Source organism: Muscardinus avellanarius (genome assembly GCF_963383645.1).
Source record: "Muscardinus avellanarius genome assembly, chromosome: 14".
In the NCBI taxonomy this organism is placed as follows: Eukaryota; Metazoa; Chordata; class Mammalia; order Rodentia; family Gliridae; genus Muscardinus; species Muscardinus avellanarius.
Genome location: NC_137800.1, coordinates 71,383,167 through 71,522,335, shown reverse-complemented (window position 1 = coordinate 71,522,335; position 139,169 = coordinate 71,383,167). Strand labels below are relative to the sequence as shown.

The 139,169-nt window shown below is 40.2% G+C and overlaps 1 protein-coding gene across 1 annotated transcript; it reads left to right on the top strand.

Moving 5' to 3' along the window:
- Positions 1–57,491: 57,491 nt before the first annotated feature.
- RANBP9 (RAN binding protein 9) lies at positions 57,492–138,424 on the top strand (the record flags this gene model as incomplete). Its single annotated transcript, XM_080710548.1, has 14 exons — positions 57,492–58,032; positions 75,354–75,465; positions 98,009–98,061; positions 99,537–99,704; positions 104,364–104,386; positions 109,910–110,094; positions 113,362–113,474; positions 115,513–115,621; positions 117,301–117,491; positions 118,987–119,131; positions 122,523–122,644; positions 124,880–125,031; positions 133,809–133,920; positions 138,294–138,424. 14 exons carry the CDS (start codon positions 57,492–57,494, stop codon positions 138,422–138,424), a joined length of 2,157 nt encoding a protein of 718 aa, XP_080566674.1.
- Positions 138,425–139,169: the final 745 nt, after the last annotated feature.

The following is a 139,169-nucleotide window of genomic DNA, read 5'->3' as shown; positions in this document are numbered from 1 at the left end:
TGTAATCTTGGTACTTGGAAGGCTGAGACAGGAGAATCGCAGATTTAAAGCCAGCCTCATCAATTTAGATAGGCTGTCAGCAACTTAGCAAGACCCTGTTTCCAAATAAAAAAATAAAATAGGACTGGGGTTGTAGCTCAGAGGTAGAATGCCCCTGGGTTCAATCCTCAGTACCAACAAAATGAAAAATAAATAATAAATAAAAGAAATGCTTGCTGTCTGCTTCCCATAGCGATTTGTCTCAAAGGAAAGTTCCTCATCAGGATTTTTAACCAGCATAACCTGCTCTTATTTTTAAACTCCGGGTGGTCATCAGTGAGAAGCGGTGTCACCTCTGCCTTGCTTTGTTTCTCCAAACCTTATGGCATGGTTCCTCTGGTTGTTGCCAACCCAGGACCTCTGGGCTTCCTTGTCGCGGGATTCATGTTACAGGTTAAAATTAGCCACATGACTGAGAGGCACAGAGGAGCCAGGAACGTGATGGGAGTGGGGTGAACTCTGACCTGCTATGGCGGTTGCTGCAGCAGGAGCATGAGTCCCCCTCAAATGTTACATCCTCTGAGGGGGCACCGGCCTGGGGGTCCCCACCGTTACAAAGACACCGAGTTTATGCCAGGGCCTATGTTGGGCAAAGTCTGTTGCTGCCACCTTCTAGCTGCATTTGACAATGAGAATCTTCCAGATTTTTCCTCGTGTGGCTATAAACTGTCTCCAGAGTAGTATGGTGTGGGTGGATGCAGTTTATAGAAGTTCTTGAACCAATCAGCCTACGCCTTGAAGGAACATTGGCTTTACACTTTCCCCGTGTGGCTCTTGCAAAACAACATATTATGTCAATCTGTTTGTTGGGAAAGGCTGGGAGAAAGAAGATCATTTGATTTAAGGACATGAAGGAATATCCCAGTACAGGGCCTTCCCTGAATAGAACTTGTCTTATGTGGCCTTCCTCTGGACATTTCCTTCCTTCCATGGTCTCCCCTCTTCTGTTTGATGCCCACTGCCTTTCTGTATTCTCAGTGCCCTAACCCACTGAAATCATAAATCTGTCTATGCACAGGAAGAGAGAAAATCTCACTGCTTATGGCTTCATCCTGCAGGGGATTTGACAACAAAGCCTGGGTTTAAATCCCAGTACCTCTGCTTCCTAGTCATCTGATTAAGGTACATTTCCTCACTCTGATGGGAAACAGAAATTGTGGTACTCATCTATCTCGAGGTGTGCTTTTAAGCTGCAAACAACTAAACAGCCAACTCAAACAGGTTTAACCAAAAAGGGAAAGGTTTTTTGACCCACATAATCAGAAATCCGAAGATGGCACAGAATGACCAAACTCTGGTGTCAGGGACCCCAGTTCTTTCTTTGTCTATGCTTTCCATCCTCAATGTCAGCTACATCTTCAGACTGGCTCCCTTCACAGTTAGAGTGACTGCCCAGGACAGAAGGCTATTCTCTCAGCCACAAACTTATCACCCACAGGAGGGAAGGCTATGTGCTGATTGGCTTGGGCCTGTGTTCCTAAGCCTATCAAAAGCAAAGAGGAAGGCTATGTGCTGATTAGCTTGGGCCTGTGTTCCTAAGCCTATCAGAAGCAAAGAGGAAGGCTATGTGCTGATTGGCTTGGGCCTGTGTTCTTAAGCCAATCAAAAGCAAAGAGGAAGGCTATGTGCTGATTGGCTTGGGCCTGTGTTTCTAAGCCAATCAAAAGCAAAGAGGGACAGAATTGCCAGATTAGTCTAGAGAATAATGGTTCTCAAGTCTGGGCATTGGCTCAGAATCACCTGCAGGGCTTATTAAACAGATGGCTGGGCCTCAGCCCCAGAGCTCCTGATTCAGCGGGTCCAGAGAAGAGTCTAGAGAATCCACCTTTCTGACAAGATATGATATAACTGAGCACAGACTAATTATGGGTACTGTCAGTCTGGGATCAGTTCCCCAAAATGTCCGGTGAAGAAGGCCAAACTGGATGTCAGAGAGTTAACTATGAGAGTCAAAACTTTCCAGAGTAAATGTAGGGATTGCTTGAACAAATCTATTGCTATATAACAGTACACCCCAAAATTCATTGACTTCAAACAGCAAGTAAGTCTATTCTGATGGTTCTGTAAGTTGGCTGGGCCCGATGGAACATCACTTATGCAGTCAAAGTCAAATATTGGCTGGCACCAGAACCATCCAACACTATGTGGAGGTGGGTCTTCAAGATGGTTTCTATTCGCATGGCCAGTACGTGCTGTGGCATGGTCTCAGTAGCTAAGAGTTGGCCAGGCATCTTTTTCTCCACTCAGCTATGCCAAATAGCTAGCTTGGGCTTCCTCACAACATGGCAGTCTTGGGAGAATTGAGTTTTTTTTATATAGCAATTGGCTTTTTCCAAGAGGATTCCAAAAGACCAAGGCAGACTCATAAGTCTTCTTTTGATCCCGCTGTAGAAAAACCACATACCCCATTCTTTTGGTTACAGGTGAGTCACAGGGTCGGCCCAGTTTCGAGGAAAAGAAAACACACAGGGACTAAACATGCACAGGCAATTGACACCACAGGAATTAGAGGGGCTCATTCATGCAGAGTTTTGTGTGGGAGTGAAAGCAGTGCTTTTACCGCAAGTGCTCGGGAAACGCACATTACTATAATTGCTCTTTTCAGGGGAATTTGCTTATTACGCTTTAATCTGTTCTGAAATTTCGGGCTTTCTCCACCCGGGAAGGATTTTCAGGCACTGGCCAGCAGATGAGGCAGTGTTTTCTTGGACAGTGATCTTTTCAGTGTCCCCAGAACTATAGGCACAAGTAACTATTTCTTTAACTAGCAGATCTGCACGTTTATTTTATTTTATTTTTTTGTGGTATTGAAGGTGGAACCCAGGGGCTTTTCTACCCCCAGGCTATACTCCCAGACCTATTTTATACTTTATTAGGAAACAGGGTCTCACTAAGTTGCTGAGAGCCTCACTAAGTAGCTGAGGCTGGCTTCGAACCTGTGCGATCCTCCTGTCTCAGCCTCCCAAGCAGGAGGATTACAAGTGTGCGCAACCACGTCTGGCTTCTTTTTTTTACTTTGAAACAGGGTCTCACTAAGTTGCAGAGGGCCTCACTAAGTAGCTGAGGCTGGCTCCGAAGCTGTGCGATCCTCCTGTCTCAGCCTCCAAGCGTGGGGATGACAAGCGTGCGCCACCATGCCCGGCTCAGAAGATCTGCACTTTTAAGTAGACCTGCTGTCCAATAGAAACACTCCTTTATCTATAGGTTTTTACGTGGCTCCCATATTAGAAGTTAGCTTTATTTGAGAGATATTTTTTTTTCTCCTGTGGATAGGATAAGGTGATTTCATAAAATAATCATGACAGTACTTTTTTTTTCTTTTCTTTTTAGTGTCAGGGATTGAACTCAGGGGCATTATACCTCTGAGCTACACCTGCAGCCTATTTTTCCTTTTTTTTTTTTTTTTTGATACAGGGTCTCACGAGGTTGCTAAGGCCATCACTGAGTTGCTGAGGCTGTCCTTGAACCTGTGATCCTTCTGTCTCGGCCTCCCAAGTACTGAGATTACAGACGTTCACCACTGTTCCCAGCTGACAGTGCTTTTTAGCCTATACCAATAGATTAAAAATACTCAAATGTCCTCATTCACTCTTCAGCTATGGAAAAATCTCTAGAACAACTTATCAAATTACTCCGTATCGCTCTCACTCAGCCACCTGTATCTAAGAACAAATACACCTTCCAAATGCAAACAATACTCTGCATTACTTGATTGCAGAATGCTCTAGCAGATAGATTCAATGATTTTTAATTGACTTCTGTCAGAGAGAGAGAGAGAGAGAGAGAGAGAGATCCCTCTGTACTCAAAGGTGATTCCTTCTTTCTTTCTTTCCCTCTTCTTTCTTTCCTTCTTTCTTTATTGTATTAGAGTGAATTGGGGTTTTGTTCAACCTCATAACTGAAAAATTGGAGGGGCTTTCCACTTCTGCGGGGACAGAGCAGGTGTAAGTGGGGGGACTCTGCTGGCTCCTTGGGGAGGAATGAGCAGCGCCCAGGAGCTCCAGTGTTCATCTGTGCTAGCAACGTGTGGAGCGGCCCTGCCAAGCTCTGATGTGTTTAGACTTGAGCTCCCAGGAGAAGGTTGCAAGAAGGCGAGTTCTCGGGATCTGCCCTGCAGTCTGTGTAGGCTGGGGTGTTCTCACGGTGCTATTTCTGTATAAAAAGCTGTCTGGAACCATCTGAGAAGCCACTAACCACTGCGGTGTGCTGTGATATGCCTCCCATCCACTCTCTGTTGCATCATTTCTCCTCCATCTTATGCTTAGAAAAATGGCTGTGCGTGTACATGTATAGGTCCCTGTGTGCTCTGGAGCTAGGTTGCCATGGAGAGGTATTCCAAAGGCATCTCGTGAACCACTTGAGCTGAACATATAAAGATGCGTTTCAAAAATCAAAGCCCCTCTTCTATATGCAGAGTCTGGAAGGATTCCCACACAGAAACTGATAACAGTAGTTGCCTCTAGGGAAGAGAACTGGGGAGGGGTCAGTGACGTGAGGGAGACGGACTCTTCACTGTGTACTGTTAATTTTAATTTTTAAGCCATAAGCATGTAATATTTTTTTTTAAATCTGGGGAGTTTAAATACCAAGGCTTCTCTTGGGAAATATTCCTTGATTCAAATACCCCTCTTGACCGCCACATTCAACATCCCAGGAGGAAATTGGGAATCCCTGAACAATCATGGGCTGAATACCAAGAAAGGATCTGCCTGACTCCTTGGATGTGCACTGCATATCCTCAAGGGCAGGATTTTAACCCTTCCAATTAGAACGGAGAAAGCATGTGGAGAAGAGATACCTCGTCTGTCACATCCAAGTCCATCCCTAGCACAGTGTGGATTAAAGAGTAATCAATCATGACTTCAAATGCCTTCTTTTAGAAGAGAGACCAGAAACGTAGAGGAAGGGGATGGGGGAGGGAAAGGGGTTGTACAACCACATTGTGCTGTGTGCGTGTAGGAATATGTAACAATGAATCCCACTATTATGCATGATTATAATGGACAATAGAAAATTAAATAAGATAAACAAACATTCTTTCTGGCAATATTGCAGAAAAAATGTAACTGGTAGTGAATGCATCAGGCTCCTAATTGCAGAAAGCTAAATATATACCTCATATCTTTTTTTTGGGAGGGGGGAAGATTGGACTCAGAAGCACTCTACCTATGAATTTCCACCCCCTTCCAGACTTTTTTTTTTTTGAGGGGCTGGGAATTGAACCCAGGGACATTCTACCTCTGAGCTATACTCCCAGCCCTAGTTTATTCTTTTATTTTGAGACAGTCTCACTAAGTTGCTGAGACTGGCCACCAACTTGTAAATCTCCTGTACACCATCATGCCCGGCTTAATTTTTTTTTTTTTTGAAACAGGATCTTGCTACATTACTATGGGTCTCCCTAAATTGCTAAATGCTGAGTCTGGCTTCGAACCCTCCATGCTCAAGTCTCAGCCCCCCAAGAACTGAGATTACAGGCGTGCATCACCACGCCCAGCCACATCACACCTTCCACCTGGGCTGGCCTGCCAAGCCAACATGAAATGGCTCACCAGGCTGGACAAGGAAGTTTCCTACCTAGTCACGTAGAAGAGTAGTCAGCACTTTCATAATGTGTCTATACATGTTTTGATTCTCCAAGCGATGATGGCTCAGATTTCAGAAACTGGTGATCTCCTTTTCTGATTTCAGATTCTCTTTGCTGAGCTAATGATTCATTTGCAAACCAAGAGGACAAATTACAGATGAACATCCCCAGCAGCAGTTCCTTTTCCATCTTCTTTACTGTGTTGGGAACCACAAAAATTCATCGACACCACCTATTCAACATGGACAGACCAGATTGTACTGGCCAGAGTTCTCTTCTTCAGAAATCGTCATTGGTTCAGAAGGGAGGAAAACAGAATGAAGAAGAAAAACATTACCCACCACAAAAATAACTTGAGGCTTGTGCAATCTGCCAGCATTAGTTATTGTGTTGAACTTGCTTTCATCAACTCTGCTAAACATACCACGCCCTACCTCTGAAACAATTACTCCTCTCCTTCTGAAGAGCGAAGGAGAAGGAACTAGAAACGCTCATTTGGCAAAGTTTTGCATAAGTGTTTCCATTAAATCTGGCAAAGATGAGGAGGGGAAAGGGAAGTGTGCCTACCATGCTTATGTTTTGTTTTGTTTGTGGTACTGGAGATCGAACCCAGGGAAGTTCTACTTCCAAGCTACGCTCAGCCTCATTTAATTTTTTATTTGCAAATAGAGTCTCGCTAAGTTGCCGAGTCTGGCCTCGTACCTGTGATTCTCCTGTCTTAGCCTCCCCAGTCCTGGGATGACCGCCTGGCTTCCATTATGCTTTTGCTACCTGTTCATGAGAAGTTGCATTTTGGAGGTGAGACGATGCTTTCTTGATTATTAAATAATGCCTGGCTGACAACGTACTTTTGCTGTGCAGATTACTATGTTGTTCAAAATGTGTTTGGAACTATCATGAAACTTGATGTCACCCTGAATGGCAAACACTTTACAGCATATACTTTCTTTTGCACATGGAGCTACCGGAGCTACCTCGTCTCAGAGTTTCCTCCCAAGGATGTTGCACTTTTCTGTTTAACACAATGGGGCAGGTGTTTTCCTGGACCTCAGTACCAGAGAGGCAGTCACTGACTGTGAGCTATGTTCTAAAAACTTTTCTTTTGTCTTCATTTCTTGTTGCACAGCAGCTCCGCACGCCGACATCTTCACCTTGGCTCCACCAGGGAGCAGGCTATTGCACAGTGCCCGCCTGAGCTGCTGCTGGTGAGCCACGGAGCTGGACTCACACCCAGGCTGTCCTGGCTCCAACGCAAACTTCCTCCCCTGTAGCAATGCACGCGCTGATGGAAAAGACCACGATGTGGCTCACAGTCTGAATGTGGCTGCCAGGGAGGCTGGCCAGACCTTGGGTGGGACATTGAGGACGTGGGTTGGGGAGTGTCCCAGAAATCAACAAAACAAGGAGCCTAGGTGGTGAGATTCCTGTTTGCCTGAGAGCAGGCATGTAGGAACTGGGCTCTAGGTGCCAGATTGCAATCTCTAGGACAACTAAGGAGAACGCTACACAGCAGACCCTTATCACAGAGGATATCATGGAAGCCACAAAGGCATTGACTCAAAATCAGAGGAATCAGAAACTGGAGGTAGAACTCAGTGGCATATAGCCTACACCTGGCATGTTGACTTCCAGCAACAACAACAAAAAAATCAATGCAATTAAGGCAGTTATAGAAAAAGTCCTCAAGGTAAGACCTTTATTACACAGCTTAGAGCAGTGGCCAGAAATTAGTCTGGTCAGAGCAAAACCAGCGCCAGTTCGCCTAGCACTGAGGAGGCACCATTCCAGTTGTTATGCAAACAGCAGTGAACAAAATAGCTAAGTCATTACCCATGTGGAGCTAGCGTACACGGAGAAAAAAGAAACAAGGAAATATCTTATCTGATGAGGATAAATGCTATAGAGAAACTTCAGCTCATAACAGAGACAATAATGCAGTGACGGCGGTGGTGTTTGCTCTTTCACAAAGGTCAGCAGGCAAGGCCACAGGCTGAGGGATATTGAGCAGAGAATTGTGAACTCATGGGAGAAGAAACACACCGGCAGGCAGAAAGATCAGCCCCTTTGTGCCCATCTGTATTAGTCAGCTTCCCGTTGCTGTAACAAATACCTGAGAGAATCAGCTTATAGAGAGAAAATATTTACTCATCACAATGATGGTCTAGAGTCAGACCAATTGCAAATGTAAAAGTTCCGGAGCAAGGGAGGTTCTCAGTCAGGGGTGAATTCCCAGAAAGCAGGATCTGAGATGGGACATTTTTTACAAAGTGCTCTTGGAATCAAGCTGGGAAGGGAGGAAAAGGAAGCAAGCCTGGCAGAGGAGGACGAGCCATGATAGAACTCCCGGGAAGGTCTCAGGCAATGCCAGGGGGAGCTCTGATGGAAGAGTGACTGCAGAGCTGTCCTGAGCTGAGGACACAGGGACAGGCCCTGGGGCACCATGTCATTCAGGCATTGGGTGGTGCTGCTGCAACAGGGACAGGCTGGAGCATTGAGGGAAGCCATTCTCCTCAGCCAAGCACCCATGGGAACACTCCTCGGTTTATAAGGGGACCTGATAAATATGTGCGAGATGATTGAGGCAGAGCACACAAGCAGGCAGAGATGGAAGATGGGTTCACAGAGGGGTGCAGGAGCCCAAGCCTGTGGGCCCGGGTAGGTCAGTAAACACTTGGGTGGTGGTTGTTGTTGTTTGGACTGGGATTGAACCCAAAGGCATTCTATCTCCCAGCTATACCTCCTCGCTCTATTTTATTTATTTTACTTGGAAACAAGGTCTTGCTAAGTGGCTGAGGCTGATCTTGAACCTGCAATCCATTTGTCTTAGCCTCCCAAGTACTGGAAGTATAGACATGCACCAATACACTCAGCCAAGAAGTCACTAAAGGTTCCAAAAGAGGAATGCTAAGCTCTTACTTATGTTTCAACCTGACCACCCCGGCAGCCAAGAGGACTACACTCTGTACAGGCAAGGAGAAAATTAGGAAGACTCCTTAGGAAATAAAATAATCCAGGAAAAAAGAAATAATGATAGTCTAGAGCCAAAGTAAACTTTATAAGCTGATGGTCTCAGGTATTCATTCTAATAGCAGGAAGCTGACTAATACAGATGAGCTCAAAGGGGCCCAGCTGAAGGCTAGAGATTAGAGGGTTACAGCAACAGGAGGCCTGGTCTGGTACGTGGAGGGCGGGCGGGAGAGGGCAACGCAGATGATGAGCATCCAATGACTATCTTTCAGTAGATGCAAAGAGTTTGCTATAGACTAAACCTGGTAAAAATTTGATCTTATTTTCATTACAGTAGAGAAATTACTTAAAGAAAACTAGTGGAGATTTTTGTTTCATTTCTAGATGAAGTCTCACTATGTTGCCCAGGCTGGCCTTGAATTCCTGGGCTCAAACAATCCTCCCACCTCAGCCTCCCGAATAGCTGGGACTGCAGGCGCACGCCACCACACCTGGCACTAGTGGATATTTTTAATGTGAAAAATCTTCTCCAAATATAACTGTGCTATGAGAATTTCCATGTATCAGCTTTTCCAAAAACAGAGCACACCTATAATTACACTTTTGGTTCTCTACTCCATCTAATACAAGGCTAAATATAATGATATATTTTCTTCAAGGCACCACAAATTATTATTTATTATTATTATTATTATTAATTATTTTGTGGGTCTGGGGATGGAACCCAGGGCATTCGACCTCCGAGCTACACCCCCGACCTAATTTTTATTCTTTTATTTTGAAACCGGGTTTCACTGAGTTGCAGAGGGCCTCACTAAGTAGCTGAGGCTGTCCACGAACCGCAATCCTCCGGTCTTAGCCTCCCTGAAAGCTGGGATTACAAGCGTGCGCCACCACGCCCGGCCACAAACTTTTTTTTCTTTTTTAACTGAGTCCATCTATCACAATATGACTGTGAGACGACAGAACGGCATGTTGTTTTCAAAAGCTGACACATGAAGCAGGAAAGTTTGCTTTCCAGATGTCACTGAGTTGAAGCCCGGCTAAGCCTAGCAATGAAGCGAGGGAACAGGAATTTAGGGTCCGAAGGCTGATACCCCGTGGGACTCAAGGGAGATACGCATCAGGAACCGTAAGCAACAGTTCCAAGGCTTGGGAAGGGCTGTAAAAAATTAAAAGGCCAACACCTAAAGAGCGCTGGTAGCAGCATGGTGCAGGGGTCAGAGGACACGCCCTCAAAGAGCATGGGTCACAGCCTTGGCTCAGGCCAGGATGAAGGCATTCACCTTGTACTTCAGCGCTTGAAGAAGTGGCATCTTCAAGATGCGCCTTTGCCCATATTGCTCCCTCCCTTTGGACCACTCAGCTCTTCTCCCTACCCCTGGCTAACCCTCACTCATCCTTCAGGCAGCACCTGAAATATTGCTTGGAGGTAGAACGCCCCTGGGTTCTATCTCCAGTACCACAAAAAAAAAAAAAAAAAAGCAAACCTACCCAGGCCACATGTTTTTCACTCTCTTACCTTGTTTATTTTTTTTTCTCTTTGGCCTTCTCTGACATTTTTATATGCTTGCTTTGCTTATGAACTGATCTCCTCCCTCCCATGAGGGCAGAGAATCTGTTTAATTCACCATTGTCTCTCCAGAACTCAGAAGAATACCTGATGAATGGTAGATGCTTGATCAGATTTGTCGGATGAGTCCATCAATCGATGTCAGTCTATAAGGAGGGCCCCCCTTCCAGTTGCGCACTTGGCCCCTCACAGCCCAGCCCAAGACTCCCAGGCTTCTAGATAAGAAAATTAAAAGAAAAAAAAACCTCTTAACTTTACCACCTCCTCCTTTCACTTCCCTTTCAGTGACACAGATGTAGTTTCCTGGCTTCCCTTTTGTTTTTGTTTTTGTTTTTGTTTTTGTTTTTGTTTTTGTTTTTGTTTTGGTGCACTTGCTTTTGTGTTTCTTCTCCCACCGTGTCACAGCTTTGACGTCCTGGCCCCTCTTGGATTAGAGCAACCCCCTAACACACATCCTGTCCACACACCGCAGTCTCTGGCTGCTCTCCTCTGACTTGGGCCTCTCCTCTCCTCTCCTCTCCTCTCCTCTCCTCTCCTCTCCTCTCCTCTCCTCTCCTCTCCTCTGGGTCTCTCATTAAACAGAGCATTTCACAGCACCATATACAATTCCTGGAAAGATGCTCACCTGCTTGTTATTACTCATCCTGGGGAAAATGTCTTAAGAAAACTCTCCACACTAAATATAAGCATCCCTTGGTATTCATGGGAGATTTATTCCAGCCCCTCCCCTCCCTGGGATACTAGAATCTGAGGATGTTCAAGTCCCATATATAAGATGGTATAGTATTTGCATATAGCTTCTACACACCCTCCTGTACACTTAAATCATCTCTAGATGATTTATAAGACCTAAAACAATGTAAATGTTATAGCTGTTATACTATATCATTTAGAGACTATGGGCCCCAAAAAACTGTATGTGTTCAGTTCAGGTGCCATTTTCTTTAATAGTTTCAGTCCACAGTTGGTCAAGTCTACAGATTTTATATCCCACGAACACAGAGGGTCAACTGCAGTGATTACCAAAGGTTCTCCCGCAGGTATATATCCAAATAACCATTTCTCATCAATCAGCACTTTGATAGGGATCGCCCCTAAAATTTCGCAAGGCTTCATGGAGACCTTCCTGTTTAGGATTTTAGCTGCTGTGTTTCCATAAGTTTCTGACCAAAGCACCAGCAGAAAATGAAGGTATAGGAGACTTCACTTACTAGCTCAGAGAGAGAGAGAGAGAGAGAGAGAGAGAGAGAGAGAGAGAGAGAGAGAGAGAGAGAGAGAAAAGAAGAAAGAGGAGGAGGAGGAGGAAGAAGAGGAGGAGGAGGAAGAGGAGGAGGAGGAGGAGGAGGAGGAGGAGGAGGAGGAGGAGGAGGAGGGAAGCATAGGGCGTCACCCTCTGAGGCCACTCTGTCAATACTGTTTGTTTTTCTTTGCTATAATCGAGACAAGACCCGGCATGTACCTTCCTAAGAATGTCCTACTCCAGGACAAAGCCAGGCACCAGCTCTTCCGGGCAGACTGAACTTCTCCTAGGTTTTTTTTTTTCTCCCAGACAGCCAAGCCTGAGAGGCTTCAGACCCTACCAGCCACAAAACTTCCTGGACATTTTTTTTTTTAAGTATTGGGGATTAAACCAGAGGTACTCTACCTCCGAGCTATACCCCAGCCCTGTCTTTTAATCTTTATTTTTAAAACAGGGTCTCACTGAGTTGCAAAGGGCCTCACTAAGTAACTGAAGCTGTCCTTGAACTGCAATCCTCCTGTCTCAGCCTTCCAAATGCTGGGATTATAAGCGTTGGCCATGATGTCCAGCTACTTCCTGAATTTGTGTGTGTGTGTGTGTGTGTGTGTGTGTGTGTGTGTGTGTGTGTGTGTTACTAGGGGTGGAACCCAGGGGCTTATCTATCTCCGGGCTATACTCCCAGACCTATTTTATACTTTATTTAGGAACAGAATCTCACTAAGGTGCTGAGAGCCTCACTAAGTAGCTGAGGCTGGCTTCCAACCTGTGCGATCCTCCTATCTCAGCCTCCCAAGCGTGGGGATTACAAGCGTGCGCCACCACGCCCGACTTTTCCTGGACTTTTGCTTTGCAATCTTTCTGGATTTGCTCCTATCTGGAGCTGGTGAGCTACAGGTGGCCTTCGCTCTCACCAAGACTACAAGACCACAAAACAAGATATCAGCTGCCACCATATCATCTTGAGTTTCCTCCTTAAGAGCAATGTCACTCAAACAGTAGGATTATATATATGGATATAGGCATATCTATACATACATATAAATATAGACCTATAAATATGTATGCATATACATGTGGATATATGCAGATGAACACACACACACACACATACACACACACACACACACACACACACACACACATATATATGCACAGAGATTTGTAATATGCAATTGGTTCACTGGGCTCCCACATTTCTGTAGATTGAGAAGTCCTAAGACCTGCAGCTGTCCAGTCCAAATCCTAGTTTGAATGTGTGACAACCAGAAGTGTTGATGTTTCTAAATTCCAAGTGATACTGGATTCCAAATTCAGAAGACCGGTGTCCAAGCTCAGAACAGTGTAGGTGGACAAGAGCAGATTCTCTTTTTCTCAGCCTTTTTGTTCTATCCAGGCCTTCAGGGCATTGGAAGATGCCCAACCATGGAGAGAGCACTCTGCGTTACTCAGCCTACCACGTGAAATGTTAATCTCATCTCAAAACACCATCATCAATGATTGATGATGATGATATTTGTACTTTAAGAAGTAGTGATGGGAGTCAGGTGTGGTAGCATATGCCTGTAATCCCAGTACTTGGGAGGCTGATACAGGAGGATCACAGGTTCAAGGCCAGCCTCATCAACTTAGTGAGACTCTCCACAACCTAGTGAGACCCTGTTTTAAAACAAAAAATAAAGTTCTTTCCCTAAAAAAAAATAAATAAATAAGCTGGGCATGGTGGCGCATGCTTGTAATCCCCGCGCTTTGGAGGCTGAGACAGGAGGATCGTGCAGGTTCGAAGCCAACCTCAGAGTGATGTATAGCCAGATATCTCTTAACCAAGTATCTATTCAATTTCACGTGGAGAATTGAAATATTCAGCATTCGGGAGGGTGAGACAGGAGGATCTGGATTTGAGGACCACCTCAGCTACTACTTAGTGAGGCCCTTTGCAACTCAGTGAGACACTGTTTCAAAATAAAAAAGATTAAAAAAAATAGGGCTGAAAAACCACTAAGCCAAGCATGGGAAGGAGGGGTGGGGAGGGAGTGGGGTGGGAATTGGGTAGGGGCTAAATGGGCGATGTATACATGTATATCCACACAAGTTTTTTTTTTTTAACCCATTATGATGTATGAATATAATGCACCAATAAAAAATTTTAAAAATAGGGCTGGAGGTGTAGCTCAGAGGTAGAATGTCCCTGTGTTCCATTACCAGTACTGCAAAAAAAAAATTGAAAAAAGAAAGAGCAATGCCACTTGAAAATACAAAACTAACAAAGGTGCCCCTGCAGTCATTGAAGAAGAAGCCCCGCCTTGACCCGTGGTTCTGCCTTTACACTGTAGATGTCAGAGGATGGTTTCCTGAAGTCCTTTGATATTGTACCATTTAGTCATTCAGCCAAACCTGGCCATTGCTCCAGATGAGGCTAGTCTGAGAACACAGTCTGTCTGTCTGCCTATTATCTGTCTGTATGTCATCTATTTCTATTTTTTTTTTTTTTTTTTTTGGTGTTGGAGACCAAACACAGGACCTCTGCAACCTCTCTCTTCATTCTTGTATTTCCAGCTTATAATGATGCTTAAAATGAAGATACCCAATAAACATTTGTTGAAAGAATGAATAAATGAACGGGTGAAAATTTATGCAACTTTTTTATAGTAGTGTGGATTGAACCCTGGGACATTCTACCTCCAAGTCACACCCCCATCCCTATTTTTTTTATTCTTTATTTTGAAATAGGGTCTTGCTAAGTCATGGAGGTCCTCACTAAGTAGTCGAGGCTGGCCGTGAACCTGCAATCCTTCTGTCTCAGCCTCCCAAATGCTGGGATTACAAGTGTGTGTCACCACACCCATCTAGGGCTGCCGTTTTCAAGCTGAATGACATCAAGAGATGTACATATCCTCTCCAAGCCTCAGGTAGCCCCGTAGGTAAAAGGAAAATGAGAATACTACTTCCTTCATGTTGCTTTTAGAGATTAAATGAGTGTACAGCACAGCAAATGAACACACTGGCACCTGGCATGTGGTAAAAGCTCAATACAATAGTATTATTCATTTTCAACCCTATCTTTCTGGGGTTTTATTTGTTTGGTTTAGTCTGGGTACTAGGAATCAAACCCAGGGACATTCTACCTCTGGGCCAGAACCCCAACCCTATTGTATTTTGAAACAGGGGCTCACTAAGTTGCTGACATTGGCCTCAAACATAGCTTCCTCTTAAGGACTGAACTTCTTGGACACAAATTCTAGATCCACATTGAAGAAAGTACTATCTTTCATACGTCTGAGGTTCTGTGGGTCAGTATTATATAATTATTCTTTATTTGTTTCTGTAGGTATATGCTTCTTGATGTAAAATGGGAGTTAGCTAGTATGACTTATAATATTTTCTTTTTTAATTTTAATTTTTTGTGTGCCTCGGATCAAACCAAGAGTCTTTCTCATGCTACGTATATACTCTACTATTGAGCCAAATCTTCACCTCTATAAAGTTCTTTCTTCTTGGAAATTTTCTAACTCCTTGCCTGTAAACTATTGCTATCAAATCAAGAAAGAGATGATAATTTCACATCTTGATGTTAATGACCGGCAGGGCACAGTGGCACATGACTCTAATCCCAGTACTCAGAGACTGAGATGGAATTGCAGGTTCAGGGCCACAACCTGCTAACTCAGATTCTGTTTCAAAATAAAAAATAAAATAGGATTGGGAGTGTAGCTTAGAGGTAGAATAGCACACCCTGGTTTCAGTCCCCAGTACCGCACACACATACACACACACAAAAGATGTTCATTGTTAATGATTGATGATGATGATACTTTAAGAAGTAGTGATGGAATGCTGGGCGTGGTGGCGCACGCTTGTAATCCCCACGCTTGGGAGGCCGAGACAGGAGAATCGTGCAGGTTCGAAGCCGACCTCAGCTACTTAGTGAGGCTCTCAGCAACTTAGTGAGACCCTGTTTCCAAATAAAATATAAAATAGGTCTGGGAGTGTAGCCCGGAGGTAGAAGGCCCCTGTGTTCCATCTCCAGTACCACAAAATAAATAAATAAATAAATAAATAAATAAATAAATAAGAAATAAAAAAGTGCTGGGGGTGTAGCTCAGAGGTAGAATGCCCCTGAGTTAAATCCCCAGTCCCCTGCCCCCTGCCACAAAAAAGGAAGCTGAGCATGGTAGCCCACGCTTTTAATCCCAGTACTTGGGAGGCTAAGACAGTATTGCAGGTTCATGGCCAGCCTCAGCTACTTAGTGAAGCCCTTTGCAACTTAGTGTGACCCTATTTCAAAATAAAGAATAAAATAGGGCTGGAGGTATAGCTCAGAGGTAGAATGCTCCTGGGTTCCATCTCCAGTACCACACACACACACACACACACACACACACACACACACACAAAAGGAGGAAGAAGGGGAGGGGAAGGGAGGGGGAAAAGGAAGAGGGGGAAGAGGAGGAAGAAACTAATACTAGTGCTGGAGGCGTAGCTCAGTGGTAGAAGCATGTGCTTAATATGCACAAGGCCCTAGCATAGCCCAGCACCAAAACAGACGGACAAAAGCATTGCTAATGTCAGAACTTCAGGATGAAAAAATATAAATTAGGGTAGATATTTTCCTAGGGATTTACTGTTTAAAAATGGGCTTGGCTTGGTGGCACATACTATAACCCCAGTACTTAGGAGGCCAAGACAGGACGATCATAGGTTCAAAGCCAACCTAAGCAACTTAGAGAGGCTCTCAGCAACTTAGTGCAATCATGTTTTCAAATTAAAAATGATAATAAAATAGGGCTGGGGGTATCGAAGGCTCCTGTGTGCAAGAGAGAGAGAGAGAGAGAGAGTTAGTTTTTGGACCAGTATTTTGGGATTCCTTGGGGACTTGTTAGAAATATAGACTCTTGGGTCCCACCCAGATTTACTGATTTGGAATTTGTGTGTTTGTTTGTTTGTTTGTTTGTCTGTGGTACTGAAGATGAAACCCAGGGGCATTCTGCCTCCGAGCTACACCCCCCAGCACTATTTTTTATTCTTTATTTCGAAACAGGGTCTCACTGAGTTGCAGAGGGCCTCACTAAGTAGCTGAGGCTGTCCGCGAACCGCGATCCTCCTGTCTCTGCCTCCTAAATGCTGAGATTACAAGCGTGCGCCACCACGCCCAGCTGGAATTTGTGTTTTGACGAAGTCCTCAGTCAATTCTTGTGCACAGCAGAGTCTGAGAAGTGCTGGTGTAGGGGATCATGAGATGTTGGAATCGTCCACTCCATCTGTATGGAAAACATGCTATTAGAAATCAGAGAAGGTGCCGGGTGTGGTGGCGCACGCTTGTAATCCCCGTGCTTGGGAGGCAGAGACAGGAGGATCCCGAAGGTTCGAAGCCAGCCGTGTGCTCTGGCTTAGGAGACCCTGTTTCCAAATAAAAATATAAAAATAGGTCTGGGAGTGTAGCCCGGAGGTAGAAGGGCTTCCAGGAACCCCAGTACCACCAAAAAAAAAAAAAAAAAGAAAGAAAAAAAGAAATCAGAGAAGGTGCCAGGCGTGGTGGCGCACACTTGTAATCCCAGCATTCGGGAAGCTGAGACAGGAGGATCGCGGTTCGCAGCCAGCCTCAGATACTTAGGCCCTTCACAACTCAGTGAGACCCTGTTTCAAAATAAAGAATAATAAAAGAAAAAGGGCTGGAGGTGTAGCTCAGTGGTAGAAGCATGTGCTAAATATGCACAAGGCCCTGGGAGAGGCCCCAGCACCAAAACTGGGGTAGCTCAGACACAGAATGCCTTTGGGTTATATCCCCAGTACTGGAAAAAAAAATAATAAATCAGCAAAGATGGATGGATGTGGGCACAACTCCTGCAGGCACAGCACCTGTTCTGCTCCCCACCCGATCTGAACTCCAACTCCCTAACATCACCAAGCCCTCCCCCCACCCCCACACACTCCTTGCTAACGCTGCCACACAAAAACACACCTCCACACACCACCAGTGGTGAATGTCGCAGGCCTATTTATCTATTTTTACATCTGTACGGTTCATTTGCAATAAAGATGGCTTAGAATAAGTCAACTGTGCACCAGCTCTGGTTTCATAATAAAGGGAAAAAACTCAGTGGCTCTGTTATTTTAATAACCCCCACCTTAGTTCATAATGACCATCTTCTCTGAGTTGGCTAACCCTGTATCAATTGGTTGAGTGTGTGTGTGTGTGTGTGTGTGTGTGTGTGTGTGTGTGTGTACCCAGGTTTTCACGCATGAACTCTACACTGATCCATATTGCTAGCCGGTTAATCTCGTGCGAAGGCAATACATTCTCATAACTTTTTCACGTGTATGTATTGGGAGGTTGAGGGCTACTAGGGTTGAACCTCGGCTCTTTCTACCTCTGAGCTACACCCCCAGTGTTTTTAAATTTTGGGGGGAACAGAATCTCGCTAGGGTGCTGAGACTGGTCTCAAGCCTGAAATCCTCCTGTCTCAGTAATCTCAGGTACTGTGATTACTGGCATGCGTCACCAACCCTGGATATAACTTCATTCCACACACACACATGTATAGTGTATAAATTGGTCAATCTTCCTCACCCTTTTGTCCCTAGAAAAAATGAAAAAGAAAAATTGTTAAAATTTGGTAACATTCTACAGCAACAAAAAGAGAAGCTATCTTTGTTTAAATTTGTATTTAAAGTAAGCCAGGGTATAGTCAGTTGTTACTGAGAAAGATAAACGCAAATCTTCTCAGGAAAATACACTTTAAATCCGGGCCTCAACAAATTACTAAAGCTTGGTTTCCAAGGACTATGAGCTCTCGATAAAAAAATATCTCAGGACACACATGCTATCGTGCACCAGAGCTAGCAAACCCTGAATGGTGCTCTTTTAATGAAAAAGTATTGATCTATAGATTCAAGGTGATTTTATCAAAATCAGCACACTTCTTTGAAGAAATTGACAAGCTCACTCTAAAATCTATATGTAATTGAAAAAGATATAGAAGAGAAGAACAAAGTTGAAAGGCTTTTACTAACCGATTTCAATACTAATTATAAAGCTTAGACCAGGTGACATTGATGGAAGCACAAATGGATTAATGGAATACAGCAGAGAGTTCAGAAAGCGCACATTTATGGTCAACTGCCTTTTGACAAAAGTGCCCAGGCAATTCAGTGAGCAAAGGATATCCTTTCAACACAGTGTGCTGGAAAAACTGCAAACCTTTATGAAAAACACGCGAGCCTTGACTTTTACTTCATAGCACATCAAAAGTAACCTGAGCCAGGTACAGCGGCGCACACCTGTCATCCCAGCCGCTCAGGAGCTGAGGCAAGAGGATCACTAGTTCCAGGCCAGCCTTGGCCACTTAGCAAGACACTACCTCAAAATAAAAAAAATAAATAAAAATGGCTGGGGATATAACTCCATGAGAGAACACTTGCCTAGAATGTTGGGCCCTGAGTTCAAGCCCTGATACTACTACTACTAATAATAATAATAATTAACTTGAAATAATAAATGACATCTAAACGCTGTAACTTTAACATTGCTAGAACAAAAGACAGGTGAAAAAATCCTCATAATCTTGAGTTACCTAAGATTCTTTATATGGGACGCAAACTCATAAAATAAAATATTAATAAACTGAACTCTGCTAAAAAAAATTTTTAAGGTACTGAGAATTGAACCCATGGCCTTCAACCTTTGAGCCACACTCCCAGTCCTTTTCATTATTATCAGTAGTAGTAGTAGTAGTAGTAGTAGTAGTGTTTTGAAACGGGGTCTCACTAAGTTGCTGAGTGTCTCGATAGATTGCTGAGGTCAGCTTCAATTCTGCAATCCTTCTGCCTCGGCCTCCCAAGTACTGGGATTATGGGCATGTGTTACCATGTCAAGCTTCCAACAAACTGTACTCTTAAAATGGGGCATCTCATTGTTTGTAAGTTGTACCTAAATTATGTTGATTTTGCACAAATGAAAGACGTATTGAAAATAGAAGGCTGAAAAAGAATAAAATATAATGTCTGGAAGTGAAATATAGAATTATTTATAACAAGCCAGGCATGGTGGTTTATGCTTGTAATCCCAGTATTTGGGAGGCTGAAACAAGAGGATCGCAGGTTCCTGGCCAGTCTCAGCAACTTAGTGAGATCCTGTTTCAAAATAATAAGATGTAAAATAGGGCTGAGGGTGTAGCTTGGAGATAGAATGCCCCCGGATTCAACCCCAGCACCAAAAAAATTATTATTATTATTATTATTTTATTTTATTTTATTTTATTTTGGTGGTACTGGGGTTCCTGGAAGCCCTTCTACCTCCGGGCTACGCTCCCAGACCTATTTTATATTTTTGAAACAGGGTCTCTTAAACCAGTGTGGCTGGCTACGAACCTGTGCGATCCTCCTGTCTCCGCCTCCCAAGCGCAGGGATTACAGGCGTGCGCCACCACGCCCGGCTTTTTATTATTATTATTTACAACATTTTTGGAAGAGCTACTAGACGTTAGCAAGACGTTGAATGCACTTAGTGTCAAAGAAGACCAAGAAGGGAGCCTCAGAGTGGAAAAAAGTAAGCGTTAAAAGCCAGAGTTGTCCGCGCATGGTGGCGCACGCTTGTAATCCCCGCGCTTGGGGAGGCGGAGACAGGAGGATCGCGCAGGTTCGAAGCCAGCTGCGCTGGCTTAAGAGACCCTGTTTCCAAAAATAAAAAAAAAATAGGTCTGGGAGTGTAGCCCAGAGGTAGAAGGGCTTCCAGGAGCCCCGGTACCACCAAAAAAAAAAAAAAAAAAAAAAAAAAAAAAAAAAAAAGCCAGAGTTGTAGCTCCCTCCCACCGCGCTGCAGGGTGGCTAGGTCATGTCATGTCACTTTCCTCTTCTGAGTGTCTTGCTGCCTCCCCATAACCGCAGGGACTGTGTTGGCTTGCACCCCAGGTCCTTAGAGAGTGAAAAATTAAAACTGGAAAGACCCACATAGGTCAGACAGTGTATTTTACAGAAATGGACAGCCTGCACGGTATTCACAGACGTGATGCTAATGCTTTAACTCGTGCCGATCATGTCCAACTAACTTCTACTAAAAACTCCCTCCCTCACCTTCGCTCCCTTTCTCTGTTTTTCCTCCTTGTGACTTAAAAGTCTGTGTAACCATATTCCTCAAAACTTCTCTGTCAAAGGTCACAGTGACCCACTTCCTAGTTCTCAATTCTAAAGCACTCCTGTCTCCACGTTACCTGGTCCGTGGCCACAGGCAACTGTGTTAACCCCATTGAATTCATAGAACCTGTGACTGTTTAGACACCTGTCTATCTGTGTCCCCTCCACCCACTAGACCCTCATCCGAGCCTCCTCTTTTTCTGTTTATCCCTTTCAAGGGTCAGTAAGCACTTTCTGTAAGGAACAGAGAGTAAATATGTTAGGCTTTGTGAGTCCTGGGAACCCTCTGTAGAAATCCTTTTTTGCCTGTTTGTTGATATTGCCTGTTTCAGCTTCTCAAGTACTGGGATTACAAACGTGTGCCATCCTGCCCAGCTTGGCTTTTCTATTTAGAGTAGGCTCACTCCCATATTTGAGCTGAAGCTTTTGCCTGCAGGAGTCTGGGCCTCCTGGATATTATTATAGCTTATCAATTTCTGGAGCTGAAAAAGGCATCAGGCTCAGCCTGGCCTTGGAACTGTGCTCACAGCACCCCATTGGAGCACCAGAGGACACCAACTGAGAACAGGCTGCCCGAGGGTCTCTACCTTCAGCTAGTTGAGATATGACAGATATCATCTCACATTTACTGAACACGGCACTCACCAGCGCAATTTAGTAATAAGTAAGATGCTCCCTTGTCCCAGAAGTGCTTACAGAGAAGTGGACAGACCTGTCAACAGGTACTCTCGGTTTTTCTCCTATGGCAATGTAATATTCAAAACATTTAAACAGAGCCGAGAGTGGTGGCACACACTTGTAATCCCAGCATTCAGGAAGCTAAGACAGGAGAATCACGGTTCACGGACAGCCTCAGCTACTTAGTGAGGCCCTTTGCAATTCAGTGAGCCCTGTTTCAAAATAAAGAATTAAAAAATAGGGCTGGGGGTGTAGCTTGGAAGTAGAATGCCCCTGGATTTCATTCCCAGTACCTTAAAAAAAATAAATAGAGGTAGTGACTATGGACTACCATAGTACAGAACTCTAGTTTAAAAAAAAAATAGGTTCAAGGGGCCTGCGGATGTATCCCAGTGGTAAAGTAGGTGCTTAGGATGTGTGCAGACCTGGGTTCCATTACCTAGCACACACACAAAAAAAAAAAGGAAAAGAAAAAAAATGGATCCAAGGAATTATGATCAGAGATTCCATAACAACCAAAAAATTTACTTTCTAAAAGTGAGACAAATAAAAATAGCATGGTGAGTGGAAAGCAGAGACTTGGACTGGAGTCAGTTCCTTGGATTCTGGCGTGGGTTGGACCAGAGGGAGCCACGTGACCCACAGGGCTCTACAGCGCTGGGCATGCTTCTTTTCTCATGGGCCTTCTGGAACTTGAGGTCAGGGGCTCTTTGGTAGGAAGAGGCCAGGGGAGGACAGAGGAAAGGAAGATTGTTGTGTTGTTCATTTTTGATGTTTAAAATATACTGTGCCGGGCGTGGTGGCGCAGGCTTGTAATCCCAGCGTTTGGGAGGCTGAGACAGGAGGATTGCAGTTTGCAGCCAGCCTCAGCTACTTAGTGAGGTCCTTTGCAACTCAGTGAAACTGTTTCAAAATAAAGAATAAAAAAATAGGGCCTGGGGTGTAGCTCGGAGGTAAAATGCACCTGGGTTCCATCCCCAGTACTGAAAAAAATATATATATATATATATATATCTATATCTCCAATCCTGGATTTTGGATTATGTCCATATATTGTTTACAAGATGAGTGGAGGTCTGCCCCAAGCCCTCAAGCCAGCCTCACCCCTCTGTTCCCAGGGTTTGTTCCCCATTGATACCTCTTCTCCCGTCTCCTTGAGGCTTTACATGTTACACTGGCCTCCATTCATCATTTATACGCCCACGAACTATAACTCTAAAAATTATATGTCAAAGTCCTAACAGCTCCCAGGACTTTAGAATGTGACCTGATTTAGCCAGGCGTGGTGGCGCATACTTGTAATCCCCGCGCTTGGAAGACATAGACAGGAGGATCGGGCAGATTCAAAGCTTGCTGTGCTGGCTTAAGACACCCTGTTTCCAAATAAAAAATATAAAATAGGTCTGAGAGTGTAGCCCAGAGAAAGAAGGGTTCCATCCCCAGTAACACCAAAAAATTTTAAAAATTAAAAAAAAAAAGAATGTAACCTGATTTAAAATAGGGTCAGCTGGGTGTGGTGGCACATGCTTGTAATCTCAATACTTGGGAGGGTAAGACAGTAGGATCACAAGTCGGCAGCCAGCGTCAGCTACTTAATGAGGCTGTCCACAATTTTGTGAGACCCTGTTTGAAAATAAAGAATAAAAAATAGGATTGGGAGTGTAGCTTAGAGGTAGAATACCCCTGGGTTCAATCCCCAGTACCTAAAAGAATAATAGTTAAATAAATAAATAGGGTCATTGTAGATACAATGAGTTAAATTCGGCCAAGGTTATCCTGGAGGAGGATGGGCCTCTACTCTGCTATGACCAGAGTCCCTATGAAAACGGGGAATTTTGTATACAGGGAGAGAAGGCCAGGTAAGGCTGGAGCTACTCTCCCCCTAACCAAGTAATGCTAAGGATTGCTGATAGATATTGAGAATCCAGATGAATTCCATAGAAAATCCATGAAAGAATCCAAACTCATGGAAGAATTGAGTAGAAGTTAGGGGAGAGGCAAGGAATAGATTTACACCCATACCCACAGAAGGAACCAACCCTGCCAACTGCTCCTGGATCTTGACCTTCCAGACCGTAATGTGGCCCTAACTGTGAGATAATAAATTTCTGTTGTTCAAGATATCCAGTTGAGCTAGACATAGAAGTGCACACTTGTAATCTCAGTACTCGAGATGCTGAGACAGGAGGGTCTCAGGCTCAAGACCAGCTTCAGAGACTTAGTGAGACTTTCAGCAACCTAGCAAAATCCTGCCTAGAAAAAAAGGGGAGGCTGGGGATGCGGCTTGGAAGCAGAATGTTCCTGGGTTCAATCCCCAGTAACACACACACACACACACACACACACACACACACACCCTAATTCGTGGAACCTTGCTAAGGCAGCCCTGGCAAACTAAATACCTATTGAAAAATTTGGATTAATAATGACCACTAAGACATGACAGACAGCCGTGTTAGAGACAGGGGTGAGGTGCTGAGAAGGGCCCCTGAAGGCATAGCCTTGGGGATTACATGTGGGCCCTCTTCCCCCTGCTCTCTCTCATGCCCTGTCCTCCATGGTGTCAGAGCAAAGCCGTGTTCTCTCCTCTGTCTGATTCTAGCCATCATGCCTTGAGCTCTGCTGACCTGGCCTGACATGGAATAAACCCTGAAATCTCCCATCCAGTGAGCAAAGAAATCTCTATGTTGTGTGGTCAGTTGTTTATGATTACAGCAATGAGCACCTTCAGAGCACCTTTCAGACATTGGATGGAGTCTGATTTTGGCCCCAGTAAGTCTCATTTATGGTTCCTAGGTGCTCACATGGTGGTAAACAAGCCCCTTCCAAGGCCACAGGAGTACCCTGCCATTCTCTCAGATGCCCACCTCCCATCTTATAGAAAATATTAAAATATGTCCACAGCCCCAACTGAACCTAATTTTTTGAAGCAAATAGTCTTAAAATAGTTTGTTGTTTTGGAAATTATCTGTCAGGAATTATTTTGGTTTACAATTGTTTGGATCAGCAACAATTGTGTGTACCTGGGAGTTGTGGGAAAGTGAAAATAAAATCCAGCTTACAAATTGTTTGCAGATGTGGTAATCTTCATAAATGCTAAGTGAACTTGCATGTGGTTGACATTATGCTCCACTGTGCAGATGCTTAGTAAACATTTATTTGATATTGTCTTCTTCTTTTTATATTTCAGGACTCAAATGTTTTTATGATTCCTGGGAAAGCTTGAGGGCATTAGGCCCTTCCCTGTGATGCTTAATGAATCAACCTCCAGCACCCTGACCTTGTCTGTGTTTTGGTGTTTGTGTTGCTTGGAATCAAACCCAGAGCTTTCTCATGTGGTAGGCAAGGGCTCCACTGCTAAGCTACACTCCAGCCCTTATCTGTGTTATAGGACTTACTGCTTTCTTTGTGTTTTGGCAAAAGCGGGGACATTCTTCAAGGATCCATTTCTACCTTGTCTGCCATGGAACCAGTGTCCAGTAGGTTTATTTTATGAACAAATGAGCAATTGTGTAGAATTCAGCCTTTAGAAATTACTAGGTATGAAGCCAGGCGTGGTGGCATATGCTTGTAATCCCAGCATCTGGGAGGCTGAGAGTGGAGGATTGCAGTTCACAGACAGCCTCAGCTGCTTAGCGAGGCTCTTCACAACTCAGTGAGACCCTGTTTCAAAAAAAAATAAAAAGACTAAAAAATAGGGCTAGGGGTGTGGCTTGAAGGTAGAATCCCCTGGGTTCCATTCTCAGTAACACACACACACACACACACACACACACACACACACACACACAAGAAATTACTAGGTGTAGCAACAATTGATGCTTATCCTTTAAAGATGCGAGGAAAAGCCAGTAGTGGTGGTACATACCTGTGATCCCAGTACTTGGGAGGCTGAGACAGGTAGATCACGGGTTCGAGGCCAGCCTTAACAACTTAGCAAGATCCTCAAAGATTGAAAAAGATCTTGTCTCAAAATTTAAAAAAATACATAAGGCTGGGTTTGGGTATCACTCAGAAGTAGGATGCCTCTGGATTCAATCCCCAATATCATGGGTGCAGGGTAGGGGGGGGTGCAATGAAAATCTAATCATGGAACAAAGAAAACTCCAGGACATGTTCCTCTTTTATATTTTAGAACATCATTTACATTATGACATTATAAGAGTGTGCTAGTCAGTTTTCTTCACTGTGACCAAAATAACTGTCAAGAACAACTTAGAAGAGGAGCAGTTCATTTTGGCTCATGGTTTCAGAAGTTTAGTCTATGATCAACAGGCTCCAAGGAAAGAAACATCATTGTGTAGAGCACAGTGGAGGAGAGCTGCTCAGCTCCTAGCAGCCAGGAAGCAGAGAGAGAGAGAGAGAGAGAGAGAGAGAGAGAGAGAGAGAGAGAGACACCAATGACACATAGATTCTTCCAGGCCACACTCTCAGCAATTTACTTTCTTCAATCATGCCCCTCCTGCCTACAGTTCTTACCACTTCCCAGTTAGTCCATTCAAATTATTAACTTGTCAGAAGAAGTCAATCTTTTCACCTCAGAGCACCGCTGCATTGCCTGACAATTGAGCTTTTGGGGGCCATTCCAGGTTCAAAGCATAATGAAAAGCAAGGTCACATTTTACATGAGAAGGTGAGACCCCTTGATGAGAGTTTGCTAGCACCAAAAACAATGGTGTGAGCGCCGCATGCTTTGTTTTCCTTTACCCTTGCGAGAGCTCTGTGATTTCATTACCATTCTTCCCATTACGCTTAGGAAATCGGGTTTGAAGGATTGAAGCTGAAGTGAAGGTGAAAGTCTTCCTGGTGGTAATGGTGGAGCTAGAATTGGGAATTTGTATGACCCTGAGCCCACACTCGTACCGCTGCCTCTCCAGTGAGTTTTATTCATTCACTATTCTGTCCTTGTATTATAAGTTGTTTTTCTGGCTTTTTAAATGGAAGACTATGAACATAATACTTGTTTACTGAATCAATTAATTTTGACTGAGGAAAGTACATCATGCTCTTCAAATTCATCTCTGTTGACATTCACTGCCATATTTATGTGAAAGCAATAACTCCGTGAATACTTCTCTGCTAAGAGTATTAAACACTTAAATGGTGCCTTTTCTGTGCCAGGCACAATTTCATTTGATATGTGTGGACTGACTCATTTAATTCTCTCAGGAATCCTCCAAACAGAGGAGTAGGCAATCGCCATGCAGGCTGGGAATGGTGCCCCTAACATTGTGCAATTCTTAACTTGAATCACCACATTCAGAGACTCTCCCTGTACCCTTTGATATACCTGTGAAGATTTGGGTTGGAAATGTCCTCCAAAAGTTCATGTTGTGTCCCCAATACTGCAAGCTTCAGGGGTGGTGTTGGGCTGGAGGAAGTGGGTCACTAGGGCATAGTCATGGAGACTATCTCTGTCCCTGGATGCCTCCTGTCTTGTTCTTTCTCTTTCTCTCTCTCTCTCTGCTTCTGGCCACCTGACTGAGAGCAGTATTTTTCTGCCACACACATTGCCACCATTTTTTCTGCACTGAAGATGGTCAACCATTGACTGATCCTCTGAGACTGTGAGCCCAAATAACTCTTTCTTCTTCTAAGTTGTTCTTGACAGGTAGATTGGTCACAGAAAAAAAAAAAAGCTAACTAAAACAATACCCACTTTACAGAGTGAAAAAACTGACTCGTGGAGATGTTAAGAGAAAATGTCTCAAGGTCTGATCAACATCCTGATAACTACGTGACATTATTCACGTATTCATGTGTATGAATTATAAAAGAAAATATATAAATATATAAAGAAATTTATCCTAGTGACATAGGACAGAGAAATAAAACACTGGCAGAAAGTAGACAAAAGGAAGAACAGGGAAAAAATATAACTTTAATCTAAAAGCCCTGAGCTAAAGGTCCCCATACCTTCATTCCCCAGGCCAGTGTCCTTTCCCAGACCTGTTGCTCCCAAACTTCTGGGAAACCTGTAAATCTTCATTCATAATCTTAAAATTGTTGGAAATCCACCCACTTATTAAAATTTCTTTGTTTATATTAATGATCTCACTAATGCATGTATTTTCATAATAGATTGAACAAAGGGAGATATAAAACCTATGATATAGGTATTTCCCATATAGGGTATTTTCCCAGAAACCTATAATATAGGGTACTTTCCCAATCTTATCTATGGGTGAATAATAGAGAACATGTCACCCTAAGAATCCTGAGACTGACCAGACCAATGTAGACCATCTTATGATCACCAGACTAATGTCATGCTCAAGTACCTTTCCATGTACGGCCCTCACTAGATTTTCTAAGAAAAGCCTGAGAACCCCAAAAGTGCCTCTCTTTCTCGAGATGGTCCACATTCTCCCTTGAATGTCTATTCCTTGTCCTAAATCAATCTACATGTCTCATGACATGAGTGTCTAAAAATTCTTTTCTACATCTTGGTCAAGAACCCCAGCATCCTGAGTTAAGGTTCCTCTCTCTCTCTAGGACCTCCCTGGATCCCCTCTGGTGACACTAGCACCTCAAAATACATCTAACTGATTAGTTGCATACTTCCACACCAACTATGGTAACTATAGTGACACACTGCAATATTTTGTTTTTGTTTTTGTTTTTGGTACTGAGCATTAAACCCAGGGGCATTCTACCTCTGACCTATATCCATAGTCCTTTTTACTTTTTATTTTGAAACAGGGTCTTGCTAAGTTGCCGGGGCTGGCCTTGAACCTGCAATCCTCCTGTCTTAGCCTTCCAAGTACTGAGATTTTAGGTGTGTACCACTGTGCCCAGTTTGTCATGTTCTTTTAATAAATGTTGCTGTCTCACTTATAATAAAAAATAATTCATACCCACGCATTGTGGCACACGCTTGTAATCTCAGTATTTGGGAGGCTGAGACAGGAGGATTGCGGTTTGCAGACAGCCTCAGCTACTTAGTGAGGCCTTTTGCAACTCAGTGAGACCCTGTTTCAAAATATAAAAAAAGACTAAAAAATAGGACCGGGGGTGTAGCTCAGAGGTAGAATGTCCCTGGGTTCCATCCCCAGTATAACAATAACAATAATAATAATAATAATAATAATAATAACAACAACAACAATAACAACAACAACAACAATGTATTACAATTCAAAATTTAGTTCAACTTATTAAGGTGTTGTTGTTGTTATTATTATTATTATTATTATTATTATTATTATTATTTGGGTGGTACTGGGGTTCCTGGAAGCCCTTCTACCTCCGGGCTACACTCCCAGACCTATTTTTACATTTTTATTTGGAAACAGGGTCTCCTAAAGCCAGCGCACGCGGCTGGCTTCGAACCTGTGTGATCCTCCTGTCTCTGCCTCCCAAGTGCAGGGATTACAAACGTGCACCACCACGCCCGGCTTAAAGTGTTATTATATCATAAAGGGCACTGGGAAAGTTCTAGGCAGAAGCTTTGAGAAAAAAACATCTTTAACTTCTGACACAATAATTGTGAAATCAACAGTAACATAGAATATAAATTCACACCTAGCATGCATGAAGCCTTTGGTTCAATCCCTATCAATGCTATATATCTATATCTATCTATCTATCTATCTATGTGTGTGTGTGTATATATATATATATATATATATATATATATATATATATATATACCTGGTTGATGATCAACTTAATACAGCTTAATACAGTTTTTTGGTATAGTTTCTAGAAATAACTGCTGTGTTAAGATTAAATCTAAGTCGGGCGTGGTGGCACACGCTTGTAATCCCCGCGCTTGGGAGGCGGAGACAGGAGGATCGCGCTGGTTCAGAGCCAGCCTCGCTGGCTTAAGAGACCCTGTTTCCAAATAAAAAGTATAAAATAGGTCTGCCCAGAGGTAGAAGGGCTTCCAGGAACCCCCCGTACTACCAAAAAAAAAAAAAAAAAAAAGAGTAAGTCTAAGCCGGGCGTGGTGGCTCACACTTGTAATCACAGCACTTGGACAGGAGGATCGCACAGGTTCGAAGCCAGCCTCAGCTACTCAGTGAGGCTCACAGCAACTCAATGAGATCTTGTTTCCAAATAAAATATAAAATAGGTTTGGGAGTATATCCCAGAGGTAGAGAGCCTCTGGGTTCTACCCCAGTACCACCAAAAAAAAAAAAAAAAAAAAGTAAGTCTCTAGCATTCCAAGTAAATTATATATTAGCACTTATTATTCCGTGTGTTGCATATAATCTCCTGGGGACCTTGGTGTCCATCAGATTCTTATTCTATAGGCGTGGGATGGGGCCAGTGAGTCTGCATAGCTAAGATGCTCAGGCTGAAGGTGTAGGACTTGGGCTTTGGGAACCAAGTGGTTGACACTAGATGGAAATTCTAGCTCTATCACCTGCTAGACCTGGGCCCTGGGATGAGTTTCTTCGCCACTTTGTGGCTTTGATTCCTCATGCAAAAAAACAATCATGATGCAAGATATACATCCAGAAAGAGTTATAAAGTTTAGATCAGTTAATAAATGTAAAGCAATTCAAGCATGGGAAAGAAAAAAAAACTTGGTCTTATATCACACATATGGTTGCAAACTGCTTTTTTAATTTAGCGATATATCCTGGGCATCTTTCCATGTTATAAGCATAAAAGCTACCCTATCTCCTCTGTCAGCTACAGAGTATGCACTGATTGGATGTATCTTGATTTGCTTCATTCAAGTACATTTTTCCTTTTCTTTTAAATTGTGGAAAATTATTAAAACTCACCCTTTTAACCATTTTTAGGTATACAGCTCAGCGGCATTCAATACCCTTACATGGCTATGCAAAACCATCACCACCCATCTCAGGACTCTTCACCCCAAAAGAAACCAGTACAAATGGCTCCCCATCATCCCAAGCCCCTGGTAACCTCCATTTTAATTTCCAACTGTATCAATTTGCCTCAACTCTACGGAATCATGAGGTATTGCCCTTTTGTGCCTCCAGTGGACTTTTGAAGAGCTCCTGGGTTCAATCCCCAGTACAAAGAAAAAGGAGAAGAAGGAGAAGGAGAAGATGAAGACGATGAAGAAGAAGAAATTAAGAAGTTATATGTCCAAAACAACAACAGGGGTATTTGCCAAAGAAAATAATTTATCACAGAACCTCTCTTGAGGAAAAGCTTCTCATTTACTCAGTTTCCCCAATAGAGAAACTTTCAGCCATTTGTGTGTTTGAAAGTAGATTTCTAGTGCCTTCTGTTGTCCAGCCTCCTTTTTAGTAGGGCTTATCCTCTTTGGGAGGGGAGTGTGCATTGATTTAGAACGGCAGTTAAGTGAACAACAGAGCAGGAGAACCTCAAGAAACAGCTCTTTATAGAGCCAGCCCTGCACTAAACACATAAATAAACCTGTCCCTCCGTGCTGTGGAGGAGCAAGAACTCCCAGAGGCGACTTCCGCGACCCCTGGCATGGAGAACAATGGTCAAATGCCAGGGTGTTTCTTAAGCTATTCCCCGGGGCAACCGAAAACAAATGTGTGTTGGTGTACACGTGTGTATCCCATGATTTATAGAAGCCAATTCAGATGTTCTACTTTAAATATATATATATAAATATGTATATATATGATATATAAGTATATATATATATATAGTTTTTTTAAGTATGATAGGGAAAACCTCTAAAAATGGCTATAGCTACCGTATCTAAAAACTCCTGTTCTCTCTCCTGCGAGATATCTTTTGTCTTTTGTTTTTGCCAAGAAGAAAGAGCACTGTGTACGTTTCGCATCACCCTCTTCACGTGCTCCAGTTCGGGATCATCTTCACCAGCTCACGTGTTGTTTTGGCAGCCCACATGCATTCCTTCCAGCTTCCACCCCTTAAAGGAGCCCTGTTCAGCCAAGTGGAACCGCGGCTGTCGCCCTGGCAGCAGCCCACGGATGTGCTGTGTGCTGTGATTGTGCGCTGCTCCACTTGGGTCTGTTTGGGGATGTTGGGTCAGGGTGATTAGGGAAAGCCTGGTAATGTTATTCAAATACAATGTGCAGCCCAGAGCCACTATCTTCTTAGTAGTGGTGAATGCCAACAACAGAGAAATAAGTAAATAAAGATAATATCTGCAAGGACTCAGGAAAGATAGACTGTCAGAAGGTCAAGATTTTCCACATTAGCTCCTTTTTAGTGACTTGGGTGGAACTGTTTAATTGTTCTGCCACCATGATTAATATCCAGCCTCTACATAGTTACTAGGGATTTTGCTATTAGACAAACGTCTGATTTGTTATTGTAAATAAGTCTGAAATTCAAATCACATGTAGCTCCACACACAGAATAGCTTTGAAAGACTAATGAGAAGCAACGCCCTTCAACATCAGGGCTGTGATACAAGAAGAGGTTGGGAGATCCGCAACACACTAGGAAATCAACCTTATTGTTCACTTGTTTCAGCAAAGGCTGTGGTTGCTTTTTTATTTTTTGGTACTGGGGATCGAACCCAGAGGCATTCTACCTCTGAGCTATACCCCCTGCCCATCTTTTATTTTGAAACAAGGTCTCACTAAGTTGCAGAGGGGCCTAAGTTGAAGGAGGCTAGCCAGGAACCTTCAATCCTCCTGTCTCAGACTCCTAAGTACTAAAACAATAAACATGCTCCACCATGCCCAGCTTTAAGACTGCTGTTTTTAAAACTCCAATTGTGCTGGGCACGGTGGCTCATGCCTGTAATCCCAGTACTTGGGAGCCTGAGATTGTAGGCTTATGGCCAGCCTCAGCAACCTAATGAGATTCTCTTCCAAAATATCAAATAAAAAGTAGAGCTGGGGCTTTAACTCAGAGGTAAAATTCCCCTGGATTCCATCCCCAGTGCCGCAAAAATAAAATAAAATAAAACTCTAATTACCTATCCGAACAGTACCTTAACCTTTGATCCTTCTCTTTCAATGGTTTTTAAGTGAAATCCTATCTATGTGTTAGTATGATGTATAGGGTGCAGAAAAACAGGGGTATAATAAATCCACCCTCTCAGTCTAAAACATGCTGCACAGGTATGCATTTCAGGGCCCATTGCTCTGGAGAGACCATGGCTACTATGTATGCAGAATTACAATTCCGTATATACTTGTTGAACATTTCAATGCTGTCCTTGTGCTCAGATCAAGAAAATGAGCTAACCAAAAGAATAAGACATGAAATAGCTAGTGGACAACTTTTGAAAGGGTTCCCAACTTCTGATTCTACCTCAGTATCATGCCATGTTAGATTGTGGCTGGTCTCTTATCATTCAACCAAAGTGTAAAAGACACCATGAAGCATATTTTTAAGGAATAGACTATCTAGTATAGTATAGTCCAAAGAATATGCATGTATGAAAAAGTTAGAGCTCAGGGCGAGGCCATATAGAATATAGATAATGAAGATGTGAATAGGGTTTGGAATTTTATTTTATTTATGTATTTAGTTAGTTGGTTATACAATGTGTGTGGTACTGGGGATGCAACCCAGGTGCCTTATACCTCAGACCTACACCCCCATCACTTTTTACTTCTTTTGTTTTGAAACAGGGTCTTGCTAGGTTGCTGAGGCTGGTCTCGAGCCTGTGATCCTATGTCTGTCTCCCAGGTGTTGGGATTACAGGGCTGCGCCACCACGCCTGGCTTGCCATTTTTAAAGGGCAATAACTGGCTGGGTCTTCTGTGGAAGAAAACTCTGTGAGCTGGCTCTTGAATGAAGTGCGGCTCTGAATTCATGCAAAGGAGAGGAAAAGGGTCATTTTGGGTGGTAAAAGAGATGAACTCGAGTAAGGTGTGGAGAGAGAATGGAAAAACAGCGCACGTGTGCTGTGCTTTATCCTTCCTCGCCAGGTTTTCTTTTTTCTGTTGCTTTACACATTAGAGTTCATCCTTCAACTGCAGCTAATAAGCTGCAAATTTGTAGAATAGCCACCCGCACTGTACACCATCTGTTCAGGGTATGTTTTGTGCTATCATCTTTGCGGGTGGGGAAGGGAATTGTATTTAATAAGAAAAAATGAAAACATGAAAGAGAAATGTGTCTCTTCCCTTACTGTCCTATCTATTTCTTTTTGGATGACTCAAGAAAAAAGGGAATGAAATAGTAAATGAGGAAGAGTGAAATAGGCATGGTGCAGGAGAGAGGGTGAGCTGCAAGTGTGTCTGAGCCACATGAGCTAGAGGGGCCTCCATGTGACGCGGGAGGGTCAGAGCCCATGTTGGGCAGCCACACCTGGGGGCGGCTCAATGCATCTGTCAAAATATGATATTTTACCAGGCACGGTGGTGCACATTTGTAATCCCAGCATTCGGGAGGCTAAAACAAGAGGATCGCGGTTGGAGGACAGCCTCAGCTACTTAGGAGGCCCTTTGCAACTCAGTGAAACCCTGTTTCAAAATAAAAATTAAAAACAGGGTTGGGGTGTAGCTCAGAAGTAGAATGCTCCTGGGTTTCATCCCCAGTACTGCAAAAAAAAAAAAAAGATATTTTAATTTTATAATTTACAGTAGTAGGAATGAAACCTGGGGTGCTCTGCCACTGAGCTATATCCCAATCCTCCTCCTCCTCCTCCTCCTCCTCCTCCTCCTCCTCCTCCTCCTCCTTCTTCTTCTTCTTCTTCTTCTTCTTCTTCTTCTTCTTCTTCTTCTTCTTCTTCTTCTTCTTCTTTCTTTTCCTCCTCCTTCTTCTTCTTCTTTTACAGTACTGGGGATGGTACCCAGGGGCATTCTACCTCCAAGTGACACCCCCAGCCCTATTTTTTAATTCTTTCTTTCTTTCTTTCTTTCTTTCTTTCTTTCTATTTATTTATTTTGCTGATCTGAGGATGGAACCCAGGGGCATTCAACCTCCGAGCTATACCCCCCTGCCTTATTTTTTATTCTTTATTTTGAAACAGGGTCTCACTAAATTGTAGAGGACCCCACTAAGAAGCTGAGGCTGTCTGTGAACCACAATCCTCAGGTCTCAGCCTCCCCAGTGCTGGGATTACAAGCATGTGCCACCATGCCCAGCTCTTTATTCTTTATTTTGAAATAGGGTCTCACTGAATTGTGAAGGACCTCACTAATTTGCTGAAGCTCTCTGTGAACCGCAATCCTCCTGTCTTAGCCTCCCAAATGCTGAGATTACAAGCATGCGCCACTATGCCTGGCTCCAAGCCCTTCTATTTTTACTTGCATTTTGAGACAAAGTCTTGCTAAGTTGCAGAGGCTGGTACTGATTTTGTGATCCTCATGCCTTCGCCTCTCGAGTCACTGGGATTACAGGTAAGTGTCACACTTGGCCCTGCCCATCTTGGTCTTTGTATAACAGCTAACGTTGGAGGGAACTAACCAGGGTTTCATGACAAATGTATTTAATTGCTCCTGACAGAACACTCCCCCAATGACCTAATCACCTTCCAATAGATTCTACCCCTTAAAGGTTCCAACACTGCCTCTTAACACTGTTACTTTGGGAACCAAGCTTCCAACACATGAATGTTTGAGGGATATATTTAGACCTTATTTAAGCCAAAGTAAAGGGCAGATTAATATGGGGCATCAGACTCTGAGCAGAGAGAAAAGGATCCATTACAGGAAAGGGATGGCTGTGAAGATGGATGATCAAATAATCAGTGTGTTAAGGTTTCTCACTGTTAGAAGAGGGAGTAACAGATCTTTCTCACTCTTGAGGTGGCCTGAATTTTTCCTTTGAAAGTGTACTTCTTACTTTCCTAAAGAAATTTTGGTCTATGTCTTTAAAAAAAAAAAAAAGAAAGAAAGGAAAAGGGAGTTACAAATTTAGAAAGGAAGGAAACTGGATATATTAGCATGAATCAAGTTTTCTGAGATAGATGAGAGATAAATGGATAGATAGAAATATAAACATAAATTTATGTATATTGTGGCAGACAGACTCAGCCTAGGGTGGCGCCCACTTATTCACTTTAAGAAGCCTGGGTCTCCTCTTGCATCTGCCGCTTGGCGAGATGACTATACCACAAAAGAACTCCTCATGAGATGATGGCCCACAGTTTCCACACCTCTGGGTTTTCATGCCCATGTGTAACTCCCTCCCCTTGAGTGTAGGCAGAGCGTACAACTAGCTCCTAACCGAGAGAACACAATGAAGGTAACAGGATGTCCCTTTCTGTGATTAGGATGCAGAAGATTATGACATCTATCTTACTTAGAGGTTCACCGCTTCCATAAAGCAAGCTGCTGTGTACTCAGCCTCCAGCCAATAGCGAGTAAGGACCTGGGGCCCTCACTTCCACCCTATGTCCTCAGTTCTACCCTGTGTGCTCAGAAGTGTGTCCTTCCCCCACTGAACCTTGAGGTAAGACCACAGCTCCAGCTGGTGCCTTGCAAGGCTTTGACACACAAGACTCCACTAAGTCATGCCAGGATCCTGCCTACAAAAGCCCCTATAAGCACTGCAAGATAATAAGTGTGCATTGCTTGAAGCTGCTAAATCTATGGCACTGTTATACAGCAATTTATGACTAACACACGCATGTGCATATGCTCCTCAGCTCTCCCCGGGAAGGCTAAGGAGCAATGGTAGCACCCCAACAGCAGTGAGCACACCTGGTGTCCAGGTTTGGGCTTCAAATGTCTGTTTCACCTGAAAAGATTCATGGCTCCTTGGAGAGATGGTCAGTTCCAGGATGACAATAGACTCAGTTCCATACTGAATATGAAACGTTTTGCTGTGTCAAAAAGTAAAGAAGCTCTCCAAGAATGACAAGGACATGTTTAAAGGACATGGGAACCAGAAAGAAAGGATTCCCGCTGGCCTAACTCAGACTATTTGAACGTCAAAGTGAACGATGATAGTAACAAATGATAAACCCATTGGATAAGAGGGAAACCGCAAGGCCATAGAGCTACAAGTAAACAAAAGAATAAATTAAAAGTCTGATGAAGAATGGGATGTTTAGATCATTTCAAAGTACCTCTCCACAAAATATTTGTTCATTGCAAAGAGGAAGAGAGTAATTTTGTGGTGGAGAAGCCTGGCAGATAACATCTTCATTAAATGATCAGCATTAACATGACCAGTAACGGGACACATTGGAAATCATGTGACAGCTGATAGGATGCACCAAGAACAGAGACATTTCTGTGATATTCCTGCCCAAGGTGCATAACTGAGGTGACTTAGAATAAATGGCAGACAAACCCAAAGTAAGGGAGAATCTAAAAAATAATCTTCAAAGTGGCAAGGTCATGAAAGTCAAAGGGAGGCTGAGGAACTCTTTCAGGGCTACAGATGCATGACCATTAACTGCAAGGCAGGCTTTAAAATTAGATACTTTGGCTGTAAAAAAAAATGTGGCTGGGGCAATTGGCAAAATTTGCACAAAGTGTGAAGATGGGAGACATGTATCCGTGTTTGTAGGGCATTATTAACTTATTCTCAAATGGCTCAGGTTTTTGTTTATGTTTTTGTTTTGGTACTGGAGATAGAACCCAAGGGCATTCTACCTTGAAGCTACACCCCCAGTCCTATTTTTTTTTTTTTTTTTTTTGGTGGTACTGGGGTTCCTGGAAACCCTTCTACCTCCGGGCTACACTCCCAGACCTATTTTATACTTTTTTTTAGAAACAGGTCTCTTAAGCCAGCACAGCTGGCTTCAAACCAGCACGATCCTCCTGTCTCCGCCTCCCAAGCGCGGGGATTACAAGCCTGCGCCACCACGCCCGGTCCCAGTCCTATTTTTTATTCTTTATTTTGAAACAGGGTCTCACTAAGTTGCAGAGGGCCTCACAAGTTGCTGAGGCTGGCCACAAACCTGTTATTCTCCTGTCTCAGCCTCCCAAGTATGAGGATTTCTTTCTTTTTCTTTCTTTCTTTCCTTCTTTCTTTCTTTCTTTCTTTCTTTCTTTCTTTCTTTCTTTCTTTCTTTCTTTCTTTCTGTGGTACTAGGGTGGAACCCAGGGGCTTTTTACCTCCAGACTGTACTCCCAGACCTAGTTTATATTTTATTTGGAAACAGGGTCTCACTAAGTTGCTGAGAGCCTCACTAAGTAGCTGAGGCTGGCTTCAAACCTGTGCGATCCTCCCAAGCGCGGGGATTACAAGCGTGCGCCACCACGCCCAGCAAGTACTAGGATTTCAAATGTATGCCACCATGCTCAGCGGACTCGGGTTTTAAAAGTTCTTCTAACTATATTTCCAACCTTTCTGTAACTTTGTGATTGTATCAACATTTAAAAAGAAGAAGATATAATATTCCAGTGATTCTCAAAGTGTGGTCCCTAGACCAGTAGCAACAACACCAAGGAACTTGCTGGAAATGTAAATTCTTTGCACCCCACCCATTTATTCAAAATTAACGTTTGAAAAGTTGTTTCTCAGCCAACTGTGACTGTAGCTATTGAACACAAATACAGCTGATCTTTTAAAATTTCTACCCCTAACCTGTTATAAAGCTGATAATAAGAAGAAAAAAAGAGAGAGAGAGAGGAAACAAAGGAAGGTAGAACAACTGATACTTACTGAGAGGGTGCTGAGTACTAGGCTTCATGCTAATTTTGTTTTCTTTATGGAAGAAAATCCACAGATTATTTTTTCAAGAAAGCACCTACAAATTTTAGAAAATTTGACTGAGCAGGATACAATGGTGTAAGCCAGTCTTCCCGGTACTTGGGAGGATGGAACAGAAGATCAGAGGTTCGAGGCCAGCCTTGGCAATACTTGAGAGATGAGACAAGAGGATCACAGGTTTGAGGCCAGCTTCAGCAATTCATCAACTTTGCAAGTTAGTGAGATCCTATTTCAAAATCAAAAATAAAATAGAGCTAGGGGTATATCTCAGAAGTAGAATTCCCCAGGGTTCAACCCTAGTACCATAAAGAAGGAGGAGGAGGAAGAGGAAGAGGAGGAGGAGAAGGAGGAGGAGGAGGAGGAGGAGGAGGAGGAGGAGGAGGAGAAGGAGGAGGAGGAGGAGGAAGAGGAGGAAAGAGAAAAAAAATTGAGTTGATCAGAATCTTCCATCTCAGTTCACAGAATCCTAACTTTGTAGATTTCCACTCCACTAACATCTGTTGATTGCCTATTATGTCCCACAGCAAGAAAAGCACTGAAAGTCATACTGTAGTAGATTTGCATAAACAGTATTTGGCAGCTATGACAAAAAACCTTCAAAGCCCATGTAATCTTTTTTATTTTTATTTTTTGGGGGAGGACTCTGGGTATTTAACCCTAACCCTCATGCACATTAGATAAGAGCTACACCTTCAGCCCCGTATTCTTTTTATTTTATTAATTTTTTTTGTGTGTGTGGTACTGGGGATGGAATCTGGGGGCTTTCTACCTCCAGGTTACACTCCCAGACCTATTTTTATATTTTATTTAAAAACAGGGTCTCACTAAGTTGCTGAGAGCCTCACTCAGCCAGTAGCTGAGCCTGGCTTCAAACCTGTGCGATCTTCCTGTCTCAGCCTCCTAAGCGCTGAGATTACAAGTGTACGCCACCATGCCTGGCTCAGCCCAGTATTCTTTTTTAAAATGAGAACTAAAGTTCTTATATTATCCACACACATCAGTTTTCCATTTAATGTGTACAATTTCATTCTTTGTAGTGTGTTCACAAAGTTGTACAACCATCACCATAATGCATTTTAGAACATTTCACCCCCGAAAAAAACAATCATGAGCCAGACTTGAGTGGCACATATCTGTAATCCCAGTTACTCGGGAGGCTGAGGCAGGAGGATTGCCAAGTTTGAGGCCAGCCTGGGCAACTTACTGACACTCACATTAAAAAAAAAAAAAAAAGGACTGAGCGTATACCTCCGTGGCAGAGCATTTGTGAAGCCCTGGGTTCAATCCCCAGTACTGAAAACATAAAAATAGAAAATAAAGATAGAGATGGAGAGGAAGAAAAGAGAAAACAATCTTGCCTACTAGAAAGCACTCCCCTTTCTCTCCTCCCCCAGCTCCTGGCACCACTAATCTACTTTCTGTCTCTACAGACTTGTCTCCTCTGGATGTTTCATATAAATGGAGTCACAAAATATATGCTCTCTTCTGACTAGCCTCCTTTACTTAGCATAGTATTTTCAAGGTCCATTCTTGTTGTCTTGTCAGGTGTATCAGACTGTTTTTTCCTTTGTATTCCCGTTTGATGTTTCCTTGTGTGGATATACACCATTACATTCATTGACAGACATTTGGATTGTTTTCACTTTGGGGCTATAATGGAAAATGTTGCTCTCACCATATGTGGGCCAGGTTTTGTGTGGACCTGGTCTTCGTTTCTCTTGGGTAGCTACCTACGAGCCGAATCGCTAGGCCATAATGGTAACTCTATGTTTAAGCTTTTAAGGACTTGCCGTACTGGTTTCTCACGAGCAGCGTTCAAGTGTATCAAGGTTCTAATTTTTTCACATCCTCTCCATAATTAAACTGTAAAATATTCGTTTTTAGAATGAAAATCATCGGGTGAGTTAGAAAGCCCTGGAATCAAGCATTATAAAGCCAGCTTGTAAGCATTCTTGGGAAGTACATAAGGGCAACTAAGCCGGGCGTGGTGGCGCACGCTTGTAACCCCAGCATCTGGGAGGCTGAGACAGGCGGATCGCGGTTCGTGGACAGCCTCGGCTGCTACATGGTGAGGCCCTCTGCAACTCAGTGAGACCCTATTTCAAAATAAAGAATAAAAAATAAGGCAGGGGGTGTAGCTTGGAGGTCGAATGCCCCTGGGTTTCACCCCCCAGACTCGCAAAAATAAATAAATAAATAAAATAAAATAAAGGGCAACTAGGTATAGTTGCGCCATAATAGGAAACGGGTTCTTCCAAGCTGTTTTTTGTGTTAATTCACTGGGGCCCCATGACTCAGATTTCCTTGACAAGCCCAGTGAGTATCTCTGGGCTGTTTCTTCAGGCATATGACTGGAGAAGCAGGTGCTGTATTTCACCCATGATACGCAGAGACAAGTAATGGCAGCTTTTGACTCATCGGTAAACTAAGTATAAGACAGATCCAGGACATCTGTAATGGACCTGAATTTCAGGCTGGGAGTTCAGACTCAGCCTTTAGGTCACCCACGGGTGACCTCTTGCCAGCCCTGGCCCACAGACGTGTTCTGTTTGTCCCAGGTAGTGTTGGAACATTTTGATTTGAACCCCTTTATGTTTTCCAGTCCGTTATTGTTGTATGCCTGGTTCACTCTTTTACATGGTCTGTCTGACTCCTGGAGGTATTTGGATTTGCGATTCCTGCTTGGGATGGTGCCTTAGTTATATGGTTAAAGCCTGAGCAATTATTAAGTAGACTATCGCTGCCACCATCAGAGCAAGCAGTCACATATCCACACCATATCATCAAGGAGAGGCATTTATTAAGCACGTAATTGTGCAACCCATTACTCAGAGAACAATAAACAGATGTGACCTGTACCATCTGGGACATTGCAGACTGAGATAAACCGCACTGACATAGGCAGGCACGCATGTGGTCAACAGGGTGGAAAAAGACACAAACACCATTAAGACAAACGCCGTGGGATCAGAACTGAGCTTGCAGCGCAGCCAGACTCGCGACTCGGGCTCCTGTTCATACATGTATTCTAAAAACTGGCTTCTTTATGAGAGACCTTCCTCCCGAATTAAATGTGAAAGTATGCGCCGCTTCTATATCTCCCTCATTTGAGTTGCAAGATTTGTGCAAGTGTATCAGGGTAATGCCAGTGTGTGTGTGTGTGTGTGTGTGTGTGTGTGTGTGTGTGTTCTCTCTCAAAAGTTGTTTTTTGTGGCACTGGGGGTTTAGCCAAGGGCATTCTACCTCTGAGCTATACCTACAGCTATGTTTAATTTTTTTCTTTTTGAAGCAGGGTCTCACTATGTTACGGAGGGACTCACCAAGTTGCTGAGGCTGTCCTCACACCTGCAACCCTCCTGTCTCAGCCTCCCAAGAACTGGGATTTCAGGAGTTCTCTTTGAGGCAAATGTCCTGAAGTGGTGTGGGATTAGGAAAGCAACTGGAGGTAGGGCCTGTGCATCCCTTGACACTCTTGGTGGCCTGAGCAGTTCCCACCACCCGCAGGTGCACCACCGGAGGGCTGCAGGCAGTGCTAGTTGCCAATGGCTCCTTCCCCAGAGATGCCTGGGATGTTGTGCCACCCGGGGAGGGACGTGGTCTGAAGCTAATGAGTAATTAAAGCAGGTTATGAGATCCACAGGCCTTGGACCTTTGCCTTAACGTGGGAGCACTGTGTGGAGCGTATGCACTCCCAAGTGCCCTGTGGCATTAGGTTGAAGGCAGACCTCCGCAATGTCTATCTTTGCCTGCTTCTCCTCTGCCCCCACAGGTTGCACTTAAAAGTCTCTTTCAAATGATCACTCCCACCAGAAACCTCATGTCAGATATCGTTCCGAGGAAATCTGATCTAGGACACAGAACTTAGCCTACAGCATGATCCTTATGGGATGAGATTTTTTAAAATATTTATTTATTTGTTTGTTTGTTTGTTTGTTTATTGTGGTACTAGCGATTGAACCCAGGAACGTTCTATTTCCAAGCTACACCTCCAGTGCGCCCCCCACCTTGTATTTTATTTTTAATTTTTATTTTTTTGTGGTGCTAGGGATGGAACCCAGGGGCATTCTACCTCCAAGCTACACCCCCAGCCCTATTTTTTATTCTTGTTTTGAAACAGGGTTTTACTAAGTTGCAGAGGGCCTCACTAAGTAGCTGAGGCTGGTTGTGAACCCGGATCCTTCTGTCTCAGCCTCCCAAGTACTGGGATTACAAGCATGTGCCACCATGCCCGGCTCTGTTTTATTTTAAACAGGGTCTCAATAGGCTGCTGAGAGTCTCACTAAGTTGCTGAGGCAGATCTTGAACCTGTGACCCTCCTGTCTCTGGCTCTCAAGCACTGGAATTATAGGCATGCACCATCATGCTCAACTGGGGTCTGAATTTTAAATGGCAATTAAAGCATAGTAGATAGGACATCAAGCATCTGGTAGTTAAAAAGTGATAGCCCCAAGGTGCAGCAGCCATAGTGAGTGACCTTCTAATAGTATCCTTAAAAGTAATTATAGAGCCAGGTGTAGTGGTGTACACTGTAATCTCAGTACTTGGGAGGCTGAGACAAGAGGATTGCAAGTTCAAGGACAGCCTCAGCAAATACTGAGACTCTCATTAACATAGCAAGATCCTTATTTCAAAATAAAAATAAAATAGGGCCAGGGTTGTAGCTCAGAGGTAGAATGCCTGGGTTCAATCCCCAGTAACACACACACACACACACACACACACACACACACACACACAATGACAAGGAGTGAGCCTAGATTTGCCTTATTGAGGTACACAATTTTCATGGCACACAGAGCTCTGTATCTTACAGGAAAGTATGTTTGAATATAAAGCATTACAATTTTGATGAAGGAAATGTGATTGTTATCATTTTGGATTCCACAATATACAGTGTACTGAATCTTAACTTTAACTATTTCCCCTAGAGCCGCGCTGGCTTAAGAGACCCTGTTTCCAAATAAAAATATAAAATTGGTCTGGGAGTGTAGCCCGGAGGAAGAAGGGCTTCCAGGAACCCCAGTACCACCACCAAAAAAATAAAAATAAAAAAATAAAAATAAAACAATGATGGGTTATTCTCTCATAGTTCTAGAGGCTAGAAGTCTGCAATGAAGGCATCCCGGGGTGACACTTCCTCCGACTTCATGGGAGAATCCATTCTCTGCCTCTTCCATTCTCTGCCTCTTCCTGGTCCTTCCAAAGTTGCAGCCTTGGCTGGTGGCTGCCTCCATCATCACATGACCTTCCCCTCTGCACATCTTCTTTCTTCTATCTGACTCAATTTTCCCTCTGCCTCTCTCTTATAAGGACACTTGTCATTGGATTTAGAGCCCACAGGATAAACTGGGGTCATCTCATTTCAAGATCTTTAACATAATCATACTTGCAAAGACGCTTTTTCTTTTTTGCAGAACTAGGGATTGAACTCAGGGGCGTCCTTTTTCTGAGCTATATCCCCAGCCTTATTTTTTATTCTTTATTTTGAAACAGGGTCTCACTGAGTTGCAGAGGGCCTCACTAAGCAGCTGAGGCTGGCCATGAACCGGGATCCTTCTGTCTCAGCCTCCTGAATGCTGGGATTACAAGTGTGTGCCACCACGCTCAGCTTGACTCTTTTTCTAAATAAAGTCACATTCAGTATGGAGATATGAAAACCATTTGATCCGGCTATACCATTCCTGGGTATCTTTCCAAAGGGGTTGAAATCAGGGAACTACATTAACATATGCATACCCATGTTCATAGCAGCACAGTTTTTTTTAACAATTTTTTTATTGAACATAAATAGTATACATTTACACTATATTTGGTGCCCTCTCCCCCCCCCCCCGCCCCCGTTTTCTCTTCCCCCTTCCCACCAATGGTTGTCCAGGTTAACCATGTCTTATTCATAATTTTACACATGTTCAGGTGTAGATCCTCATTAATCAAGATCGGCCTTTCTCCTCTCCTATCTTTCCATTAAAACTTAGCTAGTATTTCCCCTCTAATATCTGGAGTCCCACTGGTATCCTTTGTGTTTTCTAGTTTGGGCATATTAGAGGAAACATGTGTATCTTAGCAGCACAGTTTGTAATGGCCAAAATATGGAACCAACCTAGATCTCCATCAACAGATGAATGGATTGCAAAATTATGGGAAATACACACAGTGGAATTCTATTCGGCTATAAAGAAAAATAAAATAATAACATTTGCAAGAAGATGGAGGGAGCTGGAGAACATTATGTTAAGTGAGATTATTCAAGCATAGAAAGAGAAGGAACATATATTTTTTTCTAATATGTCCAAGCTAGGGAGTAGTGGTAATACCAGAGGGACTCCAGATGATGGAGGGGAAATCTCAGCAAAGCTTGAACGGAAGGATAGGAGAGGAAGAAAGCTGAGGTTGTTCAATGGAGGAACTACATACGAATATGTGTAATAGTATAAATATAACATGGTTAACCTGGACACTCTTTATTGGGAGGGGGGAAGGAAAATGGGGGGGGAGAGGGCACGAAGTACAATCTAAATGTACACCATTTTCAATATGTTCCATTTAGAAATAATAAATAAATAAATAAATAAAGTTACATTCACAGGTTCCAGGAACTTTTTGAGGGGATCATTTTTGGGTGTATCATAGTATGTACACAGTCACATGAAGACAGAGAGAGATGCGTATATCTGAACAATCTGATCAGGGCAATACTTGAACACTCATACACTGAACACCCACAATCTTGACTCTCCAGAAGCAATGTAGAAGTTCCTTGACACAATCTTGCCAGGCATGAATTGCACACGCGTGTGCTGAGTGAGGTGCACTGCGTGGAAATGTGCCTTGGCTGCGGAGTAGCCCAGCCAACCATTCAACATCTGTGCCTCACCGTGGCTTTCTGTTCTCCAGTCAGGTTAACTACTCTAATTCTACTTTGTGAATTTTATGGGGGTGGCATAAAGATTCAAATAGACCTGGGTCTTTTAAAGAATGGATAGCAAGTTTTCATAGGGACTATAGGAGGGTCTGTTGGGAATGTTAGGAGCCAGACCAATAATTCCACAGCAAATGCCTGTCTTTAATTGGTGTCTGCTTCTGAGTTAAATAATTTGTAGAATAAACCAATTGCAGCTGAAGCAGAAAAATACTAACGAAGTCCTGAAAACAGTCTTACTATTCATGCTGTAAGATACAGATGTTCTGACATCTTTGGAAGACTAGAATTTTGAAAAGTCTCACATATTGCTGAACATATTTTTTCTTGTGTATCTTTTAAGGCACTTAAGAAAAACAAACAAAAAAGTTTTAAAAATTAATTACCAGCCGGGCGTGGTGGCGCATGCTTGTAATCCCAGTACTCAGGAGGCTGAGACGTGAGAATCACAGGTTCGAAGTCAGCCTTAGCTACTTAGTGAGGCCCTCCGCAACTTAGTAAGACTCTGTTTCAAAATAAAGAATAAAAAATAGGGCTGGGAGTATAGCTCAGAGTAGAATGCCCCTGGGTTCCATCTCCAGTACTCAAAAAAAAAAAATTACCAAACATAAAATGATTTATAGCTATGATGAAAGAAATAATGATGTTTGAAATAAGTTACTTTAAGTTATTAAATTACTTTAAATTTATGTACTTAGATCACAAACTAGGCCTTGTACCTTTTTTGAGTACCATCACAATTTTGTGTGTGTGTGTGGTACTGGGGGTGGAGCCCAGGTGCTTGTCTACCTCCAGGCTATACTCCCAGAAGTATTTTATACTTTATTTGGAAACAGGATCTCACAAAGTTGCTGAGAGCCTCATTCAGTAGCTGAGGCTGGCTCCGAACCTGTGCGATCCTCTTGTCTCAGCCTCCCAAGCATGGGGATTACAAGTATGTGCCACCAGGCCCGGCACAATTATTTTTTTAAGTATCAATTATTGCCATGATATAATCTAGATAAAAAGAAACTTGAATAATTAGTTCATTTTACTTATAACAACTAGGTCAAAAATTTATTTTTCCTTGGATATTAGAAAAAATACCCAATGTACTTTTGTGTGTGTGTGTGTGTGTGTGTGTGTGTGTGTGTGTGTGTGTACATGTGTGTGGTACTAGGGATTGAACCCAGGGCTATTCTATCTCTGAACTACACCACATCCATGTCTTATTTTTTACTTTATTATTTTTATTTTTAAAGGGGAGCTGGGCGTGGTGGCGCACACTTGTAATCCCCGCGCTTGGGAGGCAGAGACAGAAGGATTGCACAGGTTTGAAGCCAGCCATGCTGGCTTAAGGGACCCTGTTTCCAAATAAAAATATAAAAATAGGTCTGGGAGTATAGCCCGGAGGTAGAAGGGCTTCCAGGAACCCCAGTACCACAAAAAAAGAAAAATATTATTTTTAAAGGGGTTCTATGTGTGTGTGTGTGTGTGTGTGTGTGTGTGTGTGTGTGTGTTTGGAACTAATGATTGAACCCATAGAGGCTCACCTGCAAAGCAGGCTCTGCCACTGAGCTACGTCCCAGCCTTTTATTTTTATTTTTAGTGGTGCTGGGGATTGAACCCATAGGTATTCTACCTCTAAGCTTCACCCCCAGCTCTATTTTTTAAATTTCTTATTTTGAAACAGGGTCTCACTAAGTCACAGAGGACTTCACTAAGTAGCTGACATTGGCTGCAAACCAGCGATCCTTCTGTCTCAGCCTCCTGAGTACTGCGATTATAAGTGTATGTCACCATGCTCAGCGTTATTTTATTTATTTGTTTGTTTGTTTATTGTGGTGCTGGAAATTGAACCCAGGGGCATTATACCTCTGAGCTAAACCCCCCAGCACAATTTTTAATTCTTTATTTTGAAACAGGGTCTCACTAAGTTACAAAAGGCCTCACTCAGTGCCTAAGGCTGGTCATGAACCCGGATACTCCTGTCTCAGCTTCCCAAGTACTGGGATTACAAGTGTGTGCCACCACACCTGGCTTTTCAGCATTTTTATTTTGAAAAGGGGTCTTACTAAGTTTTCATGCTGGCCTTGAACCCGCGATCCTCCTGCTGCAGCCTCTGCACCTGGCTCTATGACATTCTTTGTCTCTCTTAGGGGACTTTTAATACTCTACCTGAAAAACTGGTTGTGTAAACAGCCTTCCCACAAAATTATGAACTTTTTGAGGGCAAGAATGTTAGGTTCCTTTAAAAAAAAATGCTAATGCTGGGTGTTGTGGTGCACGCTTGGAATCCCAGTACTTGGGAGCCTGAGACAGGAGGGTCACACAGATTCGAAGCCAGCCTCAGCTACTTAGTGAGGCTCTTAGCAGTTTAGTGAGACTCTGTTTCCAAATAAAATATAAAATAGGTCTGGGAGTATAGCCTGGAGGTATAAAGCCCCTGGATTCCATCCATAGTACCACACACACAAAAAAAATCCCTGGGGACTGGGGTACAGCTTAGATATAAAGCATGTACTTAGCATTCATGAGGCCCTGGGTTAATCCCCAGTGCGCATGTGCAGGTGCACACACACACACACACACACACACACACACACACACTCTCTCTCTCTCTCTCTCTCTGCCTCTGTCTCTGTCTCTCTCTCTTTCTCTGCTTCCCAGCACTGTGCATTGCATTTAATAGGCACTCAATAGATGATGAATGAAATGGAGGCCACTTTTTGGGCTAACCCACAGTGGGCAGGCAAGTTAAAGCAAAACCCCCCTGATACTCGGTACTTTATGGAGCGATTGATTATTGGCTTAAAATACAACCACTTTCTCCTTTTTAATTTTTTTCCATGTTTCTATCTTTGTCTTTTATCTTCCTTTGTCCTGTGGCTTCCCTCTTAACTATGCCTTTGGCTAGCCCTACAATAGTGTATCCACTGAACCTACAGGTGTTTCTTAGGCCTGCAGATGGCAGTCCCTGGGGCTCAGAGCATTCCATGATTCCACCCAGAACAGGATGGAATGATGGGTCAGCCTTCCCATTCCAGGATTCCAAGAACATGATCATCAGCCCACTCGCACCAGAGGAGGAAATGAGTTACTGCTATTTGCTCCCTGATTTTATTTCATCTTTTTTTTTTTTTTTTCGGGTCTGAGGATGGAACCCAGAGGATTTCTACCTCTGAGCTACAACCCTTGCCCTATATTTTATTCTTTATTTTGAAACAGGGCCTCACTAGGTTGCAGAGGGCCTCACTAAGTTGCTGAGGTTGTTCACGAACCATGATCCTCCTGTCTCACCCTCCCGATGCTGGGATTACAAGAGTGTGCCATGGACTTCCGGGAAGATGGCGACCAAGAAAAGCAGGGCTTAAGAGCCCCGCTAACAACCAGTCTCTATTACCACAAAATCAGTGCCTTTCATAGCCAGAAAACACCATCACCAGAGAAACAAAACAAAAAAAAATGTAATTACAAGGGACAGAGAAAAAGAGGGCTGGAAAAATGGGACACCAGAAAGAAACCAGACTGCAGTGCTGCTGCCGGAGCTGTGGTGCGGAGCGGCAAGCACCATCTTTCCTTGCAGCATCAGGCCCCAAAGAGGAGGGGGACTCAGAACGGAGCTCAGAGCCACAGAGGAGATACACCGGCCGCAAGGCCGAGGACGCGGTAGCAGTGCCTTACTGCCGGTGGCAGCGGCGAGTTCACTGGATGGCTCCAGATCAACTAATTCAACAGCCCACCAGGCTCCAGAGAGGAGTGGCAGACAGCGAGCTGAGGTGAGCCGCTGCGGAACAGCCGGGCGGGAATTCGGCAGATTTTTCGGTGCAGGGAGCATCTAAAGCTCCAAGTAGCTGGGCTCAGCACACGCTGCAGGGACTCAGAGAGGAGCTCAAAACCAGAGAAGAAATATGCCAGCCTCACGGCCGAGGGCATGGCAGCGGCGCCATATTGCCACCGGTGGCAGCAGCAGCGAATTCACCGAGTCCACTACAGCTCCATCTGCGTACTCAACAACAGTGAGTCAAATTGCGGGCCCCAGAGGAGAAATCCCAGTACTGACTCCCAGGGACTTGACCCAGTGGGGGAGTGGCAGTGGCAGAGATATCACACCATAGGAGAACGCACAACCTGGCAACCCCCATGGTCTAAAGCAGCCTCAATTGACTCCCTGGGTCTGAGACTCTGAAATACAACCCAGTAAAGGAGTAGTGGGGACTGAGATACCACAGACTCGAGATCCAGAACACAGAACACCTTAAGTGAAGTCGTAGTGACCCAAGGGAAGAACCCAGAGAAGGCACAAACTTCCGAAATCATGGGAAAGAGGAATAACAATGGAGCAATAAATGCCCACAATCCCACAACATCAGAACCTGATAAAACAGAAATTCAGAGATTTCTAGAAGATCAAATCAGGAAAATAACTGTAGAAATAATAGAGGTGTTTTGAAAAGAATTCAGAGAGAGCCAAAAAGAGATAAAGGATGCAATTAATGAAGTAAAGGCCTCAATTCAAAGCACAAACAACCGATTAGACCACATGGAGAATAGAATCTCGCTTTTAGAAGATGATCAATCCAAAAATGAACGCATAGTTTCTAATCTAGAAAAAAATATCTGACAGCAGGAATCTGACATTGAAGAAATATGGGTCCATTTTAGGAGTGCTAACCTAAGAATAATTGGAATAGAGGGGGGATAAGAAGGTGAAACCAAAGGGATCAACAATCTCTTCATGGAAGTAATAGCAGAATATTTTCCAAACATAGAGCAAGAGGTCGATACACAGGTCCAGGAAACTTATAGAACTCCCTTTAGACAGGATTGGAGAAGAGGATCCCCATGCCACATAATTGTCAAAATGACCAATGTGGAAGCCAAGCAGAGAATCTTAAAGGCAACAAAAACAAAGGACCAAGTGACATTCAGAGGCAAACCAATGAGAATCACTCCAGACTTCCCAAACCAAGTCATGAGAGCCAGAAGGGCTTGGAGTAACATATTCCAAACTCTGAAAGAAAACAACTTCCAGCCAAAAATTTCCTACCCAGCAAAACTTTCTATCAAATTAGATGGAGAAATAAGAAGCTTCCATGACAAACAGAAACTGAAGGAATTTATGTCTTCAAAACCAGCGCTAGAGAAAATACTCAAAGAGATTAACTACAAAGAAGAAATAGGTAACACACACCAGAACCAGAGAAACAAGATTTTCCATCCAACAGACAACTAAGATTGGTTATCTGTGGAGATTCATTATTTATGTTAGTTTTTTACCTATCTCCTAAATTGTATTGTTTGCTTTTATTGTTGTTAATTTTTAGGATTTCTACTTGGAATATTAATATACCTCAGATATAGCATTTGGAAATATTTTATCCCATTCTATTAGTAACTTTTAACTCTGTTTACATTGTCTTTGGATATACAATTTTTTTTTTAGGGAGTTTGTATACTCTTCTGTTGCCTGTGCCATTGAAATCATATCCAAGAAATCACTGCCAATTTCAATGTTGTGAAGTTTTATGACCCAGATTTTCTTCTAAAAGTTTATAGTCTTAAGATTTATATTTAGGTCTTTTATCTATTTTGAGTTAATACTTGTATATGGGATTAGGTAAGGGTCCAATTTTATTCTTTTCCATGTAATTATTATTTTTCAACAATATTTAGCTAAAGATTATTATTTCCTCCACCAAATGTTTGTGGAAACCTTGTCAAAAATAACTTGACAATATATGGAAGAATTTAGCTCTAGGCTTTTATTTAACTCCAATGGTTTATATATCTGCCTTTAGAACAGTACTACACTGTTTCAGTTATTGTAGCTTTATATGGTTTGAAATCAGAAAATATATATCTTCTAGCTTTGTTCTTTTTTGAGATCGTTTTGGGTATCTAGAATCCATATTCCATATTAGGATAGATTTTTTCTGAAAAATAAATATATAAATATATGATCGTTTCACCTAAAAAAAAAAAAGAAAAAATATTCTCTGGTAAGAAAGAAAGCAAAAAGAAATATTGAAATGTTATCTTTAAGTTATCAAAAGCTTGGTATCAGACAAATGAAACTGTTATGTGAGAATATCATTTTTAATTTTGGATAAATGGCTATAATACTAGATGTCAACCACTAAGCCAAGCATGGAAGGGAGGGATGGGGAGAGAATGGGGTGGGGATCGGGTGGGGGCTGACTGGGCGATGTGTGCATGTATGTCTACAAAAGTTTGTATCCCACTATGATGTATGAATACAGTGCACCAATAAACAATTAAAAAAAAAAAGAGTGTGCCACGACGCCTGGTTTTTTATTTCATCTTAAATGTACTTTGTCAGTTAGCAGGGACCAAGAGAGAGGGAACTTAGGGATCAATGTGAAAGGAAGGATGTGAGTTTAACAAATGAGAGAAGAGCTAAGGAGACAGGAAAATCAGAAGATTGAAAATCCATGGACTTATCAACTATTACAGGTTATTTCAGTAATAATTACATTTTTTGTTCAAATTCTTGTGTGTGTGTGTGTGTGTGTGTGTGTGTGTGTGTGTGTGTATGGTATTGGGGGTGGAACCCAGAGGCTTTCTACCTTCGGGCTATACTCCCAGACCTATTTTATCTTTTATTTGGAAACAGGATCTCACTAAGTTGCTGAGAACCTCACTAAGTAGCTGAGGCTGGCTTCGAACCTGTGCGATCCTCCTGTCTCAGCCTCCCAAGCAGGAGGATTACAAGTGTGCGCAACCACGTCCGGCTTCTTTTTTTACTTTGAAACAGGGTCTCACTAAGTTGCAGAGGGCCTCACTAAGTAGCTGAGGCTGCCCATGAACCTGAAATTCTCCTGTCTCAGCCTCCTGAACACTGGAATTACAAGTGTGCGGCACTGCACCCGGCTTGTTCAAATTCTTCTAGCACAGATGAATAAAACACAGTATCCTCTAAATTTAACTTTGGGTTTTTCACATAGATTTTATTTCATGAACACTGCATCGTAACCACTTTTATTCAGTCGTGAATATGAAATAGTGTTCTTATGTTGTCCCGTGTGATCCTGAAGACCCCCTTTTGCCCTATGTGTTAGCTTTATGTAGCTGGGATGAAAATACCTGATACAAACAACACAAAGGAGGAAAGATTTATTTGAGAACACGGTTTCAGAGGGTCAGTCCATGGCCAGCACGCTCCAAGACAGAACCATTATGGCGGCTGAGCAGCAGAGGAAAGGTGCTCAAATCACGACAGCCAGGCAGAAAAGAGAATCAGGAAGTGGTCAGGTAAATGGATAGACCCCGAGGCACACCCCCAGTGACCTACCTCCTCTAGCCATGGCCAACTTGCCTACAGTTTTCATCATCTCCCAGTACGTCCATTCAAATTGTTAACCCATCTAATGGATTAATCTACGGATGAGGTCAGAGCTCTCACGATCCAGCCATTTCACCTTTGACCATCACTGCCTTGCCTAACTATGAGTTTTGGGGGACATTCCAGATTCAAACTGCGATGCCCTGAATACTGAACCCCAGAAATGCCATCTTTTGATTTGCTACAATAGTCAGCACCAACTTTGCCTCCTAGGACAGCATGACAGCTTGGATGCAGAGTCTCTCTCCCACCTCCCAGCCTCCCCCCTGCTGCAGAATTGCACGAAGTAACACAAACGCACAATTTCTTATTCGTGTGTGAAAAAAAAAAAGGCCTTGTATGGATTGCAGGTTGAAGGCCAGACTGAGCAACATAGGGAGAACCTGTTTCAAAATAAAAAAAATAAACAGGTTTGGAGTGTAGTTTGGAGGTAGAATGTCCTTGGGTTCAAGCCCCAGGACCCTCTACCTCTCCCCAAAATGGTCCTTTCCCCCCAAAGAAAAATGGCCTTATGTAACCCCTTCCCCCTGAAGTGAACAGGACCTAGTGACTTATTTCTAATAAACAAATTACAGTACAAATGAAGGGATGTCCCTTTTGTGGTTAGGTTGCAAAAGGACATGATTTTTGTCTCATCATTGTTGCTTCTTGACTTGCACACGTGGGTGAAGAAGTCAGGTGCTATGTTGGAGAGGCACTGAGGGCCACCACTGGCCATAAGGACCTCAAGCCCTTAGTCCAGTTTCTCGAGGGAACTGAATGGGCCAATAGCCACACGAGTGAGCTGTGGAGCAGATGCTTCCCTGGTTACGTGGAGGTGACTGACAGTTTGAATACCTGTAAGAGATCTTAGAGAACCCAGTGACGCTGTGCTAGATTCTTCCCCACAGTGTGTGATACCAAGAGTTATTGTTAAGCCACTAAGTTTCGGGGTGGCGAGTGTGCAGCAATAGATAATGAATATATAGTTATATAAATCCATTCTATAGATCTTGGCCCACATTACCAAGATATTTTAGTACCTAGAAGCATATGGTCATGACTTTTATTAAAGCAAGCTGACCAGCATCTGAATCTCTTCCCTGGTATTGAAAATGCTTTCCTGTAGGCATCGGTGGTCCTTTCCCCACAAGGGCAAAATGTCCTAAACTTTTTCATGTCATGGCTGTGCACGAAAATGATGAAGCTGTGTAAGGTACTCTGTGAATGCATGAAATGGCTAACTCTCAGAGGTATCCACTCAGGGACTTATGCCAACAGAAGGCCACTCTGAGCTCAAAGTATTATTATTATTGTTGTTGTTGATGATAATATTGGTGTTGTTGTTGTTGTTGCTGTTGCTGCTGTTGTTGTTGTTTTGCAGTACTGGGAATGGAACCCAGGGGCATTCTCCCTCAGCTACACCCTCAGGCCTATGTTTTACTCTTTAAAACAGTCTAGCTAAGCCGGGCCTGGTGGCGCACGCTTGTAATCCCTGCACTTGGGTGGTGGAGACAGGAGGATCGCGCAGGTTCGAAGCAGCCGTGCTGGCTTAAGAGACTCTGTTTCCTAATTTAAAAAAGTATAAAATAGGTCTGGGAGTGTAGCCCGGTGGTAGGAGGGCTTCCAGGAACCCCAGTACCACCAATAAATAAATTAAAAATAAACAAATAAATAAAATAAAACGGTCTAGCTGAGTTGCAAAGGGCCTAAGTAGCTAGGCTGTCCATGAACCACTATCCTCCTGTCTCAGCCTCCTGAATGCTGGGATTACAAGCATGCTTGGATTTGAAGGTATTATTAATTTAGTATCTCTCTAATCCTACCAATGGATAAACTGGGAATCTCTTCCTGTTGTAGTCTCTGGCGTGGACACAACAGTAGGCTTGTTTTTTTTTTTTTTTTTTTTTATTCTTTGAAACAGGGTCTCACTGAGTTGTGAAGGGCCTCACTAAGGAGTAGCTGAGGCTGTCCTCAAACTGGGATCCTTCTGTCTCAGCCTCCCAAATGCTGGGATTAGAAGCATGAGCCACCACGCCTGGCGGCTTGGTTACCTTTGAAATTTGAGTGAGCAGTGTGGAAATTAGAGGGGTGGTGTGGTGAAGCTGGTACTTGGCAGTGCTTTCTGTGACCAGGGCTGGGGCCCGAGCCAGTCTATTTATGTTGTCTGCCTTCCTTTGGCCTTTGTCTGTTTTCAGACCTGATTGTCCAATTCTGGTCAATTCTGAGAACCATTCAATATCCTTCCAGTAATTTCTTTGCTTATGACAGCCAGATTTGGCTCTTATAATTTGCTACTTGAGAAACTCCAGTGCATATAGATAAATACCAATATATAGTAGAGACGGAAAGTACAGGTTCAAGAATAGTGTGGATGGATTGCTGGCTAATGGATTTTTTTTTTTTTTGGGTGGTACTGGGGTTCCTGGAAGCCCTTCTACCTCCGGACTACACTCCCAGACCTATTTTATATTTTTGAAACAGGGTCTCTTACGCCAGCTTCGAACCTACGCGATCCTCCTGTCTCCGCCTCCCAAGCGCGGGGATTACAAGCGTGTGCCACCACGCCCGGCCGTTGGCTAATGGATTTTTAACACTTATATCTCTATATACAATTCTACTACTTTTGTAGTAAGATAGTAAGATTTTATTTTAAATCATGCACTATAATTGTCCATTATAGAAACAGTTCATGGTTTTCCTTTTCATGTCTTTTTGGTAATGATTTGGGTAGTGCTATAATTATTGTACAGCCTTTTTTCATTTAGTCATTTTCCCATGTCTTCAAAACCATATATATATATATATATATATTTGGGGGGGCAGGTCTGGGGATGGAACCCAGGGGCATTTGACCTCCAGGCTACACCCCTGCCCAATTTTTTATTCTTTATTTTGAAACAGGGTCTCACTGAGTTGCAGAGGGCCTAAGTAGCTGAGGCTGTCTGCAAACCACGATCCTCCGGTCTCAGCCTCCCAAATACTGGGATTACAAGCATGTGCCACCACACCCGGCTTAAAACCATATTTTTAAGAGGCCATAAAATATTTGTTTCAGCCTATGCCTGTGTAAGAAGTCTGGAGGAGGAAGTGGGTCTGAAATAGGGCCAGAGATTCACTGACTAAGTCAAAAGCAAGGGGTGCTTTTTTTTCCCCTAATTGGTTGGTCTTTGAAGAAGAAAGAGAAGGAGAAGGAGGAGGAGGAGAAGGAGAAGAAGAAGAAGAAAGAAGAAGGAGGAGAAGGAGAAGGAGAAGAAGAAGAAAGAATATCACACAAATATGTTCTTTTTTTTTTTTTTTTTTGGTGGTACTGGGGTTCCTGGAAGCCCTTCTACCTCCGGGCTACACGCCCAGACCTATTTTTACATTTTTTATTTGGAAACAGGGTCTCCTAAGCCAGCGCGATCCTCCTGTCTCTGCCTCCCAAGTGCGGGGATTACAAGTGTGTGCCACCACGCCCGGCCAAATATGTTCTATATGCTCCCAAATCCCTGAGTGACATATGGGATAATTTCTTCATATAGTCTCTTTATGTTAATTTACTTCCATATTTCACTTACCATTAATACTTCTTGTTTCACGTTTTTAGGCCTAAAGCATTTCATTGGTTTGTTTTTAGTTTTTGAATAGGTAAGTCGAAGCTCATGAATACCTTTGTGTGTCTTTATAAATATTTCCAAGTATGTGACTCTCCAAAATGATGTCATCAATGTTCTCCACCTCCTTTGTAGGAGAAAGTGCCCATTTCAAGTGCCCTACTCTACAATTGACATAATTAATTTCTTGAGGTCAATTGTTTGGAGAACAACCAGTCCCTCCTATTAAAAAAAAAAAGCTTCTAACAAAATGTCAGATAATTCCATTCCCTTAACAGTTTCTAGAATATGTAAGGTTTTAGAAGGCTTCTAAGTCTGTTAACAGAAAAAAGTACACTTTGATACACAAAATCGTGAAGACTATATCAGGAAAGTCTGATGAGGTTTAGAGCCCACTTGTTCTATCCGGGCTATCCTACATTTAAAAAAAGCTTGGCTTACATTGAACTCATTGTTATGGTAATATAAACGAAAGTTTTAGAACCATTTAAAAAACAATGACATATGAAATTTAAAGTGCAGTGGCCCGACAAAAGTCAACAAACAATAGTTTACAATTGTTTGATACTTTTATTAAAGGACTGAGTGTTTAGTTGCATGGGTAACTGAGAGAAAAATTAGGCTGAATGATTCTTTTAGCTCCGGCCTGTCATTGAAAGCCTTTGATTAAATCACCATTCACCTATATTCTCCAGAACAAAATAAATACTTCTCTACCCAGCAAAACAGTCCTTGGTTTATTTGCCCAATTACCATCCTAGCATCTTTGGAAGCAAAGAAAATATCAGAACCTCAATCTATCATCTAGCTCACACGTGTAAAGTCTGATTTTGCCAGCTAGGGCAAGGATAAGCTAACCAAAGGTGAGTACAAAATAGTAATGCTCGGCCAAGTCAGAGAGCAACACTTGAGAAATTGGGCCAAATTAGTTGACCAAGCACTCTATTGGGAATTGCAAAGTAGGAAGTACTATTTTTTTTTTTTTACTCTGCTGACCTCAGTAAATATCTCCTCGTTTAAAAAAAAATGGGTATATAACTCTGCTACCTAACAAAGAGGCCTGTTATGAGAACTAATGAGCCTGTAAAGTATCCTGACGTCCCCGACACCTCCACTTAAAACACTCGCTGTAGCCTCGTAGGCACGCAGCAGCTCCGGCTCCTGCTCTTTGAAGAGCTGCCAGTCTCTATTAGCATTGCTAACACGACTCCTCCCATTGTAAGTTCACTTCGAGCCCTCGTAAAATTAATTGACGAAATCGTCTTTTAAGTGGGAAGAGCCCCTTTTCCGAGACGGAGCCCCGTCCGGCTCGCTGGGGGCCGGGTGAGAGCGCCGCTGCCGGCTCGGCTCGACGCGCTCTGGGCTCCCGGCGGGGTCCCCGGGCGCACCCTGGGGCCGGGCTCGATTGCTCTGGCCTGGGCGAGCGGCGGCCGCGCTCCCAGGAGCCCGCGGCCGGGAGGTGCGGCGACGACAACAAAAAGAGTCGAGTGGGAGGAGCCTCGCGGCGACGGGGCGGCGACAGCAAGAGACGCCCGCGCCCTGCCGGCCAGGCGAGGCGAGCGGCGGCCGGGAGAGGCTCCTCGCGGCGCGCAGCCCGGCCCGCCCGCCCGCGCTCCGTCCCGCCCCTCGCCCGGCGCCGCCCGCCCCTCGCGCAGCGTCTCCCGCCGGGAAGCAGCCGCCGCCGCCGCCGCCGCCGCCGCCGCCGCCGCGCGCCCCCGTCCTCCCGGCCCGCCGCCGCCGCCGTCGCCGCGCCCGCCCCGGCCAACGTTCTCCGCCCGCCGCGCCCCCAACCGCCGCGCTCCGGCCCGCGCGGCCCGCGCTGCTTCCGGGGCGGGCGGACTGTGCGCCTGAGCCGGCGGCCGCAGGCAGCCACAGCGCCCCCGGGAAGCGGAGGAGGAAGGAGAGAGCGGTGGAGGCCGCCGCAGGCTGAGTCGCGGCCGGGATGTCCGGGCAGCCGCCGCCGCCGCCGCCGCAGCCGCAGCAGCAGCAACAACAACAGCAGCAACAGCAGCTGCCGCCGCCCGCGGCCCTGGCCCCCGGCCCCGGAGTCGTCCTGCCCGCGCCCCCGGCCGCCGGCGCCGGCTCCTCTCCGGCCGGCTCGCCCGGCGGTGGCGGTGGCGGCGGCGGCGGAGGCTTGGGGGCCGCGGCGGCCGCCCTGCTCCTCCACCCGCCGCCGCCGCCGCCGCCCCCGGCCACCGCCGCGCCGCCGCCGCCGCCGCCGCCCGCCGCCCCCGCCAGCGCGCCCCCCGGCCCCGCCGCGGGCGCCCCGGCCCCGGCCCTGGCGGCGGCCAGCAGCGCCGCGGCGCCCTTCCCGCACGGCGACTCGGCCCTCAACGAGCAGGAGAAGGAGCTGCAGCGGCGGCTGAAGCGCCTCTACCCGGCCGTGGACGAGCAGGAGACGCCGCTGCCGCGCTCCTGGAGCCCGAAGGACAAGTTCAGCTACATCGGCCTCTCGCAGAACAACCTGCGGGTGCACTACAAAGGTACTGGGCGCGCGTCCCGGGCGGCCGGGGCCCTGGGCAGGGGGAGCGCGGTGCCCTCGCCCGAAGGGAGCTGAGCCCCAGGCCCCGGGCCGGGCGCCTCCAGCGAGTCCAGCATGACGGGACACCACTCGCCTTCCGATTTCCCGGCGAGATAAATCCTGGGGCTTGGATGGAGGAATCTAGGGGCTGGAGTTGGGTTACATTGTTCTCCAGGTGGTGGGTCAGGCGTTCTCTTCTTACGTAGGGGAGAAGGGAGGCATGATTCGGAGGTACGATTTCTAATTAAGGGAGGCATAGGGAGGGGGAGGAGTGATCAGTGGAGGATTTGGTCCAAAATTAGGCCAGAGATTGTCTGGGGGGACAAAAGGACAGGGACCCCAAATTTGCACGTCAGTGTAGCTCACTTACAGCAACTGGGAGGGTAAAAGAGGGATTCTTGCAGGGAGCAGAAACATGCTCCTCCAGACTGGAAATGCCCTGTATTTCCGGGTTGGTGCTATGTGAACTCTTGTTAAAAACAACGATTTTTTTTTTTTAAAAAGCGCTCTTTGGTGTCTTAAAGAAAATTGGCTTTTTATTTTTCACCTGCAGTTAACAACCAACCACCTTAGGCTTGTGGCTTGCCCACCCCTCTTCCCTCCCTCACCTACCTCTCTCGGTTAAAACAAAACAGAGAGCAAATCAGGTGCATATAAAATTAAAATTGCAATATGGATTTTTTGGAATGCAGCCCAGATTGGTGGTATGCATCAAGTTTACTTGTGTGAAGGAAGAAGGGGGAAAGGATGGATCTGGTGTTATCAGTTTGTCTGGAAAGGGATCCAGTGTTTCAGGCCCCAAACCTAAGCAGGAGGTTTTACATTCTAAGCAGCCTTATTTTGATTGGCTACAAAGGGAGGATCTTTCTCAGATCTTGGTGGCATGTACATCTAGGATATAAACAGCCTTGTATCAAATTCTTTAAAGTGTATAGGACTGAAATTTGATAAATAAGTTACTATTTAATCGGAAAGGAGAATGGCAACAGAAATCTACCAGATGATTTGGCTGGAAAGAATCACGCACAAAAATAGGCCTTGTTGAACATTCCTTCTTTTTATCCTTGCCATAAATCCAAAGAAGTGCTTTCAATTTTGAATGTTAGGTTCCGTCATGTAAACAGTGACAAATGTCAAAATATTGGATCTTTTTCTCTTAAGTTAGGACATTTTGCTAATTCCCCTGTGAAGCATTACTTAATTTTGTTTTTAAGTTTGTGTTATGCAGTGTTTACTTCTGATCAGGCTATCAGAATGCTTTTATTAGTCTCGACAAAACTTTAAATTGTGGTTGATGAGAAAAAATCAGATTGTAAAATCAAAGGCAGTATATAAGAAAGATTAGTGAAGAAAGAATCTTAGTTTTCTAGGTCTTTGCATTCATTTGTGATTGGAGGTATAAGACAGGGCCTCCTGAGTAATGTGGGAATTGAGGTGGATGGTTGGTAAGGAAATTTCCAGCTCTGAATATTGGTGGTACCATGATTACAGTTTATTTAGCACTGTAACAGGCCTTGATTAGTTGTACTGACTTCTTTTACATTAAATTAATGATTTGGGTCAGAGAAAAGTACATGCTTTATGTGAAATTGGCTTGGAATATTTGATACCGCTGTCTCAATTGTTTTTCCTGTTGGCCTTCTTACTTTGTTGTGTAATACTAAGATTCACTTTCTGGAAACAACATCACTCTTTTATAAACATTGTCATCCTTGTTTTTTCTCCCCCTCCTTTGTCTCTCCCTTTCCTCCTGTCAGTCTCTTTCACTTCTTCCATTATGATGTGTGTGTGTGTGTGTGTGTGTGTGTGTGCGCGCGCGCGCGCATGTGTGTGCGCGCGCATGTGTTTTCTGAGAGGACCCCACCAAATGTTTTGGGCAACTCTGATCCTGTGGCAAAGGGAAAGTGTCATAGGTACTGGATAATAACACTTTGAAATCACAAAATGAGAGTGAAATTTATTTATTCTATCATTTTGCTACATTGATTTTTTTAACCTAAGCGCTGAGACACATCTTTAAATATTAAAACTACTATTCATGTAATATTTTGCATATTATAGAGTTTCAAGAGATGATAATTATTTTCCAGAATAATGATTATAATTATTTTTCTTACCTTTGAAATAGAAATATCTTTGTTTCTTTTGCTCTGAACATGTTCTGTGTTTTAAGATTTATTCTTCTAATTGGAATTGCTGCTTCTGAAAATGTATTGTTCCTTCAATTATTCGAAGGGATTCATGTTAATAATGCCATGCCAGGTATATAGGTAGAATATATTGGATTGCAGAGGAGTTAGCAAGGTGTGTATGGAACAGTATATGTTAAGATTTTTTATTTTTTGCTTTTTTTTTTTTTGCAGTACTGGGGATGGAACCTAGGGGCATCTTACCTCTGAGGTACACCCCCAGCCCTATTTTTTATTCTTTATTTTCAAACAGGGTCTCAGTGAGTTTCAAGGGCCTCACTAAGTAGTAGCTGAGGCTGTCTTTGAACTGCGGTCATCCTGTTTCAGCCTCCCAAATGCTGGGATTACAAGCGTGCGCCACCACATCCGGCTATGTTAAGATTTTTTAAAAGGCTTTCTGCTTAGGAGTTAACTACCACCTCTTGAAGCACAGGGATGGCCCTTCTTGTTTTAGAAGTTTTTGTCAGTATTGAATACAAAAGTGACAGGTTTAGGCTTAGTTTTAATAACTTTATTCTCTTTTAAAGCATTTAATGAATATGACAATTCAATTAACCTAAACGTTTCAATTACACATTTTTTTTTTTCTTTTGGTACTGGGAATTGAATGTAGGGGCTTAATCTCTCCTAGTTACACCCCACCCTTTTTATTTTGAAACACAGTCTTTTTGAGGTGCTGAAGGTCTAAGTTGCTGAGGCTGATTCTCTAACCTGAGATCCTCCTGTCTTACCTTCCCAAGTACTGAGATAATAGGCATACACTACCATGCTTGGCATAGATTGCATTTTTATATATTTCAAGTTGTCACCACTCTTTGGTTGCTTTATAGAGCCTGTTGATACATGTACACTAGGTCTGGACAATATTGTGGAATTGCATTGTATTTTTGTGGTCCTGGGAATTGAACCCAAGGGCATTCTACCTCTGAGGTATACCCTGAGTCCTTTTTTGTTTTTATTTTAAACAAGGTCTCACTAAGTTGATGAGAGTCTTATTACTTGCTGAGCTGTCCTCAAACCTGCAGTCCTCCTATCTCAGACTCCCAAGTTCTGGGATTCCAAGTGTGTGCCACCATGCCTGGTGTGGAGTTGTTGTTTTACACTTGAGAAAGTGGGAGCATCTGGAGGTTAGATTTTTCCTAGTCATAAGTACACCAGAATTGGAAATTTAATTTTTACTGACTCCAACTTTAGTATTCTTGACATGGTACCATATTATTGCCTCTTTCAGTTTGTATGAGACATAATCATTTCAAATAGATGATCACACAGAGAACTTCTTGAAGAATAACTGAGATAGAAAGCATTTCTGGGAGAAAACGGTAAATGGAACTAATGCCTCAGAAAAGCCCAGATGCCTTCATTTTACTGATTTAGGATGGCTTAGGAGAAATGCCAGTGATACTTGGGGAATGATAGGAAGTAATGAGATAGTGAATTGAACTTTTAATTGAAGCATTACTAACGCTATCTAGACAAGTACATTACTTTCGAAATGGGTTGAGTAGGTATGCTAAGTCCCTCCTGCTAAAGCCCTCGTCATTAATCTTTAACACTCCTCAAATAACAATTTTGTATTTTTGTACTTTTTTTTGTGGCACTGGGGATGGAACCCAGGGGGGATTCTGCCTTCAAGATACTTCCCCAGTCCTATTTTTTTAAATTCTTATTTTGAAACAGGGTCCCACTGAGTTGCAAAGGACCTCACATAGTAGTAGCAGAGGCTGTCCTTGAACCTCAGTCTTCCTCCTGTCTCAGCCTCCCAAATGCTGGGATTACAAGCGTGTGCCACCACACTTGGTGGATTTTTGTACTTTTTAAGGTTGGATGAGCAAATATTTAAACAATACTTGTTTGCCTATAAGTACAAACGTCTGTTATGAACTATAGGAGTAATATCAAATGTTCCTTAAAGAATTTAAAAACTAAACTGAGGCTTTCCCAGGGATCCCATATCCAGAATTTTAGGAAATTAGCCTTAAAAATGCCAGTTGGGTAGCTACTCAGGATGCTGAGGTAGGAGGACTGCAAGTTCAAGGCCAGTCTGAACAACTTAGAACCTGTCTCAAAAATAAAAAGTTAAAAAAAGGGCTAGAGATGTAGCTCAGAGTTTAAAGCACCCTTGAGTTTAACCCCCCCAAAAACCCATTGGTAACTGTAAGAATCAAATCAGTCTAATCATACTTAGAGAAAAGCAGACATAATGACAATTGATTGAACAGTTGCTGTAGGGCAGATAATTCTTCTGGGCAGTTTATATGTGTGTTTTCCTTACAGTTTATTCATTTATTCAACAGGGTTTTAGGGAATGTCACTTTGTCCTTGGCACTCAGAGGTGAATAATATACATACTGTCTTTGAATTCATAGACCTCAGTGAACCTGGATTATTAAGGGAAGTGTTAAACTACTGTGGAAAGCAGAAGGGGAATCTAACAGGAGGGGATGCAGATGGGTTAGGAACAGCTTCTTGGGGTCAGTCTTTTTTTGTGTGTGTGGTAATGGGATCGACCCCAAGGCATTCTACCTCTGAGCTATATATTCTTAGCCCTATTTTATTTCTTATTTTTTGAGACATGGTCACACTAAGTTGTAGAGGAACTCATTAAGTTTCTAAACCTGTGATCTTCAGGCTCCCAAGCACGGGGATTAAAGCGTGTGCCACCCCACCTGGCTCAGTGGTCAGTTTTAAAAGACTAGTAGGGCTTGGTACAGTGGTGTAGGCATATAATCCCAGGGACTGGATTCACAAGGCTGAGGCAGGGGAATTGCAAGCTAGAGGCCAGCCTTGGCAACTTTGGGAGACCCTGTCTCAAATAAAAAAGTCTGGAGATGTAGTTCAGTGGTAGAGTGCCCCTTGGTTCTATTTCCTAGTATTGCAAAAAAAAAAAAAAGGTATAGGGGAAGAGAGGGAGGGGGCTGGGCGAAGGAATAGCAGCAGTTTAGAGGGAGAATTTTTGCATATATTGGATCTACAAGTCGCTTTGGTTGTTGGAATTTAGTGTGTGACAAGGAATAGCTGGGAAAAGATTGTGAGGGGCCTAACCGGGCATGGTGGCGCACGCTTGTAATCCCAGTGCTTAGGAGGCTGAGACAAGAGGATCACACAGGTTCAAAGCCAGCCTTAGCTACTTAGTGAGGCTCTCAGCAACTTAGTGAGACTGTTTTCAAATAAAGTATAAAATAGGTCTGTGAGTGTAGCTCAGAGGTAGAAAAGTCCCCGGGATCCACCCCCAGAACCACCAAAAAAAAAAAAAAAAAAAAGATTGTGAGGGGCCTAGTAGAATATATAATTGAGCTTAGATCTTAGGTAGGAGATGGAAATTATCTTAAATAGGAAGTGACTGGCTCAGACTTTCATTTTTGTCAGATTGCACAACTGACTGAAAGATAGACTCAAGGAGTTTAAGAAAGGAAATAGCAAACTCATTTAGAAAACGGTTGCATTACGCCATGTTAGACACTAGGATTGTAACTTGGCCAGTTGTAGGAGCGGAGGAGAGCAGACATAGTCATGAGCTGGATTAAGGTAGTATAGAGAGGCTAGGAGAAATAGTGGAGAGAAAAATGGAAGGATGATGTTTGGGTTTGTAGCTCTCTTAGGTTCTGGAAGGGAACCATGAATCAAATAGCTATTTCAAAAAAGTATTATATTACATATCTTTGGAGATAAGAACAGGAATCTTAACTCTGAATTCTGGGATTTGTCTTCATGAAAACCAGAAAGAGCCAGGGAAACAAGCCTTACAGAAAGAATAGAATAGGTCTCTAGAAAGGGGTCTCAGCATTGATCTCAACAGCTGCAATTCATGACTTTTCACTCTACCTAAGCTGAAGTGACTCAGCTACAGTTGCATGTTTCTGCTTTTCTTCTCTTTTCCCTACTGACTTATACTTTCCTTCTTATTTTAAATTCCTAGGAGACTTATCAGATTGTCCTAGCTAATTGCCATCATTCTCAGTGGGGCAGAGCTTATTATAGGCTATGGTACGAATTAGTGGCCTTCACATTAGGTGCTAACCTGTGTTGAACCAGCAGGTGTATAGGAGAAAGTTATAAAATACAGATTATCCTCTTTGCACAAGAAGAATCTGGGCACTAAAACGTCAATAGGGACAGTGTGTGAGGCACAGTCTCTTAGGAAGGGATGTCAGTTCCTGTAATTCATCTGGAGTGGGGAAGAGAGGTCTAGGTCATATGACTGACTTAGAGGTCACCTGTAGATGGTAGTTGAAACTCAGGAGTATATTCCAGAGTCTGTGGAGTAACAAAAACAGTGGGCCAAATGTGGAACCCCGGGACAACAGCACCACTCAAAGGCTAGATAGAACGCAAAAAGAAATAGTGGATTGTAGTAGGGTGTGGTGTAGACACTTGTAAGCCCTGTCTGTACTTGGGAGGCTGAGAAAGGAGGATCGCAGGTTCAAGGCCAGCCTCAGCAACTTGTGAGGCCCTCTGCAATTTAGGAAGACCTTGTTTCAAAATAATAAAATAATACTGGGTGTGGTGGGGCACACTTGTAATCCCAGCGCTTGGGAGGCTGAGACAGAAGGATTTCACTGGTTCAAAGCCAGCCTCAGATACTTAGTGAGGCTCTTTGCAACTCTGTTTCCAAATAAAGTATAGGTCTGGGAGTATAGCCTGGAGGTAGAAAACCCCTGGGTTCTACCCCCAGTACCACACACACACAATAATAATAAATAATAATAATAATAATAATAATAATAATAAATAGTATTAATAATAATAAAAAATAGGGCTGGGGGTAGAATGCCCCTGGGTTCAATTTCCAGTACTCCCTCCACCCCCACCCCACAAAAGTAGTGGAATAGTACTTGAATGGCTAAGACTCTGTTTCAGAATAAAGAATAAAATAGAGCTGGGGGTATCGCTTAGAGGTAGAATGTCCTTGGGGTTCAATCTCTGGTACCGCTCCCTACACACACACACACACACACACACACACACACACACAGTGGAGAGGTACTTGAATGGCAAGGAGAGTGTGATGTTGTCATGGAAGCTGAGCAAGGGAGGATCAGAAACGAGGAGGTGACCTTTAGTGTCCAGAGCAGCAGATGGGTTTAGTGGGATAGGCTTAGGCAGTTTTCCACTGGATTTGATTTGGAAATCAGATCCTTGTGAGGTCGGGAGAGCAGTTTGAACTGAGTGATGTGGCGAACACTAGCTTTAGTGGCTTAAACAGGAGAGACCAAGAGAGGATGGTCAGCATAGATTGCTCTGGAGGACTGTGGTGAAGGAAGCGATGAGGCGGTACTTGGAGGGTGGAGGTTAGGGCTAGGCTCCTCTCCCCCTCATCCTTTAGTGGCTCATAGAGGAGCTGCGTTTTAGCTGGGGCTCTATGTCAGTATATAAGATGTAAACCCCGTGTAATCAAAGTTACCCTTAAAATCCCTTTGGAAAAAACTTAGAGACAGTTGATCATTTCTAAGTCAGTCTTGTTTTAACTTGCCTCTCTGGGAAAAACTGATATGACATAAGCTAAAGGAGAATATGATATTAGTCCAAGGCTTGGTGTTCTGGTAAAATGTATATACTTTTTTTTTTTGTGGTACTGGGGCTCCTGGAAGCCCTTCTACTCCGGGCTACACTCCCAGATCTATTTTTTTAGTTTAGAAACAGGGTTTCTTAAGCCAGCAAGGCTGGCTTTGAACCTGCGCGATCCTCCTATCTCTGCCTCCCAAGCGCAAGGATTACAAGCGTGCACCACCATGCCCGGCTATGTATATACATTTTAACATACTTTAACAAATAAAATAAATATTAGCAGTACTTGGCTTTTTTTTTTTGTTACCTAACATTTTTTTGGGGGGGGGGTCTGGGGATGGAACTCAGGCATTTGACCTCCAACCTACACCCCCTGCCCAATTTTTTATTCTTTAATTTGAAACGGTCTCACTGAGCTGTGAAGGGCCTCGCTAAGTAGCTGAGGCTGTCCACGAACCAAATCCTCTGGTCTGAGCCTCCTGAATGCTGGGATTACAAGCGTGCGCCACCACACCTGGCTCTTAACATTTAAAAGAAGTTCATTGTATTCCTCATCAACTCTAGTATATCTTTAACAGTGATTTATAACAGAGGCCTTGAATTTTGTGAAAGGAGTATGTACTTTTGGGACATTATACTCTTATAGATGAAAGAGAAATTAGGAAGAGGATGAAAATACAAGAACCAGGGTTTGGAGAGAGGAATGTGTTTTTAGAGCAGGGGATGGTTAGTTTTATGGAGGAGAGTACATTCTGGTCCCCTGATAATAGTGGGAGAGGTAAAGACTTGTGTGGACACAGGCCACATTGTATAGCAGAGTGGAGAGTTGAATATTACCAAACTTAATTCCTTCCATTTTCTTGATAAAATGGGCTCACTGAATTTGAGTGGAGGACTTGAAGCGAATGACGAAAATGTGGACTAGCCATCGAGAGAATTGGGGAAGAAGCTGCCTGAAGATTTCTGAAAATACTATGGATAACACCAGGGGAGCCAGGTGACACCATTTGTCCAGCAGAGGTCAACTGTCCAATGCAAGAGTAGGGCAGGTGGATCACGATGGTGGTGAAAGAGTTTTTTTTGGTTGGGATGCTAGAAGGATAGGCATTGGAGGGAGAGCAAGGGCATTTGGGAGCTTTTAAAGCAATTCCCACATAGCCTGTCCTGGGAGAGGAAAAAGGAGGACAGTCACAAAGATTGAGGGAATTGGGGCTCCTTTGATGTTAAAGAGTAGACGCAGTCTTCAGGAAGGGTTGAGAATTAGGAGGGTTATGTCCTAGAAGAAGATACAGGCATTTCTGCGGTTACTCCATAAGTGCATTGCTGGGAAAACCATGTTTTCCACACAATTGTGTGCTAAAAGTATTAGGATTTATGTGAAAAAATAGGACCAGGCAATCTCTTAAAGCGGATGGATGTTTGTAACTTAACTGGAGTACACACAAGTTACAGTCCTGATAAGCCATAAGCCTTTAAATTTCTACTGGCATTTGGGCATTTGTGCCTGTGTCACTGGTGATTCCCTCCAGCCATAGACCCTGGTCCTTGGGACTCCTTCCTTCAAATATAGTGCTTGATCGCTGTTTTAATTGAAATGAAAATTGAATTCAGGGATTAGCCTTTTAACTTTTTTTTAAATTAAAAAAATTCTTTTGGTAATACTGGGTATTGAAGTCAGGGGCATTCTACCTCTGAACTATGTCCCCAGCCTTATTTTATTTTTTTTAATTTGGAAAAAAGGTCTCACTAAGTTGTGGAGGGCCTCACAAGTTGCTGAGGCTGGCTGCAAACTCGCAATCCTCCTGTCTCAGCTTCCTAAGTACTAGGATTACAAGCATATGCCGCCACACTTAGCAGATACATACATACTTTTTTCTTACCATACTAGGGCTTGAACCCAGGGGCATTCTGCCTCTGACTACACCCTAACCCTATTTTATTTCCTTTATTTTTGAAGCAGGGTCTCACTAAGTTGTGGAGGGCCTCACTAAGTAACTGAGAATAGGTGCGAACCTGTATTCCTACTCTCTCAGCTTTTTGGGTTTCTTTTTGTGGTGCTGGGGATTGAACTCAGGGCCTTGAGTATGTGAGGTAAGCACTCTATCACTCAGCCACATCCCCATGCGTGTGACTGTAGTAGTAGTATTCATGATCACTAAAAAGGATGCAACCCAGATATAAGTTATTGGTAAATGGATAAACTGGGATACATTAATATAATGGGATCTTGTCAGTGATAAAAGGGAATGAGCTATCAAATTATGCAAAGATGTGTCTGGATCTTAAATGCACATTTCTAAGTATCCAGTCTAAAAAGGCTAGGTTAAAAAAATCAAAAGGCTCTGATTTCAATTGTATGGCATTCTGAGAAAGGCAAAACTATGGAGACAGTAAAAAGAAGAGTGGTTGTCAAGGGTCTGGGTTGGGGGAGGGCCAAGTAGACAAAACACAGGGGATATGTTTTGTGTGGTGAAAATAATCTGTGTGATAACTGTAATTGTGGATGTTTGAAAATATATCTGTATCAAACCCGTAGAACTTCCTAGCACAGAGCGAACCGTGACACACACACACACACACACACACACACACACACACACACACATATATATATATTATGAATTTTTTAAAAAAATCATATAAGAGAGGGTAAAAGCCCAGGGTAGAATGCAGAATGTAATAAAGTAATCTGACTGTATTACACATGTATGAGACTCCCTCAGGGAAGGGGGGAAGGTGCTAATTCAGTGTTTAGCCTCTTTGACCCTAAGTAATTTTGGAAATTAGTGGAGTCTAAAACTCAAAGGAAAACAGACCACACAAGGAATGAACTCTGCTTGATAAAGGCATATTCATGGCAGTCAGTGACACCCCAGGAATAGTGAGCACTCGTACCCAGGTCTTGAGTTCTACTACCACTTCTCACTAAAAGAAAGCAGGACTCCTGGAGAAATGGCATTTCGTAGGATTGGGTGAAGAAATATAAGAGATGAGCCTTTATAACACTTAGTTCCAAAAGCATTAAAAAAATAAAAAGTGTACAAGTCAGGAGAGTCAAGCGGAAAAGCTCTCAAGCTCTCAGTCAAAGCTGGGATGATTTGAGCAACAAAAATGACCCAAAGTCTTAAGTTCAATATAGATGAGATACATGAATGCCTACTGATATATATATATATATATATATATATATATATATATATATATGGAAATAACTTAGCACCTTTCAATCTGTACTGCTTGAATTATGCCTAGATGGCTTAGGGTCCTGACAAGTTAGCAGTTGCTAGAGCACTATAGGTGTGCACTTCATAAGAATTCCAGCTCTTTTTGCTGAAAGCCTTGATTTGCTTCGAAGTTTTTCTTTTTAATTCATTAATGTACTGGGAAAAGTTATGAATCAGATGGCTTCTTTATTATAAACCATTCCCATATTTACCAAGTTTAGGTGAGTTAATTTGTATTTGAGACATGTTGCAACAGATCTTATTATAGTTTAATATTTCTGAGGTGTAAACAGTTTCAGGTGATGTCAGAATCCAGAGTTTGGCTCCAGGAAAGAATGAGAGAAAGAATGAGCGTAGATGTCAGGGATGATAAAGAGATCTAGAAATTAAAAAGCAGAAAAAGTTGGGTGTGGTGGTGTGAGCCTGTAATCCCAGAATTTGAGAGGCTGAGACAGGAGGAGCACAGGTTGAGGCCAGCCACAGCAACTTAGTGAAACCCTCAGCAACTTAGGGAAACCCTGTTTAAAAAAAAAAAAAGAAAAGTCGGGAGGCATAATTGGAAATAGAATGTTCCTGTGTTCAAGCCCTAGTACCAATAAAAAAATAAATGAATAAGAAGTTAAGTAAATCGAGAATAACCACAAATAAGTGTCGAATAGGAGAGATACATATTGCTATGATAGCATGTAAGAATGAGGTTAGAAGTCAGAGAGGTTAGAAAAAGACTATTTGAGGGAAGGACAGCTTGAGCTAAGATCTAAAGGATGAAGAGAGCTGGATATGGTAGTACACACCTGTAAATTCCAGTACTTGGGAGACTGAAACAGGAGGATTGTCGGTTTGTGGACAGCCTCAGCAACTTGGCAAGGCCATCTGCAACTTAGTGAGACTCAATTTCAAAATAAAAAGCTAAAATAGGTCTGGGGATGTAGCTCAGAGTTAGAGCGCCCCTGAGTTAACCCCCCCCCCCCCACACACACACACTAAAAGTACCGGAGGACTGACTGGGTAAGGATGGGCGGATATTCCCGTTACAGGGATAGCATGTGCAGATTGGCTGGTCAGTTTGAAGAACTGAACTGGGCTGCAGAGGCTGGGGCAGAAAAGAGGTAGAAATTGCAAGGAGAAGGTGAGGTTAAACCAAGATTTCCAGGAAGTACATGTTTTAACTAGGCCAAAGAGTAGGCACTGGACATGGTGTTTTATGGGCATGATGTTGTATGCCGGTAATGCCAGTATTTGGGAGGCTGAGACAGGAAGATTGCAGGTTTGAGGCCAGCCTCAGCAACTTCGTAACAACTTAGACCTTGTTTCAAAATAAGAATCAGTAGGGCTAGAATTCTAACTCTGAGGTAGAATGCCCCTGAGTTTACTCCCCAGTTCCCAGAACAAAAAGAGGAGCTTTGGAAGGCGGTTCAGTTGTATTGAGGGATGGTGATGCAAACAAGGACAGCTGATTTATATTCCTAAAAAGGCGCTGGCTGGCTGCATGTTGGAGAAAGGATGGGAATGGGGCTGGGAGGGCTTCATTCAAACTTTTTCTATTTCAGCTAAATAGAATCAACAGATTGAATAAGAAGAGCTAACCATGTAAGCCTTAGAGTAATGCATTTATTTTTTTCTAGAGCCATGTAGAAAACACAACATTGAGAACTTTGTGGTTATAAAAGTTTAAGCTTTTGTAGTATTTGTGTGTGTGTGTGGGGGGGGGTACTGGGGATTGAATCTGGAAACACTCTACTGCTGAACCACATCCCCAGCCCTATTTTTTTTCTCTTTGAAACAAGGTCTTGCTAGACGAGTCTCACTACTTGCTGAGGCTGGCCTTGAACATGAGATTCTCCTATCTCAGTCTTCTAAGTACTAGGATTATAGGCCTGCACTACCATGCCCAGTGGTTTGGTTGTTTTTAACCAAAGAATTTAAAGCAATTAGCTTCTAACTGTTGAGCATTCTTAGAAGTAGGCCCTGCTCTTCCAATATTACTAGTTTTATCCAAGAAGTAATATGAACCTTTTTTTTCCTTTTTCTTTTTGATGGTACTGGTGTTCCTGGAAACCCTTCTACCTCCGGGCTACACTCCCAGGCTTATTTTTTTTTATATATATATACTTTTTTATTTGGAAACAGGGTCTCTCAAGCCAGCAAGGCTGGCTTTAAACCTGTGTGATCTTCCTGTCTCCGCCTCCCAAGCGTGGGGATTACAAGCATGCACCACCATGGCCCACTGAATCTTTTAATTTTACATCTAAACTTTTTCTTCTGTCATTTAAGTTCTATTTAAAAACTGAAACATCCTTTTAATTTTCACATTTAGAAAACTTTTTTTGGTATTGGGGCTTGCACTCCTGGCTGGGCATTCTACCTCTGAGCTGTATCCCCAGCCCTGTTTATCATCTTATTTTGAAATAGGGTCTCACTAAGTTACAAAGGGCCTCACTAAGTAGCTCAGGGTGTCTGTGAACCTTTGATCCTCCTGTTTTAGCCTCCCAAGTACTGAGATTACAAGCATTCATCACCATGCCTGGTTCTATAGAACTTTTCTATTTCCATTTGAGTAAAGCATAATAAAAATGAAGGATCCTGAGCCTGGTGTGGCTCTCAGCAACTTAGTGAGACCCTGTTTCCAAATAAAATATAAAAAAGGTCTGGGAGTATAGCCAGGAGCTAGAAAGCCTCTGAGTTCCACCCCCAGTACCACCAAAAAAAAAAAAAAGGATCCTTGAAGACTTGATTGTGTAGAACTTGATAGTTACTTTTGCATAATGAAAAAATGTATGGGAATTAAATTTCATGCATAGATTTAATGCACAATTGCACAATTCTATCAAATTGGAGCAAGCTATATAATTTCTAAAAATTTTTTCATTTTAAAAAATAAGATTAAATATACTTATTTCACAGATGGTGAATGAGAAAATTTCATACAAAATTTTCTAACACAGCGGAGCACAGTGGCAAATGCCTATAAACCTAGTACTTGAGAGGCTCAGACAGGAGGATCACAGATTGGAGGCTAGCCTGAACTGCATAGGGAGATTCTGTTTCAAAATAAAAAATGAAAAGTGTTGAGGGTATACTTCAGTGGTATAGAAAGCCCCTGTGTTCAATCCCCATACTGAAGTAAAAAGGGGTGGGCACAACACTTTGAGAGGTTGTTTGCTCTCTCAAGTAATTTGGTTTCTCTTTTGTCATAGAAGTAGCAAGGAGATAGGGATAAATGTGATAACCTGGTGTAACCAAATCCTTCATGTAGCTTCAGTATTTGCATTGAGTCAGGCTTCTTAAATTTAAATCTCAGTGTAAATCCTGGTTTGGAATTCTCACTCAGCAGTGTGACCTAGGGTGAGTGTCTTCCCTCATTGTGAAATGAGGAAACTAAGTGGTACCTGCTTCATGAATGTAGGACTCTTGGGGCAGTGCCTTTCACATAGTATTAAGTATATGTTAACTCTTATTTTATTAGGTGTGTCTTGAGAGTGTTTGGTCACTGCCCTAAAAACAGAAACCATCACCACCACACACAAAAAAGCAATCCAAACTATTAATATAGTTTGGTTGATTTAGGGCTCCAGTTAGTCTATTGATTCAAGGATTTCTTTAGATTTATTTTTGAACTGTCTAATTCTTAAATGTGCATTTAGCTGGCATAACTTTTTCCCAGGTTACCTAATTATTTGAACACGTTTTTACTAAAAAATTTGTTTTTATCAAACTTATTAAATGTCTTTTAATTAAAAAGTGAGTATGTGCAATATTAAGCTGTTCTTTTTTCCTACTTTTAAACCTACATGTGCTTAAACAGCTGCGCACCCAGGGATGGGGCTGGAGGTGCTTCTGTATTGCTCTTCCATTTTTGTCTTCCTAGCCAACTTTATTGATTCCCTTTAGTAACTCAGCTGAGAATTTATTTCTGCCCATAGCAAAAGTTCTTATAATAGAACAGAGTGGCTGAATTCATTCAGTTGCTTTTTAAAATTTTTTTTTTTTTTTTTTTTTTTTTTTTTTTGCGGTACTGGGGTTGGAACCCAGGGACATTCTTCCACTGAGCTATACCCCCAGCCCTATGTTTTAGTCTTGATTTTTTTTTTTTTTGAAACAGGGTCTCACTGAGTTATGAAGGGCCTCGCTAAGTAGCTGAGACTGTCCGGGAACCAACCGTGGTTATCCGGTCTCCACCTCCCGAATGCTAGGATTACAAGCGTGCCCCACCATGCTCTACTCATTCACTTGCTTTTGACCTATGTAAGCATGTACTAATTTGGATTGCAAGTGTAAACCTAACTGTTTAATGATATGTTATTCATTGGTAATTTGGTTAAGTGAATGGTAAGGAAAGATATCTCATTTGTGTGTGATGATTATATCTTATGATATAATTTTTTTTTCTGGTGCTGGGAGTTGAACCCAGGGGCATTCTACCTCCAAGCTTCACCTCTGGCCTTATTTTATTTTTTATTTTGAAACAGGATCTAACTAAGTTGTGGAGGACCTCATTAAGTTCCTGAGACTGGCCATGAACCTGCAATCCTTCTGTCCCAGCCTCCCAAGTACTGGAATTACAAGAGTGTGGCATAGTTTCACGTGTGATGTAGCACGTGTTTCTAATCCCAGTACTTGAGAGGCTGAGACAGGAAGATCTCAGGTTCATGGCCAGCCTCTGCAGTGTGAGGCCCTCCACAATGTAGCGAGACCCTGTTTCAAAATAAAAAAAATAAACAGGGCTAGTTGTGTAGCTCAGAGGTAGAATGCCCCTGGTCCAATATTCAGTAAAACACACACACACACACACACACACACACACACACACACACACACACTATTTATTTATTTATTTATTTATTTATTTATTTATTGCGGGTCTGGGGATAGAACCCAGGAGCATTTGACCTCTGGGCTACATCCCCTGCCCAATTTTTTGTGTTTTTTATTTTGAAACCGGGTCTCACTTGAGTTGCAGAAGGGCGTCACTAAATAGCTGAGGCTGTCCCAGAACCACGATACTCTGGTCTCAGCCTCCTCAATGCTAGGATTATAAGTGTGCCCCACCATGCCTGGCCACAGTATTTAATTTTTAAAAAATGATGGCATGTTTGAGAATTCTTCTGTCCAGGAAGATAATTTTATAGTATGATTGAGAGATTAATGGCAAGTTTGTATTGAATGAAGCATTATCTAACTAGAACATCTGAATAATATATTGTTTTTCCTGTAATACTTTTGAGAATTATGGAAATTTGTGTAAGAATCTTTGAATACTTTGTGACATGCTACCTCAACTGTTTTTATTCTGCTGTTTTATGCACATGATAGTTTTCAAGAGAATTTGTATCTTGGGCAACTTGGTAGGTGTGGTGATTGTGAGTAAAAGAAAGCTGGGATTAGAATTGAGGGATGGCTACTTTAAAACTTTAAAAGCCATTATCTAACAAATTTTATCAAGTGTGAACAGTGTCATGATATCATTTTCTTAAAAAAAACATACAGATTCGTGTGTGTGTGTGTGTGTGTGTGTGTGTGTGTGTGTGTGTGTCTGGGGATGGAATTTAGTGGCATTTGACCTCCGAGCTACTCACTCTGCCCTATTTTTTATTCTTTATTTTGAAACAGGTTCTCACTGAGTTGCAAAGGGTGTCACTAAGTAGCTGAGGCTGTCTGTGAACCATGATCCTCCTGTCTCAGCCTCCTGAATGCTGGGATTACAAGTGTGTGCTACCACGGCCGGCTCAAAATTATAGATTCTTACAGTAAGAAATCAGTTTTTTCTATTCAGTCTAGTTGTGTAAAATTTCACTAAAATTATGATAAAGATTCTTCTGGTTTAAAAGCAAGTCAGTTTGCAAATGAGTGTGTAAGAATTCGAGAAATTATAAGCAAATTTAGATTGGGTAAAATTAAGATCTTTTTCTGTGTTCTTCAAGCCTAGCCTTTTTTTCTCATAAAAATATAGTCAATTTTTAGGGAGGCAGGGAATTCTTAAGTTTGAGGCCAGCCTCAGCAACTTAGTGTGACCTATCTCAAAATAAAAAGTAAAATGGGCTGGGGATGGAGCTCAGTAGTGAAGTGACCCTGGTTTCCATCCCCAGTATTGTGTGTGTGGTCTGCCTTAAAATACTTCATTCCGTTTTCATGAAGGGCTACTAGGTTCAATGAATTCTGATAAAACTAGTAATGTGAAGAGTTCTGTGGCTAACTTGGGCTGTTTTGCACATTGGATTTATTGTGATAAGTGTTTCATTAAATCTAATTATTTGAACTGATGGGAATAGAAATTAAATACCGTTCCATAAGCCTTATTTGTTTGTTAATTGTATAAGATTTTCATTTGAATATCTCATTTTTTCCCCCTGTTTTACATGCAGGTCATGGTAAAACCCCAAAAGATGCAGCATCAGTTCGAGCCACGCATCCAATACCAGCAGCCTGTGGGATTTATTATTTTGAAGTAAAAATTGTCAGTAAGGGAAGAGATGGGTAAGTGTAAGTTTTGGTAGGAATAGTCATTTGTTATTCTTGGGTAGTTATTTTTGTTTAGATTTATAATGTTGATGTAATTGGAAAATTGAATCTTGAAAACTCTGTTATTTGGAAAAGTGAAATCTGAATATTCCAGCATAGCAGATTGAATTTGTTTCTTAAATACTAAGCTTGAGTTAGTGATTTTAGCTGAGTGTTTTTGAAAAGTTTATTATTACAAAGGAGAGTTCAGATGAAAGAGTAATGATGACTGATTTTCTAACTTTTCTTACAATGCCTATCTTGAGAAATATATTGAGAAGTAAGTCCTCTAAAAGCTAGCTAACCAAAGCCAGTAGGTGATTTGTAGGTATTTTACAGAGTTTGGGTCTTACTTTGTTTGTGTGCTCTTCATTAGAAAAGATTCCCAGGGACTAGGGTGTGACTTAGAAGTTTCCAAATGAAGGGTGGACATATAGCTCTCAGAGAGAGCATATATATAGGGCTCTGTATTCAATCCCCCAGCACTGGGGGGAAAAAGCTTCAAAATAGAGAACTTCCTGGTAGAGCCTCAAACCAACTTTTATTATCATTGCTTTCGAACTTGGGTTGATGTGTGGTGTGTGTATATGTACATCGGAATTGCTTATGGAATTATAAAAAATATTTGGGCCTTACCTTAAAATTTTCTTTTCCTTTTTTTTTTTGGTGGTACTGGGGGTAGAGCCCAGGGGCTTTTCTACCTCTGGCTATACTCCCAGACCCATTTTATACTTTATTTGGAAACAGGGTCTCACTAAGTTGCTGAGAGCCTCACTAAGTAGTTGAGGCTGGCTTTGAACCTGTGTGATCCGATCCTCCTGTCTCAGTCTCCCACGCACTGGGATTACAAGTGTGCGCCACCACGCCCAGCTTACCTTAAAATTTTCTAAGTCAGAATTTTCAGAAGTAGAGCTTTAAACAAAATAGGCATTTTGAGAATGCTCCATAGAAATTTTGGTGCATATCCCTGGTAAAAAATAGAATCACTGGATCTATCCTATACTGCTTTTTGTTGTTTTGTTGTTGTGATGCTGGGAACTGAACCCAGAGGCAGTCTATCTCCGAGGTATACCTCCAGCCCAATTTCTTATTTTTTATTTTGAAACAGGATCTCACTAAGTTGTGGAGGGCTTCACCATGTAAATGAGGCTGGCTGGGAACCTGCAATTCTCCTGTCTCAGCCTCCCAAGTACTGGGATAACAAGCCTGGCTTATCCTATACTACTTTTTAAAAACCTTATTGAGGTCCTTTAAAGCAATGGTAGGGTCTTTTGTCCAGCTTTCAAGATAAAGATTTGGGGCTTTTTGGGAACCTGACCTGTATCTGAAGTCAGTCATTGAATCCCTTTTATTAATCTTCCCCAAATAATAAGTAATAAGAATAAAGTAATAATAGGTAATTATACAAAATAAGTGTGTCCAAGCCAGGAATGGTTGCATGCTTGTAATCCCAGCATTCAAGGGGCTGAGACAGGAGGATTACTGTTCCTGATAGCCTCAGCTATTCAGTGAGACCCTGTTTCAAAATAAGGAATAAAAAATAGGGCTGGGCATATAGCTTGGAGGTAGAATGCCCCTGGGTTTCATCCCCAGTACCGCCAAAAAAAAGTTTAGCCAATAGATTACTTTATTTGCTGAATATTTTCAGTGTTAGCAGTATGAAAATTAGAAAGTTAAACCTTGGAATACAATGGCGGCTTCTTATTTAACTTCCTAAGTTTTTCCACGATGATCAAGTCAAAGTTAAAATCAGAGGGTGTAAAAGGTTCATGGTTGTAACCATTTCTAACTTTTTTTTTCTCTCAAGAAGTATTTATTGGTAGGTGCTATCAAAAAGATGATTTGGACACAGGTTGTGCCCATAAGGAGCTTATAGTGTAGTAGGTGAAAAAGAACACATGTGAGATACATAGAGCTGTTTCAGTAAGATGAATTAAGTAAGACCCTTTCTATCTCTACAGCTGCATACTCAGTAAGCCAGTTCTTTTTTTTTTTTTTTTTTTTTTTTTGGTACTGGGAATTCTGTGGTACTTGGGCATTCTACCTCCGAGCTACACCCCCAACACTATTTTTTATTCCTTATTTTGAAATAGGGTCTCACTGAGTTGCAAAGGACTTCACTAAGTAGTAGCTGAGGTTGTCAACGAACCATGATCCTCCTGTTTCAGTCTCCCAAATGCTGGAATTACAGGCGTGTGCCACCACACCCGGCCAATTCTTTATACTTCAAATTAAATAATTAATTCCATAATGTTGGTGTTGCTATCGATAATTCATAGGTTCTCTTTACCTTTCATTCTACTTAGGGTATCTTTGCATGATCTTGACCTTATATTTTTGTGTCTGCAAATATTTTTGTAACTCTCCAATCTCTGGTATTCCTGTGAGCTCCAGACGGATACATCTACCCATATGTTTGCACTCAAGTGTCTCACAGGCATTTAAATTTAGTTTCTTTAAAATCTTTTTCTTAGCCAGGCATGGTGGCGTACGCTTGTAATCCCAGCACTTGGGAGGCAGCCTCAGGTACTTAGTGAGTCTCTCAGCAACTTAGTGAGACCCTGTTTCCCCACCACCAAAAAAAAAAAAAGGTTGGGGGGTGTAGCTCAGAGGTAGAGACCCCTTCCCAGGACAAAAAAAAAAAAATTATATATATATATACACACACACACACACACTATATATATATATATATATATATATATATATATATATATATATATACATATATATATATAGTGTGTGTGTGTATGTATGTATATAAAATAAATAAAATCTTTTTCTTAAAACCAATTAGTTAGTGTTTTCACTGTGGGTAAAAACTTGAGAATTTCCTTTCTAAACTTTTTCTGATCGTCTCTACTGCTTTTTCTTAGTCTGGTCTTGGTAATTTATCTCCTGAGTAGCTGAGGTGGTTGGTTAATTGCTTCCCATTTGCACCCTTTTCATAACTGCTGCCAGTGTTCTTTGTAACACAAAATTAAATTGTCTCTGTTCCCTTTTTGAGATAATTTGGAATATCTTGCTTTGATGCTAAAATCTGAAACTTCTTAGCAGGGTCTTTACTGATATAACTTGTTGCTATGTAATTTTTGTTTTATCTCTTTGTAGCCAGGATCCCTCAGTCTTCCTTTTATTTAAAAAATTAGGTATATTTTACATGGAGTAAAATTTATCTCTTTTAGTGTACAGTTCAGTGGGCTTTTACAAATATGAATAGTCACGTAACCACTACCACAATCAATATATAGAATAGTTCCATCACTCCTAAAATTCCTTTTTACTCCTTTGTAGACAACCCTTACATATCATTGTCTCTGACAACCACTGATTTGTTTTCTCTTTTTATTCTTTTTCCATTTCTAGAATGGTACATAAATGGAGTTGTATAATATGTAGCCTTTTAAGTCTGGCATTTTTAATTTAGCATAAGGCATTTGAGATTCATCCCTGTTGTTGTATATATTTGTAGAACAGTCCTTTTTACTGCTGGTTGTATTGCCTTGCAGTTGAAGGACAATATATGGCAATTACAAGTATAGCTACTGTCAACGTCTGTGTACGTGTTTTTGTGTAAACATGCATTTACTTTTCACTTAGGTGAAATGGAACTAGGAGTAAGATTACCAAATCGTAGTTAAACTTTTTAATTTTATAAGGAATTGACGTTGTTTTTCAAAGTACAGTTTGTGTTTCCACTGGCATTGTATGAGAATTCTTGTTGCTCTGCTTCCTCTGCAGCACTTGTTATTGTCAGTTCTTTTGTTTGTTCCAGCTCTTTTAATAGATTGCTAGTGATTTCTTGTGGTTTTACTATATATTTCCCTAGTGAATAGTGATGTTGGAGACTAATTCTTCATTGCCTTTCCCCAGAAGGTACTACTCCATTCTGATGGCACACGCTGGCTCCTTTCTCTAGTTTTCTCTGTGTGCCTTTCCTTCCCACTCAGGTTCACCTTGTTTTCCTCTCTTCCTCTTTGCCAAGCTGACAAATCGGTTTTCAGTTCTTAGTTTAGGGGTACCTTTTTTGAGCACTTTATCATTCCCAAAATTACATTGTGCCTTTTCTATGCCTCTTTTATATTTTGGGCAGACTAATTATGATATTTACACTGTTTTAATTGTCTCTTGGTATATGGCCCTGTATATTGAAGGGTAAGGATTATGCTACATTTCTATAACTCCAGAACTTAATATATAGCTAGCATTTAAAAGAATTAATGAGGTGATGAGGAACGATATCTTTTATATATTCTTGAGAAAACTTAAAATTTCTTTGGTCAAATTTCCTTTATATCTCTGGTAAATTTGTTGGACAGAGTTCTAGACCTGACCCAATGAGTTTGGAAGGGAAGAACAATCATTTATGAGGAACTCATTGCTAATTTTTGCCCAGTAATGTCTTTCTGGTGATGTATTGAACCATATCAAATGATAAATTATTTCCAAGCCGGGCGTGGTGGCACACGCTTGTAATCCCAGCATTCGCGGGAGGCTGAGACCAGAGGATCGTGGTTTGCGGACAGCCTCAGCTACTTAGTGAGGCCCTCTGCAACTCAGTGAGACCTGGTTTCAGAATAAAGAATAAAAAATAGGACAGGGGGTGTAGCTCGGAGGTTGAATGCCCCTGGGTTCCATCCCCAGACCTGCAAAAAAAAAAAAAAAAAAAAAAAAAATCCAAATGTTCAAATGTTCTAACATTTTTATAAAGAATAGAGCAAGAAAAGCAATTGTTAATTACCTTTTGTTTGGAATGATGTATGCTTATCTGAGAGTTTATTTTACTTAATTTTAAAATAGACTTTTCACACAGTGTGTTTATCCAAGAGTAGGACAGATTAATAGGTATTTGAATCAAAGATCTTAGTTTTAAATTTTTAGAAACATTATCTGTCATTGACAAGTCTTTTCCATGAAATGGCAAGAGTATGAATTGCCTTTCAGTACAGTGAAAGAAACAAAAAGAACTGGCACTAATGGGTTATGTGCTTAAGAAGGCTTAGTTTATCTAGATAATATCACATATCATTTCTAGATATGTTGTGGAAAATTAGGAATGACTGTGATGATTATTGCTTATATTTATTTTTTGCCTAGAAAGTAAGGCTTGAAGTAAGTTGTTTTATTGGTTGAAAGAAAGAATATATTTCATTTTCTTCTTGGATTTTCATTTCGACTGGACATAATTTTTATGTCTATTCAACAAAATAAGCTTAATTTAGTATGACAGAATAGCCTATCAAAAATTTGTGGTTAATTTAAAAATACGTTTCTAATACATTTTATAACAAAAAGTTAAATTGCCTTTTCTACATGGCTTTTTTTAAGGATATATCTTTAAAGGATGATTATTTTGTAACTATGCAATATATTTTTTAAAAAAATATTTATTTATTATTCTGTTATTGGGTTTTGAGGGAGGGATTTTACCTCTGAGCCATTTCCCTAACTCTTTTTACTTCTTTAAAACTTTGAACAGGACCTCATTAAGTTTGCTGAGACTGGCCTAGAACTTGTGATCCTCCTGTGTAAGCCTCCCAAGAACTTCGGATTACTGCTATGTGCCACCAATGCCCACCCAACAAATACTTATTGAACACATTGCATTGTCAGCAGCTGAGTCAGCGTAAGAAGGAGCGTTTTATTTATATCTGTTATTTAGGATGTGAATAAAATGTCAGAACCTGGCATTTAGTAGAAATGCATTGACTGATAGCAAATTTAGTACTTGGAAGGTATAGAGTATGGAGAAGGGAACAGACATATGCAAACGACTCTAGATTAAGAGATTATAATTTGGGTATGACTACAATGCAGTAAAAATATGTTTGGGGAAAAAAGTTGGGGGCATGGTGGTGCACACCTGTAATCCTATAACTTGGAAGGCTGAGACAGGAGGATTACAAATTCAAGACCAGCCTCAGCAACTTAGACTCTCAGCAACCCAGTGACCATTTCAAAACAAAGAATAAAAAGAGCTAGAGGTGTAGCTCAGATGTAAAATACTGCTGATTGAATTCCCAGTACCAGAAAGGTGTGTGTGTGGGGGGGGCACATCATATACTAAATGCTTTAAAGGTGGAGACCACATATGAGAGAACTGAGAAGGAAACAGATTTATAAAGGAAGTAATATTTGATAGCCTTATAAAATAAGAATTTGGGGGGCTTTGTTGTGGAAAAATATTCCCAACTGTGATAAATAGTTTCGTGGGGAGAGTGAGACTGTATGGCCTTTGGCAGAAGTACATAGCTCAGTGTTGTGGGGGAATTATAATGAAGAGTTTATGAAAGTGGACTTAAATATTAGTGAGCGTCAATAATAGTTCTAAGGTAGAATGCTCTATAGGTAGTAGGGAGCCTTCTGCCTTTTGAGAAGGAAATAATAGAACCTCTGTGTTAAACAAAATCCTGAGTGGGTATTGGGGAAAGGATGCAGCACGTGAGACCAGTGTGCAAGGTGGCTGGAGAGAGTAGATGCTAGAGGTAGTAGATAGGGTTTGAGGCAGATGCTTAAGGATAGATTGTGATAGAGATTCAAAACAAAGTTGGGCTGGGGGACTTTGCCCAGAGTAGAGCACTTGCTTAGCATGTATGAGGCCCTGTGCCACAACAAACCAAATGACATAGGAGGAGATTTTGTCAGGTATCTGTTATGTGCCAGATACTATGCTGAGAATTTAGAATTAACAAGGATTGAGACAGAGCTGTAAGCATGGCTGAAACAGGGTCCATATCCTCTAGAAGTTGTAGGTAAGGGAATTGAATGTGTAAATAATGAAATCTAGTATATGATATATAGTAAGAAACATATAAACAGACAAGAGAAGAAGTATAGGAGAAGTGACTGTTGGAAGATGGGGTGGTGATCAGGAAAGGCTTCATAGAAAGCTTACATAAAGTTACAGAAGAGGACTAGTTACCTAATCTCTGCAATAATAACTGCATTCCTGTGTCAGTTAATGAGTGGGATATGTTCTGAGAAGGGTAGTTAGGTGATTTGTCATTGTATGAATATCACTGAGTACTTGAGTACTTGTGCGTCACTTGGCAATACATGCCATGTGTGTTGTCTGACCAACACATTGTTATGGGGTGCTTGGACTGTAGGACATTCAGTCCTACATAGCTTGATTAGGAAGTAGGAATCACTGTGGTAGCTGATGATAAGGTTTAGGATGACTCCCAGGTTTCTGGCTTAGATGATTTGATGGATGGTGATTTGACTAAACAAAATAGAAAATATTGGGGAGAAGTGGGTCTCTAAAGTTAGAGATGATGAGAACAGTGTTTGAGCTGTTGTAAGACATCCATATGATTAATAATGAGACTGAACTAAAAATAAATGAGATTTAGGAAAGAGAAGAGTTGAAGATTGATTTGGAACCATTAGAATGTAAGTTGTTGAAGTCACGCTGAACAATTGGCAGAATCACCCAAGTATGTAGTATAAAAAAAATAGGTCTGGGGTGGACACTTGAAGCTCCACATTAAAGGAGAATTTTAGCTAAAGATTCTGAAAAGGAATAGTGGGAGAGTTAGAAGATAGGCCAAGGAGGTCAAGTCAGAGAAGGACTGCCAAGTGTCCACTGGTTTATCATTTAGGAAGTTGGTGGTTGTTGTGATAGCAATTTCTTTAAGATGGAAGCAGAGGCAGTGCGTTGAAGTGTTTGAGGTAAGAGATAACCTAACAGTGGGCTAAGTAGCTGTGTTGCTATTGTGGGAAACTGTAATTTACTATCTTTTTAGAAGAATAATACATTGCCAGTTTGAAGATTTGAGAAGTACAGAAAAGTATGAAGAAGAAAACTTTCCATAATTTTGTATACTGGATCACCAATATTTCTACTATTTTTCTTCCAGTATATATATATATATATATATATATATATATATATATATATACACTTACATTTACGCATAGTCCTACAGGTTTTTGCATCTTGACATATATAGTTATTACTATGTATTTCTTGCATAGCTATAAGCATTTTCTATGAGATTAAAAGATCTGAATAACTTGTTGCTTTTTTTGTCTTTGGCTGTGACATAGTTTTTGAAATATTAGGGCTAGTTCATAGCTGCTATTCTACAGTTCATTATTTAGGTTGTTTTCAGTGCTCACTATTCTCAGTAATCCTTACTCATGAAATCTGTTTCTAGTTCCATAGGAAAGATTCTTTAGCAAAATTATTGGATCAAAAGAAAGAATATGCACATTAAGGTTTTTGATATGCATGACCAAATTACTCTTTAGAAAGATTATTCCAACTTATATTTGGGTTGAAGAAGTCTTGTTATATGTGTAAGCTAAGGAGCGGAAATCTGTAGTGAGGCCAAGGGAAAACTGGGAGCAAGTAAGGGAGTTCTTTGCGGGGGAGTGAGAAATGGGATTAAAGTGCACATTAGGAAGTGGAGTTCAGTGTGGAATTGATTGGAACCTAAGTTTCACTACTGAAGCACGTCTGGACAACCTTCTCGCCTCTGAGTTGGCTCCTCGGTTACTTACCTACTTTCATAACATCACAACATCTTTTATTCACCTTCACACCGTTAAATCATATTCATAATTGTTCACAATCTGTCTTTCCTGTTAGACTGTCAGCTCTAGCAGAGCACAGACCTTAGTCTTTTTCACATTAAAAAATATTTTAAGTATTAAAATATTTTTATATTGTAATGATATTAAAATCTTTAATATTTTATGCTGTCTCACACATGGATACTTTTTAGTAGATATTCACTGATTACAGAAGTAAAATATTGAATCATGAAATTTAAAACCATGAATTTGTTCTGATAGCAATTTAACATGTAATGTTTGTATATTCAGCTGATTAGGGAGGAAAGTTGAATTTATGATTGATGCAGAATGAGAAATTATGAGTTAGATAAGCGGAAGAGCATTCATAGTAGTTGGGGTTACTGGTAAGAGAATATTTAAATGGACTGCTTTAGAAATTATGAAAGCTGATAAACAAAATGGAGAGATTTATATATTGTTGCTTTTTAAAAAAATTTTTTTTATTGGTGTACTGTATTCATACATTATAGTGGGATACAAACTTTTGTAGACATACATGCACACATCGCCCAGTCAGCCCCCACCTGATCCTCACCCCATTCCCTCCCCATCCCTCCTTCCCATGCTTGGCTTAGTGGTTGACATCTAGTATTATAGCAATTTATCCAAACTTAAAAATGATAATCTCACATAACAGTTTCATTTGTCTGATACCAAACTTTTGATGACTTAAAGATAACATTTCAATATTTCTTTTTGCTTTCTTTCTTACCAGAGAATATTTTTTTCTATTTTTTTTTTTTTGGTGAAACTATCATATATTTATATATTTATTTTTCAGAAAAAAAATCTATCCTAATATGGAATATGGACTCTAGATACCCACAACGATCTTGAAAAAGAACAAAGCTAGAAGATATATATTTTCTGATTTCAAACCATATAAAGCGACAAAAATTGAAACAGTGCAGTACTATTCTAAAGGCAGATATATAAGCCATTGGAGTTAAATACAAGCCTAGAGCTAAACTCTTCCCTATATTGTCAAGTTATTTTTGACAAGGTTTCCACAAACATTTGGTGGTGGAAATAATAATCTTTTAACTAAATATTGTTGAAAAATAATAATTACATGAAAAAGAATAAAATTGGACCCTTACCTAATCCCATATACAAATATTAACTCAAAATAGATAAAAGACCTAAATATAAATCTTAAGACTATAAACTTTTAGGAGAAAATCTGGGTCATAAAACCTCACAAGATTGAAATTGGCAGTGATTTCTTGGATATGATTTCAATGGCACAGGCAACAGAAGAGTATACAAACTCCCTAAAAAATAAAAAAAAAATATATTGTATATCCAAAGACAATGTAAACAGAGTTAAAAGTTACTAATAGAATGGGATAAAATATTTCCAAATGCTATATCTGAAGGTATATTAATATTCCAACTAGAAATCCTAAAAATTAACAATAAAGGCAAACAATACAATTTAGAGATAGGTAAAAAACTAACATAAATAATGAATCTCCACAGATAACCAATCTTAGTTGTCTGTTGGATGGAAAATCTTGTTTCTCTGGTTCTGGTGTGTGTTACCTATTTCTTCTTTGTAGTTAATCTCTTTGAGTATTTTCTCTAGTGCTGGTTTTGAAGACATAAATTCCTTCAGTTTCTGTTTGTCATGGAAGCTTCTTATTTCTCCATCTAATTTGATAGAAAGTTTTGCTGGGTAGGAAATTTTTGGCTGGAAGTTGTTTTCTTTCAGAGTTTGGAATATGTTACTCCAAGCCCTTCTGGCTCTCATGACTTGGTTTGGGAAGTCTGGAGTGATTCTAATTGGTTTGCCTCTGAATGTCACTTGGCCCTTTGTTTTTGTTGCCTTTAAGATTCTCTGCTTGGCTTCCACATTGGTCATTTTGACAATTATGTGGCGTGGGGATCCTCTTCTCCGATCCTGTCTAAAGGGAGTTCTATAAGTTTCCTGGACCTGTGTATCGACCTCTTGCTCTATGTCTGGAAAATTTTCTGCTATTACTTCCTTGAAGAGATTGTTGATCCCTTTGGTTTCACTTTCTTTTCCCTCCTCTATTCCAATTATTCTTAGATTAGCTCTCTTAAAATGGGCCCATATTTCTTCAATATCAGATTCCTGCTGTCGGATATTTTTTCCTAGATTAGAAACTATGCGTTCATTTTTGGAATGATCATCTTCTAAGAGCGAGATTCTGTTCTCCATGTGGTCTAATCGGTTGTGCTTTGAATTGAGGCCTTTACTTCATTAATTGCATCCTTTATCTCTTTTTGGCTCTGTCTGAGTTCTTTTCGAAGCACCTCTATTATTTCTACAGTTATTTTCCTGATTTGATCTTCTAGAAATCTCTGATTTTCTGTTTTATCAGGTTCTGATGTTGTGGGGTTGTGAGCATTCATTGCTCTAGTATTATTCCTCTTTCCCATGATTTCGGAAGTTTGTGCCTTCTCTGGGTTCTTCCCTTGGGTCACTATGACTTCACCTAAGGTATTCTGGATCTCGAGTTAGTAGTATCTCAGACTCTACTCCTTTACTGGGTTGTATCACAGAGTCTCTGACCCAGAGAGTCGATAGAGGCTGCTTTAGACTGTGGGGGGTGCCAGGTTTCACGTTCTCCTATGGTGTGATATCTCTGCCACCGCCACTCCCCTACTGGGTCAAGTCCCAGGGAGTACAGTACTGGGATTTCTCCGCTGTGGCCCGCAATTTGACTCACTGTTCTTGAGTACGCAGATGTAGCCGTACTGGACTTGGTGAATTCGCTGCTGCTGCCGCCGGTGGCAATATGGCGCCGCTGCCATGCCCTCGGCCGTGAGGCTGGCGTATTTCTTCTTGGTTTTGATTTCCACTCTGAATCCCTGCAGCGTGTGCTGAGCTCAGCCACTGGGAGCTTTAGATGTTCCTTTGCCGAGAAATCCCGCCTGGCTGTTCTGCAGCGGCTCACCTCGGCTTGCTGTAGCCGTCTGGTGAAATCGCCGCTGCCGCCAGCAGTATGGCGCTGCTGCCGTGTCCTCGGGCGTGAGGCCCTTGTATCTCCTCTGTGGCTCTGAGCTCTGTTCTCAGTCCGCTTTCTCTCTGGAGCCTGGTGATTTTTTTGTTTCTCTGGTGATGGTGTTTTTTGGCTATGAAAGGCGCTGATTTTGTGGTAATGGAGATTGGTTGTTGCTTTTCTCGGTCGCCATCTTCCCGGAAGTATTGTTGCTTTTTAGTAAGGTTTAAGAAGAGATGTAAGGGAATTTCTTAGGTGTTGTTGCTGAAGATGCCAGGTGTAGGATATAGCAATGAAAGCTGACTTAAATGAAGAGATGACTTAAATGAATGCTTTATGAGAGAAGATGTTTTGTCTTTTGTTCACTGCTATATCCACTGTGCACAGAATAATGCCAGACAGAAAATAGGTGCTGAGTAAACGTCAGCTGAATACGGGTTGGGTAGGAACAACTTCTTTCCTTCTGTACACCCCAGCACTGTATTTTAATAGTACAGAGTTGAAGGATTCAGAATTTATGGAATGAACAAAATGAGTCTTGAGTTAAACCACAATGGAAGGATGGTAGGAGTTGCATTATTTGTGGAGGGAAAAATCAGATATTTAACCAGGTAGGTACTCAGTTAATGTGGAAAAAGTGACCTAGAAATACATGGCCATTGTATTTCTCAAATAATTGTTGATTTGGTTATCTTCAGTGCTTTTGAAGCTCAAATCACCTTTACCTTTTATGCCACCAGTTATTTTATTTTTTTGAAGTACTGGGGATGGAACCCAGAGGTATTCTGCCTCTGAGCTATACCACCAGCTCTATTTTTTATTTTGAAACAGGGTCTCACAGAGTTGCTAAGGGCCTAAGTAGCTGAGGCTGTCCATGAACCACCATCTTCCTGTCTCAGCCTCCCAAATGCTGGGATTACAAGCATGTGCCACCAGTTATTTTATATTCAACAAATGAAGGTAGATTTTTCTTAAGAAATCTTCCTCCTCTTTTAAAGATAGTCCTTTTTAACATATAAGGGGAATGGAACAAGCCCTTTTGAAAGCATCTAAACTAACTACAGTTGATATTTTTAAATATATTCTTTAGCCTTTTTCTGTTTAGACTGATTCAACCTTAGTAAAAAAAAGAATTGGTTTAAGATTAAGATGGATTTGGTTCATATAGAGAGAGACTTTAAAAATATATTATTTTTTGCTGAGCGTGGTAGCATGCGCTTGTAATCCCAGCATTTTGTGAGGCTGAGACCAGAGGATCACTGTTTGCGGACAGCCTTAGCTACTTAGAGAGGCTCTCGGTAACCTAGTGAGACCCTGTTTCAAAATAAAATATAAAATAGGTCTGGGAGCATAGCTTGGAGGTAGAAGGCCCCTGGATTCTGTCCCTGGTACCCCCCCCCCACACACACACACACAAAAAAAAAAGTCTTGAAGACTCTTATCATCTTTTCAGTATAACTTTAAGGTTATATAACTTTGCAATAATGAATACATTACTTTAATATTATCCTAATGAATATATTTGAAATCATATTTCAGTTTTTCAGAAGCACAAAAAATAGTTTATATGACTGTCTATATTATGTCAGATAGACTGAGTTGGCCATTTGCCTACTTCTGGACTCACTTAGGTGAAAGTAAACATTCCAAAATAAGGAGGAATGGTCTGTGGATCTTAGATGTTTTGACTTTGCATAGGTAGGTAAAGTTTTGACAGTTAGGCTAAGCTTTTCTGGAGGGTGGTTGAAATGTTTTAAATGACTTTGGAGTAGTGATTTTGATAAACTTCACCCCAGTGTCTCTCTCTTTGGAATTTAGTAGCACAGAATCTAGGTAGCTTTTCTCCCCAGCATTTTTAAACATGTGGAAAACGTAACACAGGCTGGGAGTGGTGGCACACGCTTGCAATCTCAGCATTTGGGAGGCTGAGACAGCAGGATCGTGGTTTGAGGACAGCCTCAGCTACTTAGTGAGGCCCTTTGGAACTCATTGAGACCCTGTTTCAAAATAAAGAATAAAAAATTGGGCTGGGGGTGTAGCTTGGAGGTAGAATGCCCCTGGGTTTCATCCCCAGTAACACACACACACACACACACACACACACACACACACACACGAAAACTTAATACAGTGAATACCTCTATACTGAACACTTAGCTACACCAACCCTATTTTTTTTTCAAACCACTTTTGTTTTTGTTACCAGGTAGAACCCACATTTAGCCTATCTGTTCACTTTTTAATAGATACCCAGGCTGCTTTAGGTAGTGTTCAGAAAGCTACTGTGAATGTATTTGTGCAAGTTTTTGGTAGACATGCTTATTGATTTTTGTTACTAGTAGAATTGATGGTTATACAGTAGGTATATATTTAGTGTATGAGAAACTGTTAGCTTTTGTTTAAAGAAATATCCCTCTACATTTCCACCAACAATATATGAAAGTTCCTATTATGCCATATCCTGACCCTTTTTGTTTGTTTTTGTGTGTAGGATATTGAGGATTGAGCCCTGGGACATTCTAACTCTGAGCTACACCCCAGCCTATTTTATGTTTTTGTTTCGAAAATAGAATGTTGCTAGGTTGCTGAGTCTCACTAAGTTGCTGAGGCTATCCTAGAACCTCTGATCCTGCTCTCTCAGCCTCCCAAGTACTGGGATTACAGGTGTGGGCCACCAAGCCTAGCATCAACACTCTTGTTGGCCCTGTGGATAGTGACTATTCTGGTGGTGTGTAGTGATCTTTTAAATAAAAGTGTGGCTTTTATTTACATTTTCCTGTTGACTAATTGTGTGGAACACCTTTCCATGTGCTTCTTACTTGCAGTATCTTATTTTATGGTTTTGATTATTTATTAAAGAAAAAAAGCCCACTAGGTTTTATATTATTTGTTGAGCAGAAGTTTTAAATTTTGATGTCTAATTTATGAGTTTATTATAATTTTTGCTCTGTATCCTAATCTCTGCTTTACTCTCAAGTCATTAAGATATCCTTACATGTGTTATTTTATAAGATTTTTGTAGTTTTAATTTATATTTAGGACTGTGGTCCATCTTTGGTTGATTTTTGTATATTGTATGAGGTAGTGATTGCCTTATGGATATTAGTTTTATAACTTTGTTAAAAGACCTTTCCTTTTGTTTTTGAATTATTTGGGTACCTTTGTAAGCTACTAAATTGACTGTATACATGTGGATCTCTTTCTGAGCTCCTTGGTTTGTTTCATTTCTCTATTTTATTGATCTTTATGCTAGTACCATACTGTTTTGACTGTTAAGCCTTGAAATCAAATGGAGTAAGACCTACAACTCTGTTCTTTTTCAAGCTTTCATTTTTTTAGATCGTATATATTTTTATCTTAGAATCTTGTCATATTTCAGGAAATGCCCAGAGTGATTATTATTTGGATTGCATTTACTCTAGGATTAATTTGAAGGAAATTACGGTTTTTGTTTATTTGTTCTTTTTTTTTTTTTATGGTACTGGGGTTCCTGGAAACCCTTTACCTCCAGGCCACACTCCCAGACCTATTTTATACTTTTTATTTGGAAACAAGTCTCCTAAGCCAGCGCTGCTGGCTTCGAACCTATGCAATCCTCCTGTCTCTGCCTCCCAAGCACGGGGATTACAAGAGTGTGCCGTCACACCCAGTGGAAATTATAGTTTTTAATGAGTCTTTTAATCCATTGACTTGATATGTCTTGCCATGTATTTATATCTTTAATTTCAATCAGCAGTATTTGGAAATTTTCAGTAGAGGTCTGCTTATTTACGTTGTTTGGTAGATGGAATTGTTTTTTATTTTATTTTCCTAGCATTCACTGCTAGTATGTACAAATATAATAATGTATTAACCTTGTATCCTACAAACTTGCTAAATTTACCAAATTTAATTAATTATAATTTATTTATTTTTTGCAATACTGGGGATGGAAACCAGGGGAATTAACTTCCAAGCTACACCCCTAGCCCTATTTTTTATTTTTTATTTTGAAACAGGATCTCACCTAGTTGCAAAGGGCCTCACCTCACTAAATTGTAGCTAAGGTTGTCCTCGAACCTGAATCCTCCTGTCTCAACCTCCCAAATGCTGGGATTACAAGCGTTCACCATCATGCCTGGCCCAAATTTAATTTTTTTTGGTGTGTGTGTGTGGTCCTGAGGGTGGAACCCAGGGGCTTTTCTACCTTTGGGCTACACTTCCAGACCTATTTTATATTTTATTTGGAAACAGGGTTTTACTAAGTTGCTGAGACCCTCATTAAGTAGCTGAGGCTGGCTTTGAACTTGTGCAATCCTCCTGTTTCAGCCTCCCAAGTGCTGGGATTACAAGTGTGCACCACCACTCCTGGCCAAATTTAATTTTTACTCAGTATGTTCGTGTCATCAGCACATCAAGCCAGCTTTATTTTTTCTTTTTTAATACTTATGCCTTTTATTTTTTCTTTATTGCCATATTGAAATGGCTAGAATTGCAGTGCAGTGTTGAATAGAAGTAGCGAGAGCCAGTTTTCTTGCCTCTCTCCTGGCCTTTGGGGAGTAGTTTTTGTTATTAAGCACATCAGATGTAGGGTTTTTGTAGATAGGGGTTGAAGTAGTTTTCTTTTTTTTCCTAGTTTGATGAGAACATTTATTGTGAATGGGCATTAAATTCCATCAGATGTCTTTTTCTACAGCTGTTTAAAATGGTCCATAAGGGTTTTCTGTTAATATGGTAAAAATAGATTGGTTTTGGATATATTAAACCAGCCCTGCATTCCTGAGTTATCATTTCGTAATGTAATTAGAATTTCTTTTTATTTATTTACTTGAAATTATATCTGCAATTTTTTAGTGATATAATCTCTAGAATAACTAGAAATTTCAGTAGATATCTCCCATTTTCATAGTTTATTAAGAGTTCCTTCTGTCTGTCCATCTGTACTAGGGATTTATCCCAGAAGCATTCTACCTCTGAAAAACCTCCCTTTTTGTTTGTTTGTTTGTTTGTTTTTTACTGGTTCTTGCTAAGTTGCTGAGGCTGGCAGCAAACCTTTGATCCTCTTGTCTCAGCCTCCTAAATTCAGGGATTACAGACTGTGCCACCATGCCCTGGTATATTGTATCATTTGACGGAGAATCTGGAAACTTGCAGAGAATGTGCAAACTTGTGCTTTTACATTTGTTCCCTCCCCATCTTTTTTTCACTATAGTTGTCATTTGTACTATATTTGTATGTTATAAATTGTATAGTGTTTATTTGCTACTATTTTCCTTTAACGAGTCCTGTATTTTAAGAAAATTTAGAGCATTTTTCTTAGTGCAGGTCTGCTAGCAACACATTTTAGTGTTTTCCTTTTATCTGAAAATGTTTTCATGGCATTCTTAGAGGATATTTTCTCAGATCATTACATTTTATGCTGGCAGGCTCTTTTGTGTCCCCCCCCCCAAAAAAAAATTTTAAAGCAATTATCCCACTGTCTTCTGGCCTTCATATTTTCTGATCAGAAGTTAATAATTCAGCTCAGTGTACCCATGAAAATAATGTCATTTTTCTGGCTGGTTTCAGTATTTTATCTTTATTCTTAGTTTTTAGCAATTGGACTAATTTGTGCCTTCCTTTGCTTTTCTCTGTAAATTAACTTGCTTAGATTTTTATTGAACATGTTACAAATGAGATTTAGTCAAAAAGACCAAAGCCCATTTCATCATCAGACTTTTCAGATTCTTCTTTTTTTGTGTCTGCTTTTTTCTCCTTGCCGGGGCTGTACCAGTGCTGCTCAGAGGTGCCTGCTGTTGACACTGGTCAAGGCCTTTGCAAACAGACTAGGCAAGAAAGGTCCAGTGCACACCTGCTGCTTTAGTCAGGGCCTTGTTCCTACCCTGCCCTGCAGGATGAGCTCAGAGACCAAGACCATGGTGGGCTGTGGCAGTGCTGATTGCCGAGTAGAGTGCGGGCTATACCCTGGCCTTAGCTTCTGCTCAGGGGCTGAGCACCTTGCTGGCTGCTGAAGAAAGCTAGCCTGCTTAGTTTGCTAGTTTCTCGAGCTATGAAATTTTCTCTTTTACTGGATTTGGGAAATTATTATTGTCAATTGTTTTTCCTGCCCCTCTCTCTCTCTCTTTTTTTTTTTTTACTTTGATACTCCTTATATATGTATGTTATACCTTTTGGTGTTGCAGGGATTCTTTCCCCTCCTTTTTCTCTCTGTTTTGCAGATCACATTTGTTGTCGTGTTTACTAATTCTTTTTGCCATCGCCCATCTGGTTTATTAGTAAATATTTATTTCAGATACTTTTCAGCTCCAGAATTTCCATTTGGTTCTTGTAGTTTAGGCTGCTGTTATAAAATACTTTAGATGGTGTAATTTACAAAGAGCATCAATTTAAGGCACTAGCTCATTGGGTTTCTGGTGAGAGCTTGCTACTTCTGGGTGTGCCTTCTGTATGTCCTCACAAACTTCCCTCAGGCCTCTTTCATAAAAACACTACCTCATTCTGGAGTGTAGAACCTTTAGGATCCAATCACCTTTCAAGGGCCCCTCATAATACACCATGTTGGGAATTAGGTTTCAGTATTTGAATGTTGGGGGCACAGAAAGCACTTAGTTCCTTGCAGTTCTTTTTTCTGTTTCTTTGTTGAAATTTTCTTTTAATTCAGCACAGGCAAATTTCCTCTTACAGCTTTTTGTATGTGTGTGTGTGGTAATGGGGATTGAACCCAGGGGCATTTTCTGAGGTATACCTCCGACCCTATTTTTTATTTATTGTGAAACAGGGTCTCACTAAGTTGCGGAGGTCCTAAATAGCTGAGGCTGGCTACAAACCTGCAATCTTCCTGTCTCAGCCTCCCAAGCATTAGGATTACAAGTGTGTGCCCACACGCCTGGCTTTCTCTTACATCTTGAGCATAGAAATAATAGGTGCTTTAATTTTTGTAGGTGCTGATTCCAACATCTGGATCATATCAGGATCATTCCCTGGTGTTCACTTTTTCTCTTGAACATGGACCATGTTTTCCTGTTTCTTTATATGTCAAGTAATTGTTCATTGTTTTCTAGTACATTATGTATGAAAAATAAATTTTAAAATTCTAAGTAGCACTTTTGTTCTCTGTGCTGATTAGTTTTTCTTTGTCCCATGCATTTTTTCTATTTTCTTTTTACTTTGTCTCTTTACTAATGTATATTCTCAAGTATTTCTTTTGTGAGTGGTGTTGTTGGTAAACTGTCGGCTTTTATATGTCTTAAAATATCTTATTTCCCCTCATCCTTGCCACTTTCCTGGGAGTCAAGTTTTAGGTTGACAGTTCTTGCCCTCAGTAGTGTGTATGTACTGTGCACCATTGTTTATTGCTTTGAAGTCGATTGTCAGTCTGCCTGCCATTTCTTGGCAGGTAACTTGCCTTTCCTCGCATTTAAGCCTCTCTTTTTATAGCTTTTAAGATTATATCTGTTATTCTCAGTGTGTCTTAAATATGAATTAATATTTCAGTTCTAGAAAATGATGAGCAAAATTATCTCAGTAAATACAAATGCTTCACTAGCCTTAGGTGTTTTTTTTGTGGTACTAGGGGTGGAACCCAGAGGCTTTCTACCTCCGGGCTATACTCCCAGACCTATTTTGTACTTTATTTGGAAACAGGGTCTCACTAAATTGCTGAGAGCCTCACTAAGTTAGCTGAGGCTGGCTTCGAACCTGTGTGATCCTCCTGTCAGCCTCCCAAGCGCTGGGATTACAAGTGTGAGCCACCATGCCCAACTAGCCATAGTTTTTTGGTTATTATTATTCCTTCCTTTTTATTTTATATATCCTAAATATACTCACCTTCATGATTTTTTTAAATCATAATGTCCACTGAGTAATATCATCCAGAATCAATTCATGTTGCAATTCTTAATTTTGTTGGCATTATACTTTAGAATGCCTTTGTAGCCTCATTTTAATTGAGAAGTTAGTCATTTTTCTTAATTTTGTTCTTCTGTCTATTTCTGTGCTAATTTTCTCTTTATTATAGTTTGCACTTTCTAACTTCTTGACCCCCTTTCCAGAGGCAGTTCTATATTAGAGTTTCCAGGTCTGTGCTTCATAATGATTTAGGGAATGTTGTAGATTCCATCTGTGATCCATTTAATATGTGACTCAGACCCTGGTCAAGAGTTTTCTGCTCTCTTTCTCTTTAACTAAGCCACAATGTCAAGTAAGACCATGTGGTACTGTTATTATTTTCTTAGCCTCCTTTCAGGAGGAGATGGCTAGTCCAGTTTTGGCTTTACCTAGTTAGTATGGCTAATGCTTCTCTTTTTCTAGTCTTGTTTCCCCAAAGAAGGGAGGATGTGTAGCCACTAGTGAGAGCGCTCAGTCCCAGAGCTTTGCAGACCCACAGATCTTTTCCCCACTCACAGCTTTGTATTTATTTCCCTCTTATATGCCATTTCTGTACCTTAAGTCTTTATTTTTTCTTTTGGCAATACTTATATTTTATGTTGTATTATCAAAATACAAATCTTAATGACCTTTCTTGGCTAGATGTCTAAATGTTATTTCTTAATATGCATCACTCCTGTCTCACTGTGTGTGTGAGGGGGAGGGAGGGAGGGTGGGGGGCTTTGACAGTCCAGATAATTCAACCCAGGCTGTGCTCTACCATTTATCTTCCATCCCCTTTTACTTTTATTTTGAGGCAAGGTCTTGCTAAGTTGCCCAGGCGGACTTGGGACTCTTGGTGCTCCTGCCTCAGACACCCTGGAATGTGCCACCTCATCTGGCCTCAATATGCACTTCTACTAGTAATACTTTGCTTGTGAATTTGGTTAACTTTAAATTTTAGTATCTTGTAGGGCAAACCCTAAGTTTTTTTGTTTTTAGAAATGTTGTCCTGGCTGGGGATGGTGGCACACACCTTTAATTCTAGTACTTGGGAAGGCTCAAACAGAATTGCAGGTTAGAGACCAACACATAAGAACTAAGTGAGACTGTTTCAAAATAACAAAATAAACTGGGGCTGTCTGTGTAGCTCAGAAGTAGAACATTTCTGGGTTCAATCTCCAATACCCCTTCCCACAAACAATTAAAATTAAAAGTTAAAATGTTACTTTTCCTAGTAAGACTTCTGTATTTTTACATAGGAACTTTAAAATTATTTTATCTGGCTTAAAAATTAAGTGGAAGTCTGTCTTGAAATATATGTACATAATACTTTTAGAAATATTGTCACTTATATGCCATCAAGCTATCCAGATACACATTATATCTCTGTAGATATAGCTTTTACTATATTGTTTTTGAGCTTTACTTGAGAACTTTAATCCTGTTTCATGTTTTCTGTAGCCTCTGTGACTGTATTTTCGCATACACCACTTCCTTTCATGTTTTCTGTAGCCTCTGTGACTGATATTTTCGCATACACCACTTCCTTTCTCTAGCTGGCTATTAGAAATGTAAGATGTTTTTCTTATATCTAGTCACTTTGCCCAAGTACCTAATTAATTCTAGAAGCTGTGTGGGGGGTTACTGAGGGTGGAACCCAGGGGCTTTTCTACCTCCAGGCTATACTTCCAGACCTATTTTATACTTTGTTTGGAAATAGCGTCTCACTAAGTTGCTGAGAGCCTCACTAAATAGCTGAGGCTGGCTTTGAACCTGTGTGATCCTCCTGTCTCGGCCTCCCAACCTCTGGGATTACAATGGGATTACCACGACTGGCTTAATTCTAGAAGCTTTCAATTTTGTTTTGGTTTTTTTTTTTTTTTTTTGGTACTTGAGATGGAACCCAGGGCCATTCTACCTCCAAGCTACAACCCCAGCCCTATATTTTATTGGGTACTTGGTAAAAGGATCTCACTAAGTTGCAGAGCACCTCACTAAGTAGCTGAGGCTGGCCATGAACTTGCAATTTTCCTGTCTCAGCCTCCTAAATACTGGGATTACAAGCATGTGCTACCATCCCTGGCTAGAAGCTTTTGATTTTATATATACTTACATATGTGTAATTTTTTTTTATGAATGTATAATCATACCAACTACATGTAAAGATTATTCTATCTTCTAATGTTTACGCTTGTTATTTATTCTTATTAAATTATCTTAGTGTTTAACAATTGTAGGCATCTCCTTGTTTTTAATTTTAATAGAAATGGCTTCAGTGTTTCATTGTTGATTATCTTGTTTGCTATATTGATTTGACTTGAAAAAGTATCATATTTAAGTAATTCCCCTTTATTCTTATTTAGCTGGAATTTTTATGAGGAATGGTGACTGTATCAGTGCCATTTTTAATATTGATTACAGTCATGCTTAACAAAGTGGATCCAGTTTTCTTTTATATTTAGTTTTTGCATCCATACATAAGTACAGTGTTACATTTTGCCGTTTTGAACTTTTTGTTTATTAATGTTTTATAAACTTTTGAAAGTTCATTTTTTAGGTGGATTTGTTAATTTGATCTGTTTTAGGAAATCTTTATATGGATACCCTGGGGCACACTTTTTAGTGTAATTTTATTAACTATTTTAGACATTTTTGTATGAGATTTTTTTCAAATATGAATCTTTGTTACCCTTTTTTAGTGGTCTAAATTTTTACTGTGTCCTTTTAGAAACATTTGTATCTTATTTTGCTTTTTTTTCTTCCACAATTCCTCTATACTTTTTTTTTTTTTGAGAAGTTGTAATCCTAAATCATTATTTGTAGAGACAAGGAAAATATTTTTTATAGGTTAAAAATTACAGGATTTTTTAATAGTAAAACTTCTAAAGGTATTACTAACTTTGGGCACGTTTAACCGTGATTCCTATAGAAGTTTACTGTGGGTTATATGGGTTCTTAATATTGATCTTTGTTGCTATTCAGTAAATTATAATAACTTTTTATAACTACTCTAGGTTTCAACTTGGGCTTGGGTATGATAATGTTTGAGAGTGCTGTGATAATTTATACACACATGACTATAATAACCTGCATTTCTTTTTTCTCCCATCCCCCAACAGTTACATGGGAATTGGTCTTTCTGCTCAAGGTGTGAACATGAATAGACTACCAGGTACACTTGCAATTGAATCATAGTTTTATGGCTAGTTCAAGGAAACAAAACAGTTAAAGATACTGATTTTCTATGTTTTTAATGACCTATGTCTTCTAATTGGAAGCTGAGTGGTTTTTAATAATTTTCCTGCTGTATACTAAAACTTATATAGCATGTATACCATCCTTATATTTTCTTTTTCCTTATTTGTTTGGGTTTTGGTCTTTTTAACTTCAAATGCATACTTTTATCAGCTACTTTAAACACTTAAATATGAGTGGTTCTACTCATCACATCCCTGGCTTTTAACCCATTTTCATTTGTTTAATGTTGTGAAAATAGAGACAGTATTAAAAATGAGCTAAGAGCCGGGTGTGGTAGCGCATGCTTGTAATTTCAGTGCTTGGGAGACTGAGACAGGAGGATCACACAGGTTTGAAGCCAGCCTCAGCTACTTAGTAAGGCTCTCAGCAACTTAGTGAGACCCCGTTTCCAAATAAAGTATAAAATAGGTCTGGGAGTATAGCCTGGAGGTTGAAAAGCCCTTGGGTTTCTTTTACTCCCAGTACCACACACACACAAAAAAATACACACACACACACACACACACACACACACACACACACACACACACACAGACACACACGAAAGAGGGCTTAAATAGGCTTTAATTATTTTATTTATTTATTATTTATTTATTTTGCGGGTCTGGGGATGGAACCCAGGGGCATTTGACCTCCAAGCTACACCTCCTGCCCTATTTTTTTTTTATTCCTTATTTTGAAACCAGGTCTCACTAAGTTGCAAAGGGCCTCACTTAAGTAACTGAGGCTGTCATCGAACTGCGATCCTCTGGTCTCAGCCTCCCAAATGCTGGGATTACAAGCGTGCGCCACCATGCCCGGCTGGCTTTAATTATTTAAAAAACTTATTTGAAGTAAAATACATGTACCGATAAATTTCCTAATAGTGGCATAGTCTGGTGTTGGATATACTTTGGTGTTGTGGGAAGACCACTGGTTCTTAACTTTTTTATTTGAATCACAGCTTTGTAAAGCCTTCAGTGAGTGTATAAGAGAAAATCTTCTGCTTTATATAAAGTGTGTGCATGCATGCATTTGTCTGTGTGTGTGTGTCTGTGTTGCTTTTTAAAATCAAAGCAGAATTCCTGATTAGCCAGAGAAATATGCATGGAAAACATGTCCTGCTGTGGAAATTGCAGTTATGTTTGTTTTCTCCTGTAGGAATCCTTTCTGTTTAATACTTGTTTTAGTGTTCTGTTTGTTTAATTTATTCTTCTTAATGTTGCAAACAGTATTTTAATATAGACATAGTTACATAGTATAATTGTTAAGAATGTAAATATACTTTTGGAAATTTTTTTTTATATTATCAGCTATACTATTCTGGTTTATTTTATAATCCTAGTGAATAAATCTAGTACTGAAGAACTTTATTTTTTCATTGTAAATATACTGAACTTTCCTCTTTAGGTTGGGATAAACATTCATATGGTTACCATGGGGATGATGGACATTCATTTTGTTCTTCTGGAACCGGACAACCTTATGGACCAACTTTTACAACTGGTGATGTCATTGGCTGTTGTGTTAATCTTATCAACAATACCTGCTTTTATACCAAGAATGGACATAGTTTAGGTACTGATATAATAAATTGCATGCAAAATGACCAGACACTATGATTATTATACTTCTAGCCTGGTAGTCCTATTTATTATGTGATTCTCCTTTATAGATAGATACCTCTGGAAATGATTTCTGTCTTCTTCCCAGGTAGAAGTTGAGGAAATGATGAAAATCTGTATTCCATGAAGGCCACTTTATATCATCTGTTGAATAATAACAATAGGAATGATTTCTGTACCAAGATGTGTATTCTAGTAATAGAAATGTCAAGAGTTTTGTTTTAAAAAAGTTTGGCTTGAATAAAACTTTTTAAGCTGGGCGTTGATAGCACATGCCTGTATTCCCAGTACTTGGGAGACTGAAACAAGAGATTGCAGGTTCAAAGCCAGCCTCAGCAACTTAGCAAGGCCCTCCACAACTTAGGCCATTTCCAAATAAGAAATAAAATTGGGGTGGTGGGTATGACTTAGAGGTAGAATGCCTCTGGGTTCAGTCTTTAGTGCCAACCCCCCCCCCCAAAAAAAATCCTTTTAGAAGCTTGAGGAAGGAAAAAGACCAAGTAATATTGTGTCTATATATGAAGATATCACTAACAGCTTTACTAATATATATGGTGAGTTAGGAGGATGTAGCAGTATAGGTTTAGGAGAAACCATCCTAAGAGATGTTATGTGCATCTATGAATGTATCACTTTGAATCTTACTATGATGCATAATTATACTGCACCAATAAAGTTTCTAAAAAGAAACTTTTGCAGTCTGAGCCAGTTTTCTAAGTAACTATGAAGAAAAGCTTCTCAGTTCTTAGGATAGTGTGGGGAGCAGTTAAAGAGGAGTGGAAAACTCAGTTCTTCTAGTACGTGAAGGGCATTGACACACCCAAGAGGTCCTCCTGTTAAGATTGCTGTAGGGTGGCGCCTGCAAGCCGCTTCTGAAGGAACAGAATTAAGCAAATAATAACAAAACTTTTAAGAAAAAAGACAGGTAGCTAGTAAATAAATATTAAATAAAAACTTGAAGAAACATTATAAGAATAATAGAAAATTAGGGATTCTAGCTGATATGCATATGTTCACTCGTACTTCAGATTTTAAAATTAAATGTGGTTATTTTCTTTTCTTGGCTCCTCCCTTTAAATTACAGAAAGTTTAAAGAATAGTAAGACTGGTGCTTTTGGGGGGAGAAAGCACTTTTGTGAAAATCATTCAGTCAGCAGGTTACATCTAATGCGGTAAAGAGAAAGGAAGTAAAACAAAACCTAAGTAACCTCAGAAAGTAGAAACTCCTTTTGCTTGTGAATAGTACTTTAAAAGTGGGACTGCAAATAGTCTACTTATCTGTATAATTTGTGTTTTTTTAATAATACAGATACATTTCTGTATGTTATAATAGAATTCTATATGACTACATCACTAACCATCTTACTTTCCCTGTGTCTCAATATAATCTTTATATAAAAGTAATTATTTAGCTGAGCATGGTGGTACATACCTATAATCCCAGTACTTGGAGGTATGAGACAGGCAGATCAAAGGTTCAAGACCAGCCTCAGCAGCTGTAACTTAGTGAGACCCTGTTTCAAAATAAAACAGTAAAATAGGGTTGGGGGTGTAGCTCAGAGGTATAGCATGTCTGCCCTACACACACACCTGGGTTCAATCCCCAGTACCACACACACAAAAAGTTTTTTCATATTCAGTTCAACTTAGTTGTTTTTTGATTATTTTAATTGTGAAGTTCCTCTATGTTGGCTGACTGAAAGGTTAATTCAGGCCCACAAAAGACTCTTATGTTCTCATCAGTACAGTAATGTTAGGGACCCCATGCAGTTTAAATATCAAAGAAGTTATCTAATAATAGTCTTAATTGGCTTGGCTATCTAACATGTTGAAGATCTTAAACCAGGAGAAGCCTGCTTTTAGGTATGACTTGTGTCGCAAAATTACAAAACAAGACATTTTTAGAAAACCACTATTAATCTTCTTAACACTAACTTTTTAAACTTTCCAGAGAAGAAATTTTATTTGAGGGAATGGGAAGATCACAGATGGGTGATGTGATTTTATTTTTTTCTTATTAGATTTTCACAATGTTTAAATCACATCTTTCCATTGAATAAGAAAGCCATTTTTACATATGATGCTTCTAAAAAAAAGGTACTTAATTATGGAATTACATTCTAATTAGTAAATTCAAAATATTTGGTGTTATTTATAAATGTAGTAAATGTTTATTGAGCACTTAGAGAACCAGTATAAATAATGATTAATACGAGTTCTTTAGTCATATTTGACTGCGTTTGACCCTGTGATTATATACAAGTTATTTAACATTTCTGAGCCTCAGATTTCTCAGTTTGTAAAATAGGGTGCCTGTAACACCTTCCACATTAAAGTCATTAAGAGTAAACTGAAGTGACACATGAAAGGATCTTAGATCATTGTATGTGACATAGTGAATACTCAGTGTTTATTATCTTTGTTTGCCATGCTATGGGCTAGGTGCCAGGGATGCAGTGTTGGCATATGGGCGAGTCGAAATGATTCCTCTAGAAGAGGAGTTCTCTTACTGTTACGGACCAAGTGACTGCCTGCCTGTTTTAGAGAAAAGATTCAGGCTGGGAAGGAAGTTGGAAGCTCTGGGTTTGATCACCAGTACTGCAAATAAATAAACAAATGAATAAATAAGTGAAGGAATGAAAATGCTAAGCCCAGTGGCACAGGCTGGTAATACTAGTACTTGAGCAGTTGAGACAGGAAGATCGCAGGTTCCAACCTCAGCAATTTGAAGAGACCCTTAGTTACTTAGCAAGACTGTTTGAAAGTAAAAAGGGCCAAGGGTCTATCTCAGCGGTAGAATGTCTCTGGTATCAATCCTCAGTACCCAAAGAGAGAAGTAAGAGAGTCATTTGAACACAGCCATACCTGTCCATTTACATGTTGTCTCTGGCTGCTTTCCTGGTATGATAGCAGAGTTGTGTAGTGGAGACAAAGACTATATGGCCCGGAAAGCAGAAAATATTGACTGGTCCTTTATTGGTAAGGCTTGCCTACGGCTAGTCTAGAGTCTAGCCTCTAAAAAATAAAATATTATCCTCTTGTACTTCTCATGGAGGATAATTTCTACCTCAGAGCTGATACATCTTTAGTGTCTGTCTCATGCAAAATTAAAAAAAAATACAAATTATATGAAGAGAAATGGAAAGGGCTTTATTTGAGAAAATAAGGGGAAAACATCTTAACATATAGTTTAACTTAATTCAAAAACTTATTTTATTGAAAATTTTTATCAGTTGGAGATCACAAATAAGGAAATTACAAATACAGAAAACTGTTTTCTGTTTAAAATTTTAATGGTTATACCAACTTGCATCTCTTTGTGGTCTGAACCACAAAGGTTGTGGTATTTATCCTTGGAAATGTTCAAAATGTTAATCTGTGGAATTTGGTAAAGAGTAAAAATATCAGTAGTTTCTGACAACAAGGGTTTTTGCTAAAATAGAATGTAAATTTAGACTTTTTTTATGCTACTAGGGATATACATACATATTTAATAAAGTATCTTGGGAATGGGACCTCCGTCTAAACAGAATTTATTTAAGTCTCATATACTGAAGTTAATTTTATGTAGTCTTTTTAGTGTGCCTGTGGCTTGACTATGACCCATCATATGGATTCAGATGTAAAACTTTATACTTGCAGCATCTTGTTGGCACTCAAAATCTGAACCTTTCGGGTTTTCAGATTAGGGATGTTCATCCTGTAGTATTTAAATTCAGTTTGTGTTTTTGTTATTTTAATAAGTGAAGTCAGATAGCTTGTATTCAGCTTTTATTTTCTTTTAGTACAGCACAATTATAGAACCTTAGGTGAAAAGGGATCTTAAAATAATTTAAGAAATTAATAATTTAAGAAATACCCTTAATTTTTAGATGGGCATATAGATCGTAGTGTTCCTTTTTGTTTTGATTTAATGTATGTTTAGACTAAAGTAACTGAGATTAACTGGCTCTGGCACCATCTCTCATTATTCTAGAGCTTAATCTTTTTAAACATAATTGAGATACTACAGAAATACTTGATGTATTTCTTATCTTACTTTTAGTTAAGTAATGTGTGTGAATACTTGAAAGGAGATGAAGTCATTGCTTTGGGATGCCACTAGGTATATTCCAGTGACTTGTTCAAGTTGTATTTGAGACATGGTTGTGTTGAAAATAGTGTCAAGGAAGTTCACAACTTGTCAGTCTTCATCCTTTGAAGGAGGAATGTTTACCTTATACTGTGTAGCAGAAAATTCCACCTATTACTCCTACTTTTAAAGTTACCTAAAAGCTAGATGTAGATGAAGATAAAGTGATCACTTTTCTTATATTGTTCCTTGTAGCGTTGAAGATATAGCTAAAATCATTTTTAAATCCAGGGGGAATAGCAACAACCCAGAAATAAAGTTTGGGTGTGACCAACAAGGCCAGTGATCTTAAAGGGGACAATAGTCACCTTAGACCCATGTGTTAGTGTTATTAAGAAAAAGTAATCCTGTTCTTTTATATTTAGGTTTTAAATTTTTTCCTTTTCTTTGCCATTCTTCTTTTTAGTTAGAAACTCAGCTTGTCACTGTCATATGCCTTTGAAAAACAGCTTCTAATACCACTTTTTTTTCCCCCCTTAGGTATTGCTTTCACCGACCTACCGGTAAGACATTATTTTAAAAGCAATTTTACATTTTCAGGAACCATAAAGAAACTAGAATGAGGCATGTTTAGAACAGAGGCTTATTGATAACTGAGTTTATATACCATACAGAGAATAGAGATTCTTTCTCTAGTCATGATATGTATGGACCTTCAGAAACTAAGCTTTAATTTGTACTGAATTACGTTGTACAAAGGAAAAAAATCAGAATTGATTACTTAAAATATGCCTTTAAAAAAAAAACGTTATTGGAGATTAAACCCAGAGGCAGTCTACCTCTAAGTTGGCAATACCCCTTGTCCTACTTTTTATTCTTTATTTTGAAACAGGGCCTCACTATGTAGCTGAGGCTGGCCGTGAACCTGTGATCCTCTTGCCTCAGCCTCTCAAGTACTGGGATTACAAGTGTGTGCCACCACACCTGGCTTATGCTCTTTTTTTTTTTTTTTTGTCTTAAAAATATACTTTAATAATCTTTTGGGTCTGAGTGCATGATGTAAGCATGTGCTCTACTCCTGAGCTATACCCTTAAAAACACTTCGTTGTCACTACACATATAATTTAAAATATTTCTCTGTGGTGTCTTTGGACTGTTAAGCAAAGGGCTCTGCGACAATTCTAACTATTTTATTCATTTAGGGTATACTGATACAGAGGCCTATCATATGACAATTCTATGCTTGGAATATCATTGTTTGGCAAAAGAAGAAATTAGTGTTATGATTTTTATTTTTTATACTAAAGTATGTTCTATATGGCTTAGCATTAAATGAAAGCAAATAAATAATTATTAAAAATCCAACTGAGAGCCTAACGTGGTGCCCGTAATCATAGCTACTAGATGGCTGAGGCAGGAGAGGATTGCAAGCTGGAGGTCAGCTTGGGCAACTCAGTGAGACCTTTTCTCAAAAAACAAAGGGTGTGGCTTCGTGGTGGAGAACTTATATAACTTACACAAGGTAATTTACTGCTGGGTTAGATGTTAAAATGTGAGAAAGAGATTTGACTTTAAGATGGTGAGCCTGAGGAACCGAAGCATGGAAGTATGAAGATGTGAAAGAGGGAATGGAGTCAGTGATCACATACTGATATGGAGAAAGCTTTAAGTCGATGGTGCAGGGGTTTTTGTTTCATGGTCTGGGGATGGGAAGGAGGGCATTGTGCATGCTAGGTAAGCACTGAGCTGTACTCCCAGTTTTTTGTTTATTAAGAGACTGTCTTACTATTGCCTAGGCTGCCCCCAAACTTTAGGGCTTGGGCAGTCCTCCTGTTCTGGCCTCCCAAGTAGCTGGGACTATAGGTGCACACCATTGCACCTGGCTGAGGCGGAGCAAATTTGAGAGCAATGTTCAACAGTAATGCAATTTTCAGTAAGTTAAAAGTCAAGTGTGCATTTGGATATGCATGCCTGGAATTCAAGGGAATTATCTGCTGGCAATGAAATTTTCTAAGTCATTGGTATTTTGGTGTTTATTTAAAGTCAGAATTGTGATCAGAGGAGAAGTGGACCAGGGACTGAGTTTGGTGTTATGCTAAATTTGGGATAAGGGAGGAACCAGCAGAAAAGTTGAGAGGAAGCCATCAGTGAGGTAAGCAAGGAAAACAAGGATTGATTCTGAAAGCCAGGTGAAGAGATAGAAGAGAGAGGGGGTGATGAATGGTGTCATGTTCCAGTGATGCATCATGTTTCCTGAGGATTGACCGTTGCATTTAGCAGAGTGATGGAATGGATTTCAGAGGGAATAGAAAGAGGGACGCTACTGTGGTCAACTTTGGAGCGCTTTGGCTATAATAGGGAGTAAAGAAATGGGGTGGTGCCAGGCTTGGTGGCGCACGCTTGTAATTCCAGCATTCAGGAGGCTGAGACCGGAGGATTGTGGTTTGCGGACAGCCTCAGCTACTTAGTGAGGCCCTCCGCAACTTAGTGAGACCCGGTTTCAAATTAAAGAATAAAAACTAGGGCAAGGGGTGTAGCTCGGAGGTCGAATGCCACCCTCCCCAGGTTCCATCCCCAGACCCGTAAAAAAAAAAAAAAAAGAAGAAAGAAAGAAAGAAAGAAAGAAAGAAAGAAAGAAAGAAAGAAAGAAAGAAAGAAATGGGATGGTAGCCAGTGATAAAATAGGGTCAGTAGAAACAACTTTTAAGTTACATTTAGGGCAATATTTACTGATTAAATGGTTCACTAACAAGCAAAATAGTTGATATTGTATAGAAAGAGGAACAATACTTTAGTGATTGTATTTTTGAGTGGGCAAGTGTGTTGTGGGAGGGGATTAGCTTTTAAATACAGCCTTTACAGTGAGAGGGTAGCAGAGTGTGCAGGTTCTAGTAGGTGAATTGATGGGATCCTTAACTATTGCAGACTTTGGGAAGAAGACATTAAGATGCATTTGAAGTGAGGTGAAGGACATAGTTGCTGGTTTTCTTTCCATTTGTGGTTCTAAGCACATAAACTTGTGAGAATGACCATATGCCATTATCTTCTTTATTGGTCAGGATAGTAGTAATCACTTAGAAAAGTCTTAATTGGTTGTAAATATGTTGACTGTTTTGTGACAAGAGTCATCACTAATGGGTACAGGCTTTCCTTTTGAAGAGATGACAATATAAAATCAGATAGTATGATTGCTGTGCAGTTATATGAAGTTATTAAAAACCATTAAATTGTATGTTGACTTTAGAAGGTTACTGGGTGGTGGTGGTTGTTGTTGTTGTTGTTGTTTTTGGTGGTACTGGGGTTCCTGTAAACCCTTCTACTTCCAGGCTACACTCCCAGACCTATTTTTATACTTTTTTAAAATTTGGAAACAGGGTCTCATAAGTCAGCACGGCTGGCTTCGAACCTGCGCGATCCTCCTGTCTCCTCCTTCCAAACACGGGGAATACAAGTGTGCGCCACCACGCCCGGCTGAAGGTTACTGTTTTTTTAAAATCTGTAATTTCACAATAATTGGATTATGTCCTTGATTCTGTTTTTCCAGATTCTTCAGTTTTAAGGTTTAGTAGTTATGGCATAAAAATTATAGTTTGTATTTCAGTATAGTGGTACACTCCTGTAGTCCCAAATATTCAGGAGGCTGAGGCAGGGAGATCACTTGACCTCAGGAGTGTAGGACCAGCCTGGGCAACATAATGAATCCCAGTATACAAAGAAATTCCTCATAATCCCAGTCTTTTAGAAAAATCTGTTCTGGATCTTTTGAGGGTATTTTCTTCTAGGCCTTTAAAAAATACATATATTTGTTAAAATATAATATGACAGTATATGTGTGTATATATAGAAGTAGTATGTAATGTTTATCAGGAAATAGAGTCATATATATATGCTATCTTACAGCTTACTTTCTTCATTTAGTGATGTATATTAGACATATATGTGTGTCCATATATACATTTTTACCGTATTCTCTTTGACTGCTTTGCAATATGCTATAAATATTTTATATTTTATAAAATACCACAATTTCATCAATTCTTCAGTAAGATTCTTTTTATATCTTAACATTTCTGAAACAGGAATACATTGTAGACTCTGTAGCCTATGAGAGCTTAATTTGCAGTCTTTCTTAGAGATGCAAGATAACAGTATATCTTACTGGAATCTGAAATTGGATATATTCACCTATCTGGACATTCTTTTTAATTTTTTTCCCATTACTAATAAACCTGCATAGGGCTGGGTATGTAGTTAAGTGGTAAAGTGCTGGCATAGCATATCCAGTATTCTGGTTTGATCCCCAGTACCTCAGAAATAGAATATTGTAGACAAATAGTTCTATCTTTGCACATTTTTTTTTTGGTAGGATTAAACTCTTTCAAATAAAATTGCATTGTCAATTTTAATAGATTTTTCCAAATTTCTTCCTTGAAAGATAATCAGTTTATATTTCTGTGTATAGTGGAGGAAAGGATTTATTTTCTCAATACATTAACATTGGATATTCCCGGTCTTTTGAATTTTAACCAGATATGCTAACAAACTTGTTTTAATTTACACTTTAAAAAATTGAGGTCGTCTCTTAATAGGTTTGTCATTTTGTATTTCAAGTTACTTATATTTCTGTTTTGATTGTGAAGACTTTGAATTGGTAATTTCTGTTGCCTTTGGCCTTGTGTATTTAAAAGTGCCTTATGGTTCTGTTACAAGTTTTCATGGAAAGCTCTCTGTGCTGAAAGTACAGAGACATGAACTTCTGCCTTTTTGTGGTGCCATCGAGCTGTATGCTTTGGGTTTGTGCCCTTTACCTCTTCATATCTCAGTTTTCTCACTGGTGAAGTAAGATTCTACTAAGTATCTCATCTACTTTTGGCTTAAAATTCCTTGAACTTGTTATTTCTGCTCAATATTAAGAATCGGTGCATTTGCATATTTTGCTTTATTATTTCCTCTCATAATCTCATGGGACTTTATATTTCTCCATATTTTGACACATTTGTTTCTTATTTATACTGTTTGATTGAACAGTGTTTTTAAACACACCCTTTTAGCTTTCTGCTATGAAAACTATTTAAATGTCATACTCATACACAAATTATCCCCTTTAAATCTTCTCCTTGTTTTGTACTGACAATGCTGTGATAACTCTTAAGGCAAAGAGATAAGGCGTAAATAATAGAGAATGAAGATGGGGTAAGATATGAAATTACAGGAATGGAAATTGAGCCTGCATTTGGTGTCAAACCTGTGCTCTAATTCCTTCTCTGTCACTTGTTAGCAGAATGATCATGAACAAATTATTTAATCCTAATTCTCAATTTATGTATCTACTAGAAATAATAATTGTTACCTCCCAGGATTATTATAATGATCAGACCCCGCATTTCATAAACACTCAGGAGCACATTCTCTCTTCAGATGTAACAACTAACTAGTGATAAAGCCAAAAGGATTCCTGTATTGTTTTGTGTATTTTAAGCTACTACTTTTTACTCTTTGTTGAGTCTTGGTTGAATTTTTATTTTTATGTATAGAATCCCTACTGACACACTGACTTGCTGATAGTTGTTATCCCATTTCCTTCCTAAAGGCAGGCCTCCCAAAAGCCCACAAAAATAAAAGGAGTAAATTTAAAGTAGTACGCGCCTAGCTAGGATGGTGCTTTTATGAGAATAGCTTTAATGGAGAGTTTGTAGAAATTTATCATATATAAAAGCTGAGATAAGCCTCTGAGTTATGTGTTTATTTTTATTCTGTATAACTACTGTATGACATACACATAAGATAAAAAATGGCATCTTCATATATTAATTAGAATTATAGTGCCACATGGTATTATACAACATGGTTCCTGAATATAGTATAAATATATATTTTTTTCTTCTTGATGATTAGATTGCAGAAAGTGGTATTTTTCCTCTGTGTATTTTACATCATTTGTTTTAATCTTCCTCTACTAATACTTTGATTGGGATTTTTAAATTTCTGAAGTAAATTAGTGGTTCTGTTCTTTGAAAAATAGCATTAGAAGAGTATGTTTTTAAAGTTAAATGTATGGATGTTCAATGAAATATGTTGTCTTCCAGCCAAATTTGTATCCTACTGTGGGGCTTCAGACACCAGGAGAAGTGGTTGATGCCAATTTTGGGCAGCATCCATTTGTGTTTGATATAGAAGACTACATGCGAGAATGGAGAACCAAAATTCAGGCACAGATAGACCGGTTTCCTATTGGAGATCGAGAAGGAGAATGGCAGACCATGATACAAAAGTAAGAGTGAAGAGCTTTAAATTAATATAATTCAGAAATTGAAATTTTCAAGACATTGTTTTGGTATTTACTGAAGCTTTTAATATAAGTTAAATCCTAATCATCCTTATCTATTATTGATTTTATTTTAATCTCAAAGAATAATTTACTTTGTGTATTTAAACAAAAATAATGTTGATTTAAGTAGAAATGCAGAATTATATTTCAATCTGGATTAATTTGATGGAGGAAAGAGTGATACCAGGTCACATAGGCTAGGTTAATTCATGTGTTATCCTTAGTAATAAGATGCAGTGATTTCTATAGATAACAATTATGCAATTCAACTTTTAATAATATTGATGCAAAAGATAAATTCAGAGGTATAATCTAGATTTTAAGTTTAGGATCTTTGGCTTTTGGGCAGGAATTTTTGTTCAACAGTAGTTCAGATTTATCAAAATGTGTTGGAATACAGATATGTAATGTACATTCAGCCAAAATTTCCCAGTGTTTGTATTACCCTTAAGAATAATAATACTGTGTTTTTATTTATTTTTTTGTTACCATTATCCCTTTTTGCTCAGTATTTATTATGTGGTATTTAGTTTCAAGATTATAATTGCTTCTATCTAATATGGAAAAATATAACCAATGGTTTATACCTAAAGGAATTTTAAATATTAATTTTAATGTTTCTTCTATAAGCTATTATTCGACATTTAAGGATAGATAAGGCTGCGCATGTTGGCGCATACTTGTAATCCTAATACTTCAGAGGCAGAAACAGGAGGATCTCGGGTTCCGGAACAGCCTCAGCAAGTATTGAGACTCATCAGCCTAGCAAGATCCTATTTTTAAATAAAAATTAAAAACCTGGGCTGGGGTGTTGCTTAACGGTAGAATGCCTCTGGGTTCAATCTCTAATAAAACACACACACACACACACACACACACACACACACACACACACAGTGACATTATCTCAGTATTTTCTTGGCCACAAATTTTTCAGCCTCTTTTATTAATAAGGAAGGTTTTGTGGTTTTTAAATAGAATTTAATATGGAAGGAAGATAAAATTCCTATGATAGTCATCTTTAGTCATCTTTTTACATTTGCCAAAGTGTCCAGAGATGTCATTAGTACTGAATAGTAACTCCTAAAGCTTAAAATAATAATAAACTTTACCATTAAATTTAAAAAGTCATCTTCATTATGTAATCTAGGCCAGGAAAATAGTTTTAAATACTGTTAGTCTGCCACAGTCATCTTGATTTTTTTTTTCTTATAATTGCTTTGAACATTCTTAAATTTAGGATTCTAATAAAACTGGGCATTTTTTGAAGGAGGTGGTGATTGGGACACATGATGGTGACTTTGAAATCAGACTTCTGCCCTAGAGCTGTTAGGCTTTGTATTATAGAGCCTAAACACTAGTGTCTTTGTTCAGCATGGTCAAAAGAATCGACAACTCCAACTCAGAATCCCGGAGCCACCGTGACTGGAGCCAGGACGGATGGCAGCATCCCATTAATGTTCTAAGTGCTTGCCACTGAGCTTCATGGCAGGATAATTGGAGAGAAAATATTGTCTTAATCCTGTAGCACGCCTCCCCCATTCTTCATAAAATTGATACCTTGAACTCTTGGAAAGTCCATTCTAAAGGTCCTTTCCTTAAATTAATTTGAACAACTAGATTAAATAGGATGAAAATCTGTTTTTTTAGAGATCTTTGTCAACTCCATCTTCCCCTTCTTCTCTCTAGTTCACTGCCTCCCACCGTTTACTTTTCTTTTCTTTTCTTTTCTTTTTTTTTTTGTGGCACTGGTGTTCCTGGAAACCCTGCTACATCCGGGCTACACTCCCAAACCTATTTTATAATTTTTATTTGGAAACAGGATTTCTTAAGCCAGTGCAGCTGGCTTCGAACCTGCGCGATCCTCCTGTCTCCGCCTCCCAAACACGGGGATTACAAGCGTGCGCCACCACACCTGGCTTTCCCACCAGTTTTTAACTGGCCCTTAGTAATGTAATTAGGTAGCGGCTAAGTTGAATTTGGAGATACCAGATTTTGGAGTAATATTATTGAAATTGTTGAATTGCTAGTTTTTCTAACTACAATTTGTAGGTAGATGTAAATATATGGAATTACTTGGTGGCTTTTTTTTTTTTTTTTTTGGTGGTACTGAGGGTGGAACCCAGAGGCTTTCTACCTCCGGGCTATACTCCCAGACCTTTTTTTAAAATATTTTATTTGGAAACAAGGTCTCACTAAGTTGCTGAGAGCCTCACTAAAGTAGCTGAGGCTGGCTTCGGACCCATGTGATCCTCCTGTCTCAGCCTCCCAAGCACAGGGATTACAAGCGTGCGCCACCACGCCCGGCTCAACTTGGTGGCTTTTTAAAAAAATAAACTTGTTCTCTTACAAGTATGTTGCTCTTAATCCTGTTTGAGTAATTGGTTTCCTTTGTAAAGCCATAGTAATTGACTTTGAATAAAAGACTGCCTCTTTGACTAAGCGTGCGCTTGTATATTATGTCTGGGTGATTCTCTTCCTGGGTTCCTTAGTTCCTCTTCAGTTCACATTCATCTGGATGTGATCCCATCTCATTTAACTGTTGGGTATGATGGTAAAGAAAGCAGTTGAACTCTGGAGCTTTTTTTTTTTTTTTTTTTTTTGCAGTATTAGGGATGGAACCCAGGGGCATTCTACCTCTGAGCTACACCCCAGTCCTATTTTTTAGTCTCTTTAATTTTGAAACAGGATCTCGCTGAGTTGTGAAGGACCTCGCTAAGTAGCTGAGGCTGTCCTCGAATCGTGATCCCCCAGTCTCTGCCTCCCAAATGCTGGATTTACAAGCATGCGCCACCTTGTCTGGCAATCTGTTATTTTCAAGTAGAGTATTTTACAGAATGCCAACATTCTATGGGATAAGTCACATGAAGTAAAAATTAAGATTAGGAGGATTGAATTAATAGGAAAATGAGTAGGAAGGGACCTGGGGTGATGGCGATTCAAGAAGAAAAAGGAGAGTCCTTTAATGGCCTAAGTTCTCTAGTATTATTTATTTTAAAGTAGTCTTATATTTTATTTGCAGTGATCCTTTTTGGAAATATGCATGACTAGAATATAATAATGTTTTATCAGCTTACTTTAAAGTTGTTCTTAAAGCCTTGTTTCAAGGAAATAGATTGGTTTGTAACACCAGCGTAGACGTTATTGATTTAAATGTAGTATGAAGAATGTGATGTCTTCACTAAAAGCTGTATGTTTCTTTTTTTAAAGAATGGTTTCATCTTACTTAGTCCACCATGGGTACTGTGCCACAGCAGAGGCCTTTGCCAGATCTACAGACCAGACCGTTCTAGAAGAATTAGCTTCCATTAAGAATAGACAAAGTAAGGACACTGGTGCATGGTTAACATTGTTTTCAAATTATAGGTTAAGTTAATTTTTGACTTTTTTTTTGTACTAAGGATTGAACCCAGGGGCATTCTACCTCCAAGCTATACCCCCAGCCCTTTTTATTTTTTGTTTTGAAACAGGGTCTCACTAAGTTGCTGAGGCTGGCCTCAAACCTTTGATCCTCTTGTCAGAGCCTCCCAAGTATAAGAATTACAGGTGTGCACCACCATGCCCAGTTCAATTTTTTTTTACTAAAAAATGTTCAAATATAATTTAAAATACTCTGAGATTTATTTTCATATACCTTTTTGTGGTAATCTTTAAAACGTTTACATAGGGCTTCCTATATTAGAGTTCTAAACATACAGAGATTTAATTATGGAGAAATTTTTATAAGAAATGTCTTTAGAGCTTGGGATGTGGCTCAGTGGTAGAGTACTTGGCTAGTATATGCAAGACCCTGGGTTCGATCCCTATTATTTAGAAAAAAAAGGTCTTTTTTTTTTTATTAAAATGTTTTTTTTAAACTTAGGGAATACATTTAGCAACAAGTTTTTTTGTTTTTTGGGGTTTTTTTGTTTTTTGTTTTTTTTGTTTTGGTGGTACTGGGGATGGAACCCTTCTACCTCTAGGCTATACTCCCAGGCCTATTTTATATTTTATTTGGAAACAGGGTCTTTTAAGCCAGTGAGGCTGGCTTCGAACCTGCGCGATCCTCCTGTCTCCGCCTCCCAAGCACAGGGATTACAAGCGTGCGCCACCATGCCCAGCTAAGTTTTTTTTTTTTAATAGCCCTGATACAGTGGAAATAGTATATGAAAGAAATTTAAATACCTTTGGATCTAAATTGCTATCTAAATTTAAAATAGAGTTAATTGTATGTATTTATTGCTTGGTTCATGGTGCCAGCCAGACCTATAGGGCCCGTTTTAAGCAGGGGAGGTCATCCTAATAACTGGTCCCACAGTTAGCTATTCTATAGTCAGTGTTGCTAATCTATCAGGATGTGTATGATTGGTGGGCAATAGTATAGGGATGAAAGCAAAGCAGATGGGTGAAGTGGTGGATGAAAACAGCATCATTTATAGACCAAAGAGCTGTAATAATGCTAATTACATCATGTTGTCGCAAATTGTATGTGTCTCAATAAGCTCTGTGGAACAGAGAAAGATCACTTACTCAGCTTATCCTCCATGTTTTCTTTAACAAATGTCTGACACACAATCAATGTTCAATTGGCTGTTGAATTCATACTTTTCTCAAAAGCTAGCATTCTTTTAATCCTGGGTTCAGAAAGTCTGATAAGACATTTTAAATATGATTTTTTCAACCATAATCTTCTAAATCTTAACTCTTTGAAATTTTCTATTTAATATGTGTTTTTCTTATGTTACTTGTATGTGAATTTATGACTTTTTAAAAATAGTCTGATACATAAATGTGTTTGAAATTTTTTTGGCTTGCTTAACGAAAACTGATTTTAGAAAAAGTTTAATAATGAGCTGGGCTTGGTGGCACACTCTTGTAATCCCAGCATTTGGGAGGGTGAGACAGGAGGATTGCAGTTCGTGAACAGCCTCAGATACTTAGTGAGGCCCTCAGCAACTCAGTGAGACCCTGTTTAATATAGAGTTAAAAATAGGGCTAGGGGTGTTGTTCAGAGATATAGTGCCCCTGGGTTCCATTCCCGATACCGAAAAAAAAAAAAAGTTTAATAACAATAACTTATTTAAGAGATTTTTTTATGCCGGACGTGGTGGCGCACGTTTGTAATCTCCGTACTTGGGAGGCGGAGACAGTAGGATCGCACAGGTTCGAAGCCAGCTGCACTGGCTTAAGAGACCCTGTTTCCAAATAAAAATATAAAAATAGGTCTGGGAGTGTAGCCCGGAGGTAGAAGGGTTTCCAGGAACCCCAGTACCACACACACAAAAAAAAGATTTTTTACCAACAGTCTTTTTTTCTAAGGATTCATCAAGTTTATGTTTCTACTTTTATAGAAATTAATGTTTGCTTTATTTTTTTCAATAGGAATTCAGAAGTTGGTGTTAGCAGGAAGAATGGGAGAAGCCATTGAAACAACACAACAGTTATACCCAAGTTTACTTGAAAGAAATCCTAATCTCCTCTTTACATTAAAGTGAGTGTGTTTAATAAAGTGTTATATTTATATATTACATATTATTTCTTATATATGTTGTTTAATTAAACTCATTGTCATTCTTTTATAGCTCTAATTATTATTTTACCTTGTTTCAAATATTTACATATAGTTTTATAACACATTTAAGAAGCTATTAAAAATGCTTTTGGGGCTAGGGATGTAGCTCAGCACTATACTAAAACAAAAAAAAACCCACTTTAGTGTTAAGGAATGTAAGCAGATGGCATCTTTTGCTATGTATTTGCTCTTTTATCATTCTCTTCATTAAAAAATGTTAAAATCTACTTAGAAGATAGGTATCTTATTCTTCCTGAAAAATACCTTACAATAACTTTCCTTAGTATTTTTTAAAATGTGGTAAGATATAAATACAATTTACTATTTTTACTGTTTCTTAAGTGTACAGTTCTGTAACATCTAAATACATTCACATTTTCGTGCAGGTATACCGACTTTATCTCTAGAGATTTTTAATCTTCCCAAACTGAAACCCTGGTCCATTTTTCCTCCCCTTCAGCCCTTCATACAGTATTCCTCATTTTGTGATTCGCTTAGTCATTTATCATCACGTCCTCAGGCTTTGTCCATAATAGGCTGCGCCCCAGCTCTTTTAAAGGCTGACTGATACTGTCATAAGTTACCCCGTTTTGTCTCCTCATCTGTTGATGGCCCCTTGTGCTCTCCATCTCCTGGCTCTTTTGGTAACTCTGCTTTGAGCATAGATGCGCAGATGTTTTCTTGAGCCCTTGCTTTCCATTCTTTTGGTTATTTATCCAGAAGTGGAATTCTGGATCATATGGTAACTCTGATGTTTGGAAGAACCGCCATACTGATTTCCTCAGCAGGTGCATTATTTTATATTTCCAGTTTCTTCACATCCCATCATCATTCATTTTCTGTTCGGGGGTAATAGCCATCCTAACTTGGTATTTTTTGTTGGTTTTATGAATTTTTACTACTTGAAAAAAAATAAGCTGTTATTGAACTTTTGCTAAGCAACAGAAATCCTTTGTAAAATCCAGGGACAATTATTTTTCTTTAAAGTAGAAGTTTAAATGAGGCCCATTTTTGTTAAGAGATTGGAAGAAAGACTGGAGGTGAGAAAGAGTGGGAAGGCTTTGTGTGAACCAGATGTACATGAAATCGTGTTCTTATACACTGTTTGATTTGCTGCTAAGTACAAATATTATTGATTAATGATTTTTAGGTTAAAAATGGGGTCCATTTAAATTTATTTATTATGAGCCAAGTGTGGTGGCGCATGCTTGGAATCCCAGAATTTGGGAAGCTGAGACGGGAGGATCACAGTTCGCAGACAGCCCCAGCTACTTAGGCCTTTGCAACTCAGTGAGACCCTGTTTCAAAAAGAATAAAAAATAGGGCCGGTGGTGTAGCTCATAGGTAGAATGCCCCTGGGTTCCATCCTTAGTATCACAAAATAAATAAGTAAATAAATTTATTTATTATGGCCATAGATTTTCATTTTCTTCATTAAAGGAGATATTGTATCTTTTATCAGTATACTTTGATTTTACTGGAATGATTAACATTGATAAATACAAGCCTTTAAACTATTTTTAGAAATGTGTGGCTATTACATAAGCAAAAGACCATTTGAAGATGATGTTTACATGAATTTTTCTTATTTCTTTTAGAGTACGTCAGTTCATAGAAATGGTGAATGGTACAGATAGTGAAGTACGATGTTTGGGAGGCCGAAGTCCAAAATCTCAAGACAGTTACCCTGTCAGTCCTCGACCGTTTAGTAGTCCAAGTATGAGCCCCAGCCATGGAATGAGTATCCACAGTTTAGCATCAGGCAAAGGAAGTACTGCACATTTTTCTGGTGAGATTCAATCTTAAGACCTTATCTTTATACTTTCACCCATCTTTATAGTGTTGAGATAAAAGAAATTTCCTTAAATATCCAGATATTTTCCATGTAGTCATTTGCAGTTATATGTATATTTGATCTTGAAGTGTTCTGGGTGAAAAATTATAAATTCAGAATCATGTTACCCAGTACCAAAAAGTAACTTGAACAGCTCTTTCTGAGAATAGTTTATTAAGAAGATCTTCATTAACAAATGTCAGCATTGAAAATGAGTTGTCACCCGTTTATCATTGATATTAATGAGAAGGTCGTTCTGCATTCTAATAAAATAGTGACTTAAAGAGTGATCTGGCTGTAGTATCTCATGCCCGTGACCACCAGACCATGCTTGGCTGCCTCTCTAGTTCTTTCCCAGCCAAATACTGGGTCTGCTCTCTGCCTGGCACATTTCCTTCCTCTCCCTTTTCAACTGGGGAGGCTTTGGTGTTCCCTTAGTTGAAAATTTCAATTTGTGGTGGCTTTTGGTGTTCCCTTAATTGAAAATCTCTCCTTTCTTGACTTTCATAATATCTTTCCTTACAGATTTATTTTTGACCCTTCTCATTCTTCTCTCTGCTTTTCTCTTTAATTTTTCAGCATGTTACCTTTCTTCTGTACATTTAACTTTCTAAAGCAAGTCAAGTAATGCTGCCTTTTTTTTTCTATAGAGTAACACCTTTGCTTTTTCTCACAGTCAGTATGCCCTCCTCCTGCATTATTACCTCTGTTTGTTGGCATCACTGTCCTGTACAGTAGGATGATTCTTAGGTCTGTATCCTCAACCCACCATTCCTTTTGAATATTTTACAGTCAGTTCAGGCATGGGCAAACTCTTAAGTCTCAGTGTATTTATATGTTGTATGGGGCTGATAATAATAATCCCATATAACAACATTTCTGTCAGTGATAGACCATAAATGTGACAGTGGTACCATGAGATTATAATGGAACTGAAAATTCCTATCACATATATTTATACTTTTTTATATTTAGATACACAAGTACTTACCAGTGTGTTATAATTACCTACAGCATTCAGTAGATTAACATGCTGTGTGGGTGTATATCCAAGGAGTAATATGTTACGTCTCTGGATGTTGTAGGCGGTACCAACTAGTTTTGTGTAAGTACACTCTTATGATGTTAGCAGGACAGTGATTCACCTAACAGCACATTTCTCCAGATGTATTACTATTGTGGAGCAATGCATGACTATAGTTTTCTCATAGGGGGACTGTGGGGATTAAATGGAATATGTATATAAGCTAAATGTTAGAGGAGCTAGTTGTAGCTTACAGTGAAATATTCCTAATATCCTCTCAAAGAAGCTGTTTATTTATTGTTTAAATAGTCTATTGACTTTCCTACATTTTAAAAGTCTTAAATATCAGAGTATGGGGACATTACTTACAACCTAATTGATTAGTTATTTATTTTTATTTCCATGTGTGATCTTTTTCTTCCCTAGGTTTTGAAAGTTGTAGTAATGGTGTAATATCAAGTAAATCACATCAGTCATATTGCCATAGTAAACACCAGTCGTCCAATTTGAATGTACCAGAACTGAACAGTATAAATATGTCAAGGTCACAGCAAGTTAATAACTTCACCAGGTAAGTGATTTCCCTAGCTTTTACAGGTATCATTGTTTTTTTTTAACAGAATCTATTTTGAAAAAACCTTGTGGCCCATATTGTGAGTGTGGGAGTTAGAAGCCCACAGAATGAACAAGGTAGGGAATTAGTTCCTCAGTGTCCTGAATGCATATGGGCTTTTCTTTGGTTCCTTCCTCTACTACTTTTCCTTCTGTGAGGTTACCAGAACAGATGGAGGTTCTCTGTGCATCTTCTTCCTCCCAACTGCAGATCTATATAATCACAAAAATGCCATTTGTTGTTTTCAAGTTAAGACACAATAGTGTGTTTAACCTCTTTTGCTAATATTAACTTCACCTAGGTTTTTCATTGTGGGGCTTTTGGTGTAAATGTGTAGAATATTATCTGAGTTCAAAATAATTAACTTTACATAGAATTTTTTTAAAGTCTGTCTTTAAATAGCCTGCAAATGCAGATGGGTAAGTCATTTAGCAGACAGTAGCATGGCAAAAGTATTGAGCATCTGTTGGTGTACCTGTTAGGTACCAAGTATTCTGCTAAGTATGGCGTCTGACTTGGAAGAGTTGTCTCATACTATAAGCTTTGACATACTCGGGTTTAATGGGCCTTAATAGTCTGTGAAATGGAACCATTTAAATTATTGGACTTCAGCCTGCCCAACCATCAGCTTCTGAATCAGTTTGATACTGTTTTTTTCTTATAATTTTAATTATTGCATTCTTTGGGAATGTTTATCATCACATTTTCTTATTAAAGGAGAGAGAACCTAATAGTTAACTTGGAATTTTAACTGGAAATACAATCCTGCAGAAAGATGTTTGAGTAAAAAATCAGTATTTGAAAATTTGGAGATGAATAAAGATTTCTGGGTTATCATGCATGGCAAAATTTGCATAAGTAATGGTGTGCAGTACAAGTTGTAAGGACCCAAAAGTGGTATGAAAAGAGCAAAAAAAAAAAAAATGTTTGTGAGGTGGTGTTTTACTGTAGAGCAGACACTGGAAAAATAAAAATTCAAACATTGTAGTAAGGCAATTATGAATGGCAGTTTTAAATGTTAAGCCTTTAGCACTTTATCCTTGATAGAGGGTTCTGATTTTGATGATAGGATTGCAGTCAGTTGGTGGGTTTCCCTCTTAAATACCCTCATCACGGCAGGAAGTTGTTAAATAGACCTATTATTACCTGAGTTCAGCTTAACAGAAGGGATGATGACACAGCATCCTCCTGTGTGCAGAAAGGAAAGCAAGTAAACTTTTGAACTGTTTTATACCATTAAACAATAAGAATTATTTTGTAGTTGGTAGTGGGTTCCTTCAGGAATTACGTAGACAGAGTGCTACTAATTACTTAAGCCATTTTACAGGTGTAAAGCTGAATATCAGAAAAGTAAATGACTTATTTTAAAGGTCAATAATTAGTAGGTAGTAAGTTGCAAAGCTGACACTCCTTCCCAGGATTTCTGACTTGCAGACTTGTCCTTTTTTCTTATATTTCCCATCATCTGAAATGCTCTCCCCCCTACTCTCCCTCACCTCCATTGTGACTCCTTCAGGCTGAAAAACTTGAGTTCAGATGGTACCTGTTCTGGGATGTTCTAGGATGTCCTTGAGTTACATTCCCACCATGTTTATATCACTCCTTGTATAATGATTAACCTTCATCAGAGTATTGATCATGATCACTCTGTAATATAGTAATTTAATTAACTTTGTACAATATCTTAATTTGATATTGGAGAACAGTGGCTGTTTCATAACATCCTTAGCACCTAACATGCCTTAGAGGCTTTTAATGTGTAGTAAATGAATGAATGCCTCTCAAATACCAAATTGAATTGTCAAATTAAATACTTAGTGTATTATTAAAAGCTATAATAGTAGCTGTGTATGGTAGTGCATGCTTGTAATCCCAGCATTCAGGAGGCTGAGATAGGAGGATGGCGCTTTGCGGCCAGCCTCAGCTACTTAGGCCCTTTGCAACTCAGTGAGATCCTGTTTAAAAATAAAAAAATTAATAGGGTTGGGAGTAGAATGCCCCTGGGTTCTATTTCCTGTACCGAAGGGGGTGGGGGGGGCTATAAAAGTAAGGTTTTGCATTAAGTTAAACATTATTTTTGAAGTTTGGTATTTCTTACTATTTCTTCAAATTTATCAAGATAATAAACAAGCTTTTCTGATTGAATTCAGTCTGGTCTGGAGTCTTTGAGCCGTTGCCTTCTCCCCAGATATGTCTTTACAATACAGAATACAAATAAGAGCATACACACACACACACACACACACACACACACACACACACACACCCACACCCAAGGCAAATGGTTAGTTACATCAGTATTAATTTTTTTCTATAAATGAACATATATTGCTTTTGTAATGCAAACAATTATACATTTTCTAAATTTACATCAGCTAATTGCTTTGGTTTATATAACTACTATCTAAATCTTCACACAAAATCTTAAATTTTATGTGAATGGGTGTGAAAGGGCGTTTTAAAAAACTCTGATATATCCAGATATAGTTACTGGCACAGAGGGATTCAGTCAGTGTGGGATGAGTGAAAGTTGGAAACTGCCCAGAAACCATCCAACAGCAGTTTAAAAGTGAAAATGTATTGAGCTGGGACCTGTAACCCCAGCTGTTCAGAAGGCTGAGGCTTGTGAGTTCAAGGCTAGCCTGGGCAACAGAGTGACAGATCTCTTCTCAAAAAACAAAAGATGAAGATTTAGCAATACTTGAGGTTGGTCTCTGAGATAGCCTGTAAGAGAGAAATAGCATTGAGTGTTGAAAAGGTGGGTGCTGATAAACTAGTTGTTTTTGAAAAATTTTACTTTTGAGAGAGTATGTGGTTTTAAGTAGTAAGGTAAAAGGCCAAAATGTTAGGATTTAAAAAGTAGTCTAGGAGTGGTTGGATATGAAGGCAGGAAGTACGTGCAGTGGGCCCCAGGAATGGGTTATTAGTTTTTTAGAGAGCCAGATTTTTTTCTTAGGTGCTGGAAATGAATGCTGGGGACGGGAGAGGGTTGGCTGGGTACATTCTGGGGCAGGAATTAATGAATGGGGGGTGCACATCCAATTTTGAAAAATAGAAGTATTGTGACAAAGTATGATTTTTTTTCTATTAATGTAAAGTCACAAAAATCACTGCACCTTTGCAATATACTTTTCTTCTCCCGTATCTCCAAGGGTATGAATCTGCTAAAAGTCAGCTACATGTTTGGCTTTGCATACATTCAAGATTTATTTAACTAAATTCCTTCTTTGCAGATTGCTATTGCCATATAAGTTAGTTTATAAGTAGACAATGTAGTTGGGTAGTGATTTATCTTAAGCAAAGCTGCACATATATTTCTAAAATTAGGTTTTTGTTTGTTTATTTTCAGTAATGATGTAGACATGGAAACAGATCACTACTCCAATGGAGTTGGAGAAACTTCATCCAATGGTTTCCTAAATGGTAGCTCTAAACATGACCACGAAATGGAAGATTGTGACACCGAAATGGGTCTGCAGTGATATTTCTTACATTTTTAATAAAAAATGGTGGCTACAAGGTTATGTTTTTACTTGTACTGATTCACAGCTGATGAGCATAAACCAGATTTAAAGAATAAATATTGTTTAAGCATTCTTGTGAGAGTGTCACTAGAGAGAGTGGAATTACTTTTTAGTTCCTTCTGAATTACCAGTTTTCCTTTCTCAGCCATTAGTTCAGGTTCAGCTCAGCTTTAGTTCCACCATTAATGCAGGAGTACACACTTGCAGAATTTTGAACTTTTAGGGTGATTATGGTAGGAGATAAGAATTTTTTTTTGCACTGCAATATAGTCAAGGCTAAATGGGTAGAAATGATGTTATAAATTTTACTTAAAATTGTTTAATGCAAACACGTATACCTGTTTATTATACTGGGCCTAGCACATAAAAGGCTCTCCAAGATTACCTGGTAACACTTTTTTAAAAAGTCATTAAAAAGCCAGGCATGGTGGCGCACACTCGTAATCCCCATGCTTGGGAGGCGGAGACAGGAGGATTGCGGAGGTTCGAAGCCAGCCGCGCGGGCTTAAGGGACCCTGTTTCCAATTAAAAATATAAAATAGGTCTGGGAGTGTAGCCCGGAGGTAGAAGGGCTTCCAGGAACCCCAGTACCACCAAAAAAATAAAAAATTTTTAAGTCATTAAAACATATATCATATGCATAATTTTGTTGATAATTTATGTAGTGAATTGTACCCTAAAATTAAACTATCAACAAACTTTTCCATCAAATAGTAAAGATTATTGAAGCTTATACATTATTTGGTGGAATTCCATAGCAAAAATTAGATTACTTAGTACTTTGAAATTAAAAGGTATTTATTCCACTTAATAAGGCAGTCTAGTTTCACGCGTTGGTGTCAACCGCCTCAGCCTCCAGAGAGCAGTTTAAACAGTGGTGGCAGGCTTGGTGGCGCCCGCTTGTGATCCCGGTATTTGGGAGACAGAGAAGAGGACGTAAGGCTAGAGGCCAACCTAGGCCGACTCAGCACTTAGGTCCTATTTTAAAGTAAAAAATAAAAAGGACTGTGGGTATAGCTCAGAGGTAGAATGCCCCTGGGTTAAGCCCCAAATACCACAAAACAGACAACACAACATAATGAGGAAGAGCAAGCGTTCTAGAGCCCAGTTTCATAGGTTTTATTTCTGCAACTGCCATTTACTAGCTGTTTGACCTTGGACAAAGAACTTGACTGCTCTGCGCCTCAGTTTCCTCATCTGTGAAATGGGTAAAATAGCAACTATGTCACATTATTGTAAGAGTAACCTAATTAATTTAAAAGCTAACAAACCACTTGGTAAATGTTAGCTGTTATCATTTTCACCATGTAATGACTTGTTATTATTAGTGACTTATGTGGGTTTAGTGTTGTTGATCAGTGATGGTAGTCATCAATCATGATCTGTAAGTGCATGCCTATAATCCCAGTACTTTGGAGGCTGAAACAGGGATTATAGGTTCAAGGCCACACTCATCAATTTATCAAGGCCCTGTTTTGAAATAAAAGGAGGCTGGGTATAGCTTAGAGGTATTCTCTCCTTAGGTTCAATCCCCAGTACCATATATATATATTTATATACACACACACACACATTATTAGAAATAGTATTTTTGAGTAGTGTAATTAGTCATTTTTGTTTAACAAAATATAATATTTCCTTTGTAGTTGAGTCATTTAGTCTCTCTGACTTTTCACACACATTTTATTCCACCTCTGTTCTGTCAGTTTTAAGTAGCCTGAGAAGCATTACTGTTTTTTTTTTTTTTTTTTTTGCTGTTGCTTAATACAGCTTTAGAGAATTACAGTTTAAAAAAAAAAAAAATATATATATATATATATATATATATGCAGTGCTGGGGATGGAACCCAGCACCTTGTGTGGCTAGGCAAGTGTTCTACCACTGAGCTCCATCCCTAACCACACTTTGTGTACCGTTCTCCCTGACATAGTAGGTCCATTTTACTCTACAATGTTGTTACCAGACGCCTAGCTGCAGGCTGGATATTAGATCTTAGACAAGACCCAGGTAAAGCATACCTTATATCTTCTAGCAGCAAAGTTTCATATTAAATTATAAAAATCTGCATATTTAAGTGAAATACTAGGAAATCATTACTAAATGAATGTAAAAATTTTATTAAAAACTTGTTCATTATTTTTCATTCCATAGGTAGTAAGTACTCTCTTGTTTTGCTTACAGAAGTTGATTCAAGTCAGTTAAGACGGCAGTTGTGTGGAGGAAGTCAGGCCGCTATAGAAAGAATGATCCACTTTGGACGAGAGCTGCAGGCAATGAGTGAACAGCTGAGGAGAGAGTGTGGCAAAAACACTGCAAATAAAAAAATGTTGAAGGTAAGTATGTTTTCACTTCAGAAATTATAAATGGGTCAAAGGAACTAAGGTACAGTTTTGTAAAACACTGGATGTGCTGGAAATTCTTGTCAGGGAACTTGGAGCCTTCCAGCTTCTTGCTCACTTGCTAGTAAGAACGTCTGATGGGGTTAGGCAGCTCTGAGCTACTGGTTCAAGCACTGGACTTCAAGGAGAAGAGTATGCTTTGTGTTCCATTTCTGCTCTGTTAACGGTGCTCTGTGCTCTTTGTCAGCATTCCTTTATTCTTAATTTTTTTTCTTGTTTCTACAATTAGCAGAATTACTAAGACTGATGAGAATATGCTGATAAAACTGTAAACTTTACTATTTATTATTTTAATAAACATTGTTCATTCAGATTTATAGCAAACCAAATATCATTATACATGCTTTTTGCTGGGTGTGATGGTGCACACCTGAAATCCTAGTACTTGGAAGGCTGAAACAGGAGGATTGCAGGTTTGCAGCTGGCCTCAGCAACTTAGTGAGGCCTCTTAAACTGAGGCCGTGTTTCAGAATTAAAAAATAAAAATAGTCTGGGGGGTGTAGGTCAGAGGTAGAATGCCCCCTAGGTTCAGTCCCTAGTACCACAAAAAACATGTTTTTTTGTTTTTATAGGGACTAGTGAAGAATTGAGTTATCTTTCATAGCCAAAGTAGTTAAAATACATTTTAAAATTCTTTGTGGATTTTGATATCCATGATGGATAAGAGAGATAAAATATAAGTAGTTCAGGAAATTAACTACAATTTTGTGTATCAATTGAAGATGGAGGAGTTTTCTACTAAAGTCAGATTGCCATTACTTGTGAAGATTTTACGGGTCTTTAAAAGTTGGTGAGTTATAAACATTTTCTCCTGAATGTTTTGGAAGAAGCCCAGAAAAGCAAAGGAGTGATGCCTACAGTGGCCTTGAAACTGATGCTTAGTATGACAGAAAAGGGAAGGATTCCTGCCATCTCTTCCTGACCTAAATCAAAAGTTACTAGGAATTGGCAAAATTGTAGTAGCACTTTGATATAAAATCAGTGAAAGCAAACATCTTCTATGCGGTAGCCTCAGTTGGCGCCTGTGTAGGTAACAGATCTACCTCATCTAGGATGTGTTAAGGAGCCACCTGTAATACCACCTCCAGTGAAAGGCACGCAGTCTTGTATTTCAGTAGCTATGGTGAAAAAGTATATTCACTTTAGGTAGTACTTCACCTACAATAAAAGACAGTAACTGCTACTTCTAATGGTGATTGTTTGCTACAAAAAGGGGTCAGATTATGGCTTATGCTAAATTTAAAAAGTAGTGGGTGATATAGGCTGTGTGTTGTGGTGCTGGGGATTGAACCTAGAGGCATTCTACCTCTGAGCTACACTCAGCCCTGTTTTTAATTTAGAAATAGTTTCTTGCTAAGTTGATGCTAGCCTCACAGAGTTGCTGAGGCTGGCTTTAAACCTGTGATCCTCCTGTTTCAGCCTCCCAAGTACTGAGATTAGAGATGTGCACCACCATACCTTGCTGTAATTTTTTATCTAAATTGTCAAATCAGACATTTATTTATCAAGAAAATGGCTGTTCTTATTTGCTTCAGAGGAATAAGGTTTTATTAAGGTTATATTATGCCTTTACTTAACTCCCCTTTTAAATATATTTTCTAATGTGTATACCTCTACAATATAATACCAGTTTCTTTCACTATATAATTATTTAGAACTTTTCCTGAAAGTAGGAGGGATAAGAAGAGACTTAACACTTGGTCCTTTTTTAGGTTATCTGATTATCTGTTTGGAAACTGAATACTTTGCCTAGCTACTAAGTATATTTATGGGCAGTGGTTTTTAGTCTTGTTGGTATTTGAATCCCTTAAAAATTGTTAGATTCCCAAAGAGTTCTTGTTTATGTGGTTTACATTTGTTTATATTTACCACATCACATCTGTAATCCCAGCTACTCAGGAGGCTGAAGTAGGAGGATTGCAAGTTCAAGGCCTGCCTGGATAACAGCTTAAAAACCTGTCTCACAATTTTAGAAAAGGATGAAAAAAAGTTTGAGGCCAGTCTGGGCAACATGGACCCTGTTTCAAAATAAAAAAATTAAGGTTTGGGATTCAGCTCATGGGTAGCATGCTGAACTAGCTGCATGAGGCCCTGAGTTCAATTCTCGGTGCCACAACCCCCAAAAAAGTTAAAACTAAAATTTAAATTCTAAGTCTGAAACTAGCCATTCATTCAAAAATATGTCCATTAAACAAACAACATATTTCTAAGAAAAATAACTGTCATCCCTTCCCCCGAAAGAGAAGTAGCATTACTTTATATTGTTTTAATCTCTTTAATGCTGGTTAATTGATGTGCTGTATTCTCATAGCTACTAATGCACTCAGTGTGCTCACACATCCTGGGGTCTCTGGGAAACTCCACTGTGTAGTTCTGAGAATGAAAATGAAAGAGGCAAGGAAAATCCGAGTGTCACTATAAAGTGGCTCGGGTGCCACTGACGCCTGAGACGGGCTTCTTGGACTCGGGTGTCGCCGACCACATGGAGAACTCTGTGTTAAGGATACCTGGAAGTATGAGAGGTGTTTAGAATTCCTAGGACTTGTTTATACAAGGTCATCTGACTCAGTTTCCTTGTAAAACTTTATGCTAACTGAGCAGAGTAATATGTGACTTTGGTAGTACTTTGAAAATTTAAAATTGTTCTCCCATCAGTTTACTGTGTTTGATTCTAATTTACATGAAGCTCAGAAAGAGAAATTATATGGCTACTTCTCAGAGATATTTCTTGATTATATACTGAATTATGTGAGGATATAATTCATCTTCATCCAGAGAATGTGGATGGCTCTGTACCTCTGATTTCTTAGCAATCACCACTGGTTCCTGAGGCTGACACAATGCAGCTACTTCCCTTCCATCCCTCCAGTTTCCTTTGGTCCAGGTAGGAGTGCGTAACCAGCCCACTTTGGAAGGAGCCAGGAAACAAAGCTGGGGGATTTGAAAGCATTTGGCGAGAAAACATTTGTTGCTATATTTGAAATTATTATTTTTTTATTCTTCACTTCAGGTCATATGTGATTGTAGATTTAAAAAAATAGTTCTTAATGCTGTGCAGTTTACATAAACTTTCAAATTGCATGCACAGTCAAGTATTGCTTAATGACAGGGATGAATACGTCCCAAGGAATGTATTTTTGGCTATTTTTTTTTATCATGCTGACATCGTAGAGTATATTACACAAACATAGATGTTATACATGTGGGCTCTACAGTAGTACCTACTTTATAGTCATGTGCTGTTATTTATATGATAATGGCTGTACATAATTGTATGTATAGCTGCTTTTATATGAATGGCAGCAAAATAGGTGAGTCATGCCAAGATATGACAAGAGCTGTGATGTCACTAGTCGATAGCAATTTTTCAGCTCTATTATAATCTGTTGTGTGTGTGGCGCTGGAGATTGAGCCCAGGGGCATTCTACTTCCCAGCTACACCCCCAGCCCTTTTTAGGGTCTTGCTGGGTTGCTCAGTCTCACTACTAGTAATCCTCCTGTGTCAGCCTCCCCAGTACTGGGATTGCAAGCCTACACCATCATGCCCAGCTCTCTGTCATATTCTTAGGCAACTGTTGTGTATGTGGTTGTTTACTGGCCTAGATTTCTTTATGCAGCACATAACTCTACGTATAGAGAGAAGGCGTTGGTTGAAGGTGAGGTTTATGTTAATAGCTTTGCCATAAGCTATCTCCTCGGCACGTGGAGTAGCGGGCATGCTGCAGCCTGTGAGGAGCCACCCACGGGGTGGCCCACTGACCTTCTAGTTTTTTCAGTCTCTCCTTCCTCCTTTCCTGTCATCTTGTTTTTGTTCTTTGCTGCCTGGTTCTGCCGGTGGCCCCCAAAGGAAGGCCTACATTGGTTTATTGTAGCTAACTGCTGAGTGAGCAGCACCAGCCTCCAGGAGCTTTTAATCTAGTAACCATGGCAGAAGTATAACCTGTTAGATCTTGCCCTGTTTATGCACTGCTCCAGGTTTTAAGCTACATGGGAGGATAATCTAAAAACCCTACCTAAATGATGTCACATTTCTCTCAGAAATTATGTCCACTGAAGTAATAATGTCTTTTTCTTTAAAATGAAACATAACCCATAACCATGGCATAATCTTTCAGAGATACTGTTACTCCATGTGCATATATTTTTACCTAGTTAGTAATTGTAATGGCATTATTTTGTATTGTTTAAGTATTACCCCTAGTTTCTATGCTTTTTTGTACTGGGGATTGAACCTAGGGACATTTTACCTGTGAGCTACATACCCCCACCCTTTTTATTTTTTATTTTGAGACAATATTAAGTTGCTGAGGGTCTTGTCAAATTGCTGAGGCAGGCCTCAAAGTGTTGGTATTACAGGCATGTGCTATCATACCTGGCTTGTTTACATTGATTTTTATTTTATTATATGGGTCTGGGGATGGAACTCAGGGGCATTCAACCTCCGAGCTACACCACCTGCCCTATTTTTTGTTCTTTATTTTGAAACAGAGTCTCACTAAGTTGTGGAGGCCCTAAATAGCTGAGGCTGTCCACAAGCCACCATCCTCCTGTCTCAGCCTCCTAAATGCTGGGATTACAAGTGTGTGCCACTACACCCTGCTTACAATGATTTTTATTTTTTTATTTATTTTTTAAATTTATTTTTATTGGTGCATTGTAATCATACATCACATTGGAATACAAGACTTGAGAGGATATACAAGCACACATCATCCAATTAGCCCTCATCCAGCCCCATCCCATTCACTCCCCCTCCCTTGATCCCATGCTTGTTTGGTGATTAACTTTGATACATTTGTTTACCTCCTGCATTTTAAAGAGGCTCCATCCTCCTTAAAATGAGTTTTAAATAGCTGCATGATGTATTGTGTTGCTGTGTCAGTTTAAGCACTGCTCTGTTGAATTTTTCTATTTGCTTTTATGCCATATACTTTATAGTAACACCTTTAGACACATGTTTTTGTTTCTTGTTTATTCTGTCACCTGGGCCTGGTGGCACATGCCTTTAATCCCAGTATATGGGAGTCTGAGGAGGACTGCAGGTTCTCAGCCAGCCTCAGCAACTTTTTTTTATTGTTTTATATTTTGCAGTGTTGGGGGTTGAACCCAGGGGCATTCTATCTCCGAGCTACACCCCCAGTCCTATTTTTTTATTCTTTATTTTTAAATAGGATCTCACTATGTTACAAAGATCTCACTAAATCACTTAAGTTTGACTGCGAACCTGCACCTGCGATCCTCCTGTCTCACCCTTCAAAGTACTGGGATTACAAGCATGCGCCACCACGCCCAGCTAGCCTCAGTGAGGCTTTCTGCGACTTAGTGAGACCTTGTTTGCAAATGAAAAACAAAATGGGAATGAGGATATAGTGCAAAGGTAGAAGTACAACCCTGGGTTTTTCCTTCTCTCTCTCTCTCTCTCTCTCTCTCTCTCTCTCTCTCTCTCTCTCTCTCTCTCTCTTCTATTGAGATAAAGTCCTAGAAATAGAAACACTGCTTGCTATACCACTTTGCAGAAACCTTTTTTGGGGGAGTCAGTACTAGGATGGAAACCAGTGGTACTCTGAGTATCCTCAGCCCTATTTTTTATTCTTTATTTTGAAACAAGATCTAAGTTGCTGAGGGCCTCACGAAGTAGCTGAGGCCGGCCTTGATCCGCGATCCTCCTGTCTCAACCTTCCAAGTACTGGGATTATAAGCACGTGTCACCACACCTGACTCCAGAAACCTTCTGACAACTAGCTGGCAGATACAGGAGCAAACCAGTGGCATTACCACTTCTTCCTACTTTAGGATAACATTTGTCGGTATCAAAGTGGCTTCTCTGTGTTTCTTTGGTTATTATCACAAATTCAGTTTTACAGCAGGGTTTAAAACACATGTGTTGCTTTGATGACTTCATTTTTTTAAATAAAGAAAGATAAAGTTCTAAATGTTTACTACTAGGAGCTTGAAGGTGTAGACCTTTTTTTTTTTTTTAAGATTGTATTTGTTTCCTTGCTTACACCTTATTCACTTCAAGCCGTGTTTTATTGTGTTGCTTTGTGGTCCTTTTACACTCAAGTTCCTGTCACTCTCCTTTATTTAAAACCCCACTGCCTTGTTAAAAATGTCAAGGATTTTAGTGTGGTTTGGGGTATGTAGGATGTAACTCCTCACCATGGTTCAAGCCATCCTCCTTTTGCTCAAACTTAGTGTGCCTGTACTTTGAACATTTCTACAAAGTCACCAGTTATGCTGTATGTTATTTACTTGCATGGCTGCCTTCCTCACAAGATTATGTGAGTTCCTTGAATCAGTGACTGGGTGCTGGTCTTTGGTATCTGTATCCTTAGTGTCTGGCAGCTGTGTTAAAAAATAAAGAGCATAATTGTAAACTTCTTTCCTATTTAGATTAGTAATTAAAGAGAAACTGCATCTTATTAAAAGCAGTACAGTATTGTGTGATCTTAACCTCTCAGTGCCTCTGTTTGCTTCTCTATTACAATGGGCATATTAGGAACCTCAGAACGTTACTAAAGGAGTATTCCATATTAGTGCTTAAAACATTGCTTCACAATATTCATGTACAATAAAATGCTGCAGTTGTTACTTTTTTTTCCTCCTTTGGTGGTACTGGGGTTCCTGGAGACCCTTCTACCTCCGGGCTACACTCCCAGACCTATTTTATACTTTTTATTTGGAAACAGGGTCTCATAAGCTAGCACAGCCGGCTTCGAACCTGAGCGATCCTCCTGTCTCCGCCTCCTGAGTGCAGAGCTGTTACTTTTTCTATGACTTTTTTTTTTTTTTTTTTGGTGGTGGTATTGTGGGTGGAACCCAGGGGCTTTTCTACCTCCAGGCTATACTCCCAGACCTATTTTATACTTTATTTGGAAACAGGGTCTCACTAAATTGCTGAGAGACTCACTAAGTAGCCGAGGCTGGCTTTGAACCTGTGCATTCCTCCTGTCTCAGCCTCCCAAGCGCTGGGATTACAAGTGTGTGCCACCACGCCCAGCTTTACTGTTTTTTTTTAAATGCTAGAGAATGTGATGTTGAAATTTGAGACTGTAGCATTTCACCTTTGGGTGACATGGCAGGATGTAGACACATTAGGATAATTTTGTACTTGAAGATTTTATATACCAGTTATTCCTTGACAGAATCTTCAGTCTGTCTTTTAAAGTTATTTGCTATGGAAGTAGAACCTCATTAGATGGTTGTGGGTTGAATTAAGTCTTGAGCAAAGTCTTTGGAAATAACATAATTGATTAGAGATCACTTTATAGGATATTGGATAGTATTTTTATAAGTTTTAATGGGGGGAGACAGGAAATAGAACCAAATAGCTCCATGGAATACATAAAACATCTTCAGTACCCAGAAGAAGCAGGTCTTATCATTAGGGGGTGTAGAGTCTTCCCTATACCTAGCATCTGTGAGCAGCTGTAGGATTCAAACTTACATGTAATTTTTATCTTCATAGAATGTGTATTGTAATTGGGGTAGAAGCCTGAATGAAATATTCAGTGACATATAAGACAGTGGAGGAGTCACATGTATTTATTTAGAGTCACATGTAGTCCTGTTTTGTAGTTTTAGGCTGACCCCAGAGACTCCTTTATAGGTTACTCTTTTTTTTTTTTTTTTTTGGGTGGTGCTGGGGTTCCTGAAAGCCCTTCTACCTCCAGGCTACACTCCCAGACCTATTTTATACTTTTTATTTGGAAACAGGGTCTCTTAAGCCAGCAAGGCTGGCTTCCAACCTGTGTGACCTCCTGTGTCCGCCTCCCAAGCGTGGGGATTACAAGCATGCGCCATCACGCCCAGCTAGGTTACTCTTATTAATATCCACAGTAGAGGCCCTTTTAGATGAAAAGGGGCAAGAGTAGTTTACCAAGAAGCCTTTGCCTCATCTCTGCTGTCATATGACGTAACTAGAGTAATGTAGGATAGCAGTAGAATCTTGATTGTTTGATTAACTGAATCTAGGAGATTGTGTTCTTTAGAAATTTTAGTAGTTTGCATTTTCAAAGTCTTAAGGTCCTGAATTTATAGTTTTACAGTTTCTGTAGCACCTCTCTGCATGTCTGCCTTCTGAATTGGGGAAGAAATTGTGTAAGATGTTATAAAGAGGAGCCAATTTTATAACCCCCATTACTGAGTTTGGAAAGATATATGTATAGTTTTTCTATATCCATTTTTTAAAAATCAGGCTGGCCTGCTTTTTTTCTTTTTTGCTTCTTTTGTGGTTCTGAGATTAAACCTAGGGTATTTTAAATAAGGTCTCACTAAGTTATAGTGCATTGGCCTAAAATAGGTGATGCTCCTTGTCTCCGCCTCCCAAATCCCTTTAATGTCAAATTCCTGTCACTGATAAGAGATGATAAAACATCTCTTCCCTCCTCTTTTTATCAGCATTAGCCCATTCTTTTGGAATTAGTTTTAGCCTTTTCACCTATTTTGTTTGTGTTGTAGGAATGGAAGAATGATGGCAGAGATGAAAAAGAATTGGCTGTTAACCAGCAAAATGAAATTTAGTTAGGCTTTGCTGCATTATGTAGTTATTTAAAAATATAGAGCATCCCAGACACAAGGGAAATGGGTTTAAAGGTTATAGTAGTCTATAGTAGTCTGGTGCCTTAAAGCCACATTATATCTTTTTCTCTACTTGGAACCATTGTGAGCACAGCAGTTAAATGTTTGAAACCAAATTGTGTTTTCAACAGGATGCATTCAGTTTACTAGCATATTCAGATCCTTGGAACAGCCCAGTTGGAAATCAGCTTGACCCAATTCAGAGAGAACCTGTGTGCTCAGCTCTCAACAGTGCAATACTAGGTAAGTAAACCAAGATCGCAACTGCAAGCTGATCTCCGAATATTTGGAAAAGGTATTCATGCTAACACTTACATTTTGATAGTCATAAAAGAAATGCTGTCTATATTTTTAAAATATAAAATTAGCCGGGCGTGGTGGCACACGCTTGTAATCCCCGCGCTTGGGAGGCGGAGACAGGAGAATCGCGCAGGTTCAAAGCCAGCCGCGCTGGCGTAAGAGACCCTGTTTCAGAAATATAAAATAGGTCTGGGAGTGTAGCCCGGAGGTAGAGGGGCTTCCAGGAACCCCAGTACCACCAAAACAAAATAATAATAAAATAATAATAATAAAAAAATATATAAAATTAGCTTAAAATATAGAAGTCTTCCTCCTGTACCAAGTCTTAGATGACATGGCTTCTAAATAACAATAGATTGGGATACATCTTGGAATGCTTGGAAAATAGATTGTGTGTGTGTGTGTGTGTGTGTGTGTATGCATATTATGTAAATCTTTGTAGTAGCCATGAATATCTGCTTCTCATTTAGAATTAGGTATATTGGTGGTCTTTGTTTAAATTCAAATTATTACCCTATCAAAATACCTCTTGTAGCCCTCTTTAGTGAAAAGTGAAGTCCTACCACTGGTTTCTATACTAGGAACTAGGGAATAACATTCTCCTAACTTTTCATATTGGCTAGCTCATAGCCCTTTTTCCAGGACTGGAAAAAGGATGTGGGCATGGTGGGACGATGACTGAGGAAGTACTCAAGGTGAAATTACTCAAGTTGCAGGAAATGATGAAAATCTGGGTTAGAGCCAGTAAAACAACTGAAATACAGTGGAACGGAGATTCCAAATCCCAGCCTGAGAAAAAGGATTATCTCACAAATTCACATGAATTCATGATGGTACAGAACCTTTATACAGTTGAATACTTTTTATATACTGTACTGTTCAGAACTGGGTTTTTGGTTTTGCTGTTTTGGAAGGAATTTGGAGATGTTAATGAAAACAGTTCTAAAGCTGGGCGTGGTGGCGCATACTTGTAATCCCAGTACTTGGGAAGTTGAGACAGGAGGATCGCAGGTTCCATAGCCAGCCTCAGCTTCTTAGTGAGGCCCTAAACTTAGATCCTGTTTCAAAATAAAGAATAAAAAACAGGGCTGGGGATGTAGCTCAAAGGTTAGACTGCCCCTGGGTTCCATCCCCAGTACTGCATAAAGCAAAAATCAAAAAACAAAAAAGAAACATTTCACAAGGGAGTGAAGCCATTGGGAGCAAGTAATCTTGAAGGAAATGAAGAGGGAAGAGCTCGGCGAACAGATGGAGGTTTTTAAGGTGCAGGTGTAGTGAACTGTGAGAGCACAAGTGGTGGAGCACCTAAGGAGTCTGTAGGCGCTCCAGGAGGTTGGGTTCCTAGCTGGTGCCCGCACCACCCTACCTTTCAGCTTGAGGTGTTTTCAGAACCTGTCACACCACGCTTAACATACAAGTACAGGGATCACAAGGAGACCTGTGAGCACCCTGTCAGCGCCAGCCCTTGGGAGTCAAATTACATTTGCATTTAATTAGCCAAATTCAATTACATGTCCTCACCCAATAAAAAGGGTGAACCAGGAAGAGAAAAGCAGTTGAAATAGTCAGGCTTAGCCAGGGAGGTTTGAGGAAGTAACTTTGAATTTGCTTTTTCTGTTTGCTCCTGTTTCTGTAAACTGACTACAAAGTGTGATAATAGTATTAATGTACAGAATGAGTAATCTCTTTATATGAATTCTGACACTGCGCATTTTCTGCATTTCTCTATAAACTCTACAGGGCTGATGGTGTCCATAAAACCTTTAATTTCTGGGCAGTTCTCTTCAAAGGCAATTTAGATTGACTGATTTTTCATCTGACTTTAGGATCTACTTCTGGCAAAATGGGACTTCAGTCCAGTTTAGAAGTCTGTGCTGTGCTCTTGGCCCTGTTAGTTTGGGGTTTTATTAACAATTCACACTATTTTAGGAAGTCAAAAGCAGTGTCACACAGTGGGTTGGTTTAGAGAGGAAGACTTGTAATGAGGTCCTGGGCTGGCACAGCAGGAATGTGAAGAAGGCAATGAAAAGTGTTCCTACTTAGCCTCAGTCTCTTTGCCCTTATTAAATTTATTAATGGCACATGCCTATAATCCCAGTACTTGGGAGGCTGAGCCAGGAGGATCATAGGTTTGAAGTCACGTCTCAGCTTAGTGAGGCGCTCAGCAACCTAGTGAGACCCTGATCCAAAATAAAAAAATAGGGCTGGGGTTGTAGCCCAGAGGAAGAATGCCCCTGGGTTCCAACCCCATTACCCACACACACACGCCCCCAAAAATGTGTGTGTATATTATATATATAATATATTATATATAATATATACATTATATATATATGATATATTAATGCATTACTTGTCAAGGACTGATACTGATATATGGGAACAGGAATAGTGTCTTTTGTGTTGTAGTTTTCTTAAATTTTGAATTTGAATATAATAACGTGAAGCCCGGTGTGGTGGCGCACACTTGTAATCCCAGTACTTGGGAGGCTGAGACAGGAAGATCCGAGTTCAAGGACAGCCTCAGCTACTTAGTGAGGCCCTGTTTCAAAATAAAGAATAAAAAGTCGGGCCAGGTGTGGTGGCATATGTTTGTAATCCCTGTACTTGGGAGGCTGAGACAGGAGGATCATGCAGGTTTGAAGCCAACGTCAGCTGCTTAGTGAGGCTTTCAGCAAATGAGACCCTGTTTCCAAACAAAATATAGGTCTGGGAGTATATCTCAGAGGTAGAAGGCCACTGGGTTCCATACCTAGCAACACACACACAAAAATAATAAAATAAAATGGTTTAAAAAATAACGTGAATTTCTTTTGGTTAATGTGTCCTATTTGCTTTGGGTATACAATATCCGTTTTGCACTACTGGCAAAAATAGGAAAACTATTGTTTACAATAATTGTCTCTTTGAAATTACCATGCTGTAGATAGCCATGAAAACCTAATTGCTAAGTAAGATTTATTAAACTTGGAAACAATTTCTGGAGAAAAGTAACCAGATTTATTTCTTGGGTTCCTCAAATGAATTAAGTTGTTGAACTTCAAATTGTTAGAATCATTGTCCAAGATATATTGTATTCTTACAAATTGATGTATTACATAAGTTCAGTTATAACTAGTGCTTAAAATATATATTAAGTGTATGTAATTCCTGTAAATTAATGAGTTACAAATTGCTGCATATGACTGTGTTTATACTTTGCTCTATTTTATACAGGTTCATATACATATAGTGCATATGGTCTCAATTTTATGTAATTCTTTTAAGTTTCCTATGTCCAAAAAAACTTAAAAACACTTATTTCTAGATGTGTCCTTTAGTTAAAATAAGATTGCAGTTATGTACCTCTGATGCTTACATTTGAGCAAGATTGGTTACTTTTCAGCGAACCTTCAAAAGACTTTAACTTTTCAGTTTATAAATAAATCAGTACTTTAGTAATATTACCCCCCACACACTCCCACAGATATTCTTAAACCATACCTTCTCAGCAATCCATGTACCCTTTTTTGTATACTTTTATTCCTTATTTTCTTTTGTGCCTTTAAATCCTCAGCTCAAGATACTTTTTCTCCCTCTACCATACTGCAAGCAGAGGAGTTAAACCCTATAGATCCTTCCTAGTCACGTGTCAGTTTTTTGCCTTGTCAACTCTGCCCGAGAACTTATTAGTAGTAACTTTACTAATTGAAAATTCTCATAAAATTTAGGATATTGTCTCTATACAGACAGTGATCAGCTTCTAAGTTAAGGCCACCTTTACCTGTGGTTCACTTTTTCATTTCTGGCAGGGAATTTTGTTACTGTATTTCTACTACAAGTCTGACAAAGTAGCTTGTGGTATGCAGCACTCTAATTTTAACATCCAATTTTTAAAAAATCTGAACTGTCAATTATAAGTTAAACCCTTCCAAAATTGTAGAGTTGCTTTGCTCTGTTCTCTGACACTATTACTCGCTCCCAAATACATTTGCCACTACTCCTTGGAGACAGCTAGGCAGCTTCAGTCAAGTTGTTCACACAGGTGGGAAAATCCATCAGTGGAACCTTAATGAAAACCCGCTGGTTAATGTCAACCGACCTTGGTCAAGCATATGAGAAATTCTTAATATTCCTTACTCTCCACTCCAAATATCTTTCTCATCATTTTTACAAGTCTAATCTTGCAAGAATTTGTCTTATAGTTGGTTATGTCCACGCCATCAATCTTGGTTAGTGAGGCACTGATAATTGTGTAGGAAATGCATTTTCCCCAATTGAGATATTTTTAAGAAATGTCTAACTGCTATTTCCGTGTCTTAATCTTTTTTCCTCAGAAACCCACAATCTGCCAAAGCAACCTCCACTTGCCCTAGCAATGGGACAGGCTACACAGTGTCTAGGACTAATGGCTCGATCAGGAATTGGATCCTGTGCATTTGCCACAGTGGAAGACTACCTACATTAGCTATGCATTTCAAGAGCTCACACTTATATTGTGGCATATAGTCAACATGGAAGTAGGCCAGCTCTGCTGATTTGAAATTTAGATTTTTTAAATTATGTACTGGGGACAGGTTTTTGTCGCTTTACATTGCTTCCTAGTTTACAGCATGATGCAAATGATTTTCTAACTTAGTGTTAGGAGAAATTATTTTCCATCTTTAACCTCTTAGTTGTCTAAGAGTTAAATATTGCTGAATTTCAGAGGTTCAAATTGATCATCAGAAATCCTTTAAAACAATTACCTAAAAGAAACCAAAAAATCCTGCCTTCTTTTTAGGGGGAGAGGGGAAGGAAATGGAACAAGTTGTGTTTGTGTTCGCATGTGGGTGATGTAAACTTCAAATTGGGAGATGTTCCGACCCTTGCTCCCATATAAGCATTCAATCAGTGTAACTTGCAAAATGCATAAACATCCGGCAGTTTGAATCTATAGTGTTGATGGAAGGAATCATTTTTAATGTGTACTGTAAAACTTGAAATACTCAGGAGCTGAGTGAATATGTTTGTTGCTACTTACAATCCCGACCTGTTAGTCCCAGTAGTTTTGTTTTAACATGGTCTTTCAACTTCGTTTCCTGTTTAACTACAGATGACTTCTGTTGTAGACTCACAAGTTTAACTGTTGTATTATAACAGTATTACATGTCAACAGTGTGGTTATGACCTTTATTTATATAAAAACCAAATATTTAGTCAATTTACCGTGT